Here is a 144,179-nt window from a genome sequence, read left to right on the forward strand (position 1 = left end):
TCTGGATCCCACTAGGGAGAAGCACAGTGACAGAGTGAAATTACTTGAAAAGGGTTGAAAAACCAACTTCCCATCACTCAAATATCTGGACTTTAAAAGTATGCTCACTCTGAAATTGCAAAGCATACAACAAAGTACAAGGTGGCTTAGGCCAGCTTTGATCACAGGAGTATCATCTTGCATTGACCAAGTCTGAGGTTATGAATAACAAAAATACACTCCAGGCACAGCTCCAGGGAATGGGTGACACCATGGCCTCTTGGGTGCAGGAAGTTAAGCTGGGCTATGACTGTGGCTACTGAATACAAACACCAAAGTCAAAAAGGCAGTGGGAAGGGCAGGACACGAAGGCCTAATGAGAAAGAAGAGACAGCCAGACAGCCTGTTAGCCTCTACACAGGGATGCAGTGGATGCACAGAGGAGGATCCAGGTGCTCCCAGCAGTCCTTCAGGCAGGGGTTAGCATTCCCAAGCATGGGGGAATGTCTTAAAGAGAAAACAGCGGTCAAATACTGAAATCAGATAGACCAGATTTTGATTTTTACCAGTTCTATTATTTTTCGTTATTGAGCAGATTAACAGCAATTATGAAAGCTGGAATGCTAAAGGTCACATTTTTAAAAAGAAGCAACAATATAAAAGTAGCCAACTTCCAGGGAAACACAGTGTTATTAACAGTACAGACAAAGCAAGTGCTGGAGCAAAGCCTAAGGAAACACAGGATGCTGGCAAGAGAGTCAGATCGTTTGGGTTTCCTTTGATATTTTAATTTCTTCTCCTCTCTGTGAAGGCAACCTGTCAGCTTTAAGGATGAGAAAGCATTTTTGTTTGCTTATCAGAGAGAAGGAGGTCTTCACAAGGCATTTGTCCAGCAGTGCTTAAGCTCAACTCCCTGCATGGTCCATCAATGACTTGCTCACACATGGGTCTGTTCCTCAGTAACTCTTGCACTGGTGTAGTCCAGCACAGGGGAGTGTGTGCACAGTACTTGCCCTCAGCAGCTTTCAGGTGCTGAGAAGATTATAGGGCATACAGCAACTACAGAATTGGTGGCCCTCATCTTCTGGCCTCTCACTTATTCAAGGTCGTTGCTTACCAGTGATTTTGAGCCAAATTATCTACCAGTGGATGACACTTTCCTTGGCCTTTGGTTTTGCATACGGCAGAGATCAATTATGCAGTGTGCTTTCACGAGTGGAGCTGACAGCACAGCTGGAGTGATGACAGAAGAAAAGATCTGCCCTTTTTTTAAGGTAAGATTCTGGGGTTGAAGCAGCAGGAGCAGAAAAACGTCCTGCGCTCAGCAGAAGCCTTGACATGATGGTCATTCCCCTGGAGAGCAATCAGTGGTAACAGCGGGTGATAAAAGCAACTCGTCTGCAGACAGGAGAGTGCCAGCAGGCACCGACAGAAATTAGCTTCTGAAGAGACACATTTAAGCCAATGTACAACCCAAAGCACCATCACACGCAGGGGAGTGACCAGAACTGATCCAGCCCAAGGAAAATCAGCTGCAATATGATCCACATAGAGCATCACTCAAGGAAGCAGGACCACCCAGGTCCACCCATGGACACCAAAAGTCCCACCGGGGTATCCCACTTGCATTATTTGAAAATCAACATGAACTATTTTGCAAAGAGATGGAGAAAGACAATCCAGAGCCTGCCAGTGCTCAGTCATGCCCTGGTTCTCTCTGGCTTCCCTCCTGGTCCCTGGCTGGCCTGCTTTTTTTGCCAGATACGAGGCTTGTATGTATACATAAATATACTTTCTCAACTAAGAAAGTCTGGGCTTAGGAGTAGAGAGGATTCTTCTGAGCACATGTCCTCTTAGCAGTCACCTGCAGCACCATATTGGACTCCCTTCTAAAGGTACAACCTGTGTTCACCAAATTAAATTACAACTAAAAAAGAGGAAAATACCATAAGGAAACCTCCCCTTGTATTTATTTTTCTGTCTACATACAGCACAGAGATCCCCAGCAAGAGAAGAATATGAGCTGGCAGAGCATGGCACCAGTGCTTTTCTCAGGGTACCTGCATCATCTTACCAGAAAGCAAAAGGATTTCTTACTGCTATTTGGCCCATAGGTTTGATCCATAAACAGATTCTAGTAAGGTCTATTAAAGAACATCAGATAATGACATAACTACTTGACATATTCCACTTAAGCTACTGCAGCAGTTCAAAGGACAAAGTATTTAATCAGCAATATGTTCAGAAAAATTTAGCTCACTAAAATAGCAGGTGGGGGGGTTTTTCTGGCATCTATTTGAAATAAAATAAAATGTTTTTCAGACCTCAGAACTGGCTCTTTTATCATTATTTAAAATACCAGTCCAGTATCCCATACCCAATCCATATTTTAATAAGACTTCATGTGTTAAGACAAAATGCCGTGCCGTTAGACCCCATGACCAAAGACCACTGCAATGAAAGTAAAGTTTCCCAACAACTTCAATCAAGTTTGCATCAAGTATGCCTTATATTTCCAGTATATTGCAAAAGGCCTGTCAGTTTTGGCTGTTTGTTTTTCCTTTGTTTTGTTTGTAAATATACTCTAGGTTCATGTTGGAAATCAGATTTCTGTTTCACTCTGATTCATCAGAATAAAGAGAAAAATCACTCGAGTGTCACCTCAGGGTAAATCTGGCAGGAGAAGAGAATTGGGCCCAAAGCCTTCAATATTAATGGTGAAGTCAAGGGCTCTGTGAGAAGGCATCTGAAGCTGAAATGGACTCTGAGAGTTCAAAGGAAACCCTCTGTCAGCATCAGCTTCTTCTTTACAAGTAAGGGTGTTTTGACACAGCCTTTGTCCATCAGCAACATCTCTCGTGCTTAGGCAGGAATGCAGGTAATATCTAGCAGCTAATATCAAATGAGGAATGACAAACAAACCCACCTGACTCCAAAGTACTAAAAGCATAAGTACAGTGTGCTGTGAACAGTACGAGAAGGGGACTCAGCTCCAGGAGCACGGAGCTCACTCTGCTAAAACAACCAGTCCCCATACAAGGACAAACAGTCAGGATACTCATTTGAAGGTTTTTCTTCAGGAGCTCCTTGAGCATCCCCACAGCTGCCTCTTCAGGGACATGGCAGGGCTCAGCCTGGTGCTCCTCTGGGGGCTGCAGCACCTCCCACCAGCTCTGCACTGTGCTTAGAGGGAGCCAGGTTACAACAAAGTCAGGTTTTAAGAGGGAGAAAAGGAAGGTGTAAGCTGTGAGGCTACTGGTGTGCAGTTACAGAGCTGGACTGGATCACTACAGGTGCCATCTCCCACGGCAGGTCCCCCAGCCAAGTAGTAACAATAGCAAATGCTGGCACGAGAATCGCTCCTGTTGAGCGAGACTTCAGTTTCAGTCAAATTAAGAGCAATGCAGAGTGAGAGCTCACACGTTATTGCAGCTGGGATAACTCTTTACCTTTCCCTGCCAGAAATGTCAACACAAACAGGGTGAGCTATGAACTCAGGAGAGTCGCTGGTATTTGCCAGCTGGCTGCATCAAACTTTGTTCGAGACGTGACAACAGCCATGCCACACTGCCTCCCTGGCTAGCTGCTGTCAGCCTCACCACAAGTAAATATTGATACTGTTTTTAAAAATGTATGTATTTACTTATTTGTCTCTTCCTTATTTGGAATCCGTCCAAAGAAACTGAGAGCAATTCTCCCTGTTCCCACCCCCCAGATAAAAAGAGAGCAAAAGCGATTAAGAGTCCAATAGGAGAGGGATTCAGACACTACGACACAGGAATCACCTGTCTTGTGCCTGGTACAGATTTAAAAAGTGAGGTGAAGAGGTGGTATCCAATGATAGATGCAGGTTAGTCTTTCCTGTAAGATGCAGAAGTGGTTCAGAGAGGATGGACTACAGCACAGAAACTGAGGCAGCCCCTTTCTCCAGCCTCCCCAGCACTAACCCCCTCTATCAGACTCAAGGGCGTCAGACCACACCCTAAAGTGACATGCTGTTTTGTACCATGTCACCGTCATCTGAAGTCCTATATCCTTGTCAGGGCAATCAAGTGTGCCCCCATGTTAACGACCAGGTAGCTTGTGATAGAACTTATTGTTTTAAATAATCCATTATTCCTGCATTCATTACTTTAGACATTTTAGCAGTAAAGGAAATTTACAGTGAGATGTATGTTTGTGCTTATATTTCCAGAACATGCTATGGTGCATTTTTGTCTACCCAATAAATCACACAAGCTCCTGCTGTGTCTCATGTACTCCGATATATTAAATGCAATAGTCTCTTTTATATTCTTTAGCACAGAGGAGTATCTCACACTGGCCATGGAGATTGCTCCTAATGTCACTGAAAGTCAGCAGTCAAAAATCCCTGAAGTACTGAATGTCACTGGCAATATTATGGTACATGGACTGATGAACACGATGTCAAGCTCTGTGTCTGCTCCAGAAGCTGGAAGAAAAGCACTGCTTGGAGAACAGAAGCCTGTGCAGGATGGTGACTGTGCAGCAGAGGGATTCCTGGAGCTGCTCCCATGATAACTATTAAACCACAAATCCTCATTTTACAGCAGTGCTAGATAGTTTTCTAGGAATCATCCCTTAGGAAATGAGGCTATCTCATCAGTGCAGAACTGGCTACTCTGTAAAGCCATACTGCAGTTTTGAAGTACTGGAGAGCTACTGCCACACAGAACGTGCCAGGCTCCCACAGAACAGCCCAGTGCTGCCCTCCACAGCTGCAGCCTCCGTGCCAGTTCCCCCAGCAGCCCTGGTGTCCCTGCCCCTGGGAGACACCCCGGTGACCTTTGTGGACACCAAAACTGAAACGTCTCCCCCGCCCTCGCAAAGCCCATCTGGGCCCTTCCATCCCATGCACGGAGGTGCTTCCTCATTGCAGGGGGGAAGATTCCATGGAGCCAACAGCAGCTGCCTTGCCTGACTAGGTGCCTGAGGAGAGGGGGCAAAACACCTCCAGGGACTGGACCCTTCCAGCAGGATCCCCTGTCAAAACACGAGTGACATGTTCCCCCAGCCTGACCATCAGACCCTGGCAGGAGAGATTACAGGAACAAAAGATCCACCTGTCATTTACAGCAAATTTGCCCAAGAGAAAAGCCAAGTCCAAACACCAAACACCTTTCAGAGCTGTACCTGCACTGCCCTGCAGCCTCCCCAGCAGGGTCTGACAGTGCCATCTACTGACTCTGCCTCTCACTCCACCACCCAAGCAGCAGGGGACAATTCCCTAATTTTAATGCTTCACATGAGAGACAGCAGAGGTAGAAGCTGCCACTGAGCCAAAGACAGCAAGAAATCTTTTGGGCTTCCCTAATTTTTGCTGCTGTTTCGCTCCAGATTTAGCAACCATTACACAGATACAACGTGAATCAGTCAACAAAGATCAGCCATGGGAACAGGCTGATAGACACAAGTATGCCCCTATGTTTTTGAAAGCCACGATAACACGCGATACTCTCAGCTTATTTTAATTAATGGAGGCATAACTAACTAATTGTTGTGCCAGTGCAGTCAGCCTGGGAGCTGCACTAATCTAGGACAGCCAACGTTTTGACAAAGTGAACACTGTGGCATATGCTCCCGAGTTGGTTTTAATGGGGGGCAGAGATATTGAGACCAGAGACTAGCAAAGCAGCAATAGCCTGAACGACAGCACTTCCATCTTCATTAGCAGTGCTCACTTTTGTATGAATGGCCAAGCATGAGCCAGCACAGGCAGAATTTAGCAGGGCCACATGCAACTCTTTGTAAGAAGAAGAAGAATGCTGTGAAAACAAGATTTAGAGTACAGTAGAGAAAATGCTCTTGCCAGTCTTCATACCAAGTCAGGCAACAAAACTACCACAGGCAGAGAGCAACACAATGCAATAAAGCAAAAACTGGCGTCTCTTTTTTTACATCCTGTGGTGTTTCCAAATACCAAGAGCGAAGGAATGCAGATGGAGCTATCTGACAGCTGCCTCCAAGCAGCATGGAGGAGCTGTGGCTGCAGCAGTGACACTGCCAGTGTCACACTGTTGAGTCCAGCCCTTTTCAGCTGCTGGCACAGCTGGTGACATTTTCTGCTATGCTCCCATTCGTTTTTTCAGCTCCTGTAATATTTGCTAGCTGGACAGGCTGGGTGATGACTTGGCAATCAAGTGCTCTGCCACACAACCTCTACCAGCACTACTAGACATGAGCTATGTGGCCAGTCCGTCCTGGTTTCCCATCCAGCTCCTCATCCTTAGGCTGCCTCATACCTCAGATCCCAGTCACACAGCACTTCTCATTTGCTCTTTTCCCCCTCCTCCATCAAAGAACTGACCACATTTTTTTCCTTCCAGTCATATTTGTATGTTTTTAAATTGTCTATTTACAGGGACTAATCCCACCCTCCTAAAATCCCAGTACATGGCACTTCCTTGCAGACGACCACCTGCCCTCTGCAAATATCCATCTGAGGGCAAGGATTAACCCCCCCTACTCCCCTGTTCTTTGGGCTCAGTCCCCCAAGATAATGAAAACTCAGGTCACAACCCAACATCTCAGTAATAAGAACAGATTAAAAGCAAGTTTTGAGTCATATCCTGTGCTACCTGCAGTTCACACTGACTGGGGGAACCTCATTCCACATATTAGCCACTCAAGAAACTAAGAAATTACGAATTCCACTTGCACATTGTGAACTGTTTGTTTTGGTCAGACCAGGAATTTTTCAGGGAAGAAACTCACAATTTGCTGCAATGAATTTTTTGAGAATTTAGCAATCTGCTCACAGGCCATTTTCAGACAGAACAAAGGAGGAATTCATCCAACAACTTAATTAATTGCAAATTAATTTCTCATGTGTAACAGAAGGACTTTCCACTGAGCTGTAGCTCCTATGTGAAGGTTTCAGAACACTTTGCACACAGCAATGCAGCACCACAACTACACTGTCAGAAAGGAGAAACTGAAAACAACGAACCAAACCTAGGCATTATAAAGTGACTAAAATACCCAACATAATGAGTGACTGGAAATTGTGACTTTCAGATAATGAGGGATCAAAAGACTTGTATGGGAAATGTTTCCTGTCCGGGAGGAGTGGTGGAATGGAGGCGGGAAGAAAAAGAAAAAAGATATTTGCTCTTCCCCAGTTAATCCCAAGAAGTCAGGTCAAGATTTCCAACATTTTCACAAACAGCAACACCAACAAGCTCTGAAGAGTGTCATCACTTATCCTGAAAGCTTTACTGTGGAATCAAGCAGATTTGCCAAACATATTTTAAAATGAAAACTTAGAATCTTGTTTCTGCAGTTTCAGACAGTCCCCAGCAAAATCCAGTTTGGGAGACTTGCAGAAACCAGTACTTCCCTGCAACCTCCCTTTCTGAAAAACACTGAGTTTTTAATCTCTGATCCCAGAGAAACTGTAAAACAATTGGAGACCATCCAGCTGGTAAAACTGGCACGGGATGTGCAAGCCTGGGCAGCCACAGCTCTCTGTCGCTCTCAGGGCAGCCACGGGGAGCAGCACAGCTGGTGAAAGGGCACAGTGGGCCCTGCAGAGCAGGAGAATCCCAGCTGTGTTCAGGGAGCAGCCAGCCCAGCTTTCCATGCCCACCACCCACCAGGAGATGCCTAGACCACGGTCAGGTGTGCAGGACACCCACAGCCCCACCTGCCCAGGACAGTCCTGCACAGGCAGCACCCGGCCCCAGACACTTCAGCTGAGCAATTAACCCCGGAAAGGGCTTTGCTTTTTTCACTACAGTTGAGGTTAAACATCAGCAGATATGTCTCTTTTCCTGGGCTAGCCAGGGCTGATGGCTGCACTTCACTGTGATCCACACAGTGCTGTGCCAGCGTGCAGGTTGTGGCAGCTGTCACTTATAACCACCAAAAACAGCCCTTTACAACTACAGCAAAGACCGAGACAAAGCGAGGCCTTAAAAACAGAGCTAGAGCTGAACCCCCTTTCTGAGAGAAGCCTGTACAAGACAGGCTGTGTACAGTAACAGCTGTGCTCACTGTTACTCAACAGGGCTGTCTCAGCTGTATGCTTAGAGCTGCTGGTCCCTGGTAGTGAAGCAAACCCAGCTCAGTGAGTTGGGTTTCTAGTTCTGAGTTTGGATGTGTTTAGTTTGCTTCCTTGGGAAAAGAGGTTTCTTTTCCTCTGTCACCAAGGTCTACTCACTTTCTAATGTGAGAATGCCAGTGTGGTGCTGAGTAGCTTTACATGGAGAGGTGACAACACAGCAGACAAGGGACACACAGCCAGAGGGAGTTTTCACCCCTTTGAAGTAACACTACCAGACAGTTCAACTTCATTCAAGCAACTTTGAACAATAAAAAAAACTTATATTAGAATATATATATATATTTGAATATAAAAAAAACTTATATTAGAATCCTCTGGCCAGACCAATCAAAATTTTTTCAAGATCTCTAGTGTCAGGCATAAAATAGAGCTTGCATGGTAATGTACTTATCTAAAACGCATCCTGATATTTAACTTAACTTTCAAAAACGCTCAACTAGAATATCCTGTCAAAGGATTATTATGCTTTTAGCAAAGTTAATATTTCAGAAGAAGCTGCTGTTCCGTTGTTTTAATCATCTACTCCAGTTCTAAGTTCCTATTGTATAAATAACATGTATTTTAATCATGTCACATAAATTAACTCCACATACAAAAGTGAAATCAAATACTTCAATTAAGGTTTGCGTGCTAGAAATATCCTCATCTAAATGAGCTCAAAGGAAAGCACTCTCAAGACTTGAAAATCATTTTCATTCTTTATCTCAGCATAGAAGGAACAGATTTGTGTTGAGGGAGGCTGGAAACATGCTGCTCCAGCAGGTCAGGATGTCCCCAGTGCTTTGCAGGAGCGCTGAGCCTTCTGGCCTCAGTTCCCCCTCGCTCATCCACACCCAGACACCTGCCCTGCTCTGCCTCCAGCCCTCCTCCTCCTCGGCTGAGGCCAGCCCTCCACATCCTGTTGAGCCAAAACGCTGTTGTGTGAGGCTCTCCCTCCCACCACTGCTTCATGCCCAAAGCCCTGCTGAAGAACACCATCAAAAAAGACCCATTTCTTTAACCTCCTTGGTGGGGCCAGGCGTGGCCTCAGCCCAGCCCACTGAGGTTTGGACTGTCCCCCATGGGACACACTGCACATTTCCCTGCAGATGCTGCAGCTGCCTTCCTCTGTACCCAGCTCTCCTCTCCACCCTGCACACGTGTCAGAACAAATCATCTGCAGAGACCATGAAGGAGCTCACTTATCACTTTGAGATTAATCCCACATAATTTAGTCCTTGTCCCAGCAAAAAATCACACACCATCTTAAGCCCTGGACTGAAGATGTATTGCAGATGCTATATATCATCATCACTTCAATATTCCCATCTCAGAGAGAAATCCAGTGTCCTTCCAAAGAGCTAGCACAGGGGTTTCTTGGAAACAAAGCATAGGTGACATCAGGAGCCCAAGAACTTCCACAGATTTTAAAAAAAAAAAAAAACTCAGAATTCAGCCTAGTTCTGTCTCTCAGAACATCTGCTTTAGAAAGGTGATTTTAGTGGCTACTTAAAAGCAGAGCAAACTTCAGTTGTCACACAATCAGCACAGCCGATTGAATTAGAGAAGCATATTTATGCACCTAACAAGTTTGAATCTGCAGAAAAACCTGCTGGGAGCGATTTCAAAAGACTAATGAGACTCTTCCCATCACCAGACGGGTATATTCTCCTTTAAAGGTTTATGAGCATGTCATTTAGTTTCACTACAGCTTTTGCAAAATCATTAATGAACTTGTGAAAACAATTAGGGAGATAAAAGGGCAAGAAATGTATGTGTTACCCTGGAACCTGTGATACTACAGAGTAGGCGAAGCAGAGGAGAATGCACTGCTTTGAAGGCATCAGAGACAAGATCCTGGTGTTTTATGCCTGTTAAAATTATCTTTCCTAGTTTTGCTCCTGATAATCCTAAAGTGGAAAAATATCTTTTTAGAACTTGATCTTGGAGACTCTGTTGCTTATTAAAACAAGAGGGACAGCAGAACAATCTCGTTAGGGTGAACAGAAAGACATGAATGTCAGGCCATATAAAACACACCTCATTAATATCTGCATAAACTGAATGGCAGAGGCATGAATGCTATAAAGACTGGATCTGTCTTTGATCTTTGAATAAATCTCAACCAACTACAGATTGCAGAAGAAAAGCAATTGTTCAAAGGGAGAAAGGACCTAGAATCACAGACTCAGTGCTGTGGCACTCTTTTCCTACTCTGGACATGCACAGGTTATTTTGGCAGATAAACCCACCAAACACTGACCAGCGAATACACTGACTTCTTTGCCTTGAAAAGGCATCTTTTCCTCTGTGCCAAGCTTACAGGAATAGACATGGAGAAGGCCCTATACTGCTTTAGAACAGCACATTCACCCTATGAGCAACTCCAGCTTCCCAGCAGCACAAATATCCTCTGGCTTCAGGGACATGGCCTGTGTGCATCAGACCTCTGAGCACCAGCATGTCAGAGGCTTCCACACGTGGACCAAGGCTGGAGCTGAACAGCACACGGTGCTGTCACCAGTGCAGAATGGGACTGAGCTGCAGACGAGCAGCCAGCCTTCCTCCAGCTGCTTGCCAAACTGCTTCCCTGTTTCCCAGCAACTTCCAGCTGCTTGGCAGCAGAGACAGTACCTGCTCTTCAGCTCGATGCCTGTGCTCCATCTGAGAGCATAAACCTCTTTACTTATATCTATCTCCACTACAAAGGAGTAACCAATTAATTTTGGAGAGACTGCTCTGGGAGCAAAAGAGAAAGTAATGACCAGCTTGCTCATCTCATATCATTTTTCTCCTCTGTATAAAAAGACTATTGTATTGTCAGTGCTGTGCAACTGAGCCTGCACCTCAGCATTCACCATGCAGTCATGCAAGTGGTTTCTCCTCTTCACTAGCTTCTCTCAGACATACAATTGCTAATTCAGAAAATGGAGACTGCAAGCTTCACTTCTTCCCTCTTCCCTTGGTAACACTGCAAGTTTGCCCACTCACATGGCAAAAATGTACCTAAATATAGGTCAAAAACCCAATGTCAGTTCTGGATGATTTGCAGGTTTGAACATAAACTGCAATAGAAACTTGCTGTCTCTGGGAAAATCTGAAAATTGAGTCCCTTCTCTGCACATTAATGACCTGGAACTGGCAAATGGGATCACAGTAGTCTGCCCCATCACAGCCTCGTGGCTTAGGTAATGTCTGAAAAGGATTTGGACCGCAGGAAGGGGAGCATTTCCAGTGCGGTTTCATTTCTAAGGTGACTATGTCACTTGCAGAAATAGAGCTTGGCTGCCTCAGTCATGCCATCATTTATAAGTGGTTTAACCTACGTGCTGGGCTCTCTTTTCCAGTAGCTATGGATAGTTCCAGTTTGGGTCCAGAGTCCCAAAGCTCGAGACAAGTACAGTGAACTCCTGGCTGTGAGTCAAGTCATCCTGGAGCAAAAGAACGGAGCACAAATGGCTCAGAGTCAACATACAGTGATAGAAAAAAAGTAGGACATTTTGCCATCCCCTACACCCACACAAACTGGACTGCACTAAGCAAGATTGGTCCACAGCCCAGAAAAAGTACTGAAAAACTTGGCAATGACTTTGGTGATGAATTTATATCATTTCGGTGGTGAGTGAGAAACCCTAGCTAGAATCTTCAGCCTCCAGGATCTACTTCCAGGAGGAGCTGCACTATGTCTTTTGCTGCAACCATCAGCATCTTGCACAGACCACCCTTGTGCACAGCAACTGGCACTGCAGCCACTGTTGTCACTCTGTAAATCTGCTCGCTCCAATATCTGCTCCACTATATCAGAAATTGGCCCGGGCCCTGTGTCTGGTAGGGAAAATTGCATTGAAAGGTTCTACACACCAGTCATTCCCTCTTTCCACAACAAGCTCCAGTCTTCTAATTGCCTTGTTTGGATTCTCCTCTCATCCCTCAAACCTTCCTGATGGGAATAAAATACACAGTAGATGACAACTTTCAAGTCATTTTCATGTCACGCCTGATAGCTGCTGTAGGAAGGTTATTGATACTGTTATTAATTCTTTCATTTCAATTTCCCTACACATTTCTGCCCCCAGCAAACCCTCAATATAAAATTATTTCCTGAACTGTTTCCAGCCTGTTCCTGATGTTGCTCTCAGAATGATCTCAAGACAGATAATACAGCTGTCATTTTGCAAGGCTCCACTGCCATGCTTTGATAAAACCCAAATCGTGGTTTTGATGGTGCCAGACTTTACAAGCCTATTAAGCTGTCTCTGCCAAGTGATGGTTTTCCCTTTACAAGCTCTGGGCTGACACAGGGTTTCCATGCTCTCCACAACATTTAACATCCCATCTCTTCCCAGTCTGCCATTTTTTTAACTTTTTTTTTTTAGTCTGACTGCCATTATAGCAGCAGACTCAAATGAGAAAATCAGCATAGCCACGAGGAGCAATCACTTTATTTGTCCTCAAGAAGGGTGTCTTGGCTAAATATTTGCATTTAAACAGGAAAACATAAACTCTGTAAAAGAAAAGATACCCTGCCCTCTAATTTGGGGTTTTATACTTTTTTTTTTTCTGCTAAAGATCTCATATTTGAGTCCCTCCTAAATCTGAGAAATTAGAAACTAAGCACATGCCCAAGCATTGCACTGAAATCCCAGCAGCTTTAGTGAGACTCAGACACCGCAGACAGTAGAGATGTAGAACAGGTGGGAAGAACAAGACCTACATTTCATCCCAGCACTGTTTCATTACTTCAGACATTTACTATTCTGATCTGCAAACTGGGTCTTGCAGGCAATATCTGGCATTCTCCAGTCCTCCTAGATTTTTCTCACATGGATTACACTGCAGTGGGGAGTTGACACATCAATTTAACCTTTAATTAAGCATCAACTCTTGGCATTGTTACCCACTTTCTCGGAGTTTTCAAGAGGTTAACCAATTCTTGTGGTAAGTGGCCAAGTACAAAAGAGTTCACAGTAAAGGAAAATATTCATCAAGAACAGAGGTGGCTCTCCTGGACCACAGCACAGCCTGCCCACAGCAGATGGTTGCTTTAAACCACATTCAGTAGCTCTTCTCTGCAACTGCCTCTAAAAGCTCTTACACCAAAAACAAGCCACCTCAGCAGTACCCTCATGCCTTCATGGTGGGTATCAGACCCAGCTTCCCCTCCACCTTCCCATCCCCACCTTTCCCTTGACAGGCAGCAAAACCCCAACAAAAGGAGTGAGAGCAGTTCCTGTTTCCCCACTTTGCTGAAACCCAGCCAAGGCTGAATACATTTTCTAGCTGGAAATTTTCTGATGTTGACAAACACCAGTTAAGTTGCAAAGCAAATTGTTGTGAAATAGAGGTCATAGGGAGAACTTTCCCATTTCTATGAGTGCCAGTAACACACAGGCAACAGACCTGGTAGCAAACAGCACCCTGGCAGGCCGTGCCAATACCCACAGGAGCCACATAGCCCCAGCTCCCAGTCAGACTTGCTGTGCTGCAGAATACATGTAAGGTTGTAGATGTGGCATCCAAAAGGCAATGTTGTGTTTACAAGACAGAAAACAAGGATTCAGAGAAGAAAGTAATGGTCTCTGCAGTAGTGGTGCCTTTCTTGCAGGACTCAGGAGCCAGGGAGCATGAAAACAACATACATAGACCTAAGTCCTGAGAACTGTGTCCAGACCAGAGAGTCAGCTTTCAGGGAATAGGAAGAAATGAGAATGAGTTTAAATGAGAGCTGAAAGGAAACCAGGGCCTGGAGAATTCCTGCAGAGACAGACATAAGGAATTTAATGTGTCTGAATAAAACAAAGGGACGATTCAACTGATACTCACAGGTACTTGCGCAGGGAAAAGATAGCCAAGGGTGAGCATCATGAAATAGGACCTGATGGGCAGAAAGAAATCCAGCTTTGAAATAAAAGTTTGTTTCCCAGCACTGAGAGTAATTAAGCCACTGGAGTAGCTTCTCTGGGGAAGTGGCAGACTTCCCCACTGGGACGTATATCGCTGCTGGGTGATATACTTTAGTCTGCTTCATCTATCCCTACACATCCAAGCGTGCCAAACAGACATATTGTAGTGGTCCCATGCCACATGGCCTGTCTCAGAGCTGAGGGCCTTTGCCTTACATGTGTCCTGCTGTGAAACAACAACCTGAAGCCAAGGAGCATCTTCCCTAGCCAGGGCTTGGCTCTCACTCGTCTGGCAGAGCCTACAGGAACCTGGGGACCTCCAGACCATGCTCAGAGCTTCTGAGCTCTTATACTCCAGAGACAGATCCTGTTTGTATTTTCAGAACTATGGAATTTGCTGAAGGGAAAGGTATATTCAAGCACTGCGAAGTGAAGCACATGACAGCCAGTCATACAGATTGCAGGTCCCTCCAGCCACTGCCACCACTCTCTTGTTTCCTTAGGAACTTCTCTCTCCTTAGATGCACTCTCTGGAAATGGCTGTGGTCCCAGAGATGCTGGACCTAGCAGGTTTTGCTCATAAAAGTCATCTCCCAAAGGCCATACTCTAGTCAAAAGACCTCTACCATGGCAGCCCACCACAGAGAGGTGATGTCCCCTGCCAGCAGCATGAGCCCGTGGGCAGACCTCACCTGCCCCAGCTCTGCAGTCACAGCAAAAGCCCAGTACTCTGCACTGGCATAAGGGGAGGACAGGCAGATATAACCATCTGTGCCACCTGTTGCTAGATCACTCAGATCATGCCCCAAGTGTACACTGTGTCTGCATCATGAAACTGGCTCATTTTCCTAAACAGTGTCTGTCACTGGTACTCTGCTTCCCAGATGAACTGTGAGGCACCAGAGCAGGAGCCTGTGCTCTGAATGGCATGACCATAGTTGTTCATCAATGCAAGGGTCAAGCAACACAGTTCACTTCAAATTCTTCCCTCCCAAGCCTTCCAGATACCTGGAAGAGGCCAGTCAAAAGAGGGACAATATTGCTTGTTCAATTGTTTTTCCATTCATTATACATACTTCCAACCAAGAGACTTTGCTCCAACTAGATAAGCAATTGAGCCACAGTTACACTTGCTCCTAAATCACTGACTTCTCGGTAACCACTTTAAGATGGCAAGAACATCAAGTTAAGAGGTAGTAATTTTCCAGCATGAAGAGATGAGGTCATATCTGCCTATTCTGCTTTAGATTTTCCAGAGCAAGAGTGAGCCATTTCTTTTTATGCGTTGCAGGCGCCTTTCAAGCATACAGTAAGTTGTTTTCTAACGAGCTGGAACATCTTGCTTGATGACATCTCTGTTTAAATTGTTATTTTCCTCCAGCTGGGTCAGGACTTTCTGACTCTGACACAACGAGAAAGGCACACACATTTTCCATGATTTATGTATTGCAAAGGCTCAAGTGTCCACGCTGGCAGATGCAGTGCTCAGGCATCCACCCCTCTCCAGCCGGTTGCTTCCCCTTCCTACCAAACTCTGTCCACAAGGGGATATTCCCCTTTTTCCCCTCCGCTTCAGGAGAGCAGAACCAGTCATGGTCCTTGCACATGACCACGTGTGTCAGTTTTCTATCTGGCCCACAAGAACACCTGACGGAAGCAGCTTGTCTTGCACCGAGGAGCAGCAACACGTGCACCAGGTTCACTGTACAAATGTGCCTCTCACGAGCAGCCCCCCAGTGTGACACAGCAATGCAGCCAGGGCTGCTGCCAGATGACTTCACCTGTCACAACTCACGGATCCTCATTAAGTACCTGCCAACTTGCAGTTATTTGCTTTTTACAGTGTCTCCTGCTTGACAACAAACCTAGCCGAGCTTCAACAACAGCGTTTCACAAATAGCCAGGCAGGATTTTTACCTTCAAAGGAAATTCCCAGTGAGGCCACTGTTTTCACTTCACTACTCTCCCTCTGACACCAGGTGTCCACCCTCCCCAGCAGGCATGGAGCAGCAGATGTGTGGCACACCACATGGCACAACTTGTTAGATCAAGGTTAGAAAAAACCATAATAAGCCTGTCTGAACTCATGGATAAACAGAGCAGTTTAATTATGGGTATGCTTTGACAGAAAGAATTTGCAATTCAAGCCCTTCACAGTGCCCTCCCAAAAACAGATGAGGACCCCGAGAATATCAACAAACATATCCTCACATCACCCCTGCTGGGTAAAGCAAAATCCATTTTACAGACAGGAACCTGAAATGGGAGGTTTGCCTACAGAAATCCATGGCACATGGTATCTACCAGCCCCAATGATGTGACAGCAGTGGAGTCCCTCATTGGAAAGTGAGGCTTCCCATCACTGGCAGACAACTCATTTCACTCATGTGCAACACCCTACCTAAAATGTCACAGTGCTTTCTTAAGTTTTGTGCTGTCATGCTTGACTTATCAGCAGAAAAATAGAATAGAAGCAATTCCTTTCTTCTTTCCATCCTCCTGGCCTGCCCTCAAATTATTCAGTAACCTGACTGCAGAATGAAAAGCCATCCTTTCCAGTCTTTCCCAGCCATTCTCCTCAGAGAGGCTGGCTCTTGCTTTACTGGTGTTAATGCCCTGATCTGCCTATGTCACCACACCAGGACACTACTGTGACACTACATTACCTTCATCAAGGCAATGCCTGGTTCTCCCTGCAGACTGACACACTCATCTCCTCAAGCCAGTACAACCTCTCGTGTGTTGAGGGTGACCTACCACCACTGCTGAGTCTTCCAGGGAAACTTGATCACCAACCACTGTTGCAATATGAACTTCTCCTGAGGGCTGCCTTTAATGGCAGGTTTAGCACCATTTGTACTTGTCTCTTTTTTTTTTCTTTAATATCTTTGTGTCTTTAAGCAGAGTGAAGTCTCAATCAGTGCACAAAATCCAACTAGAGATGAAATTATATGAAACGTCTGTCTGAAAGCCAGGTTCCTCCTTCTAGGGAAAAGGGAACAGCTGGGGTTACATTCTCAACTACCCTGAGCTTCCCTTTGCCATTACTTGACAAGTATTTGGTAAGAGCTGATGCAGAGCCACTGTTTTCATTGTCTGCACACAGTCCTTTGGGCAAAGGTCACCGTGGGTTAATCCTGGCAGCACAACAGCAGAAACCATTTCCTCTAGGGGCAAATAAAGCCTTCTCCAAACTTCCCCTCCACAACTCAATAACTTAGCAAAGTTTTTGTAAAACTGTAGGTGAAACATGCAAGTTATATCCCTGAAGATGTAACACCCACTTTCAAATGCCTGGGAGAAGACAGTCTGACCATGACTTTTTTTTTCCCCTCACCAGGTTATGTTACAAGCAGGTCTGAGAGCACACACACAGAGCAGGCACCCCTGCATGAACACACCTGTAATAATAACTTCAAACGGCTTTACCCCAGCTCCTGTGGAAATCTTAGGAGGAGCCCTCCCTCTCTCTGCTATGTGACCCCTGCCTACTGTCTGCAGTGATATTTACAGTCGTTGTGGTCTCCCTCACACTGCAGGCTGGCTCCCAAAGTCTTTTCATTTTGGAATGTGTCAAGTAAATGGAAACACTGAGAGGGAGAGTAATTTAAGCATTCAGAAACCAAACTACCCTTAAAACACTAGCACACACAGGAACACATGCTAATATCCTAAGGAACGATAGCCAATCTAAAAAACAATAGGCAATTTTCCTCTGTCTCCTGCTCTTTTTATGGCTCATACTACCTATCATAAGTAGCTATTAAAAAGCCCATACCACAGCATGGCAGAGAGGAGGGGGAAACCCAAAGTATACTACAGAACATTCTCCCTCAAATTCTGCCCATCAAAAGGAATTCAATCTCCAGCTGTCTACCATTTAAGAAATATCAAGTAAAATGGTGAGAATAGACTGCAAAATGCTGGGTTTTGCCATTATACTCACTACTGAGGGAAACATTTTTGATGGGGTGACCTTTGCATCGAGCTGTGTTCGTACTGAAATGCATTTTGCAGACCATGAAAAAAGCAGCTCCTTTTGACAGCTGAACTCAATACATAAGAACTATTTAAGAGAAGCTGCTTTACAAACAGTGGGTGGCAGATGACATTAGGTTTTTTCTTCTATTATGGTACTGGGGATGAGGGGGGGAAATTATCGCCATTAGTCACAGTGGGCTTGATAGGACAACAGAGAGGAACCAGGCTCTGTCTTTTCCCATGTTTTATTTTCCCTGTGTATCTGCATGCATGGCCTTTATTCCTTCATACACACACACGCACACTTATTCTTCGGTCTGTTCCCAATTTGCTTTAATCCAACCCTAAATATGTTAAATATTTAAATATGCTAAATGCAAATTTGGGCAGTTTCCTGAGCTGTGGAAGCCGTTTTGCGCTGTCCCTGAAGATTCAGGATAAGAAGCTGAATCCAAGCAAGACGGGGATTAGAGAGGGGGAGAGGAAGAAGAGAGGGGGTACAACACAAATCCTCCACCAGCCCAGTCGCTCCCTCGGGGGCTTCAATTACACAGGATGAGTTTCTCTCAGAATGACACCCGTGCCTCACCTTGACGCAGTTCCGAGCGGTTCCCTCCCTCCAGGGATGCTGGACCAGCCCACCTGGCTGGGCAGGAGCGGGCGGCTGAAAGGCAGAGGGGCTCGCTGGCTGCAGAGCAGCAGGAGCTGGGACAGCGGGAATGCGGGAGCTGGGCTCCAGCTCCTCCTGCCCCGGGGAGGGGTCGATCCAGCCGGGCAGGGCTGGGGGCTCCCGGCAACCACGGGGCAGCCCCTTAAAGGGCTCGGTACTACACCCGTACCTGGCCCGTCTGAGCCTGCAGGCTGGACAGGGCATCAGGAGAGCAGCGTGGCAAGGGCAAAGATCCCGAAATCGCTGGGGAAGGGGCGCAGTGCCCTCCAAACCTGGTCCCTCTGCCATAGCCAGAGGTGGCCTAGGAGGGCAGAGCCCTTGTGGCCCTGGGGAACAGCAAACCCGGGCAGTGCCTGGCCACAGGAAGACCTGGCTTTGGAAGCACCATCCTGCATGGGGATCCCAAAATACCACCTCCCTCTGCAGAGAGCTGCTCCCCTTGCACAGCTGACAGCCCTCCTCTGCTCCATGAGCTGCATCTGGGAACACCAGCAAAGCCCAGCTGGGTCTTCCCAGCTCAACTCCTTCATTCCTAATGGCCCCACCAGCAAGGATGCTGCTCCGAGCTGGGGTCCTCACTAGGAAAAGCTGCAGCAATCTCTCGTGTTCCCTGGTTGTATTAGTACATGGTGAATTTTTTCTGCACTGGACTGAGTTAGAGAATACTTCTTCAGAACCAGGCAATGGCCTGGGCTGAGTAGGCAGCACCTTTTTGCTAAGAAAAGGACTAGTTTCAGCAGACCATCTGAAGAGAACTGGCTGTTTTGCTCAGCTTAGCAGACACCACATCAGACCAAGGGGCAGAGACCACAAGAGCTGCAGACCTGCCTTCAGCGTGGGCCTGAGGGGGCTGTGGGAGGCACCAGACAGAGACAGACATTTATTGAGCACATTCACATCAGGCAAGAGGTTAAACAAAAGGGCAAGCAAAACTAATAAAAAAAAATCCTATCAAGAAGTTATTTGGCCATAAATGAACATCAGGGTGGCAGCATCAGATATGATGGTTCCCAAATACTTTCTTTTCCCCTTGAAGGTCAGGCAGCCCTTTATAAAATTTGAGAATCACAGCTGTAAAGTCTATTCCCGCCTCTGTTCTTTGCCTGCAGAGAGAATATATATGCATGAGTCTGTATTTCAGATAGCTGGGGCTAAGGATAACTCAAAAGATCTTCAAAAAAGGATAAAAACATCCTTTGTCATACGGCTGCTCACAAACCATGATTTTGGTTGAAAATAGGCACAGTCATATGAAAAGCTACACAGAGCATACAAAAGGCAACAAACAAAAGTATGTGAATTCAGGACACGGCTGAATCATTTTAATATCAGCTGAAGCTTTGAAAATGTGATTAGCATATAGTTAGGAGACACTTCTCCTTTGCATCTAAAAATACCGTGCCAGCTCTGGAAGAGAGCAGCCACCAGCAGAGCAGGAGTTGCATAAGCCTCCGTGAGCCATTGTCTACTGGGAGCAAAAGGGCCCCAGGTGCTTCCTTGGTGTTGTGGGAAATAGCAGACAGTTAATTTAGCAGTTTGATTTTTATGACACTTAGCGTAACAAAACCATCAAGGTCAGCCTGAAGTAGTCAAAAGACATAGGTATTCACACCAAACATTGACATCCTTTAATAAAAGACCATGCATCTCCCGTAGCACTTAAAAAGTGATACTTGTTTTTAAATGAAGGGGGAAACAGCATTAAGAGCCCAGTCTTGTGGCTCTGATTTGCATAAGTCCATGCCCCCACACTGCAGGGACAATAACAACCTCCATGGGCTGCTCTCAAATCAGTCCAGCTGGCAGTGCTGCCTCTCTGAGCCATCAGAGCCTGGTGGGGGTTGGATCTGTGCCAGTGGAAATCTTCCCTTCAATTGTTCGAGCTTTGGATGAGGACTGGCTTGCACAGACCTTCAAACGTGAGGCTCAGCGAGATTTGCTGAGGAAGGCCAGTTCAGCACATGCTGTCCATTAAAGGTCAGCAGTTTGGGGATGAGCTTCACCAGGCAGGAGCCGGGATCAGCCCTTATCCCTCAGACAGACCATAAATTGCCTTATCCTTCAGATTGGGTGGTAAAGGCAAGGACCTGAATGTCCTCTAGACTGCGAGGGAAACCTGAAATCTCAATCTTTTTCAAGTCTGGGCAAGGGCTCTTCCCCCCCCCCCCTTCCCTCACAGCTGAGCACTGGCACGGCACCAGCCCTGCTGCAGCCCCACGCTCAGCCCGGCTCCCCACACCCCCGTGTGCTTCCCATATAATCTCAGTTGTTGTTCTAGGCAGGCGGCTGTTTTTACTTAAGGCAATTCTATGCTTTTCATTGTGTTTTTAATTTTCATTTCACCAAGATTCACTCCCACGACCGTGTTTTCTGGCTTCTTCCAGTTTTTGTCCTTTATTTTTACTGCTGGAGTCAGAGATGATTATCTCTAAGAAAGATATTTCAGCTGCATTATATTGATGCTAAATGCTGCTTTTCCTGCTCTGTCTGATTTTCCATGCGAGATGCTTTTCGTGCAGCTTTAAGTGTTGCAAATTGTTTGCCACGTCTCCAAGTTTCCTTTTGCCTGCTGTGGAAGGTGCCAGCATTCCTATATGGAGGGGACTGAAGCCTCTGGAGAGGACCAGAGAAACCCCCCACAAATGCAGGCTGCTCTGGGGCACTGTGACCTCCCCCAGTGGTATCGCAGTGTCTTCGGGCACCTCTGTCTGCATGTCCCAGGCACAGCTCACTGACAGCAAGGGGATCACAGGGATCACAGCCTTCCCAGCAGCCAGCGCATTCCAGTGCTGGCATACAAGCTGTGACACCTCCATCCTTGCCAGCACCTTCTCCAGCATGAAATGGAGATCCTCCAGCCCACTGGTAGATGCCCAGGCAGCAGGGAAGCACTGCTGAAGTCCAGCACTAAAGACACTGATGCCACCCAAAGTTGGTACAAGCTGGACCTGGCCAAGACTGTCCTTCTGGAACATCATCTCCTCCATGACAGGCGGCTTATCAAGGGGCCACATGAACCTCAAACTATGACTAAGGTCTCCAGAGATGTACCTTCCTCCTCCTTTCAGGCAGAGGAGATATGCCCTCCCCAGCCTCTCCAGCAGCGCTCTGCATTAGCCTTCCCCACATTTCCTTCCCAGCACCGTTGTTGCCTGCTCATGCTTCAGACCACCAGTTCTTGGCTGCTTCCTCAGTGCCCTTCCACAGGTCCACAGCGGCCTCGCTGCTCCTACACACACATTACACAGAGCCTGGCAGTGCCATCTGCTCCCTCACTGTGCCAGCACCCAAAGACAGGAGAGCAGACAGCCCTGCAAGAGACGGCAAGAGCATCAAAATAGTGTCCCCACATTGTCACAGGTCACCAGCAGCCACAAAAGATCCAGCAAGGTCCTTGTACCCTCATCTGGCCATGCTGGCCATGCCTTGCAGGGGACACTTGTTTGACTTCAGCCAAGCCAGTGCTGTAACCTCAGCTTCTGAGTTTTGCCCTCCCTGACAACTTGTCAGATCCCTCAGTTGACATTCACTACCTGCTCGTCTCTCAGCTCTGCAATATCTCCCAGCACACCAAGAGCCAGCAGGTCTGTGCCCGTACCAGACCCTCAGACTGTACAACATCCCACAGGCTTGTGAAATAATATATAGTCAGGGCAATGCAACAGAGCAAGCACTACTGAAAGCTGCTGCTGGCTCAGCGTTTTTATTTTCAATCAAAGCAGCATTTTTTATTTTTTGTAATAGTTTTTCCCCCTTTGGCATTTTCATTAAAAGACCAACAGGAAAAAAAAACCCCTCAACAATCCCAGAATGGAAGTTATAAGCAGCCTGACACCTGGTAATGAGATATTTCAAGCTCTGGTCTGGCACTTTTATGGTATTTCTGAACCAAGCACTCAATCAAGCAGACTTAGAACAGAAAGTTTGTTACTCCCAGGTTTTTCATCTTATGTTTCAGCAATGGAAGAATATGGTACAAATAAGGCAGGCAAATACTTGGCAAGTAAATACTTTTGCCACAGTTTAATTATTCCCCTCAACATAAAGGCTCATGAGATGGCTCCTGTGACAGTACTCAGCATTCACAGCCCACCTGAGAACCTCTTGGCTCCTCATTTGAAACGCCTCATGACTTTTCTTAAGGAAAGAGAGCTCTGATAGTCCCTTTGTCTGTTCACTGTTGTCTTCCCTTCCCCAAGCAGCTCTGCAACCCCCCATACGCCTTCACTCAAAGTTTAAGTGGGACAGTAAAAGTCCAAGTTTGTCCATTTCCACATGTTCTTACATTAAAACGTAGGCAGAAGAGATGAGAAATTGCTGTTTCAAAGCAACAACTCAAAGATGATGCCTACTGAACCACTCAAGTGCCAAGAGATTTGTCTGGAAGCTTCTCCCACACTGGCTGGCAGCCACTGTCTGCCCCACACATGGACCCTCAGCAAAGCTTTCCCTCCCCCCTTGCTCCAGGATCTTGGGGATGAAATGGCAAGCCCTCACCGAACTGCTCAATGCTTTTAAAGTTACTGCAGGCCCTCGCTCCCTAAGGGTGAGAAATCCCAAACCCCATGGAAGGAGAAGGGGCAGGGCAGAGCCTGGCACAGCCAGCACGACCCAGCAGGCTCTGGGCAGGCACCAAGCACCTCCCTGCAGAGCCCCAGCACCACTCTGAGTGCAGGCACTGAGCACCTGAAAGCACCTGGCACAGAAAAGCAAGACAAGACTAAGATGAGCAGGTTCCCATCAGCAGAAGGGCAGGTAACCTGCACATTCCAGCAGCCAGCCTTATCTCCACCCACCTCCTCAGGAGACAATAAAGCTTTCATGCCATCACCTTCATGTCTGGGATTGAATTCCTGTGAGATTATCAGAATGTTTCCACTCTCCTCCCACTCCAGCCACAGCTCCAGTTAAGGCTGTTGGCTGTGGCCAGGAGTCCCAGGGGGGATTGGCAAGGGGCGTTTTGCCCTCACAGGAGCTCTGCAGCACCCAAAAGGAGAGCAAAGCCACTGCGGACAGGCAGCTGTCAAGCACAGAGATGGGGGAGAAGAGCCAGCTGGGCCCTCCTGTGCTGCTGTCTCACTTGTCTCCTGCCTGACACGAGGAAGGGAAGGTTTTCTCAAAGCACAGCCGTGCTTGGGCCACTCACTCACCTCCCACAGCAACTGACACCATCCAAACGCTGGAGCTAATTGCAGGGACAGGAGAATCATCTGCATTCTGCCCACAACAACCCATTGTTATTTTTATGCACGCACACAGACACGAGGAAAGAACCCTTCTCATTTCAAGCTGTGCTATTATGCTAACTACAGAGAAATAAATATGTCACACTGCAGTTAATAAGTGTCATTCACATCAGTATTTATTCCAAACATGTTTCCCCCATCACGCCTGTTCTGCCTGGAACTGCTCATCACTAAAGAGGAGACCTTTATTTCTAGTGATTTAAGGAGACAGGAGAGAGTTAGCAATTAAAGCACACTTTTGTACAGTTTAATTCTTTTTATTTCAGCTATCAGGGAGCGTTACGTGCTATCACTGCATCTATTTCTGGAGCCACCACCTACCAGCACTGGGTTTGTAATTCACATATTTGCAGATGGGTTCTCCAGCCTGGGCATGGGAACAGGGCTGACTCCTGATGTGCAGTGGTCTTGTGGCTTTCAGACCCATGTCCTGCTCCGTAGGACCGGTCTTTCTCAGGAAAATGGGCTCAGAGTCCTTTTTGTTCAAGATCAGGTACATTCCTGTACTCCAGGGCTCTTCAGTCTCACCCAGTGCCTGCCATTAGGTGCTGTCTGCAGTGCCAGCAGCTGCCCCAGCACTCCCACAGCCACACCAGGAGCTGCCAGCAGCCGAGCACAGATCCAGGCACCTTCGGTTGCTCCCTTGAGGGATTATTTCTCTGCTCATCAAAGGCTGGCGAGGACTTAATGTCATTCAAGAAAAGTATTTCAGAGCTAAAAATAGTCTCCTGATTTTTGCTTCCCTCCCAGAGCAAACGCCTGCCTGGTAGGTGGCAGATGAATTTTGTGGTCCTACAACACACAGCTCATCTTTCACCTGACGAAACACAAACACAATAAGCAAGGCTTCACACTAAAGTCCTGCTACCTGGGCTGAACTAGAACTATTTTTCATATTAAACCGAAAACAGAACCGAGTCAGAAATCCACCACCAGTCATGGAAAACAAGAAAGGCTTTGACTTCTGTCCAAGGACAGATCCACCTGCCCATCCTCGACAGAGCAAACACAGGTCTCTGCACAAACACAGCGAGGTGTGCAGTCAGCCCCAAGACCCACAGCCTGCCCCAGTGAGGTAAAAATGGTTTCAAACTTGAGGAGTGCAGATGCTTAACTGAGGGGCTAATGTTGCTGCCCTAAGGAATGAATCCCAAGGACTGAACGAGGGCCAGAGCTAATTACCAGCCCACACAGACTTGTGGATTATGTGTCGAGGATCCTGTTATGCAAGAATACAGCTGGGCATGTTATTGCAAGTGAGGAGACAAGTATCCATGTGAATTGCAGAGGTGTAGGGAGAAAAGGAAAAAAAAATCCTTTCATTTTCCGCCTTTTTTCATTTTGACAGTTAAAGGCCTGATTTGTAAAGATACTAAAAACTTAAAGTTCTCATTGATGTTCCCAGACTTTGTTTTTTAAAAGGGCATGGAACAGTGGACCAAACGCCAATTAGTCTCCATCCATGGAGCTAATGAGACTGGGAAAGTACCCAGAGATGGGCTACAGCAGCAGCTTTTCTCTTAACTTCACTCGTCACCTACTTTTCTCCTCCTGTTCCCAGTTGCAATCCTTGCTCTGTCCCTCTTACAGCCTGGTCCAACTGAAAGCACAGTTAACTTGCATCTGCAGAAGAAGACAACAAGAATGGTTATGCCATGTTTCTTCACCACAGCAGAGGGGGTAAATCCCACCCTAATTTAGCTCTGGAGGTGAAGACAGAGGAGTGTTGCACATACATGTTTCTATCCAAGATCACATACCAAGTATTTTGTTACTCCTGCCTTTTCCATATTTTCTTGTATTAGCGCAAGAGAGACATCTAGAGCTGACAGGCAGGGAATTGCAAGCTTTTGGAAAAACAGGTTTCTGTAGAATAGGTAGCATGGTGTGTTTAGAGAGTGGGAACAGTAAATCAAATGAATGAAATATGAAACAAATCAAGTCCCGGTTATAAATAATAAATTTATAATAGCAATGGATTATAGAGTAGTAGGAATGTTCTCCATTTCCATGGCCCTCACACAACACTAGCACCAAACTGTGAAAAATACACCTCCTTGGCAGTTAGAAAGTTTGGAGTGGGTCACATAGCCTGCTAAGACACCCTGTCAAAAACAGACATGCATACACAATGATTAAGTGCAGCACCAGCAGATAAAACCCTCAATAAACTGTAACTAAACTAGACTTGGAACTTGAATCGTGCCCTTTTAATCCCAGAACAAAGTCCCATGGCCACCCACTAGCACAAAGGTACCAACAGCATCACTGTTCTCAACTGCATCACAAGAATGAATCAGGAAAATTACAGCCCCTGAACTGCATGAATAAAATGGCAGCATTTGAGCAGAGAAGGCATCAGAGGCATGAGTGAGAATGCCACCAGCTTCTGAAACTCCTTGACTCCACTAGGATAGTTCTCTGGACTGAATTGTGGTTAAATCCATCTGAGTATTTACTGAGAGATGGATTAACTGGCAGTAAGGCACTGAACAATATATACTCATCTTAAATCTAAATTATCTAAATAGCATGGGATGAGGGAGAAAAGGTGCATTTCCAGTGAAGCCACTGTCACACACCAGGCTTCTTACCCTGTTGCTGTATTTTGAAGATAGTTATTCTCACCTCTCATGTTACCTTAAATCAGGCTCAAGTGCATCAAAGACACAAAAAGCTCTCCTTGTGGACCGGAGCACAGAAGTCAGGATATTCATTCTGCAGAAGGAGCAGGGAAGCAAACCAAAGCCCTCTCGAACTCCTCTCACACCGATTACGCTCAAGTCTCCAGCGATTCCAGGTTGGATGCTGCCATCTGCTGACGCCTTCCCATTGCAGCAACAAATAGGTATTTCTCTGGATGCATGGCAGGCGATTTGAACATGCTTTATCTTGCTCCTATGGCATAAGGAGCAATGGCAACTGACCTCCCGTAATACTGATCACACATCTGACCGCAGAAGTGAGATGGGGCTGTACTCGCAGGGGGGTCACCAGCCTCTCCCAACTACTTCCAATTTACTAATTCTCACAACTCAAATTAAGTTCTGGTCCCATTCTACTACCTGTGACTGGGTGCTGATGCTCACACCTGCTTGGGAGCAGGTCATAAGGGACTGCAGGCAGTGAGGCATCACCACTCACTCTCCACACGGTAAGGAGGGGCTGCTCAGCTTTGGTGTGCAGGGTATGGAGGTGACACCATCACTTCCAGACTCAGTGATGGACCACAGGGTATCCAGGACAGCACCAGGAGCAAAGCTTGTTAACTCAGGGGTTTCCTCAGAGTCCCCCACCTTCCCAGTTTTCCCCACATGAAGGTCAGCTCTGTCCCACAGGGGACTCCTCATCACTGATGTTCCCTCTGCTCCACAGGTACCAAACACCGTCTCTAAACTTACACTTGGCCTTGATTGCCTGTTGCAACCCATGCTGCACTTTCAGCTTTGTGCCACTTTCCCTTTCCTCCCATTAACCCTTTTCTTACCAAAATGCTTTTACCCACAAACTGCTTGCCCAAGGCATACATATGCCCTCAGCTCACAAAACACCCCTGAGGTTTAAAAAAAATACCATTTTCAGATTTTACCATGTCCGAGAGCAAGAATTTCTGCAAACCCATTTAAAGCTGTCGTGTTGCAAAGCGTGTCATAATCCCATGTGTCAGCTCCCGAGCCCACCTTCCTAAGTCCTTGAATCTCAGCCAGCAGCTGAGGAGTAAAGCTCTCACCAGTGAGGTGCAAGCTCAGAGATCATCTCGTGAGCTTGGATCAGCTGCATCAGCTTCCACATGTGGTGAGTCCATGTGCAGTTACGCTTGTAGATATATGGTGGAAAAGGAGTATCTGCTGCTGCATCTTTCCCTCCAAGTCATCCTTGCTACATCAGAGCTCTAATTGCCATTTAGTAATTCTATCAGTTTTGTTGGCCTGGCTTGTGAAATACATTTACAGTCCATTCCCAGCTTCTCTGTCACCTGAGAACATCAGAAATTCTGTTACCTCGGGAGTCTCTGTTTTAGTCTCTGACTAAAACAGTCAGCTGTTTTAGTGTGCTGGGACAGGCTTGCTACAGTTCAATAGGCTCCTTCCTGATAAAGACTCCAAACAAAGCAAAATAAGGCAAGGGATTTCCAGCAGCTGTCAGAGGACAATGCAATCAGCCCAGCTTGCTGCCCATCCTCTAACAACTGAAGTTGTCACCTGCTCCCTGTACTGCCTTGAAATAATTTGATTTCTCTGTATCAAGTACAATGTGCTGTCATGCATCAGATGCCTGAAACAAACACCAACTCCTTCAATACTCAATATTCACTATCCATAGGTTCAGCCTCATTTCCTTGTTCTAAAAATCTTAAGAAATCACATACAGTTACATCTTTGTGGCAACATGTAAAGCAGTTGCACAGCAACAACCCTACCCAAAACTGTGTGTTTCAAAAGATGTTCAAAGTAAAAATTTGAAGGAAAAAAAAATTATTCACCTCTCTACCTCAGTTACTCCTTACAGCATATGATGTGGAACAAGTTTGTGATCCAAAATCAAACCTCAACCATCTTAATTATTCCACAATTCCACACACTTTAAGTTTTTTAACAATAAACAGGAAATACTTTCTGGTAAGGCATCTTCTATTATTTCAAGAAGTGAAACCTCAGAGTCACACACGTACTGAACACCTGTGAGGTGACCCCATGCAGGACAGCTGGGTTTAGCATTAGTTCAGCATCACAGCTCCGCTGCTGAGGCTCTCCTGTGCAGGCATCCCAAACTATCAGTCCAGTGGGAAGTATTTAAAGTATGTTATGTAATTAACAGAAATAAAATTGGGACCGGGGATGGTGTGGAACCCAAACACCATTTGAAGTGAAGCTGGAACTTGAGCACTTTGGAAGAGCTGTCTGTTAAAAGCACTGTCACAGGCAGGGTTCAAAAACATTAAAATACCGACTGGAAACACCAGAGTCCATTTGAACAATTTATTAGTATCCTCTTTTTTTACAAGTTTTAGAAAAAGAACCCCAGGATTTTGCCTCCTGTGTGTTTTCGCCTCGCCTCCTCATGGTCCATGATGCCAGCTGAGGTTGTCAGTACAATGTACCTGCCAAGAGAGAACAAATGTTCAGTCTATCGCTGTGTTCCAGGCTGGTGCAGAGCTGACAGCACCAACTGCATCTCTCTGTTACAACAGTAAGACCTGTGCCTGTAAGAATGGGCCTAATACAGCGAAATCAGGTTACCAGACAGTGAAGGCAGCTCCTCTCACAGCCCTGCAGCACACACAGGACATGCATAGCCTTCCGTTCCCCAAATATTTGCCTGTCTCCTTGTGCATTCCCACTGGGCAGTGCCCATTCAGCTGCTGCAGCAGCAGCACCTCAAAGGTTTCTAGATGAAGTCCACTTTTCCATCTTCCAGGGGTGCTGTTATCCAGCACAGGCAGAGCTGCCTTGGTGCCAAGGCAGCTCCTCAGCTTGGGGCTCTGCCTCGGTGCCCAACACTGCCTGAGGCAGGTGAGGCTCTGCATCTGACTGACAATTGCAGCAGCCACTGTCACTGCCAGTGCCAGCACCTGGACTGCCAGCACCCCTCACCCACACAGCTGCGTGTCTGAGAACATCTTGTCTCACCACTCTACAAACACTTAAAAATCCCAATGACAACACACATGGGAGGTATTCAGGGACAGCTGAAGGAGTTACTGCTGGAGCTTTAAGAACAGAAATTACATGGAACTGTTAATCCTTCCAGACTGGCTGAGGCCCTGGAGACTCTTCTAGCTCTGCCATCCTGGTGCACTGGCATTTACTGCTCTTGACTCAGTTTATTTTGGGAAATACTGCATAATAGTAAGATTTTCTGTGTTGTGCAAGTTTGTTAAACGGAGGCTCCGAGTCTCTCATCACTTAATATCTGATCAGTTCACACAAAATCAGGACATTTGAATTTCAGTAATATAACCTACTTCCATTGACCTGGGAACTTACATGACTCCTCCCCATTTACAAATGGCCATTAATAAAACTAAAAGAAGTATGAGAAAAGTCCTGTTTTCTGGTAGACTGCAGATATGTTGAAACGAGGATTTACCAAAGTCAAACAGAAACAGGTCCTTGCTTAGCAGTGCCCCTTTAAAACTAGTTAAAAAGAGCATTTATATGGAAGATGGATTTTTAGACTGGTATTTACCTCCACACTGATCAGAGGAAAGGTGTCAGGTGAGGCTAACTCAGGCAGTTTGCACAGGTAACAAACCCCCACATTTTTACACGCAAGCATTTAATTCTTCCTCACACTTACCCAAACTGACGTGAAGGCAGCAGGTTGTTCTGCCACTTTTCCAAATCCTTCAGCTGAACATCAAATCTGGGACTGATTACACCACACTGTAAAAGAGAATTCCATTACAAACTGAAGAACTTTATAGACTGGATTTGCACATTTGTCATCCCAATTCAGTGGCTGAAGGAGTTTAACAAGTGCAGTTACACACACTCCTTTACCCGCAGTATGAGCAGCAATTCCTCCCACCTGAGACCCTCACACAGTAACTATCCAGCAGTTATTTCCTCAGCCTCATACCCTCCTCCTCAACAGACAAACCTGTACTGCTGCTGGAGCTACACTAACCAAGTAGTGCCCGGACCTGGGAGACAGAAAAGCACACTATAATATCAGCAAAAATCCTGTGATTACTCTAACCATAGATTACCTCTAACCATTGTACACCATTAGCAAAAAATACATGTAGATTTTAATCAGGAAAAAATTAACATGCACAGAAGTTACTGAAGTTTTCAAGTTAATCATATTACTGACCATGACCACCACTACCACCTCCAATTACCTCACTGGCTCCAAGTACATCAATAACTATCCAAGACCAAACCAGAAGCACACCTTCCTGCACTGTGCACACTTTTCTAAGCCAAACAACTGTTCCCTTACTGCAATGATTGAGAGATACTTTATATCCAGCTGCACCCCAGCAGAATTAGAGGAACACTACACTCAAACATCATTACAGACACATAACACTGGTCATTTGGGAGTGTCAGAATTCTCTGCCTTGTACACTCAAGCAATTTTCAGCTGCAATATGTATTCATCATGGAGATACCCCCAACATGTTTTGAACAATTTTTTTAGTTCTTTACTGAAGAGCCACCTCTCACTTGAAGAGCGTAACTGGAAACAAGGATGCACAGCAAGTCAACACAGAACTAGACAGCTCAGTATTTTGAGACAAAAGCAGTCAAAAAACTTTCAAAACACACATGACTGACTCAAATGCCCCAGGAACTTAACAAGCACCAAATAACATAACATTCAACTTTCCACCGACTCAAGAAAAGCCCCCTGGCAGCAGGAGAAAGGTTTGTCTTCTCCACACCTACGGGTATCAAACATCAACTGGAAAACAACTTGGCTCCTATCGCTTAAGACAAGTCTTCCAGATAGTTTAAACATCAAAGAAACTGAGGAACCACTAGACAGCCACAAAGCCTCTGAAGAAAGAGAAAATACACAGCACTTGCAAGCAGACTTCCCTGAAAATGTGTCTTGCACATTCAGAATTCAAAAGAAATGCAATTAATGACCCATACTATTATGAATCTCAACAAATTAACCAGCCTGTTAACTGGTAATATCCATACTGCTCTCATTTACATGGATTCAACAAATACCACCTTCTTCACAAGCAATTCTTTCAGAAATGGAGCAGATAAAGTCAAAATAATAACAAAAGTGTCATTTAAATACATCCCTAGAAAACCGAAATCAGGAAGACAAACCCTACCTTGTTGAGTCTGCCTGTGAGGTTGACAACAATCTTCCCAGCTCTGTGGTCATCAATTATCTCAAATTCACCGATGTAACCTGCAGGAGAGACGAGCAGACAATCAAATATGTAACACTTAGCTACTCTCTCTATATATACTTAAATATATGTGTAACAGTTAACTACAATAACACAGCTCATTTACTATCTCACATAACTCTAGTTCAAGCCCCTTGATTTAGTTCTACTCAAGAGCACCCCCAGCCCCCAGGGGTGAGCAGGGCCAGGACTCACCGTGCTTCATCATCACGGTGAGGAAGCGGACGATCACCTTGGAGCACGGCCGGATGAGGACCTGGCGCTTCCCACGTTTCTCTGCGTTGTTGATGCTCTTGAGAGCATCTGCCAGGACGTTCATGCGCACCATGGTGCCTGCAGGGAGGGGTTATGAGTTATGTGCACAGCTCTTCAGCACAGAAACGCCGAGCAGCGCTGCTTCTTAACGCTAATTTTAGGCCTAAAAGGTCCAAGACTGGCAGGAAGTCACATTAAACCCTAAAAAGCACTCTCAGGGTGTACTCAGGGGTGATCAAGAAGAGTGATCCATGACAAGAGTTCCATGACAAGTCAGAATATCTGACACTCACTTAAACTTTGTATTAAAGCACACACAGGAAGGTTTCAAACCCACCATGTCAGCAGAGTGACACCTTCCCCAGGTACATCAGTTTGGCTTTAAAATTCAGTTATGCAGTATCAGCCCTGTACAATAACTGGGTCCTACGTGGTGTTAAATCAACAGATGGTGTTCGGGTCACTGAGCTGCAAAATCCCTGCAGGATCCACAGACAACACAGAGCTGCGGGAAGGAAACCCGGCATCAGCTCCAGTGATAATGCCAAGAGCCCGGGAGCACCCTGGGAGGGCGGAGATGACTCGGCACGGCCACCCGGTCCCTGACAGAGCCCGGGCGCCGCCAGAACCCGCCGCGACGGCGCTGCCGATCAGGGTCACCGAGGCAGGTCCTGCGGCACACGAAGGCTTTCACCACTTTCCAGAGGAAATCAGAGGACCAGCCCTGGCCGATTCCTGCCCGCGACCCCCTGCGCCGGGGCTGCCCCCAGTGCGGGGCCCTGCCCGCCCCCAGCTCCGCTCCCTCCTCCTCCTCCGCACGCCCCAAGTGCCCCGGCCCCGCGGCGCGGCTCGCCCGCACCCTGCCCAGCGCAGCCCCGCTCCCCGCAGCTCCGGCCAGGCCGCCGCCGCGGTTCCCGCCGCCCATCGCTGTGCGGCCACGGGCGGGACGCGCCGCCGCCCGCCCGGCACTCGGCGGGCTCCGCGCGGCGCCGGGGGCGGCGCGGGCGGCCCCAAGCGGGCTGTGCGGGTCGGGCGGGAGGCGGCGTGCGCGGCGGCGCGGGCGGGGCGGGCGCGGGGCGCGGATGGCGGCGCGGGCGGGCGGATGCGGCGGGGCCCGGCCCAGTCCCACTCACCGGCGGCGCGATGGCGGAAAAGGAAGGGCCGCGGCCGCGCGGGACCATGGGAGCGCCGCCGGCCGCCACGAGATATCGCGAGACTCGGCGCGCCGGGCCTCGCTCACCCCCATTGGCTGGAGGCGCGCGCCGCGCTTCCGGAGCGACGTTCCCATGGCAACGGGGACGCTTCGAGCGGTCGGGTACGCCGGGGCGCGAGGGACAAAACACTGCGCGCGTACGGGCAGCGCCGGGCCCCAGGAAAGCCCTCCGTGTGCCCCAAGTGTACTCCCCAGGGACACCGTGAGGGCTCCCACGGGCAAACCGAGGGGCTGCGGAGAGCAAAGCCACACCAGGAGGATGGGCTGTGTTTCTACTGTTTGAACGCCCAAGGGGAAGCCGGCGCTCGGTGCTGTGGCAGATGTGCAGCACCTCAGCCGTATCAGTGCAGGGGCGGAGGGGAGGCACCAGAGCTCGTGGGAACAGCCCCGGGACAAGGGGCAGTGTCACCGTTTGGCTTTTAACATCTTTTCCAGCAACGGGCTGTGCCAGTTAAGCGCATCACTTCCTAAACCATTCCCCCCACGTCCAGGATCTCTCACAGTGACAAGCCGGACCAATTAACCAGAGCACTTCCTAAACCATTCCCCTTCACATCCAGATCTCTCCCGGCCACAGGCTGTGCCAGTAGAACACTTCCTAAACCATTCCCAGCTTCTCTTCTTGATTGAAAAATGCATTTACACTGTTTTCTGTCCATTCACAAAGAGCAAGTCTTAAACAAGTTTCTCTTTAGTCTGTATTTACCTATTCAACAGTTACAATAGACACTGAAGAGAGTTCATTTTCAAACAGTAAACTTTTCACACATTAACACAGGTTTTAGCTTTTTAAAGAAAAAAAGTTCAGTTTTAAAAAAGGAGGGAAAGGTCATAGAAAAGCACAAACAATTCAGGCTTATTTACAGAGACAAACCCAGCATATTCAGAGTGATTTTTGTGTACAAACAACAACATTCATAAAACCAAACGTGCTACATGGCTCCATGACAACAGCAGTTTCCAGAACAATCAGCTGTTCAGGTAACACACACCTTCACTCATTTTCTACAGTCTCAGTGCAATGAGTTTACACTACAGCTAAATAACTGAACTACAGATTTATGTATTCCAGACCCCTACTCAACAGATAATCTGGTATACAAACAGATTCAGTGAGACAATGGAAACACCTTCTGCCCCCATTCTGGGTGTGCACCCTCAGCTATGGCCCTTCTCATTCAGCTAATTGTTCTCCTGCCACAAGGATCAGTAGTAACAAGCCTCCAAGGCCTTCAGAACTGCCTTTCATACCTGCTGCAGCCACAACTAATGATCAGTGAACTACAGAACTACTACCAGGCATTACAGCTCTGCTGTTGGGGTGTTTATTGACAGGGCTCTTAGTTTGATGAAGACACTTAACAAGCTCCACACACCAAAGGAGAGGATCTCTCAGACAGGATCAGCTGCAGGCTGCAGAACCCTACTCAGCACAGCAAGAGAGATAAACCCACAGCAGTTGCTGCAGTGACATTTTCACTTCATCAGGGAGCCAATTAAAAACAAAAAAAAGCCAGTGAGCAATGTAACTTCTACTGTCTTAATTATACGTTAATTCTCAAAACTGATCCCAAGGAAACCTTTAACTAGAGTGAACAGCAGTTGTCTTCATTCATTTTTCTTTTCCTTGTGCTTGAGAAGTTTGTTTATCTCCCTTTTCGCCATTCCAATATACTTTGTGATGATCCCATGCTGGTTTAGTCCAGGAAACAGCAAAAAGAAACTTACTATAGAGGGGAAGAAAAAAAAAAAGAATTAATACTCCCTTAACACTCTCTTAACAAACTTCTGTCACTTTGCAATTCCTTGCTTGCCTTAAGCTCTATTAACTGCTTAAAAAGAGAAAAACAGAACTCCACAACAAAGATACCCCACCACACTAACATCATGAAAAATTACTTCTACCACTCTCACCCCTTCTCAGAGAGCTAACAAAAAAGTCCCTGGTGTTTTGCATGTTCATACTTACCGATAAGATAAGTCAGAAAAAGATTGTGAACTTGCTGTCCAATCCAGGCAACCACGGCAAGAGTAAAGAGCATGGTCATGAAGTACTAAAAAGTGAAAAGGGAAGAGTTACCACAGACCCTGTTGGGGATTCTCCTCTTCCCTTCAGTATTTGGCAACATGTTAACATTTAAAACTAACTGGAAGTTTTCTGGCTCTTCTACATGCAATACCTATGCACAGGTGTGTTAAAATTGAGATTACAGCATCTGCAGTTGTATGTTCTCATCTATTTTCAGACCATCAGCTTTACAGGACTGCAGTTCTTTTCTGCCCAGATATCCCTGCCATCCCCACTGACACCACCTCAGCCTCACACCACACCCAAGGCTGTTTTTGGGACAGTAGCTCAGCAGTTCATGTACCAGCTGACACACTACTGAGATCTAGTATTTCAGACTGTTTGTGTACACAGCAAACAGCTTGTGTCCGAAAATTTACCTATCCAGAGAAATCCAGTCTGGCTTTATCTTATTATCAAGGATATGCTCCTAAATGCACAGAACTGCAAGTTTTGAAGTCCTGTATCTTGCCCAAATGTGTGACCAGTGTCATGTCACAGCCAGAACTATCAGTTCTTGGTTCAAAATAGCAGCTTGTTCAGGCACATGCCTTGATAAAATACTTCAGACAAAGCTAAACCAAACAAAATCTTAAAGACAACAGAGATTAACTCCTAGGACTCAGTACCATTTTAGGCTTTTCTTCCTTCAGAGCGAAGAGGCGTTTCCACCAGCCAACAATCCGGCGACGAGATTTTACCAAATTGCTGCAAATCTCATGAAATCTTTGCTGCTGTTCCGTAGTCCTTTTATTAAAGAAAAAAACAAAACAAAACAAAAACACAAACAAACAAACAAACAGGCCAGAAATAAGAATTCAAGATTTAATCTGAAATTTATAAAAATCCCCCATGGCCTTTTTCCAGCAGTAAAAATACATCCAGTGCTTATCCTGGCATTTGCTTTGCTTAGTTTTATACCTCTTATTTACTTAGCACTGTAATGCAATTGTACATGTCATTTTCCTCTATGCTGACTCTCCTAAACTCCTAAAGAGCAACCACGTTCAAATCAGAAGACCACTGATCTCAACCTGATACCAGTGTGATACACACAAGTAATACACACCTGAGATCAGTGTCTGTTACTATGGCTTTTTTTTATGTTAGTACTACACAAGAACTTTTATCCACCAGTCATCTTAAAGCAGATACACTAAAATTTACTTTAACTCAAAATTTAGTTCAAATTGGGTCCTTCTCCAGCTGACTGTTCAATCACATCCATACTCACTGCACTGTTTTCTTCCTTCATCATATTTAATACTGCCACTATACAGTCAATACTCTTCTACATAATTATAGTTCTCAGTATTGATTATCCATTAATTACTAAAAATTAGCATCCTTAATGGAGAGCAAAGAATGTGCCTATTCCTTTGAAAAAAAATCTTATTTTTCCAGAAGTAAAGGAACAATAAAGGTCTGCTGTAGTAATTATCTTCCAGAAAAAGAATGAGGAACATCTTACTACTGCCCTCACTTCATATGTAACAGAGACTGCTGATTTCTCACTACAACGAGTCCATTTGGTGTCTGCAAATCAGATATCCATTTTGATAAAGTTCATAATGTATTAACGCTCAAGAAACTGTTTTAATTCAAGCTTTCCTCACCATTTATTAGAGCCAAAGATTCGAGGTGCAAGAGCAGGAACAAGGTAATCAGCCAAACAGAGGAACATAACGAAACAGGAGACGCCTGAAAGAACTGATGGGTCCAAGTAGTAGATCATCCTGCAGAGAGAAGATAAATTATTTCTGCATCCTCAAACTGCTAAATACTAGACATACTTGGTCACCTCTTCAGACTGGCTCAGAACTTCAAATAGTAGACTTACCCACTTGCCCAATCTCAAAAAAAAAAATACAAATTTGCTCATATTACTAATAAAGAGAGGTCCAAGTACTTCAACACTAAAACAGAGAAATAACAGGTGAAAAATATTTTTTTTTCTTAATGTACTGGATAAGAAAATGCCACAAGCATAAGTGAACTTAACACTGACAGAGGGATGAGGATGAGTAAACACATGAAATAACCAGGTAGAGTGAAAGCTCTAATTTTGTTGGTTCATAAGTCACAAAATTCAGATCTACTGCAGGTTGTCATTTGCTCTGCCTCACCTCTGAGAGCCAGACAAACCTGTTCCAGACAAGGAGCCATAAATCTCCACTTGGACAGTGCTGCACTGTCCATATTCAATGTGCCATCACTCAAACATGGCAGAAAGGAGACTGGACAAAAACCAGCTCATCTCCTAAGTGTCTGCTAATACCCAGCTGTGCCCTGTGCTACTTAATTGCACTTCATAGAACTTCCTGAACACTGGAAATGACCCAGTCCATGGCAGGGTCAGGCATTCTGTACATCTGCACAGTGCTGAGCTGAATGTTCCAGTTCATTTTTGATGAAGTACCAATTGAGAATCTGAAGTAGTTCTGCATTTCCTCAAAGTATTATTCAACTCAAGATCTTTCCTTTTATAATCAAAAATTTATAGCAGAATATCCTAAAGTCCCTGCAATTACTTCTTTCAAAATCTACTTTTCAGTTTCATTTGATTTCCATCCTCCTCACTCCCCTGAAGACCACAAAATTTATATTAGCCAGAAGAGTGATTATCCCTGCCTCACCTGGGTCAATATTCAATTTTGTAACCCCTCTCTCCTTATTGCAAGAAAAGATACAACTAGCAAAGTGCCCAGCTGGTGTAACACCTGCCTGCACGAGGCAGGTCAGGTCATCTTGACTATTACCATGTTACACAAAGGCACGTACAAGTGTCTCCAGCACCTCCAATCCAGACAGGCAGCATCCTCCCACTCTGTTGACTGGAAATTACCTGCAGTCTTTCCTTTCCTCCTTTCTCAAAGGAGATGACAGAGAATGTAAAACCAACTGAACTCATCCTAAACACCACAGCAAAGATGCAGAATAGGAAATTTTGCCCTACGGAAAAAAGTTTTCCATAATGATACTGCTGTTGGTTTGGGGGAAAAAAGCCAAAGGAGATCAGATTTGACTAAGAAGTAGGATACAAAGGATGAGTGCAGAACATGGACACACCATTGAAGAATATATTCAGCTGAGCACAGTAAAAACTCCAGCAACCACTGCTGGGAAACAGCTTCTGCAGAAAGCTCTGTCCCTCCTCCGAACAGGACGTGACTCGTGTTACTTCCTGTTTTCAATACTTCTGGTTTTTCTAACAAAGTTCACACACTTTAAGAAGCAGAACCTGGAGTAAAAGCCTTCCTGCTAGATTTCTGAAGATATCTTCCTAATTTTCTTAATAGGTTTGCTACCCACCACGGGGGTGCACTGGTGTTGCAGGCTCCCTCCACAAGGTACTTACAGGAAAGCAAAGGAAACAACACTCATCAGTGCCAGGGGAAACCAGGCTCGCTCCCAGCGAAGGACTTTGTCCGTCAACAAAATCACTTCTCCCCATCCTTGCAACTGCTCTTCCAAGCCAGCAGTTTCAGAAGCCTACACAAAAAGAGAAGAAAACTCCTTTATTAACCAGAATGTCAAATTAATTCCCACACAGAAGCAACTAAAAAAAAAACCCGGTGCAATAATTAAAGATCCCAGTCACAAACCTTTCTGAGTAATTAAATTACTAATAATCTTGTGAGTTTTGTACTAAGATACGACATTGTAGCAGTGATACTTTAAAATTATCGAGATCCTACCACAGTCAAGGTCCTAGTGCAATATCTTATTAGACCAGTTAATATCTCCTCCCACATTTTGCCAAGGTGTTTTCCCCCAATCTCCCATTTACCATACTCCCTCCTCCAAGATTAGCAGAAAGTCAAGTTTTAAAGTCTAGCTAAAACCTCTCAAGTTTTTCAACATGTGGAAAACTGCAATGTGAGAACTATTTAAAATAAATGTATTTTCAAAGACAACTCTACCACATTAAACTGAAGCTTTCCAGCTCCTGTCCAACACCAGTTTCTTATTATGTGGAAGATGGATACAAACTCAGAATCCACAGTACGGAAGAGTTACCCAATTGATCACATTTGGACTGCAAAGAAAGTTTTCCCACAGATTGCCTGGTGATCAGGCAGCCTTTAAACTCCACTTCCAATATGATTCCTACATTCCTCCCTACACATCTCCTGCACTGGCATCAGCTTGCTAAGCAGTTCACCTGAGGTGTTCCACATTTAACAGAGCTTAACAGTCTCCCCTCAGAGGGAGACAGGCATCTTAGAGATTACAAAACTCAGGTAACCATGAACAGAACCTAATGCTGCCCAAGTAGTAAGAGCTGAAAAGTCACCAAGACCTGCACGTCTGCTGTGCACAGGTAGCAGAGCAGGTCTGACTCTCAACTATGTGCTACATTTAACTCCACCACTAAAACAGCACAAACAGCTGAGTGCAGCTACCAGGGTAAAGCAGTTTTCTTGTGTGATACCACCGGAAACTACTTGAAAACTACAAAAAGTGTAGAAAACTACCTGGCGTGCTGCTGAACACCTTCCAATTATACTTATTTCCTGTCATAAACACAACCTTGTCACATGGAGATAAATCAAAAACCTGTGCTTCTCCAGGAGACGTTTTATGACAAACTGTTTTGCTTTATTACTTCTGGCTATCTGCATTTAACGTTACAACCAAGACAAAATTTAATGGGAAGCAGACTGGAATATAACAGTGTTACTAACACCAGCCTGCCTCTACCAGCCTAGGGGACAACTACTGTAAGTTGTTATCCCACTGGGCCAGGTAGGGGACACCTGAGACAGTTTTTACCAGCATCATCCTCACCCCTGAGCCCACTGGTCAAAAGTGTTTTCTCGTGAATCAAACAACAATGCTTCCAGAACTGAGAACTCCTGCTCTGAAAGGGGCATCCCTCCCGAGCAAGGCACGGATTTTTGGGAATACAGTTCCGTGCACTCATTCTGCAGGCTCCGACCTCCCTCCCAGCCCTGCGCTCTTGGCAGCTGCTCCCTGTCCCCGGCCCGTGTGGGCAACACCGCAGCGCCCGAGCGCTTCCAGCCTCCCCTCCTTCGCTGTTACAGCGATTTTACCATTTCCTAGAGCAGCCCTACAGAGATAAATATGCAAATGCCCGTATTTAAGCATTCGAGCCCCCCTTCGCACATTAGCTAAGCTCATCACAGGGCTCCCGCCGCTGTCCTGCACCGCTGCGGCGCTCGGTCCCGCAGCGGGAGGCTGCTGACAGTCACACAGACACAGACAATCGGACACACGCACAGACATTCTGGGCAAGCCCCATCGGTCAGGTAACGCCGGGTGCTGGTGCGGGATCCGGCACAACCGCCGATGCCGCTCCCCAGGCCGGTACACGGACGAGCCGCCCCGCCCGCGGCCCCGCCGGGCCCCGCGCCGATCACGCACCGAACCGCCTCACACCACGCGGGCAAGGCAGGGCAGCGCGGGCCCGGCGCCCGCCAGCCCCTCCGCAGCCCCCGTGGGGCAGTGCCCTGTCCCCGCGCCGCCCGCCCTCACCAGCTGGTAGACGCTGTTGTTGTCGCCCTCCGCCATCTTGCGCACCTCCCGCACCGCCGCCCGCCGGCCACGCCCTCCCGCGCCACGCCGTGCCACCGCCTTTTATAGCCTCCGCATGCCCCCTCGGCTCTCTGATTGGCCAAGCCCCGCGCCCCGCCGGCCGCCGGTTGGCTGGAGCGATTCGAACGGCGCGAGGCGTGCGCGCGGCCGCCCCCCTCCGCGTCGCAGTGCGGCTGAGGCGGGGCCGGGCTGAATCGGGGCGGGGCCGGGCCGGGCGGCGGCTGGCAGTCTTTACTGAGGCTTCAAAGTGGTGGTAACCCAGTAAAAAATTACAGAATCAGTTAGGTTGGAAAAATCCTCTAAGATCACCGAGTCCAACCTTTGACCGACCACCACCACCACCACGTCAACCAGACCATGGCACTGAGTGCCCCGTCCAGCTTTTCCTTGGACACTTCAGGGACGGTGACTCCACCACCTCCCTGTGCAGCCCATTCCAATATCTAATTTCTTCTGTGAAGAAATTCTTCCTGAAGTCCAATCTAAACCTCCCCTGGTGCAGCTTGAGGCTCTGTCCTTTCACCCTGTCATGGGTGCCTGGGAGCAGAGCCGGACTGCGCCTGGCTACACCCTCCTGTCACCCTCCTGTCACCCTCCTGGTTGTAGAGCAATAAGGTCCCCCCTGAGCTTCCTCTTCTCCAGGCTGAACACTCCCAGCTCCCTCAGCCTCTCCTCCTTGTGCTCCAGACCCTTCCCCAGCCTCATTGCCCTTCTCTGGGCCTGCTCCAGCACCTCAATGTCCTTCCTGAACTGAGGGGCCCAGAACTGGACACAGCACTCGAGGTGTGGCCTCACCAACACTGTCAGTAACATCAAAGCCCAACGTGTTTTATGTCCTTCATAACCTGTGGCAAGCACGGGAACAGACAGGAGAAAGGCACTGGGATATAAATACTGTTTCTGACTCAACTTTCTAAATGCTTTAGGCACGTGCATTAATGAGCTTAATCACATTGCCCAGGGTGCAATGCAAGGCTAAAATGAGAGCAAAGAAAACATCTTGGGCACCAAAACTGCTCTGGCACCAGCTTGGTGGAGAGAAAAAAGAGAAGGGCTAAGGAGGACACTGTAAAAGCAAACACATGTCAGTCCTGAATGGTTTGATCTTTCACAGAGTGCTTTTCCCACTCACTCAAGAATGTATGTAAAGAACAGATTCTTTACTGAACAACTTTAAAATGCATTCACATGCTGCGAAAAGGTAACAGTATTTTGTGTACCATTTTACACTTATAAATGATGGAGTTCACTCTCAAAATATAATTTTACCACAGCAAAACTCAAACGAACACTAATTTCATAACTAAGTGATACTAGCAGTAATATTATTAGTCTTTAAGAGTAAGGAGACACATAGAAGCATGACCTCAAAGCAACCTTCCAGTATCTGAAGGGGGCCTACAGGGAAGCTGGAACTGTAGTGATAGGATAAGGAGTAATGGGTACAAACTGAAAGAGGGGAATCTTAGGTTAGATATAGAAAGAAATTTTTCACTGTGAGGGTGGTGAGACTCTGGAACAGGTTACTCAATAAGGTTGTGGGTGCCCCAGCCGTGGCAATGTTCAGAGCCAGGTGGGATAAGGCCTTGAGCAATCTGGTCTAGTGGGAGGTGCCCATGGCAGGGAGGCTGGGACTAAACGATTCCAACCCTCAGTATTCTATGATTTTATGATGCACTGCAGTTCTTAGGAGTATTTGCAGTGTCCTGCAGCAGCGCTGCTGTGGCACAACCAGACGTGTCTGATACAATCAGCCAGCCCCCGGCTTCGTCCATGTATACAGTTCTCACCACAAAAAAAAAAAAAAAAAAAAAAACTCACCAATAGAAAAAGCAGGCATTTCCATCATCTTCAACCCGTCACATTCATCATCTTCCAGCCAGTCTTTCCAATGCCAGCTCCCAGATCAGTCTGCCCTGGCATCTTTTCTCGCATCCCATAGGGCCTGCAGAGGTGCCGTTCCCTCATGTTAAGTGTTGCTCCGTAACTTGGAGGGGCAGAGGGAAAGGTGAGTGTTGCTGGGTGCCCTCACACCCAGAAATACCAGAGATGGGCCATCACACTGCACAGAGAGGACAGCGTGGGGCCCAGCCACCTGCTCGCACCCTCCTTGCTGGGCAGCCAGGCCTTGTGAAACACCATGTACAATCAGAAACAATGTGTGTGTGTACATATACATGTATATATTTATAAATTTGGTTGTTAAAATCTGAGGCCTGGTGCCTGATGCAGAGGGTGGCAATGGCAGTAGCTCAGTCCCACCTCTCATACCTCACCTGAGCTACAGCCAGCCGATTGTTTTGTTTGCTGCAATGGGATCAGTCTTCCTTTACTGAAATTCTCTCAGCAGATGCACAGAACATTAAATGCCCAAGCTAACTCCAAAGTACCTTTAAGAGGAGCAGTGTAGTTGCTCTGTGCACTTAGAATAGACACAAAGTTTGCATGTCCAGCCTCCACCCTTTCATCATATCTAATATGCATTTATTATGCTATTAATAAAAAATTAGCCTGATGAATGGCAACATTGCTCTAATCAGCTATGCATTTAAGTACATGCAGTAGTTGTACATAATATCTGTATTTCCAATAAACTTCTCTAACTAAAATGTATACTCATAACCATTTTCCACTAAAGGAAAAAGTGCATGTTGTAATTTGAGACTGCGTTAAGAAACATGGGTGGCATCTTAAACTTTTTTCCTAGTCCAATTCTTTAATGCACAAAGTGTAATAAAGTGTAGGTGTCTGCTAATTTTAGGAAAAGCTTGCCAAAAAAAAAAAAAAAAAAAAGGAAAGGGAAAAAAAAGAAAGCAAAGAAACCTTTGAAGTACTTGAGTGTACTAAAACAGCATGTCTAATGTATCAGGCACAGAACACACTGATGAATAATTGAAGCAAATTAACCTTCAAGTCTACAGCATTCAGAAAAACAAGAGCTTTAACTTCTCCAATCCTCTCTCGTATTTCTGAAGGAATACTTTTATATGGTGCTTCTCATTCAGATATCCCCAAGCAGTTTGATTTTACCAGTGCTGTTTATGGACAGCACTAAAGTGTCACCAATGCTTTTATAGATCTCTCATTCACTCTTCCTTGGAAAAGTAGCTCCCTGCCTCTGATTGATGTACAATTTATATGAGTCTGGAGTCTTTTACAGATACTTGAAAAATTAGACAAAATATTACTATTTAAATAGACTAATCCTTGAAGGCAAAACTAATAGCTACAAAGCAAAACCAGACCGTGAAATCCCTACAAAGTACAAAAATAACTGTACAGATCTGTTGTAGTTTCATTTTCAGTTACACTGACACTGCCATTAACCTACCAACACCACTAAAGACTCCAGTTTAACACATCCCAGCAACCTGTTTGGCAGAGCTGTGCTCACATCCTGGCTTTACAGAAGGGGAACAGGAAGAGAGGCAAACAAGCAGACGGATTTTCAAAGAGTTAGGAGCATCTCAACCACAAGCCTGTATAACTGGGAGGGGGTAACAAAACTGCTGAGCATACGTGGAATTTGGCTTTGAGAAATTACTTCATAGTATGATCCCTTGGTTATCATTTACTGCAGGTGAGTGGCACACAAAAAAACTGCCATCAGCTGAACTGCTTGACTTCTACAGCTTCAACTGATTTGTATGTATTTAGAGATGTGATTCCAGATCAGCATTACCCTAGGTGTGCCTCACTGCAGAGAAAGGTAAACATAGCAGTTTTACTGAAAATAAATGAAGTATCCTTATGTCTTTATAAGAGACACATCTTTTAAGAGAATGTAACTAATGCAGTCTTACTTACTATGCAAGCGGCATGCACAGAATCTGGATTTTCGGTGTCACCAAGACTGTACTAACCTGCCATACTGTCAACATTTCCAAGAAAAATGCACCAGCACACAAAAGCAGACCCACTAACTCCTGCACATCTGAGCTGTCTCCTTTACATTAGCTATGCAAATTAAATCTCTGGAGAATCCTGCCTTAATTTGGGGTTTGGTTTGTATTTGTTTGTATCAGGCACTTCATTCTTCCCTGTAATTTTCACAACCACACGCAGTTTTGCATAAAAGGAAATTAAAAATACATATTCTTTTTTGTTTGTTTGTTTAAACTTTATTAAATTACGCAGTAAGAACCCATCTCCACACAAGTGTTTCATTTCTGGATTGCAGAGGTATAATACATGAGCCACAGGTGAGTGCATTACCCCTCCCTTCCCCCCAGCTTCCAAGAAACAAAACAGCAGGTACAACACACTCCTGTTTCTACGGTTCTCCAACAGATTGTTCGTAAGGTTATTTTTAAACTGGAGAAAAATGAAAAGGACCAACAGTGTCAAGTGTCTTGTTCTGCATATGAATGTTCTTCACTGCAACATTCCAACACCTTTCCTTGCGATGCGACGGGCGCAGAGGGGCAGGAAGCAGCGGCAGTGGAATGCATTTGCACGGGTACTGTTAGATGCAAAGCCTGTGACTTCCCTAGAGGTAATCAGGCAATCAGAGTGCAAGGAAGGCCATGTGACTGTTGAAAACTCTTACACTTCAAAGTGCATGTCCACGAAAAATTGGCAACAGAGGAGAAAGTGAATTCTAAGACCTACTGCGGAGGCAGAGCAGTTAGCATAGTGCAAATACTGAAAGGAACACAAGTTTGCCTGGCATTCATTATGTTATCCGAAAATTACCAGCCAAGCTTCATACTCAGATGAACTGCTGCAAACCCATTCAATTAAATTAATTTTATACCAGTAGTGGGCTTGGCTCAAATCCTTTAGTACTTGGATTTTAACAGAAAAATGCTGTATTTAAAGTGTGTTTTTACTCTGAAAAGTGACTAAAATGGCATAAAGGATCTTCCCCCATTTTGCAGGAACTGCGCATAATGAACTGATGAAGTTTACAGAAAAGAATTTTTTAATACATAACTACACAAATTTATCTGGGTTGAGAATGCCAGTGTGCATTTCTGCTTTAGATATCAGCACCAGTATGATTCTGTAGTTGTAATTGAATTCTGTGGGGTTTATTTGCTCTAAGAAAAGGAAGTTGCCTTTTCCTAAAGGTGTCCCACTTAAAAAAAGAAGCAAGAAGTCTTTTAGACAACCAGCAGACAAGCAGGACCTCGATCCAAGTAAGATGATGCCATTTTTAGAGAGACTTTTCTGACCATAATCACACTTTGAAAACTGATTAAAAAAAACCTTGGTGGAAGATTCCCTACGGATGCATTACTGAACAACCATCTATAGAAGTAATATGGCAAAGGAAAACTACTTTGCAGAAATCTTTACAGATCTAGCTGAAAAAAAATTGGAGAGTCCTTCATTTCTTGGATTATACGTATACCCCTGTGACGTGAAGCAATAGAATTTACAAGTGTAAACTAAAAGAATTAGGAAAGTGAAGTAAAAAGCATATCACTCTACCTCCATCAGAACATCACTTTATTGTTTATCTGTCATCAACAATGTAAAACTCTACTAGATACTCTATCCTGGTTTTTAAAAAGGTAAAGATTACATTGGTTTAGCTACGTCGTACGAAAGAAACTACAGCAATCACAGTAGAATGAGATTGGAGGGACAATTTGAATTACAAAAAAGTGTACAGTGCAAGCAGAGGGAAGTGCACATTAAATCAAATGCCTGTAGAATTCATTACTTTTAAATGCACAGTGACAATTTTGAGGAACTGTACATAATAGAATCACAAAAATGACTTTAAAATAACCAAAATTACATTTTGCACTTGACCATCCAACTCATAAGTAATCATTGATGTTCTATATTTTCAGTGCTTTTGGAAAAATTGTTTACCAAACAAAATTCAAGTTGTTAATTTGACTAAACTGTGAAGTAGAAGGATTGAAATAAAGAGTATATTGGAAGTACACCTAACCTACAAGAATAAGCCAAGAGGGGTGGATGCAAGGAGAGGCTGGAAGGCAGGAGAGAAAGGAAAGAGGAAAGGGAGAAGAGAACAAAGGCTTTTTCTTCTATCTCAGAAGTTCTTCCAATGCAGCGTATATCTGATGTACAGCTCTTTGCTTTCAGTCCATTTCTGAAGTTTACATTTTGTAGCCTTTTCCCGTACTAACTGGTCGACTCAACCAGCACTGCTGCCACATAACAAGAGTAACAAGAATCTGAATGCATCAAATCTGCCCTTGCTGTGATTTCTTCATGGCCCCATTTTTCTGTTTTTCTTTGAACAGGGTTCGGTGTTTCCTGAATTGTTCACAGGGTCAGATGGAATTGAGTTCCAAATCACTCTGCGGTTTGTAGCATCCTGATTTCTTTCTGCAGCTGACCCCCAGACACGTTTGCAGTTCTTCCGTAGCAGAAAGACAAACCGTGTTGCTCAAGCGGTGAGCTTTCACCCTTGACCGTGGGGGTTGCAGACCATTGTGTTTAGCGTATCCCTGAGTGCAGCTATCCTGCAGGATTCACTTCCCAGTGCACCGAGATTTCCTAGGTTTCCTCAGATTAAGCCCCAGTATGCATCACCACCGACTGTGGTGCGGCTACGGATGCCTGAGGCCGAGTTGATTCTGGTGGATGTCTGACCTCGCTGAACCAGACCGATCTGCTGTCTCCCTACTCATACCCAGGCAGTCCAACCTTCATACAGCTGAGCCAAGTTATCTAGATTAGTTGCTTCCTTAATCACAAAGTCAACCTATTAAAAAGGTCAAACAAGTAATTAAAAATAAGATAAAATTGTAAAGGTGTTTAAGTGATCTTAGAATTTACTGTTGAATGTCACCTGCAAATGTTTCAGTGGAAGAAAAATTATTGTAACTGTAAACATAACTTTGCACAGTCCACATAAGAAACAGGAATTTACTCTGCAGGGGCAAAAAAAGGTCATACGATCTCAATCATAGCCCCTGTCTGGAAAATAGCCACAACATTCTTAAATTGATATGAACAACTGGGTCCCCTGACTCCACTTCCCAGAGACAGGAGCGTGGCTGTGTTATCTCAGCAAACACAGACAAGTTCTGTCCTTGGACAGCTGTACAGATCTCGTGTTCTCCTTGCCTATCAACAGCTGTGGAACAAATGTTAGCTTACTGAAAGACAAAAGGCAGTTCTATCCAATTCATGACTTTACATAAACCTCCCATATAGAAAACAAAGGCACATGACAGGAAAATAAAAAAATGAATGCAACAATACAAGGCAGCAGCAAACCTGATTTGCACTGGAATATGTCCCACACCCCAAAAGGAACTTGAAGGCACACTTCAGCACACACACATCCTTACTACCACATATTTAAAGCAAGGACCAGCATTGGAATTTTATTATTTTCCACTCACCTGTTCAGCCACAGACATTCTCCTGTTGGGATCCACATCTCGGCCCTCTAACTTGGCTTTGACCCGCTTCCACACGCTAACTGCGTATGAATTCCTTTCCTGCACAGCTAAAGGCACAAAATAAAGTTAATCCAATTTTACATTCCTGCACAGAAAACCACCAAGGCATTTTAGGTTTTTTTGTTGCTGTCAGTGGTGGGATTTTTTTGGTTAGCTTTTTCTGTTTATTTCTTTTAAGGCCTGTATTTACCTTTTCCTGTTTTAGGGTCCCTGGCTGTCTTTTTGGGACTACAAGCAACACTTTTGCCAGTTCCTGGGACTGTGCTTGGAGGAGTATCTGCTGATGTTGCAAGGTTTTTCTGAATTAGCTTTCTTGCATTCTGTGACATCACCTCTGGCTGAGTTTTCTGCCCTGTATTGCTACGTACAGCTGGAAAGAAAATTTAAAAGTGCTTAAAGTCTTCAAAATAATAATATATTATAGAGGCAAGAAAAAGCACAATTAAATGTGTAACAAATGCAATTATCACTCCTTCAGAACAAATGCATTTTAAATTTGCATTTTAAACTCTGTGCCAGTTTTCAATCTTAGCATTTTCTAATTTCTTTCACTTCATAAACAAGAAGTTTTATTCCACTGCAAAACATTTGTTTACATTAAGCTAATTTCCATGGGCTCTCAACCTCTGTCATTTGTAGGGCAGTTATAAAATGCAATCCTTTTTCTTGATAGAAGTTATAAACCTGCACCTAGTCCCAATATTGACAGTAGAATAATTCTTTAAATAGAAAGGATTTCTCATGAGAAATGCTATTCATGTTTTTAACTGTAATGAAAATTTTGCAGACATGAATGTTTTTGTAGGGTTTCCAAATTAATTCCAAAGTTATCATATATTTTAATACTAATTTAACAGAAACTACAGTTCAGCTGATACATATGACAGTGCTTTCCATGTGTTCTAGGTGTTGTGGGGTGAAACCAGATCTCAAAGGCTATGATCAAGCAGTCATTCAGTATTGTACGATGTATTACTTAAATTTTATGGGGTTTTATAATCTTATAGAAGTTGTCCGTATTTCATAATTTAGTAAGAGCTAAGATCCCCTCTCTAATATCAATTCCTTGTGGTTTCATGTTTGCACTTGTTCAAGTATTACCTGCAGCAAAGGTTGGCTGATATGTAGGAGCAGAAGTTGGGCTTGAGCATTCATTTGATGTATCCGTGACTAAGGGTGATGCAAAACCCACCAGATTATTGTAGACACTAGAAAACATAATGAAATTGATAAATATTCATGCAACTACTTATTGAAAACTCAAAAAGAAAATTAAGTCAAATTTTGCAAAAAGATTTCTGCTTTCCAAGACAACCATGAAGTAGGTGCCTCGTGATGTGTTTCTGCTACATGAAAGCAGACAAGCCAAAATGCCTTTTCTCACTTCAGACAAGATGACTTCCTTACCTTTGGCTCTGTGTTTTTAGTTCTTTCAAGGTGGGAGTTATTTCCTGCAGCATTTCAACATGTTCCTGACTGCGGACTTGACCCATAACCTGAACTAATGTAAACAGAACTGTCTGAATATTATCTTGCCACGATTTATATTCGCCCAAGAACTGCCTAACACTATTCTCATAGGGAACATCTTCACCATCTGCCAAAGCTGCTTCTTCATCCTGTAACAAAGATGTGCAAAAAGGTTAACTGCTATATTTTGGCTGAGAATAAAGTTGAGCATCTCTTAGCCCTTTCAGCCCCTCAGTCTGTCATTTGACTACTAATAACCATAATGTTCAGTAGTTACATTTCAAGAAGGTAAATTTAAAAATGGTAAAACGTTTTACTGATTGATTAAAAACCAAGAGAATTTATAAACAAAGTATTTCAACTGCCAATAGAGAGAAAAGGTTCAATTCAACCAAAGCCTGCTTAGCCTAACGTTAGAAAGTTTTATGAATTCTTAAGAGATAAAATTAACTCTATGTCTTGAACCCCATATGCATGAACACATTTCACTATTTCTAGATACTTTAAAAAGCACATAGCTGCAAGTGTTATCTTTCTTAAACTGTATTGACATGAGTTTGAGGAATAAATTTAAGGATGTTTCAGGCATACCTTTGCCATAGCTTTCAGTAGATGTTTGACATCTCCAAGTTGTCTGTTATGACCCGTAAGCACAGTTTTAATACTATCCACCAGATTCTGAATTGTTTCACAAACTGTTTCTATTTGCTGTTCTCTTTCTGTTTGTACTGTTCTCTGGGTAGATATTTCCTGGGTCAACTGCTTGTGAGCTGAGTGAAGCCATTCAGAGCTGCCAATAGGATGTTCAAGACCAGTGCCCTAAAAATAACAGAAACATTTTATCTGTATCCAGAGATAAAATTCAATTACTGTGTAGATGCCACTGCAAAGTGTTTATCAGCTGACAGCACAAACCCTGTGATCCACACCCCACTTGAAGAGACACAAAACACTGACTTAGAATGGAACACAAAACTGAGAACTCCTTACAGGGATTCTATAATGTTTAAGTTTTGCTTTGACCTTTGCTTACCACTCTCTGGAGCAGACGAAGCTCCAGGTCAGACACTGAGCTGTTGAACTGTGATGCAAAGGAGCACATTTGTTGACAGCGTTTGAGAAGTTCAAATAATGCAGCATCAAGATTTAAGGCTTCTGCTGTTCTAGTACGTAAACTTTCAAAATGAATGATATTACTGCAAAGGAAAGTGACCTGAAAAATCAAAGCAAGAGTGAGATAAATTATTCCAATTCAACTGCCTATTATACAAGCTGCATTTTTTTTCACATCCTTAGAAGTGAGAATTTTAAACACACAGATACTGCTCTGTTACAGTAGCTGTATCATCTCAGGGTCATCCAACCCTGCAGCAATTCTCACAGACATTATTCATATTGCTTTTCAAGAGGGATTCCCAGAAGTATTTGGTTATCTACGTTTGGCCTTTAGAGGCAGAGCAGAAAAATATCTTCTACATAAATCTCAAGTAGGAAATGAAGAGTGAATACACTTAGAATCAGTAGTACTGTACTTATCTATAATACCTGACTTGCTCTTTGACTTTCTTTAAGTACAAGGTTTCTTCTTTCAGCAATAGTGGCATCAAAATCTTGCAAGACTGGTGCCAGTGCAGGATTAGCACCTCCTGCCCATTTTAAACGCTGCTCAATACTTGCTTCAAGTGCTGCTAGTTTCTCCTGCATTGGGGAAGAAAAAGAAATCCAAACCCCACTTGTATATACATATATACAATCCATACTGATATATATCATTCCAAGTCTAGCTTAAAAAAAAAAAATGTATATATAACACATTTTTATGCCCATATATGTAAAATACTGTGATCTTCATGATTGACAGGTGTTAATTTATGCTGTTTAAAGGTTTATTTTCAGTACACATCACAATTGAGTTTGATTGTTATAAAAAGTAACCAGTCTAGATCTCAATGTGCCATTAAAAAAAAAAAAGCAAAAGTAAGCACATTTTTAGGCTAAGAATTATATAAAATCATGGGAGTCCTCAATTATTTTGCAAATAATTAAAAAAATTATTACAAATAGTAGCTTTATAACTAAAAAGGGAAATTAAAATTCAGGAAGCTAAGCATTATTTATTTTAAACAATTAAACATTCTATAATACTGACACCAAGAAAAGCTAAAAAGCTGAGCCAAGCCACAGTACACAAACCTTAACACACAGAATAATTTTGCCCAGATCTACAAAGGAAGCTTCTGACACTTAGCTAGTAAAATTATTTACTATCATTGTAGTAAATTCTAAGGCAGACAAAGAATAGGACCATGAGCACCCTTCAGAAAGAAAGGCACCTTAACAGATTTGTATTTTTCCTCAAAGAGATTTACTGATATTCCAGAGAAAATGTTTTTGATTAGACAGCAAAATCAAACACTGTGACAGATATATCAGACATAATGAAAGAGATCTATTAAACACCCCGACATTTGTGCACAACAGCAAGATAGATACCATAGTTTGAAAGTGGCAGATGATTTTGAAGTTTGTGTTAGAATCACATTTCAATATTCGGGTGAACAAACCTCCCCAAAACAGTCGTACCTGTACTGTTGCAATCGAAGCTTCAATCTGACTGAGCGTGTGAAGTTTCTTTTTCATGCTGGCTAAAATTGCAGAACGAGGTGGAGGAGTGACAGAAATAGCTTGTGGGCGACTGATGAGGAGATCTTCGTGCTGCCACTTTAAGAAGGTAACAGCAACACTCAGTTATCAGCACAAAATACTTTGCTTCATAAGCAGCAATTCTAGTGCTCTGGTACATTTTATGAGTAAGGGCATTTAAAAGGGCTGCATGTCAGATGATACCAGCATGGCTGGTATCTAAGTCATTAGAGAGAGTTAAATTATACAAGTAGTTGTAAGTTATGTTCTGCTGGCTTGGATGTTCGTACCATTAAACAGTCACTAAGTTACTAAAAGTGATTTACACACATTTTTTTGATCTGAAGGAAAAGCCATCAATATTCAGAAACAATTCATTTGTCATGCATTATTAACTGACAACGGAGAAAGCCTTGTCCCTTAACCTACAAATCACTATAAAAACAAGATCACTGACACTACAGTACAACTGGATACCCAGTGTACAGTTCAAGGTACACAGTGGCATTTATCTAAGGCCTCAGAAGAGCATTTTTCAGGATTGATAATGCTATTTATATTTTTTGATGAGGCAAACAGTGGAGCAAGGACACAGCTAATGCATTAAAACTTTGAAGGAAAGATACAAGACGACATTCAGCAATGCATGCTGTTTTAAGCAGTCTTCTCCCTTAAAGCCATAATCTGTTTGGAAAACAGAGGGAGAATGGGACAGCATTGCTAGTAAGAAAGCCAGTGAATGACCTATTTTCTAAGAAATGACTTAATGGCTATTGAAAAAAAAATTACACATATTGACTCAAAAATAATTTATACATTGCCAGATTTGCTTCTTATGAAGCAGCTAGTCTTCAAAAGGAGGTAGGTCTAACACTTTTTTTCCATGTATATTTACAGCATAATTTAAAACCAAAATAGAGGCCATTAAAATACTCTAGAACTTATGCAACAAAATATAAGGTTTTGTTGAGCTCAGACACCCTAACTCACTCTCACTTTCCACAGACACAATTCAGAAACAAACAGCCCTGGGCTGTGACCTTACCTGGAACATGGCAATGTGCAGCTGCACTCTCTGCAGACTGGTCTTGCAAGAAGAAATACTGGTCTCAAGTCTGCGCACCAGGTCGTGCTTCTTCCACGCGGTGTCGTAGGAGCTCGCCAGAACTGTCGCCCTGTTCATCACCAACTGGGAGAACTTCCCAATCTGGATATTGTGCTCCACAGCTTTCTTGCACAGGTCATCCACAGAAACTTTGCTTTCTGCTCCAAAGTCTTTAGCCTCTACCTGAGCAATGATATCGACACCCAAAGCGCTGATGAAACTGCACAAAGTCAGTCCCAAAGCTTGATTTGGAAGGCCAATTAAAAGCTGCCTCACAAAGTCTGCTGTAAAAGCCTTAATTGGTTTGGCCATTTGATCTTCACTAAAACAAGAGTTCCTGTAAAGGGCTTTCACATTGACAATTTGAACAGGTCCATTTACTGCATTCTGGTCTTCAAGTGAACTGATTCCTTTCAAAGGAAAGAAATAGTATTTTTGTTATAAAAAAATATTTGAAGCACCTAGAAAAATATTACTCGACTTATAAACACAGATTACAGGAATTTATTTCGAATTCCTGCATCCTTGACATATATGAAGGGTTAAGTTACAGTAAAAGTGCCCATTTTATGTTCTTCTGAACAGGATGAGAAGTGGATAAAGCCATACTGAATATTTGGTAACATTTACTTACCTGACAGTGTTTTAGAAAAGGTACCACAGAGCCTGAAAAATTCTTTAATTGTTTGCAGTCTCTTCAGAAAGAAAATTTCCTCTAGAACTTGCCGATTATTGTCATCATCAAAGAAGTTCACTTGGGTGCTGCGGGCTTCCCTAATTATGTCAATCTTACGCCAAGCAAGAGGTATCTCCATCTTGTTTAGCTGAGCAATATAAAGGAAATAAATTAGGTTTGCTTTTACAAAAGCTTCCTATTTTTGACTCAAAGAGTACTCTAAAAAGAACAGATCCGTACCTTTTCAATCAATAAACCAAATGCAGTTTCCACTTGAGCAAACATTCCATCAAAAGCTACCAAAAGCATCTGACCAGCTGACATTTTGGGAGTTTCATCAACTGAACCATTTCTCGGCTGAATCAGTTCACCATACTGAGCATGAAGGACTCTTAAAAGAAAAAAAAAAATAAAAAGGAAGTTTACATGGTTTTGCTTAGTCTCCAGTAAACAGGATTTTTTTTAAGCTGATTGATCCCACAGATAGAACAGATTGGAATTAAGATGCACATGCACAAGGTGAAATTTTTGCAGGCTTTTCCCACCCTCCCTGCCCTGTTTCCACATGAATCCCAATGCTGGTCTTGAGAACAGCTAAGGATACCATATAAGACAAGATCGTATTAGAGGACCACCTACAAAGCTATAAATAATATAGCTATATATTTTATAATAGCCTTAAAATACAGGTAGAAGATACAGACTCTATTTCCTATGAGCATGTTAAAGTTATGAATAGCTAGAGAGGCACATATCACCTTTCCTTCCTTGTAAACCAAGCACTGGTTATAAAACATGCACATACATAACTGACAGGAGTGTGGGGTAAAACGGTGGAGGGTGAGGTCTCAGGGTATGGCTGAGACAGTTTAACAGCTGGGTGCTCCTGAAGGGTGGTCTCATCCCCTCCTTCCCTCATGTCACTTTTGACCCTCAACTAACAGGCTGAGCAGGCTTGCCAATTAGTAAACCAGGAAGAAAACTAATCTAAGAGAAACAAGGTAAATTGTTTTCAGTGGGTACAGCCTTGGCTGTACTGCTGATGGAGCCACCACAACTGGCTCAAAGGAAGCTTTGGAATTGGCTCAGTTGTGTACCAAGCACTTCCCCAGAAAGGCACTGTCCCACATTACAAGATGCACAAGTCTTTTTGTTTGTCTGGGGTTGCGTTTGTTTGCATTTTGGTTTTTTAATCAAGTCACTGACTTATTATGCAAAAGCTGCTCATCAAACCTCCTGACGAGGAGTGCCATGGTTACAAGCTCTCCCTTCTATAGGTTCCTCCCACAAAGTAATGAACCAGCTCCTATTTTTAGCATCCTTTAACCTTAAATATAAAATCACAGCAACATATTTTGGAACAAGGTGACTACCATAACTCAGCTTTAAGCAGATGTAAGTGTAAATTGCCATAGCTCCCTGTTTCTGTGTATCCATGTGGATAAACACACAAACTCAGAGGAAAACAGTGCACTCCAGACACTGCACTTTGCTTAATGGTATTCTTGGGAAAAAAAGCCTATATATATATATCAAACAATAAATTTACACAAACTAATGTTCTGCAGTCTTCATTCTCTCACACATGAACTAAAAGAAAAAAAAAAAAGGAGATTTACCTTGCAACATCAATGTAATGAGTATGTGTTTCTTCCTCTAGACCCATAGCAGCATTTCGTAAGTAGGCTTGAAGAGATTCAACCAGTGTTTGCAAAGGGACTCCATCAGTTGTTTGCTCTATAAGATTATCCAATTCATGGAGCATACTTTCTAAAGTATACTCTCCTTTCATTAAGCACCTGAGTGCTTCAGGAAAAATGATTTGTCGGAAGTTTGAGTTCAATTCCTGTTGGGGAATAAATATGAAACCATAAGAAATTTTCCTCCCTCAGGAAGTATCATATGCAACATTTTTGTCATTTTAGTATTACACCACCCTGCAGCAGGCATTATCTAAAACATAATATGATGCTGGTCAGCCAAGAGTCAGAAGTCTGCTTTTTAACTTTAAAGAAATCAGGAATACATTAGACCCTGTACAAACCCAAAGGCTTGACATTTGTAGCAATGTAGCAACAACTATCTCCACAGCACCAGCTGCAGTACCTTACAGCAATCCTCAGCAGAGGCTTGGTGGCACATAGATCATTTTGTAAATCAATTTCAGCAAACTATGCAGCTTTTCTTTTCCATTACATAACTATGAGTGAATTAAATTATTTACTGAATTTATGATTCGCTAAACTCATTGGAGTAGGCAAGGGAAAAGAATTAGAAATTTGCCAGGTAGTGATAATTTTGCTGGGGTCCTACTAACACCACAGGAATCAATGCAGGGAAGGAAAACAGTACTTCAAATGACATAGAGCAATTTCCCCCAAGTAGAATGCACCAGAGGGATAAAAGCAGATAGAGAAAGAACCAACACGCTCTGCCTCCAAAATGAGACAAAATACAACAAAAAGACTGGTTATCTTGACTGCTCAGGGAGCTGCACCTTAGATAAGAGCTCACATGAGGGACAGCAATGTGTGGGTGAAAGATCTCCACTGCAATGCGATGAAACTGCCATGCATGTTTCTGGAACAGTTCTGAAATGTCACTACTTCGAAGACGGAAGAAACAAAGTGATGAAAATCCCAATGCACTTACACAGCTTGGTAGGAGAATACTTTTCAAATACAACACATTGGAACCAAAAGCCTTAAAAAGCTATTTACATCAGCCACAGTTTATAAGTCACATCAATCTTCAGCAGATATTTTACTCAAGCTGCCATTGATGGGTTTTTTTGTTTGTTTCATTAACATGCAAACATTTCTAAAACAGAAAATTAAAAATGCCTTTTTCTCCTTCCCAATCTTGGAGATAGGGGGCTGTACAACAGGTTTTCAGAATTTGTTTGAAACTACTTGTTTCAGGTGAAGATAATCACAGAATATTCTGAGTTGGAAGGGACCCACAAGGATCACCAAGTCCAACTCTTAAGTGAATGGCCCATACAGGGATCAAACCCACAACCCTGGTGTTATTAGCACCACGCTCTAATCAACTGAGCCAATCTCAGGGTTATAGTAGGTTTAACAGGAGCAGAAAACAGAAAAAAAACACAATTTGAACAGTTTGGGAGTTGTTCTGGACTGCCAGCAACAGAGCAAAAGAATGAAAACACAACATGAAGCTAGTTTGTCTATAAATCTGATACTAACTGCTTCCTCGTGGTTACTTACTTGACAGCAGTTTTTACAATATATCATGTATAGATCAAAACAGTTTCTTTCAAACAAATAAAAATGTAAACAGCAAAAGCAAATGCCTGTTCAGCTCAGCTCAATCAAGACTAAGATTTCAGAAAAAAAAATCATCAGCATCATAAACAAACATTTAGCCCTTTAAGGAAGAATCTATTAAAAATGGCTTAGCTGAAGTCTTGAATGTTGGGGGAAAAGATAACATAAAAGTATCACCTGAAGTGAGATATAGACTCCATTTGCCAAGTGAACAGCTTCTGATGCTTCAATGGGGTTTGGAATGTCCAAGTCCTGAGGTACAAGATGACACTGCTTCAGCAACTGCACAAGGCACGTAACATTCCCACTCATGCTGCAGAGCTCCTCCAAGAACCAGGCTCCGTCTCTTGAAGTCAAATCAACCAGCTGCTCTCCAGCACTCGATGCTGCACCTTCCATCATCAGATTTCGCCTAGATGAATCACGACACTTAGACAACATGCCTGCTGTTGCATTCTTCACATAATTACATCACTTGAATATTCCTTGTCTCACACAAGCTCACCAAGTTTCACAAGAGGGAACTCACCTTGTCAGCGCACACAGAGCGGAGATGATAACACTGGCCAAGCTCAGCGAGCCCTCCTCTCCGTTTTCGTGAAGGAAAACTTTTATGCACCGTTCGATTTCTTTGAGCTGCTCTTCACAAACAGGCACAGTGACTGCCTCCTGCTTCAGACGCTCCACCTGCCGGATCAGCCTGTTGTTGATATCGGCTGCATAGCGCTGCAGGGTCATTTCCGTGGCAGTTATGAACTGGCACATGCTCGGAGGGGGTTGAGGAGCATACTGCATTTCATACCTGCAAAGCAAAAGCAAAAGGACAAAATTTTCTTTTCTCAAGTACTAGCTAACTGCATTCTTCTCTGCAGATGGGAAAAATACTCTGTGTAAGACAAATACCCTCCTTGCAAAAGTATTTATTTTAATTAGAAAATTAGGATAATAGCTTGAAAATTTTTTTGAACAATGCACTATTCTGTTGACTTACTTCCTAAAGATATCCTGACAACGCTCTATTGTCATGTTACAAATGAGTTCTTCCATCCAGGTTTTCCACTGCTCTATTCGGTGCTTCTGAAACACAGCTTTTGGATACTGCAGAGCAACTGTTGCATAGTTGTGCAATTGTTCCAGACACCCACGTAACACGGATCTTCTCTGCTGGAGAAGAGCACCAACTTCTCCTTCCAGTTGTTCACACTGACTGATTAGATGTGCCTGGCCTGCATTTTGCAGAAATGCTGTTGCTGGGACATAACTTGGAGGACCTTTTAAGAAAGATGGTTAAAAATTTAGATGCATCTCTGAAGCACACACGTTTTATAGCATATAAACACTGAGCTCTAACACCTTTTCAAAAATATTCTTTTACTTGTGATAAAGGAAGCATGGAGAATTCATACTGAGAATTTTGAGCACAAGGTGAGAGAATCATCTCATGCCCAGAGTGAAGACCAGCACAGACAGACAAGTTCCTTCAGACAGCTTGGCACAGAAACCTTGAAGTACTCTAAATCACCCTCTGAAGAAGCCCCTTTCTTTTCATTTATTACATACAGGTCCTTGCCTTTAAGTTAGAGGATACTCATAATGCCTCCTTGATAATGAACTCTAGTTGTTTTCAAACCATTAAAACACGCTCACAAATACGGTTTTATACCTAGATCCATTTGTGTGCTAATTTCTTGAAGGAGACTTGCAAGTTGGGTTGCCTCTAAGTTACTGAAAGCAGTTTGGTAATGTGTTATCCACTGCTCAAACTCATTCAGCTTCACTTGGATTGCTTCCTGGACAGCTCTTTGTTGAGACTGCAACTGTGTGTGCTCAGAATACCTGAAATTATTGAAGCCACAGAATCAAGTAACTACGACAAGAAGAAAAGTACTTAATGCTATAGAAAACATAACCATATCAAACAATACAACTACTGGGTTGACCAGAAAATGAATATATTCTCACCAATTACATAAAAGTAACGTTACATTAATGTAACTGTTTCCCTACAATATAATTAATGCATGTGCATATTCATGCAATTCTGGACTCCTTCATCAATTTCAAATAGCCTTCAAAAATAACTTAGATGAAAAGATGTTTGTGCTATTGCAGTAGCTGCCTTATGTGGATTATTCTGATAGAACACCACATTCAGCACATTCTTTCTCTTGCCTTGAGGGTCAGCTTGGACTAGCACAGGTTACATTGATGGAGTATGAGGTGCAGGACATACATGAGATTATTCAGAAGGAAAATGGTTTCAGTAGTTCTTCTTACAATAAGCAGGTCACTCCTTGTACAGAACAGCTTTTACCCAGCTATTCACCTCTCTCATATATACACATTTCTAACATGTAACCCATAAGTACATTACTAAAACACCAACTGTATTGAACTGTGAGACTCCTGCCAGAATTCCTGGCTCCTCTGTACCTGTGCTGAAGCGTGTGGGAGGGATGATCCACTCCTTCTGCACCTTCCAGAAATTCTATCTCTTCCAGTAGTTTTCCTTGCAACTTTTCTACATCTGTCAACTGCTCTTGCAGGTTCAGATACTCTTCTAAGCTACTGTCCAATTTTGGCAGCACAGCAAGCATTTCATCCCTGTTCTTAAACCAGTTAACCTGTAAACAAAACACAGATATTACAGAACTGCACTTAAATCAAGCAGGTAAGAGAAAGTAGGATATGGCAGCACTTAATCCTTCTGTGAATGCTGTTCATCTAGGACTGCTTCCAGTGCTACAAGTGCTAAATCTTCACAGACGTTCTTTATTTAGACTGCTCTCTAAACCTCTATTTTTATTCCCCTAGCCCAGATGCAGCCAAAACATCAAAACATGTTTTACAATTAAGCATGCAGAAATTGAAAATTAAATACTTGCAAGTTTAATATAAATACTTCCCTTAATAGAAACTCAATTTAGCTCAATAATATTTCTAATAAATGACCATATGTCCCACCATCCCCCAAATGCAAATAAATGAAATTAAAGCACAGGCCTAGTTTGGTTTTAAAGTAGAAAATAAATGTAGTAAATGCACCTTTATCTCCGCCACCCTCGAAGAGAAGAGACTGCGTGTAATATCTCTTTCCATTTCCCTTTTGCTCTGTTTGTTTTCAGCCTGCTGGCCACCACCACCATAGACAGCTCCAGCAAATCCTGCTTCACCTCCAGCTGTCCAGTCAACCAGTGGATCATAAACAAAAGCTTCAAGCAACGTGAGCAAAGTCTCTCTCCCACGGCGCATGATATGAAGGACCTGCGTCACATTTTAAACACTCATTCTGATTCTGCAATTATCCTCATAGAACAGTGGAAATTTAGATGCAAGATACTGTCCTTGAGTAGGTACAGAAATCTGTAACATATCCTTAACCGCTACAGAGGCAGGAAGAACACCACAGTATGTACAAATGCAGCTAAGCCTGCAGGAACGTCACCAAAATTCAAGACTGCATTCTAACCTTCCACACTAACTCTATACATCAGCTACAGACACTTGAAGAAGAAAACTCTCCCTTGCTCAGAGCATTTTTCTTTTTAAAAATATATCTCGTTATAAAGGATGAGTCTCAAAGAGGGTAAGCAAAACATCACAAAGAAAAGATCCAGGAAAAATATAACATTTTATATCTAGAGCTAGAAGTTTCCCCTTTCCCCCTAAATCATAGCTGTACCACTACTCGAATGTGTGACATGCAACTATCTGACATTCTCATGTTTCTTAAATACCTATCATAGGATATATCTAAAATAAGTCCAATAAAAATCACAGCAGAAAAGGTGAAGGCTTTATAAACCAGCAGCAGAATATTTAATAGAAAAGTTTTAACACAGTATTTGGCAAGTGATAGCCCTTAGTTTTCAAGTTTCCTAACGTACCTGTTCACAAGAAAGCCTGAAAACCCCTTCTACTCCTGTAACTCCAAGTGCTGTTTCAATATTGTGCGTCATCCGGAACGGAACCTTCTCCGGAACCCGAAGGCTCTTCCCTTTAAGATAAAAATTTAAGTTGTTTCTTTTAATGAGCAAGAAGGGAAACCTTTTATTTGAATAACATAGAGCATTTTTTAAATTACCTTTTTCAAAGCAAACATTATAATCTATGTGGACAACTTCTCCTGTAGTCATATCTATAAGAACATTATCCAGATGTCTGTCTCCAAGACCAATGATGTAGCCAACCATGGACATAACTGCAGTGGATCTTGCATACGACTTTAAAGAGAGTTTCAGGAAAAAATTATTTGTGGGAATCCTCTGCCAACACATTGGACTGACTACCATCTTAAAACAGTATTTTAAGTGTAAGTGTAAGACAAATCAAACCCAACTTATTCCAAGCAGTTTTCTATTTGTTGTTTGATGATATCTTACAAGAGTTTTCATGTCTTAGGCTGATAATTCTAGTACAATAATGTAGAGTTAATTAGGTCTATACCCACTTTTTAATTCCAGATGGTACAACTGCCAACATTTCCTGTTACATCCAACATTAGCAGTGCTAGCTCTCCAAACTCACAAGTATCACTGCTTGCACACATCTTGGTCATTTGTTGCCCCTCATCCCATTAAAATCACAGCCTCTCAAAGGTAAAATACAGTTGTCATAACTCACCTGTGTAACTCTCCACCATTCATCTGGTGTGGTACATGATGACCAGAGCTCCTTAGCAAGGAGATTTGGGGGAGTTGCTTCCATCAGTTCTTCCAGAACAGCCCTCATGACATTCAAGGGCCAGTCACGACGTGACACGTCAAGACTAAGCCCGACTGCCTTTAAAGCAGGTCCGATTTTACTGTAGTAAAGTTCACTGGGTCTAGGCACTATTCCAGGATTCTGAGGACTCTGGTAAGAGTCCTGAGCCTAGAAGAGGTAAAAAGAGTAATTTATGTATTGCAACTCATTATCACACAAAAGTATCCCAAATTCGGTTTTGGCGAGAATGAAATATGAAATCAATGTCTCTACTGAGGATGATTTTTACAGCTCAAGAGAATTCTTTCCAAATTCAATAGTTCAAGTCTTTGTAAAATCAAAACACATTGTTTTGGCCTAACTCTACTCTTACCAGAGTAAATCCCAAAAATATAACTGTAAATTCGGTATTTAAAATGAAACGAGGAGGAGAAAACAAGACATGGAACTAAAATAATTTTAACCAAGGATAATTCTATTTGTAGAGAACAATTCTCTTTGAATTACTATGCCAGAACAGCATATTCATGTTACACACTGTAATTATATATAAAGACAATTACATATAAAGTCAATTTCCTTGACTTCTGGTGAAATCTCAAGAGATACAAACACACAGAACCATTCTGCATTATGATGAACAAAACACAATCCTTTTAAGACTACGCGATTTAGAACTGCAAAGCAATCAAAATAGATGTTCCCCTTCTGACTTGATCTACTTATCATAAAAACACAGTAGCTACCTTTTGTGCTTGCAAAGCAGCTTCACGCTGTTGCCAGCGCTTGTAGAGACCAAACAAAGGTGTAGCTCCATCCACCCACTGGATCAGGCCTGACCTTGTTCCCAGAGGTGTCACAGAGTAGTGCCTTGCATGGAACCTTGGTGTCTCTTGGCGGTTAATAGTAGCAAACATGGTGTTCACGATTGATAAGAACTGCATGATTCTTTCATCTAGATGCAAGTCTTCCAAGCCTGCAACAAATTTGTTTAAAATTTAGTTTCTTCCAGAGGAAAAAAAAAAAAACACAATCTTCTCCTAGAGCCCAAAATTCAGCATTTTTTAAGCTACTTTATTTCAGACTATGAATATCTTTATAAATTATGTAGATTAAGCATGAGTTGTTAAGCCTGAATCTAAATATTTACATGGCATTTACCTACTAGAATCACCAGGTTATGCCAGCCCACTCTGTCAGAGGTACACACAATAGTTACTAACATAACAAACAGATCTTTCCCTTTCAGGGAAGGCAAGAAGTCTCTAAAGTTCTCTTTTAGGTGCTACCTTAAGCTTCTGAAAAACTGCATCCAGCTAACCCAATCAACATGCAAGCAGGACACTGCTTCTGATGAAGGCCTTATAAAGAAGAGATTTGAAACACGTCGCACCGTGCAATCTTCCTGCCTTTAAGACAGTCTAATTTATAACAAGAGACAGTGCCTTGTATGAGAAAAATGCAATTACTTACCTTTGAACAGGTAGGGATAGTTCTTCCCATCTGAACCCAGGAAAAGCAGCTTTTTAGGTTTCGTTTTGGTAGGTAGGATTGTGATGGTGCTGCCCACACTGTGAATTGTGACTGTGTCCCTGGTAGATACTTCTCCAGGAAGTGCTATTTCAGTGTTCATCATGGCAGCCAACCAAGGACTGATTTCTTCAAGTCGTAAGAGGTAACTGGCCCGTTTCTGTGCTCTTTGCTGCAAACTTAGCATAACCTATTCCAAAGAAAGTTTATTCTTTTAGGTAGAGGTTCACCTCAACAGCATTAAAAAAACAAAAACACCACCAAACCAGACTTAATGGTGGTCATTTCCAGAAAGCAGAGAGATTTTTCTTAAATTCCCTTCCACCCTTTCCACCCTATTGATCCAGATACAGTTTAGGATGAAGATTACAAAAACTAAAAAACATCCTTTATACAGCAAATATACCCTGTGTAGTGATAAGCACCAAAGTCACAACAAATCATGCTCCTCCAGAGGTTTGCTTCTGCTTTACAAATATTTGAGCTGTGGTTAAAGACAGCAGCATTCAGCAACCTCCTGTTGATGTATCTGCATGTTGTTTGTTCTGCAAAGCAGAAGGGGAAGTACAGGGAAAAGTCTAGCAAGACTTTTAAAAACCACCAGACTGGCTCTGCATAGCTGAGTGAATATTTTGTTTCTCTTCAGACCCACAAAAAACTAAGACAAGATCACATAATCGACAAAGTACCCCGGGAAGGGTCGATCATTTGAAAGTTGCTGCATAGCTGGAGGAATATGCTTAGATAACCAGAGAATTAATTTGTTAAAATTTAAATCCACTAAACTCAAATGGCATACTTTCAGAAAAATGGTATTAAAAAAAAAAAAAAAAGCCCTCTGCTCCCAGAACTAACAGAATCCCAGACAGCAGAAGATGAAAGATTTGAAAAACAGAATTATTTCACTGGATAGAAATGCAATAACAGACAGTCAACAGGATTTCCTAGAAGCAAAAATTACTGTGCTTTAGTGTCCAGGGTGCCTATGTTGAGAAGACAAAGTTTCAGGCTGCAATTGTGATATGGCAAGAGAACAGGAGAAGGAGAGGGTCAAGCAAAAGGTGCAGCAAGAGCAGAAAGTCTCTACATTGTGCTCGTCATCTGTGCATATAATACCTCTTTAAATGGGAGCCAGCTGCTTCCAGGTTTAGCAGGATTCAAAGGATTCTTAAGTTTCTCTAGTGCATTTTCGATTGCATCTCCATAGTTATCCTGAAACCACTTCTCATGAGGAGTTTCTGCAGGAGCTGCAGTGATGCTCCGCACGTGCTCCAAAGCAAACACGATGGGCTTCATCAGAGCTGTGTGCTTCTCACGCATGATTGCGATTTTCTCCTCTCTGTTATAAAAAACACACCAAAATTTCTTCTTAACGCCATAAAACCAAGTTACCTCATCATCAGAGCATTAAAATAACGACAGATGAGATATTGAAGAATTCACGAAAATCATTACATCTCTAAAATGAGGTCTTCAAGGATGATCATATTAAAAGGAAGAGTATTTCATTCCACGTTGAATGCAGTGCTCCTCTGAACCACACTTTTTTTTCTTTTCTTTTTTTCCCTTTTTTTTTTAATGAAACATTTGATCTGAGTTCTTCATCATTGGAAACGCTGATGAGAAGCTCTGAGCAGAAACCACTCTAAACAACTGATTGCCTTTAAGAAAAGAGCTCTTTACTACTACTTCTTGAGGATGTACCACACGATAAAGAAGGGGAAGAGAGATTTAGATCATTTTGTTCTCCCACTTCATGTTAGACCTGACAAAAGGGTTCAAGAGGCATTCTTAACCTTAGTCAGGTTGCCCAGTGAATGGATCACCTCTTCCACTAATCCATTCACAGGAGAATCCAGGCGAGGGAGAAAAAAAGACTTGCTCAACACTGAAAACTAAAAGCAGAATAAAACATTCTGTTTACTCCAAACATCTGTATTTACAGTAACCTCTAAATAGATTATACCCTTCAACATGCTTGTTCTCATTTCATCTGACTTGGAAATCAAGAACTACAGGATCTCATAATCCCCAACTTAATGTGCATTAGGTTTAACACATTATTACTAAAGAAATCCCAACATGGATTTACAGGTAGACTGTTGCTGTTTCTCATTTGATTAGAGTACAAGCTGTAACATCAAAATGTTTTGAAATAGGGCTGCAAGCTTACAAAGCAGCAGCTGGGATAGTATGAACTCAGGAGCAATACCACTGCTGGTTGGTTGGACTGTATGCTTCCCAAGATCAAACAGTTGTTATGTTGTCATCTGAATTACTGACAAAGACATACTTCCGGAGAGTGTTGTTGTTTTGGACCCTCTTGACTTCATCTTCCAGTTGCTGAATCCGTCTGAGGACATACATGTGCTGCTGCAGTAAAACTCCCAACCAAAGCTCATCCCAAAGAACTGTAACTCTGCGCAGCTCAGCCACCAGCATCTGAACCTGTATAAAACAAGATTCGCTTCTTTTAAAAGAGCTAGTATTCAGACTTATTTTTGTAGCTGAACAAGTTGAAAAAAGATGACAGCCTAAAGCAAAGAAACACCAAACTTTCAGTAGCCCAACCCCCAAGATGAACAAATTCCATATTTTGTCGTTCAAGTGCCCAAATAGTGTTCATTTGGATTATTCACCTGCAATACCATCGTTGGATTTGCAGCAGAGAGTTTCTCCACAATTTTGCTGTAGCAATCTTGCATCATTGCTTGATCTTCATTTAATCCAGCTTTTGTATCGTCTTTACTACTTTCTTGGGAAGCTGGGGTGCTCCCTCCATCACATTCCCCACCCAACAGTTCTTCTCCTTGAATATTACCAAGCAAAGTAGGGATGGCAGAAGGCAGCTTGTTACCTAAATTAAAAACAGATGTTAAAGTATTACCTAAACTAAGATATATCATTCCATACTTCATTTAGCATCAGGTCCCCATATTACACATGAAGTACAGGCAAAGTATATGAAAAATATGCAAAATCGAAAGTCTTATTTGTCACACTAGTAAATTGGATAAAAGGTATCAGTGAGGTTCTATAATAAAAACATTCTTAAGATACAAAGTACCAGAGTTACTGGGGAAAAAAAACCAAAACAAATGCTCAGTATCATTTTATCCAGTAAATAAGAACGTATTAGCTCAAGTTTATTCGAATGCTTATTTTTATCTCCATACCTGAAGTTTGGGATTCACTGCTAAGTGAAATGGTTCCCACTATTGCAGGATAGAGTATGAGATGAGGAGAATCTTGAGCCACTCGACACAGTAAGTTGCAAATACTTTGACGAACATACACTTCTGGGTGATTCAGGCGGGAGAAAAGCTGGGGTATAATACCTGCATGAGGAGGAAAGGAAAGTGTGCTGGTAAATGAGGCAGAATTTTATTTCAGTTTTAAAAGCATGCCTTTTTCTGAATTGTGAGAAAAAAATAAAGTACAAATTTACAAAAGAGTCCAAAAGAAAGTGCAATTTTACAATAGCTGGCCTCCTCTTCTGCTGCCTTCCACACTAAGTCCATAACCTTTTGAGGGAAAGTCCCTGAACAACCAGAACCAGCAGTGTAGTAACAAACAACTACTTTTGAGACATCTGGCTTTAGTCACACATCTTTCTCAACTGTAGCTAGAAAAAAAAAACCCATCCCATTTATTTAAGGTGGTAATACAATGTAATAGTTCATAAACTACATCTCCTTTTTCCTTCCCAGGTCTTCAGATGGGGAAAGGAGGGGATCAGAAATCTGCGCTACTTAACTACTCTAAACATCAGAATATATGGTAGACCTGAATATCTTTACTACATTATTTAGGCTCTCTTTCTATGATGCTTACATAAAAATTTTATCAAAGTGCAACAAACAGCTTTCTGCATTTAGTGAAAATGCATCAAAATAAATGTTAACAACTAGATACCATCTATTTACCTCTCCAAGGAGCAGTAGGTGTAGTTTCTAGCCCATGCTCTAGATACTGTCTAAGTTCCCCAGCATGTTTCACAAGCAACCGTAACAGTCTTAGGGTTGCCATTACAATAACATCATCAGTGCTTTGCTCAGAGGTGTTTCTTAAGTGCAGTCTGGGATCTTCTTCATCAAGTGGAACCTTGAAACAAAGAAATATTCTCTAAGTTAAGTATATAGCTCATACCATCATTTAGAAAAGTTTGTAACTGGATTTCCTCATCAGCATGAACACTAACCTGACCAGCATTGAGCTTGAGGAAAGTAAAATATGCACTGCAGGAGAGCTTATAGAGACTGAAGATTCTGTCTACAACTTTCCTCCACACTTTAATTAATCCTTCTGTTGCATTTTCATCTAGATCTGAAAGCCAGGGACAACTTGTTAATAACTGACGCCATATCACATCCACCATATCATCTTCCTCATTGTCCTCATTTTCAGTGATTTGTAGAGTCATGTCTTCATCCTAAATGCAAACAAAGAGAAAACAGATTTGATTAAGTCATCCAACAATTTCTACAAGCAATGTTAGTTCTTAATCCAGTTTTTGTCTATGCAACTCATGGAACTGCATTAGTTGATCACATTACCATAGTTCATGCAACAGATGTGTTACCACTTCCCTAACAGATAGTTTCTTGTACTGTCTGAATTTTAACTTTTAGACACTTAGAAGAGTTCACATGAATCACAAAAATAAAGAAAAATACGGTTTACACTGAAGCTGAACATTTTTTAAGCAAGCAAATTTTCACTCACTTGAATCCCGGCTGGACGACACACTGCCTGCCCAAGAATCCCATAGATTTTCTCTTTATCTTCCTCTGCAATGTTGTCTGGAAGCAAGTTCTGAACCTCAGATTTTTCCCGGGGCAGCAGACGAACACCTTCTCCCTGACTGTAACATTTAATGAGTTACTGATCCCTGTTACATGGGTATTTGTAGAGATACTGAAACCATTAAGACTATATATATAAAAAACTCCTTGAAGGAAGAATCATCTCTATCTCAGAATTAAACTAGCTTCTTTTTACGGAGGGCAAGTAATTAAGAGAATACTCATTTCTCTGCTCAAATGTGACTTCAGGCCACAAACAACAGTCATCATAGATACAAAGCTAGAGTTTATCTTAAGAAAACTAATTGTGCTGCATAAATTTAAACATTAGGATGAATTTACCTGGCATTATCAACTACTTTCCGGCCCCATCTATAAGCCCAGCTAGCCAGGGCTGCCCAAGACTTGGCTACTTCAGGTGCCTGTACTGAAGACAAGTGATACAGCTGGCCCAAGATGAAGTCTGGTTCTCCAACTCCAATGTTTACTGTGATAGGAGAAATAGAGCAATGTATGTTATGGTGTAAAACCTACTTCTAATTTCCTTAACACAGAAAATAACAACATATTATGAGCACGTAATATGTTTTCAGTACAATTAGTATCCAAGGGTGTAAAATCTTACAAAATGAAATTATTTTTCAGTTCTGACACTGCTGCTAAATGAAGCAGTCTTCATTTGTTAACCACCACTGCTTATAATCTGCAATTGCTTCTTCTTTTGCAGGAAGATGGAAATGAAGCAAGAAACTCATGATCTCCAAAAGAACACAATGCTTCAGAGAGCAAGTAGAATTCTATGAAGTACCCAGGGCAGTGCAAATGTGTTTATTTGTATATATCTAAGTTATTTATGAAATCCGTGCTTAAAGAAAGACAGAGTTTATCTTAACATTTAAGAAAAAAGTCTGCTGAAAACTGGGAATGAGAGTACATTTGCAGCAACAGCAGAAGTGCTCATATTAAGCACAGATTAAAGATCATGAAAAAACCAAAGTACTTTTCACATTTATCAGGGCCTTCAAAACATAAATCCTACCCATGCTTAATCTAAAAGATCTCATTCAATCTTTAGCATATAAATAAGATGAGAACAAACATATGGGACAAAAATTTACATCCTCATACAAAATAGGTGCATACCAGTTTCTTCTTAAGGCCATCATCATTTCAATGAGAAAAACGTTATAGAAATATGACAGAAATTTTAAGGTGTTTGGTTTTTTTGACTGTATATAGTTACCTATTGCAGAAAACACACACTGTTTATATCTGTATTAGGAAAACAAATACGAGTGATGGAGCACTTAGTCCTTATCAATATAACTGGTGTTATCCCTCAGTGGAATCACCAGTAACTAATTTAAAAAAGAATAAGAAGGAGGAGAAATGTACCTGTAGATTCACTTTCAATCCTAGGATATTCTTCTTCTAGGGTATTAACAGCTGGGAGATCAATCAAATTATATATGTTTTTAGACAAGGTAGACAGACCAGTGTGATTCTGCTGCTGTCGAGCTCTATACACTTGTTTCAACTGTCCTGAAATCTCTTTCCATTCTGCTTGAATCCATTTAGCCAGTGTGAGAATAGATTTAGCAACTGCATATTCGGCTTTGGCAGATTTGCAGAAAGATATGGCACAAGAACTCAGCATTTCCATGGCATGTGTTGACTGACCTGCATATCATGAAAAGCAAATCTTCAGTACTGTGTTAACATTATTCAAAACACTTCCGAAATTCAATGTATTCAGATACAGCTTGTAGCAATGTATTTTTACATAGAAAATTCTCCTTTGAAGTTAAAAATGACAAGTAAGAAAAGATTTGTGAAAACCCTTTCAGACTGAGACAACAGTTAATAGTATGAAATCAGTTCCTAATGATACTGTCCTATTATGATTTCTTCGAGAGCAGGGGAATTAGTCTGGTTACAAAGACAAGCAGCTCAAGCCACTATAACACAAATAGCAAACACTCACCTGCTGTGTATAACAATTTTGTCTTCTCAATATCGAGTTCAGGGCCCCATTTTTCATCTATCTGACCCGGAGCAGACAACTTTTTAAAGTGCTGGACTAAGTCCTGAGCAGTGGTGGTTTTTCCCAGCTGAACCTCGCTGCACTGGGCAAGCAGCCGTGTGGCCAGGGCGATATTTCCTCGCTTCCGAGCAAATTTCGCTGCTGTTAAGCCCAGTTCCATTAGATGGCTTTTAATTGGGACTGTTGGTTCTGCAAAAGGAAGCAAGACATTGTATCAGATAATCATTTAACAATTTTGTTGGCAGACAGATAATTTCTGCCCAATGTATTCCGTACATGGCCATCAGTGAAAAATCTCTGAGCTCTCTCATTTTTCATATTTCCTTCAGAAATTGAGATTATTTAACTTAGCCTAGAATATTCACACCCCCCCTCTGAAACAAAAAATATATCCATAGATTATCTGCTGGGCAAAAGAGATTTTTTCCACTATAATCACTCTTCTTAGCTAATAAACCCTGATAGAACTTTCCTCCCATTACCTCTTCTTATACTGCACAGTTAAATGGCTTTTGTGACTGTTTTTTTTTAAAGACCCATTATTCATACTGCTGAAGTGTTCAAAAGTGAAAGCATCTAAAGTGCGAAGAGTTGAGCAAGCAAGGTGTTATTAGGAGAGTATAGAACTGCTAAACACTTCAGAATACATTTTTTTCTTTTTAACACTGTCTATATCACAGCAGTAATTGAGACCATGAGTTGTAAAGCAAGACACCCAAAACACAAAACCTGGCTTTTAAAAAGTAATCCATCTAAATAATAGAAAAAGGCATAGCTGCTGCTTTCAGCAGACAATTCAAGTTCAAATTCTGCATTTCACAACACTAATATGAGAGCTTACATACCTTTAAGCTTTTCCATCAATTGATTCTGGTACACCGTGTACCTCAGTGCATGCATCCATGGCCTCACGTCATGCTGTTTGCATGACCTCAAAGCATCATTGAAGAGAGGTACAAGACAGTCCTGAAGAGGCACAGAAGTTTCATAGTTGTCATAAGAGACAACTTTACCACAACGTATTTTCACTTATTAAAAGCAAAGACCATTTTAGTGCAGAGGAAACATTTTTATTTGTATTAGTAGCCACACTTTGTTATTAACTAATAAACTAATAAAACCTAAATATGTTTTATGCTTGATTTTGAGAGGACAACACTAAGAATTTGCTCAAAATCAAGATGAATTCTTTTCTGAGCACTGGGATTAGTAATTAGAACTAGATCATTCATACCATTTGGAGTCTGACAGTTTTTAATTGCTGAAGTAATTTTTTAATTAGAATATTTTCAAGTTGCTTTTAAAGTAAATTACATGTTTTGCACGACTAAGTGTTACAATGTATCTAGAGAAGAAATACCAACACTTCTCTAAAAGGCAACTACCAACAAAACTTCAAAAATACTGTAAGTGTAACTGAAAGAGCTGTCATACATTTATAACTATAAAAAAGTCCAATTGACATGTAAACTTAAAAAAAAACTTGGGTCAAGGCACATTAGTAAACTGAGATCTTTTTACAGTATGATTAACAAGTGTCAGAACAATTAATGTATGTTTTATATTCAACACTCCACATCATGACATGGAGAAAGACATTTCCCCAATTTAGCTTTTAAACACACAGATATACCTCAGATGTCAGCCTGTTGCACACGGTGTTTTCCAAAGCAGAAGAACAATACAACTGAAGAGTGCTCAACACTGGTAAAGACTGAGACACAGTGAGTGTAGAAAGTCTCAAAGGCCCAATAGCAATACGGGATGTTTGCTTTAAGTACTTAATAAGATTTCTGAAATAAAAGGATCAGAGCAGTCATTTTTGTTAACTAGACTTTAAGAGTAAATAGAGATATCAAAATTACTGAACAAAACCCAAATTCAACATCTTTAAAAAGATGACAAGAAAATCTTGCACTCTTACACACAAGTTACAATACTTTATTAATAAACTGACAAGCAGAATTACTTTATCAGCTCAAAGGACTTTATCAATTACATAAACTCCAAGCTAAACATCATCTTATTTTTCCTCAGTAAGCTTATAACTCACAACGACTAGAACTGGCAGCAAACTACTATAGGTGCTGAAGCTTTACACAAAGTTACGTTTAACAAGCTAGAAAAGGTTTTCACAGTGTATTACATTCATTCATTCATAGCACATTTCAACTTACTCAGATATTGACTGCCACTTTTGCTCCTGTTCTATGTGGTTTACAGCTGTTGCCAGACACACTGAACTTCTCAAAAGCTGTACTTCAACTGCTTTTTGAAGTTCTCTTGGATCAGGACTTAGCATATTAGGAAGGAGCTTCTTCATGTCTACATGGAGATTAAACAATTGAAACCAACTAGAACTGCCAAATTTTATCAAATTCCACTATCTGAGAACGCATTTTTGACAGTAAGGAAGTTTGGGAAAAAAAACCATTTAAAAATATATATTATATATATATTCGTGTTATATATATCCATGACAGATTACTTCTAAACAGTCACATTAACTCCAGAAAACACACTTGCATGAACATTTAGGATGACCACTGCCAATTATTTTGAAGCCTGATTCATAAAGGTTATGGTCAGTCCACTGAACACAGCAAACTGCATTCAGAAGTTTCAGCCTGTCATTTATAGAAACAGATATATGAAGAAATATTTACTTTTGTATTTGAAGTAATATTAATTTATGCATTTATACCTATTTTTTCTTTGGATCCGCCTGCAAGCAGGTTGATATTTTCTCCTGGTAATAATTCTAGTTGTTCAGTGCATTCAGTAAGTTGTCCAGACTCAAAGCTGCTCAAAGACCTGCAATTCAATGTTTATAGTTTTATTTTCACATTTTTTACTTTACTCCAGTTGCTAAGTCTATTATACAACAAACACTCAAGACTAACTTCAATTCTAGAGCACTTACAATGAATTCTAAGGAAAAAAAATCCCAATTTTCACACAGATCAATAAAAGGCACTAGTACTGCACCAAATGGATAAACTGAGTATTGAAGTGACAGGGAAGAACAGCTCTCCAGCTGTGAAGCTTTTCCTATTACCATGTAATACTCTTCTACCAGAGTCTGGAAGTCCAAGTAAACCCAAAACTTTTTCCCCTGTCTATGCACAGAAAAGTTTCATGGCAGAATTTCACGAGGCCACGGTTTCAGCTCCTCAGTTTACACGAAACCAAGACTGCAGAAATACTGGAGTATTTGCAGGTCATAAACAAATTTATATTGCTTATTGGTTTATATTGCTTAACAGCCTGAAGCAGCAAATTTAACGTTTCCCGCCTCCCCCCCTGTTCTACATTAGAAAATAATTTGGGCACTACAGATTCTACAGAACTACACAAAAAATAGCACCGAAAAGCTAAGAGGCTTGATGTCTCAGAATATTCCAGTGTTCAATATTCTTGTTACTAACCACTGAAGGAGGAATTGCCCAAGTATCTGGACTAGAAAAGAAGCAAAAATTCAGCATGTGAAATTGCCCTTTTCTGCTGAATTATTTTGATTCTCATTACTACAGTGTCTCCTAGCTTGTTCAGGGTCAGAAGAGTCAAAGTGCTGTTCATCCTCAGGAGTTCTCTACAGGATTTTTCTCATTAGATAGTACCTTACTTCCAGTAATTATTTGAATGAAAACTAACTTAAACCAGTCAAAATGATGAGACCTCTGCAATGGTACCACAAGTACAGTGGGTTTAGTTTAGAACAACACAAATACTCAGAAATGACACATTTTCACATCCATAACAAGCACTCACCCTCCTAATGAATTAACTGCACAACTGCAATAAGGAAAAGGATCACCCCTTTCTCTGACAGAAGCACCTCGTCAGAACGACAAGATTTTATTTCACTGCTTCCTTCTATCCTTTTATTTCCAAGTCAAGAAATTTCAGCCAGAAGGATTTTACAATGTTTACCACAATAGTAAAGGGATGGAAAGTAATCAAATTGTCAAAAAAGGACCCTTAAACCTTGAAGGACTATTCAATGGCCAATTTTTTCATGAACCAGACAAATACCAAGGGTCAGGAAATAAATGCACAAACTACAATTCTAAATTCCATTAAAAAAAAAAACAAAACAACAAAGATTAAAGCAGCCAAGACTGCTCCTTCCTATATTTTTACATTAAATTAATGAATTAAAATATTTAAGAACTGTACCATTGAAAGGCATTTTACTTCCTGCTATTATTTAAGCTGTGCAAAAGGATGCATCTTTTGCTAAGAGAAGCAGTACAGATTTGGTATATTTTTCCTTCAATGAAAGATGTTTTTCTTGAACACTAAGAAGCCTCAGCAGCCAGAAAGGTATAGTAACTATTTAGAATGGTATTACCTCTTCACTCATCTGTAAATATCATAGCCAAGTTTTCACCCTCCCCAGAACACAACTTTCTTATTTGCAGGACTCTATTTAGAAACTGACATTTTCTAAATCCATGTACACTTTGTTTCAGTTCTAAATTAATGAACGCCAAGGTACTGTTGAACAAATGAATTATATCCTTACTTTATGTAGTTAAAATCTGCTTTCAGATTGATTGAGGTATTACTATTGCTTTTCTTCAATTCGTGGACCATATTTTGCCACTCCTGAACAGCAGCCCAGTCCGCAATGGAAATGTAACATTCACATGCCTTGTTACCCAAGTAGTTTATAACTTCAGGTGAAGAGTCACTTGGTTTAGTCAGGACAGTTTTTCTAGTTTCTCCTGTGAAATGAAAAAAATATATAGAGACACACTTAAAGTTACATTTTAAAATAGCAATTCTATTACTTAAATGTAATTTCTATGTCTTTGGTCAAGAAAAATACTTAATTTTTTAAAAAAAATCAAATAGTTACACAATGTCTACAGTATTCTTCCCCTGACACTCTTTCTAAGGGAAAAAAAAAAAAGAGAACCTTTTCAAAAGGAGGTTTTGGAAAATTTTAATCCAGATCTGTAAAGAAACATCAAAACAGAAAAACAGAACAACTAAATTAGGAACAAAGAAGGTTCTTTCTCAAAGATGAAACGGAATACTGTAACCAAGTCTTAGTTAAAAAACCTCTGAGTAACTAGTGTATTTATCATACAATTATGTCATAAATACTAAGGTTTAAGTTATGATGATCTAAAATACATTAGAATTAAATTAGGAAGTTACAAAGTATTTTACCTATTACTTTTAGTTTCATTGAGCTAGATCTCAGCACTGCAAACCCTCCTATCTACACACAATATTTGTTTCAATGGCATTAGGTGGTTCAGTTTAACTGCAGACAGAAACACGTTTTTGGATTTCAGAGCCAGACGTTACCATGGCTGTATCACTGAACATTCTCATCTTATGTACACACATTTACAAAACTGCACTTCTCTTAAAAAGCAAACAATAAACACTGACCATTCAAGGAATGCTTTGGGCTGGCATTATTCACACTGTTTGAATTGGCCAACTTCAGAACAGCCTTGTCAAAGCCTGTTATACAGCAATCCACTCCCGTCATGGAGCACAGGTGTTCCTGGTATTCCGCAGTTGCTTTTTCAAACCTTAAACAGTTTAATATTTTCGTCAGCATTTTCAAGAACCAAGTTAGGGGATTTTTTTGTAGATAGACAATATTTTAAGCATTTCTTTACCCCAATACTCAAAAAGTTTACATGCCACCTTCAGCAAAAGACAGGGATTAACACAGGATACAAGCTTACTGGCTCAATTTTCCGGTTACAGCATAAGATAAAAGCTTGTCTGTTCAAGTTTTAAAGTCAACCTCAAGCCAAGTACAGGCAGAAGGAAATAAATTTATTTTATATTTGACTGTCACTCTTTTTACCTGAATGAGTAGAACTGAATACTGACTAAATACATATCATTTACTAGAGGACTGTAGAACTGGCTCTAGGGCAACAATTCACACCTTAAACTTGATATTTCTGAGAAACTTCCCACCTATTACAAAACTGCAAGTGATTTTAAGGAATCTTACAAAAAAAAGGAAAAAGGTAGTTATAAATTTACAATCTTTGGGTTTGTTTGGGGATTTTCACATGGAAGGTAGATGACAGGTGTCTCTTTTTCATTTCATACAGAAGAAGTGATGCATTCCTTTAAGGAGATGAAAACACCAAAATGAAGGCACATCCTATCTGGAACGATGACCCACTTATTTGTATCTGTATCCAAAGATTCTACTGCAATAAACACAGAAGCCACCTTTTCAAAGCTGAAGTAAAACTGCAAAGCATGTCCCTCTCTTGGCAAACTGAGGCAGGTATTCAGATAACACACTGGTCAGAAACTTCACTAGAAAATATTTAAATTAATACTATTTTGCAATGGAAAATTAAATACAATATGAAAACAGCATTGCTGTGTATGAAAAACTAAGAAAACAATTTAGGAACACAATTTATATTCAGATCGTGGTAATTTATTTAAAACTAACAGTTAAAATACCTAAAAGTGCTGGATGCATTAGGTATCTCTGAAAAGATACACTGACTTTAACTGACATGGAAATTAGATCAGCAGTCTTGACTCATCCCACAATTTAAAAGACTCAGGAATAGAACTACCCATAAGAAGGAAAAATGTCCCAGTTTGTAGCATGCAGTTATTTAAGAAAACTTACCGCCCTTCTGCTTGTTGAGCTACAGAATTGATCCAGGAGAGACTCTTCCCAACTACAGCAGATGACCAGACAGCAATACCCTGAATAGCTTCAGGACAGTGAAGCTCACATAATGCTTCTACCAGCATCATAATTGTCACTTCCAATTCATTTCCCTAAAAGCAAACCAAAAGCATTATTTAACAAGACCCATATAAATTAAGAGCTATATACACACGTGGGTAAATACTTGAAAATGGTGAAGCAGTAGTTCATTACAAGCATTTACAAGTGCTCCTCATATCCATTCACTGCACTGCTTTTGGAAAAGCAGGGGAGCTAAGGTGACAGTATGTGCCGGGAAACCACAGCCTGAATGCCAGCAGTCAGCAATCACTATGTGATGGTTTATACCTATCTGAGAATTCATAAAGCAGCATGAATGAAACAAGTATCTATCAATCCTTCTTTGATAAAATATTTAAGCAAATCAAGTCACATACTGAAGAAACTATTCATCCTTTTCAAGAAGGCTTTAACCACTTTATCCACTTATCCCACCCCTGCACTTAACCTGCTAGTTACTTATAGAGGAAGGATACTCTCATGATACACTCCCCTTCCTCCTCATACCCACAGATAAGCAAAGACATTACACTACCATAAGCTTGGGAAGGCCTCATACTAATGCAGCACCAGTTTCATAAGGTTTAACCAGGACCTTCTACTTAAAAAAGGGCTCCATTAAATCTGTGAATTAACTATAGCACTCATTTCTGTGTAGTATTTGACCACACATGTACAGTACATCCTAATCTTCAACTAACCTACTGTATCCAACTTACAACCATAGAAGTCTGTCAATACAGAATTAAGAGTTAAAAATGTTAAATAACACATTCCTTTACATACCAGTTGGTTTAATAACAACTGATTGCTTAGCTTAGTGCTTTTACAATACAACCGGAATATTTTTGCAGTATCTACAGAGTTTGAAAAGAGAGTACCTGAGAGATACTATTATTAGTTTTCATTTCTGTGAGTAAATCAAATCCATGCCTGACTGTCACAGCAGGTTGGCCAGCCAGCAATCCAACTCTCATGATGGAAAGTCTAATCCGTGTCAGCCAATCCTGGCACGTCTGACGATTAGTATAGAAGAACGTCCTGATAACCTTTAAAGACAGAAGAAAAGTTTCAAATCACCATTCTTCTACACAAATCCAAAATAGTTACATTAAGTACTCCATAATAATCAAAGGCAGGAAGGTTTCCTTTCCTGAGATGAAGAAATGGGTAAAATTCTGCATCTTTCACTTTATTAACACAGATGGTCTGGAATCACGTGTAGCATCCAACTGGCCAGGCACACTGGCAAGCTAAAAGTCTTTAGACTAACTGACTGCAAATTATGTATTACTGTCATGTCAAAGTCTGGTAATTAAACAGCTTATTTCAACAGGGAAGAGTGTTTTGCAGTTAGAACTACACAAAGAGGTATGTCGCTTATAAATAATTACTACATTCCTCAGAAAGCAATTTAAAGCCCCAAATAACTGTGTTACTTTATAACAAAACTGCTGACAATCTACAAATAGGAGACTGCTACAAATCAAAAGTACTACAGACTTGATTGATTTGTACCACTATACAAACTGGTACTCCAGAAATGTAGCCTGGTTTAACATGTTCTCCAGGAATAAGCCCAAGTCAAAGCCAGACTTTTTTAAGAGTTTCAAACTTTGTTTGAGAAGTTCTTCTGAAATTTAACAGTTAAGAACTGAACAACCCTGAAAACACTGTTCACTCAGTAGACTGTTCTGAGTAACATCAGCACTGTAAACAGACATACCTTGGGTGGGGAGGTCAGGGCATTGGCACATCCTTCATATGCATTGTACATCAATTTTTCTAAGTTCTCCAAATACTGCAGAAGGAGAACAAGCCTAAGCTGGTTGCTACTGTGTCCTTCGTCATTGTCTGCAGTAGTCCACTGGTTGACATCTTGATCAGGGTTTAATGTATGGGCTGCAAGGTTCCTAATAATACCTACACATTTTACCAAAACATGGGGGGAAAAAAGTTATCAGACAGTATTGTATTTAAACATGTCAAAGGATAGAAGCTAGTTCTCAAAATCTCTCAAAACTATCTAAATTAATCTAATCTATCAAAATTAATAGTAATTATGCAACATCTTTAAAATCTGTAATCACTGAAAAATAAAGCCATTGTGCTTCTTGCCTTGAACATGAAGACCTTAGCTTCACAACCCTATAAAAATCCCATTAAAATAATCTTGTTTTTTCACTTTACCTTCAATTGTTTGAAATGTATCTTGGGCTCTACCCAGAGGAGTTCGTAACTTCGAAAGAACAGTGAACTGAGCTGCTTCCCAAACAGCCCATTGCCAGAGCACAGCATCAGTCTTCAACAGGTTCCGAGGGATGGTTGGTTGATCTCTCTTATCTAGTCTTTGACAGCTATAGAACAACCTTTCTAACCAGTTATCCTTCCTGAAAGAAAACATCGCTACATCAGCACAAGTTCATGTGGTAACAAGTTTATACCGCACACACTTCATCACCCTATTGCTCTCAAATCTCTCACAAAATTATTTTAAATCAACAATGTACACAGGCAAATATGCCAAAAGGTGTGCATTTAAGATATTTATAAGTACCAAAAAAAAATTGAAAGTAAAGCAATGTAATTTGTAAAGATAATTACAAATTCTAAACTAAACGTAACTCAGAACTGTTTACTATAAATTCAACATTCATGGATTTCAGTTCTACAAGAGGTTCTTACCCAGTTCGGTGGAGGTTTCCATACAAAATAAAACTAATGACATCAGAGAAATCCTGTGGGTGGAATGTATTACTCGGAGATTTGCTCATATGACTTCTTATAGCCAAAGAAATTTCTTGTATTTCTGTGTGGGTACGGTTACTGCAGGAAGAGGGGGAAACAACCCATGCTATAATGTATTTGAATAAACCAAAAAAGCTGTGCAAAAGAGTTACACAGACACACATACATGCAATGACTGGAAATAAGAATATGCTTTGGTATTAAGGTAAGGTGCCTTCAGAGTTCAGGTCTTCAAGTCAAACTGTAGGACATAGTATTGCTGAAGCTCTGAATAACATGGACCTTACAAGCATTCATATTTGCTTCAAGAAGTGATACACAGCTTATCAAATTTGCTAATTACTTTGCTACTATCTACTGTTCTTAAACCTCTAAAAAAGTAAGAGATAGCAAGACACTTCACACTTTTTGATTTTAAGTTAAGAGGGTATGATGACACTGCACTGGCATTATCTTTCAGATAAGTGTCACTGAAGAAAGAAACTAAACAATTCTTTATATTGAAGCTCATTTGAAAAACCTACCTCAACACAACATCTAAAGGAATTGACTTCAGAAGTTTTCCAAAAGCTTGTCTTACACGAGCACCGCTATGTACAAGTTGAACACGACACACATCAACACACCTGCAACAGCAAGGAGGAAGAAGGTGGTAAGATCTCCATTGACAGCATAATTCAAATAACATACAGGATTCTGTGCAAGTACCTTTGTAAAAGGTCATCTGGAAGGGAGGAAGACAGGGCATGGAGGCTACTACATGCTTGAAGACAAATGTTTACATCTTCCAGAAGTGCTGAATTAAGGAGTTGAAAGAAAAAAAAAAGTTATTCTTGCTGGAATTAGATAACTCCTGCATTACTCTGGTTGTGGCACAGCATCTAATGACATTTCTTCAGCACAGCCAGTAAAAGGAGACATAGGCTTTAAGCAATAGTTTTCATTTCATTTACTGGTTTTACTATTACAAGCAGGTGCTCAGTAAGAAAAAAAGTCACTTGTGCTACCAGTTTCAGTAACAACTTACGGGCCTGTTTTAACTGCTGACAGATAAATCCTTCTATGATCTCTGCACATTGGCATTACAGATATTTTCTTTCCCCATTGAAATACATTAAGGTAAAGTTAGTAACTCCTGGCCTTGGGAAATTACTGCTAGTAATGCTACTAAAAGCATTTGTTCCCATATTTTTGTTTACAGGTTTTGAAATCTAAACCACCATGTCACATTATGGAACAGTTCTAGTGCTTTTGATAAAGTAATAATTTTTGATTGGGAAATTGATCTACCAAAAACATCACTGATGTATCAAATCTTACTTGTAAGACAATTAATGGTTACATAAGTCATAGGCAGAGATCCACTTGATAAAAATCATAAAGAGAGAGTGTAAGTTTTTGCACAATACAAACTTGGAGCATCTCCAAAGTAAATGAACCAAGTACAGTTGCTGCTATCAGCAGGATAAGGCCACCCATGTACTTAATTTTTGAAATGTAAAAGACAGTTAAGTAGAAATATGCAGTATCTTACTGTTTGCTAAAAGTCCTTTACAAAACTTATGGAAAGATGGGAGGGAAAATAACGGTGCATATGTTTCTGATTTTTTCATCAGAAGAGCCACTTCCAAAGCCCACGTTGTAAGTAGTTTCCTTCAAAAAACAAGAGTATTATTCGCTCTACACAGTTACAGAAAGGTACTTTCCAATATAACTTCAAACTACTTCACGTTACAGATCTGTATTATAACGTAATTCATTTTTTAAAGAAGATGCTTCATAACTTGAAACATGTCCCCAGCTTTCAAAGCATTTTGGTAGCACAGAGTGGCAACTATTGTAAAAGGACACTTTCAGTGAGAAAACCCTTTCTTTCAGTAACGTTTGATAGCTCTGCTTTTACTGTACAGACCCTTAGGATGCTTTTAACTCTTCTAGCTTTCATGTATAAAAACGAGCAGCTACTTTTTCCACGGGTATTTAATTATTAAAGTTTTAAAAACCCTAAATATCTGATTGCTTAAATTTAACCCCAAGTTTTACAGATAAAAATTATCCTGGTTTCTGAATTAAGGCATTCTACTGGGAAATAAAAAAATACCTCCTGATTCCTAAGAAAATGTTAAGTTACCTGGTATCTTGAGTAAGGTTATCCTTCTTAAGGAGTAGCCCCAAAAGGTTTAGTATGATTGAGAAATGTTTTTTTGTTGCTGTGGTTACAGTACTAATAACTGCTCCGTCAAACAGAGAGGGAGAGGAAGAACTGAGGCTACTGGATATGAAATGGTCATGTCTGAAAAGGTAAGAAAAAGCAAAATATGTAAAACCACCCCAAGATTAGGGATACTTCCTTGAAGTTTACAGGAGGGAGGAAAAACAACAACAACAAACAGCAGAATTTCAATTTACACCCTCACAGTAACCACACTATGTCAAAACCCAAGTGTTTTGATCCCTAGCCTAAAAGAACAAAGATACAATTTTACATCAGTCCAGGCAGCCCAGTAACCTATTTACAAGTGTCTGGTATCCAGTGCTTGGTGAAAAATCATCAATACCAAGCCATGTACAGAATAACAGTTAAACTAGTATATTCCATTACTTAGATAACATTTTGTACTAATAAGGTCTGAAACATATTTACATGTGCTGTTTATATCTTATCCTGGATCTCTCAGTAAGGAAAATCATAAATAAATATTACTTCCTTATTTACTTTCAGAAGAGTTCTCCCTCAGTTATCTCTATTCAAACACAAGATTTCCAATCTGCCTTTGAATAAAAGGCCAATTTTAAGCCATGGAATGCTTTCCTGGCTGAGACACAGCTCCCCTGCAATTAATGGAAGTACAAAGTGATCAGGGAAGTCTGGGCAATAGTTTGATTGTAATTGAAGCTTATTTAAATTCATCCCTTCAACAACATATTCTTTTCAGATCAGTCCATCCCAGAGCTCTTAAAATACTGATGAATTATTAAACTTCATACCTGGAACAGTGGGAATACAATGTATAGAGCACTGCATACTGAACAGCAGGGAAGTGAACTGCTATGTCACCATGAACAATCATCAGATTTTTACTCAGCAGTGCAAACACAGTCGGTGAAAGGGCCCACATCTAGAAAACAATTGCAACATAAGCAAAGAAACATAATAAACAGGAGCTATTTTTAAGTGTAGTTTCCATACCATTAATTATGTTTTGCTTTTTCCCACGGGAAATAATTTAACTCTATTATTTTCTGACCTTAATTGTAACTATTTTCTTTCCCCTTTTTAAACAGTCTGCTAAAAGCAGTTCATGGTTTTATTTGGAAAGATCTGGAAAAAGTGTTTTCACATGGCCAATATATTCCCAAAGGACACACTACCTGCTTTTATCTGTCTTGATTTTCAAAAGTAATTACTATGATAATAGAATCGATCCATTAATAACCTTGTAAGATGCTCTTCCCTAGAAACTGCTTTCTCTTATTCACCAACGAGAGATACAATCCACTGATTACGTTTCACTTAAGTTCTAATATTGGAAGTTTTTCTATAACAAATTAGAAGACAAGTATGATCATTTTAATTATTTGTATGTGCCCTACTGGTGTAATACAATGGAGTATATTTTGAGTAATAAAGTACTTTTTACACTTATTGCTCAACTGTCTGTAGAGTTTTTACTCACCCCAATTAATGAGTTTTTAGCATTTCCAATAGTACTTAGAGCACTGAGGTCAAATATAACAACAAACTTGGCATTATCCACATTGGATATAAGTTTCTTGAAAGAGTCATGCTGGATTTCAGAACAGGCCTCAGGAAGGTGTAAACTATGAAGAAGACTATTTAGAGCACAGGTCATTTCTCCTAGAATCAACCTGTAAGCAGTCTCCAAAACAGGAATGTTCTTCAGGCTCAGTACAGCTTGGTATACAGCAAGGGCTGCTGCAACAACCTTGGGAATACAATTAGAACAAAATCATAAAATATACTGATTAGCAACACAGAATTTAAAATTACTGTTCTTTAATAGCCTAGTCTGGTGCACATACCTATTTTCAGCTTTCTGTAATTAAGTACCTCTTGCTTAGAGCATCTATTAATTACTTTTTTGATCATCCACCTAACACACTGAGTATCAAAGCCAGGTCAGCTAAAGACTTCTCTATCAGGAATGATGGCAAACTTACCCATTCTTTATCAAGCTATATCTGTCTTTTCAGAAGTTTCACAGATAAATATATTTTTTAATCTAACTGTGTAAGATGAACAAAGTTCTACGGCTTAACATATTCTAGGAAATTCATGAAGGCTCTTGTAATACACCTGTAGAAGTCACTTCCTCTTACCTCTTTCTCTTTATGATAACGAAGAACAAGTAGTTTAGACTCTGGTATAAATAATTTCTCTACAAATGATGATGGTAGTTTCGTATTTATTTGTTCAACAATCTGGGGATAAAAAACAAAATTATAAATATCTTCAATAATATAAAAAAAATTAGGTAAAGATTCATTAAAATACTGTTTTTCTAGTTTGTATACACTGTTTAGAAAACTAGAAAAAAGTTTCCCAGCAGGAAATTTGCAGTTATTTTCAGGCTCTAACAGCACAGTTGAGAGATGTGTGTGATTATTTACATCAATGTAAGATTTAAGAGTTTGCAGCCTACACATTAAGTGCTGTTTTGAAGAAGTTTGACTTTTCAAGTCATGGCATAATTAGATAAACAGAACATATTAAGCACTAAGATTCTGAAATCATTCAGGTGGTGTTAACAACTGCAAAGGCCAGAGAACTGCATTGTCCAACAGTCAAGCCAGACACGAGAAGAAAAACAAGAGAAAAACCACCCAAAACAACAGTAAAAAAACAACCCCACCAGAAAACATGAATACTCAGGCTAAAACTAAATGCCACTTCATCAACAAGCCAAATGCCTAAACAACCCAGCAGCGCAAGCTATACAGAAAAACAGCATTTATAACAGGAACTTCTTGCTTATGATCAGGAAGAGTTGAAAATATTTATCTAACACACACCCAAAAAAAAGGAAGGTAGCTTAGAAGACAATGTTTTTCAATGCAAACCCCCCACGATAATAAAAATATGTACAAACCAGTGTCAACAGATTCAGGACTGAAATGACATAATCAGTGCCACAAGTCTGACAATTTTCCATTTGATCTAATCCATATGTGATGACCATGTCACAGTGTATGGTCATACTTGGATCCAGGCTGCCAAGTAAAACCCCAACACACTCATTGGCAGCTGTAAGCACTGCTTCAGAAAAGAATACTTGGTTTGCTGCAGTCACACATCTCATTACTCTGTACAGAACCTGAAAAATTAAAACCATAACTGAATTAAACTCCATTAAAAAGAGATGCCATATAATTGTATTCACATCCTTTTGATATCCTGTCCCACCACCTACTCTGCAGCTTGGTCAATTCTATTCTGAATAATGCACATGACAGCATTACACTTCAGAAGTGTAAGAAAAAACAAACTTTCAATTGCTTTGTTTCCAATTCAGCTGAAGACCTAGGAGACCTAAATTCATTATTCACAATTCTGCTCAGTTCCAACAGAACTCCTCTTGTAAAAGAGACTAGTTTGAATTTTCTTGAGACAGACTAGTTTTGTCACAAGAATCCTCTACAGGTTAAGACAGAAGTTACATAACTGTTTTGTCTTTAACTGGGAAATTCATACACTTATTTACCCACGAAGTTGTGTCCCTCACAAAATTCTGCAAGGGCATAAATTCCAGCTGTGCAGCTCACACAGCAACAACAAGATTTTGACTACAGGTATTTTTATCTATCTCCTCCTCCCTGTTACAGAACTATAGCAGCTACTTAGCATATTACATAATATTTATTATGAGTTCACACCATGTACTATAGAACAAGAGGAGTTTTCTCAGATTTGAGAGATACAATTTCAGTATGATTAAAACCCTCACATTTTATAAAATCAAACTCACAATTTGAATTCAAGTTTTTACAGCATCACAGCTATCTGAATAAATGGCAACAGATAACAAGCATAAACCTAGCCATATGAAGTTAAAAAACCTAAAAAAGTTCATTTCTGCTATGTGATTCCCGTGTGCCACTATCACAATCTATACTTTAATATTTAATAAAATTATTGTAGCATATTTGAGAACACAGATTTACTCAAAGCTGAGAATATGCATATTCATGTAAAATCCATAAAACCTAAATAAACCCAACAACGAATAGCATCATTATATGGTGATAAATCATGCCAGCAACAAAGAAATACAAAGAAAAACTTGAGTTCTTACATCAGTTACATAAGCTTCTGTAATTGGTGGTCCTCTGATGGGGCTGAAGCGCTCCCCAATGCTCCTCACCACGGTACTGAACACCCGAAGAAGTGCAGCCAGTTTGGGCAGTGACACTGAGGGAGGAGGAATATCCTCGTCTACTGATTCCCCAGAAGCCACATGGCTGAGGTCCTACAGCACACAAGTTTTATGGATCAGTGCACATCACTAACTGTTACACACTGATAAAAGATCAAAATATGAGATTGAAAATACTTCATCATCTGTTTTCCAGACATTAAACTGTGCTATCTGATTATGGATGTATTTCTCCAATACCTCAACTACACATACACAAGTCACAGAGCAGTAGTGAGATGCTGCTCATTACCTTAGCCACTGAAACAAAGTACTCTGACTACATCTTGTGAATTAAACCAGAGGCTCATGGAGTTCCTGGTCCCTGGAGCATGATCATCCATATTGCTGCACCGTTACAACAGTTGTCTGCGCACTTTTACCACTCTTCCAAAAAATTCCCATCCACAAAGTGGAGTTGATGTTTGACTGGTCATTCCCATCACACTGTTTACGTGCAGTGATGTTGATCTGGAGACTAAGAGTTTACTAACAGACTACTTCATGCCAGCTGGCACCAGTGCCTGGGAACATTCCCAGAAGTGCTGATCTCATTAGTATAGATGTAGCCTGGGTCTATCCCACTGTGAGATAAAGACACACTAGCTGGAACCACCTCCCCCATGACTTAAGTTAACACATGTTATCTTAAAACTCTTCCGTGACTAAGAATACACACATTGACCAGTTCACAGCAGACAAGTTGATAAGCAGCGACTTCCTGCACTGGTCTGTGAATCCTGACCTGCCAAGCTGCACCATCAGAAGCCCTGGGGTACACGTAAGTACACTGATCAAATTACTGATTCTGCTTGGATTCTGCTCCAAGTACAATTTTACCTATGGAATCTGCATGTTAACATATACAATATAGTATTATCTAGCTACAGGCATACACACATAGGAACACATACACCTTAACAGGCAACATTCCCCCCAAAACCCTTCCTTTAATGACATCGTCAGATAAACTCTATGCCCTGTTAACTAAGTAAAGGTTACAAACTTAAAACAAAGTATGTTAAATGGATATAATTCAGTTTTCCATCAGTTCCTGCTACATTATTTCCTGCACAATATAATCTGTTACTTTATTTTAAAAAAGACAGGTTTATATCATTAGTCTACAGAAACATGAAGATTCCCTCTCTCCCCCCAAGAGTTACTACATCTGAAAAAACTCTGAAATTGGACAATTAAAGAAAACACCAAGGAAAGACCATGTCTTCACTGCAGCTCTTTAAATATGAAGACATTCCTGTTTGGTCAATTGTTTTTATTTTTATTACAACATGATTCTCAATCAACAACGGCTGAAAGCCTGGCTATGATACCACTGAAGTAGCTCAGGAGGATTTGTGCAGAATGGTCTTTGTACATGCATTTAGTATGCTCCATAATTTGGTCCTCTTTTCCCCAAGAAAACCATGTAATTTTATTTTCTACAAAAGTAATACCACCATAAGAACCACAGCTGTGGAAAACCGTAACAGTTAACTCTGGTATATACCATAAAGTCCTGTTTACCTCAGCATAAGCTTCCATATCTTCCAAAAACTGACCCAACAGTGTGGTAGAAAAAGTAAGATCAGCCACCCAAAAGGGCTCCAAGCTCTGCAGCCATCCTGTATAAAAATACCAGGCCAATTAATACAGGGAAACATTAAACTTTAGTTGCATATTGCTGAGGGAAAAGTTGCTCAGGTAAAAGAAGGTTATCTGCATGAAAATTTTAACACAGCTTGTTTTTAAAATAAATACAAATGGTATTTCCCTTTTTTGTCCTGAAAAATTAATTTTATGGTTCAGTCCTGCCCCATAGCAGTTAAATGTTACAGACAGAATCTAGGACCATGGCACAAGAAACATAACAGACTCGCTATGAATAACTTCCAAGACAACTGCTATAGCTATAGAAAAGTTTCCCCATTTTTTAATGCCAGTACAGTCTTTACCACAAAGATTTTCTAGAAATACTTAGGAGAAAATATAACCTTTCACAGAGAATATATTAAGACCTATAAATTCATTACAAATTGTCATCAAGTTGCACAAAACTACTGATGTTTAAACGGACCCTGATTGAAGCATCCCATTTTTCCAGATTTAGCATAAAATGGCAAATGTAAATTTACTAAAAAGCTAGGAACAAAGTCTGTCATTACGTAGCCAGAAACTCAATTTGATTTTATGTCAACTTCCATGTTAGTGGAACCAGCCCTGTGTAAGTAAACCCGCACCATTTGCAAGCCAGAGCAAACTACACGAGCGGCTCTGGCCAAACTCACCAGACACCTGCTGCGTCAGTGAAGGCTTCTGAGTGTGATCGATGTGCCACCCGACCAGTATGTCCACTGTGTCCTGGAAAGCAGTTGTGAAAACAGATTAATTAGCCCATTTGCTGCACCAACACTTCTGTTCATGAAAGAAAATACAGAGCACAAAGTAAGCTTACCCTAAAATTGGTGCTGAAAATGTGCGGGTAGCATCGAGACACCAACAGGATGCACTTGACACACTTGCACAGTAACTCTGGAGTATCAACATTTTCTAGAATGGACTGTAGGCTGGTCATTACAAGCTAAAAAGTAAAGCAAAGCCATAAGACATTTCACTTACTTAAAACAGTATGTGAGATCTACTCAGTGTTGAACACACAGCAAACTACTTTGATTCAAACAACAAACAACTCAACACTTTTTCTGCAGGAAGTCAAAATGTGAAAAGCATCACATATTCTGCATGGAAATAATCACTTTCAAGGGGGCATTTGCTTGAAATACGGTGGACCCAGGTCTAAAGCTCGAGGACACAGTTTTCTTCAGTTCTTTAGCCACAGAACAACTTCTTGGTTTAAGTTCCTATCTCTCCTGCTGAAGTTTTTTTGCTCCGTAAAGTAAATATTAAATCAGAGCACAGACCTGGACATCGCTGTTCTACACCCAAAATAACAGACCCTGAAACTTGAATGAAGGGACCACATTCTATCTGCACATATCCTACTCCCTTTAAGGTCTATTCACAATTCAAGTTAGAAATTGTAAATAGGAAGCAGCACAAAGCAATAAAAAGGTTGGATTTTGTGTACCATTCCACTTGAGTTCTATTTTTGGTCTCAACGGGATTCTTCTTCTTGGATCTGCTATAAATACTAAAAAATTGCATCAAAGTATATATCATCCTACAAAGTGCTTTCTAATGTAATCAGAATCAAAAGAATCCCATTCAAAGTTCCCTCCCAGTCATAATTACATTTACTTATTATGTCAATATAGCACTACTTATTGTTCCTTTCAGTTTAAAAACTTCATTCAAGCATTGCACTGGAAAAATCATTAAAAATCCTGTTTTAACTTGTGTTTTACCTGCATTAAAGATGAAAAGGCTTTCTTTTCTCCTACAGTCTCTAGTGCTTTGTAGGTTGCACACAAATAAAGAAGTTTAACTTCATCTTTTGTGGATGAACTGAATTTGCTAAAAATCCATTTAAAAATCTTCTCAGCCTCGTAGCTCAGAGAAGCACAAAGAAGGCCAAGACAGCAAGCTCCTTCCTGTCTCAGTTCTTGAAGCAATTTGCTACTGTATTTTTGGGAAACAAAAAAAAAGAGAGAAACTTGGGATCTCCAGACACAACAGCAGAAAAGAACAAACCATGAACAAATTAAGGCAATTTTCTAAAGCAAAAAAATATATACATGAATGAAGCTGCTTCTCTCCAACTTAATAGCATCAGTGATGAAATCAAAATAAAATTCTGTTAAATATTATTTCTATAGAATAAGTCAACTTATATGCAACAAATGTGCTGGTCTACTTGCAACACATATCCAAGGAAAAAAATTCTTAACATGAAGCTGAGCCTGGGTAATAACACTGACCCAAGCACCAAAAAGCCCCCACACACCTGAGCTCCCTCTACACATGCTCTTCACTGGATGTAAATGAATCAGCTTGTAAAAAACCTGAAGTTCAATTTGCAGCTACACAATTACAAGAGGTGCAGTGCTACACCCAGCTGATCAAACACAGCTGAGACAGACTTCACCTTACCTATAACATCAAAGCCACACTGGTGCAGTCACATTCTCTCCATGGGAAGTGTACCCTAGACAGTCTAACAGTATTGTTGATATGCCTGAGAGTCTTAACTGTCCCCCAGTTTCAACCTGTTCCTGCAATATCACATCCATGCAAAATTAGTGAATTAATTCTTTTCAACCTTTCCCTTTCTCCATTCCACTTCTATACTGAAATCCAAACCTAATGGTGTCATTTTTCCTCTTTAAAGCCTTCAAATTGTTTAGTTTTCCCAGCTTACCTTTCATTGAGTACATCATGAATGGCAGTCAGGATATTATCCAGTTGTTTAACTAGTACCTATAATATAAGATACATAAAAGGCATAAGCATAATAATGGGCCAATACTGTCTCCACAATAGGTCCTGTCTACACCCACATTAAACACACCACTGCCAATTCTGCTTGCCAGTAGAATGCTATTATGCTTTCCAAGGCCACTGCAGACTAGCATGAACTATATTAAGCAATACTGCAATATTATCCTAGATGTTATATTTAATATTTATTTACAGTAGCCATGAAAATAAACTGGCAGCCTGCTATCAAGGTTTGTTCTAAGTTTAGTTCTTGCTGATAACATTTCATAACAAATGTAAGACTCACCATACAGCTCATGAATAGTGTGTACTGAAGACCAAATCTCTTATACTAATGATCAGTTGTATCACCAGAAAGTTTAATGGAACAGATACTATAACCTGAAGTTTCTACTTAGGCAATCCTGAATTCCAATGAAATGGAATACTATTTTGGGGATGAAACATGATTGATGAACCAGTGCTTCTCAGTAAACATAACAAGAAATACTTGTTTTCCTAATGTGCACTAAACCCACACCACATCACTCAGTTGATTGCAAAATCATACATTAGGTGCAACTATGTAAGATTAACAAGAAGTTTCCTCGACAAGTTAATAAAAAGGTTTGTTTTCTTTTCTTAAAGACATTCATCTTTAACACAGTAGATGTTATCCAGGGGTTTTTTTTGAAGATTTGATCACCACCACGCTTTTGAGAGTGGGGGAACAGAGAGAGGTCCACATGTTTGGCCTCTCAGAACTCAGAAGGACATACTAAAAATGTGTCTGGTATCTGCCAAAGGGGCTGCAAAAGAGACAAGTGAAGGCATCAGTATCATTTAGAAGCTGGAGCACAATGCCATTAGATGACAAGTGACTACTGACATACTGCTTTGTTGAACACACATTTCAACTCTGAGAATGAAAAGAACTCCGTTAAACCACATTTAACAGTGTCAGGAACTGCAGGAGCCACTTCTAGATTAAACACTGTCCATTAGCAAGTTTTAGATTTGACATCTGATCATATCTTCATTAGTGAACTCAGAGAAGTTTAAACACAAGTTTTTTGGTGACAAACTTTTAACATTCTGACCACAAACAGAGTGTCACCACCGAGTTAGACATTAGAATGGCAATTCCAGTATGTTCTGAGATACTAAAATAAAATGCAGTTACAAAATGAGAAAGAAACCTGGGGGAAAATGCACAGAGAATGGAAGTAATTAATAAAACCCAACCACAGAATAACTGTGGAAAGCATTTACTCCCTAAATCCTTGTAATAACAAGGATTTTGTTTCAGAGGAAAGCTGAAGTACTAGCTTGGCTTGAACAAGGGCTTCTTACACCTAGCTGCACAGGCTAGAACAGTCTCATATATTTAAGTATGAAGCCTTTTGGAAAAGAGTACAATCATGAGTGGTTAATTAATATATAATGAGAGAATGAACCAATTTCTTATAAATATGACTAGACACATGCCACAAAAGAAATATCACAGCACTGCCCGTAAATGAGTGGCAGGGTATTAAACCATCACTTCCTGTTTTTTCAGTACTTGAAAGTACTAAGCTCTCCAAAACAGTGGGTGAGATGTGTCAGACAAAATACTCTTTAACATTTCATTTCAAAATAAGTAATATTAAAAATGTATAGCCACTGAGGGATACTTCCCTCCCCCATCCCCAAATCCTTAGGAAACCCTTGAGAACATCAGAAACTTCAACGAACCATTAAAAATCCTAAAGATGGAAGGAAAACAAAGACTTATTTAGTTCTCTTCCCATAAAAGGGAATCCACATACAAAGATGTTTAGTTAGAAAGCTGAGTAACTAAGATGAAGCTATTCACAAGACTAAATACCTGTATATTTTTAATTTAAAATACAGAAACAGTTTTTAAACAAGACAACACCACGTTCTACTTCCTTTTCCCTTCGTTTCCTTGGTGAGGAATCCAAAGGGCATTGCTAAGACAGGTCAAAAAAACACACACACGTGCCATGTTTACTCCTACAGTTCATACATTCAAGGAGTTTGGTTTAAGGCAACACATCATAAGTAATCAAGCAACAAAAAACTTCCTGAATTAAGGAAACAAGACAAGACAATCCAGGAATACACTCTCCTTTCTTCTGGAATGAAATTCCTTGCATCCAAGATATTCCTTGCAGACATATCCCAACAGTCTGATTTTTAAAAAGACAGTTTCATAGAAAGAGTGCATGGAAATTCCAGAGCTACGGAAAAGGAAGAATTACTGACCAGTTTGTTTTCTGGTTGCTGAATGAATTCTTTCAGTTGCTTTACAGTAGCCAGTCTTCGGTCTCTGTCGTCTTCCCGAGTAATCCTCCGAAGAAGATTTGACAGTCGAGACTCGTCAGAATAAGACAACGATCGCTCTGAAAAAAGCAATTCATTTTTTTTTTTCCCTACAGCATTTGATCAGTAATACCCTGTATTGTCCAAAATGTGTACTTTGGAACTTAGTAAGTAATTAATAGTAATTTGAGAAAAAAAGATAAATCGTGATTTATTTTTAACTTAGTAAGAAGAAAATTAGATGTAAAATCTAACTAAGCTGCCAAAATGTTTCAGTTCTTCCCATGGACAGCCCAATACCTACATAAAACTCATGCAGAACTAAGCAGAACTGTTTACTTCTACACAAAAACCTGGATTTAGTTCCCTTCTACATAAATGAAACTTAAAAAAAAAAATGAGTGTGGCAAGGTTAAATCTGACAGAATAGATAAACAAAAACAATTCAACAAATACTATTTAAAGAGAACCTTGTGGATAAAACAAGTTGCTTCTTGAAGCAAAGAACCAGAGTTAAGCTCAAGTAACTACAAAGAAACAAGATTTTCTCTACTATTTTGGTGCAAGAAGACAGGTTATGAGTAGCTTTATGATGGGTAGCAAGGTTCTGCTTTGGAAAGGAAAACAGATCTACTCTTCCTTTATTGAGGCACAAAAGCCCACAGTGTGCAGAGGTGCAGGGGCTATTTGCTTAAGCAGACCATAATGTAGGAGAGTTAACATCTTCCTAAGAAAACATTTCATTAAAGTTGATCAGCAGCACTCAATACCAGGTGAGGTGACAGCTTACCTGATTTAGTACCAATTACCTATGAATTCATACAAATAATTCATTTCCCTCTTTTGCAAAAAGGAAACAAAGTTTCTTTCGAGATGTTTAACATTAGATGTTTCATGGTGGTTAAAATCAGAGGATTCATGGAACATGATGAGGTTTTCTTAGTCAACATGACTAATGAGAAAATCCACGACAGCTACAGACAGCTCTTTGCTCTGGTATGTCACACATCAGTCATCCCATGGGAGCAGCCATAAAGGCAACCTGGTTAAAATGGGAAGGTTATAATGGGAAAATACTGACAGAAGAGGTCATCTGCCAGCCTGGGAACCTGGAGCATCCTTCTAGGGCAGTTGGGTACCTAAGAACAAGACATCTCAAGCTATCCCTGATAAGCACAAGACCAAGAAACTGCAACAACAGATTTGTTGTCTGCAAAGGTGAAGAATAGACTGTAATGGTGGGAAAGCAGGAATTGGCAACAGCTATTGGCTGCTCCAGTTGGAAAAACAACAGCAAACTGGGAAAGCAAACTTGTCTGAGAAAATAAAAAGCAGTAGCATCCACTGGCTGTTCCAGGTGAAAAACAGTAGTTAGTAAAAGCTACTGGTGCTCCAGGTGGTTGCATCCTACACCCCCTTATATATCTGACAATATAAAAATAACTTGCTTTCTACTCAAAATGAAGCTTCTCCCTGCAAAGACTTGGCTCTGTGAGATCTCCTGGGCAGACCAGACCCTCCCTGGGGATGCCTGACCAACCCCCAGCTCCGGGGTGCAGATCAGCTTTGATCTGTCATCAACCAGCCCCACTCCTGGGAGAAGTGTGGTGAGTGCTGTACAGCTAACTCTTGAGTAGTATATAGATATGCATGGAAGTAATCAGAAGTATGTATTTGCTTTACTAGTGGTAATTTGCAGTACCTTGAAACACATTTAAGAAACAAAAAACCTTGGTGTCCTTGTGTATTACAGATCCTATGAACCCACCCACAAGCCAGTAACTCCTACAGGTTGTGCCATCATCTACAGGAGAGCATGGCTTCTGTCTTATACTCACAAAAAATATTCTCAGCCTTATTTTCATGTCTCTATTTTTTGAATTTAAAAATAAAAGTATGAACAAAACAGGCTTTGATAATCTGTTTCTTGCCAGGCATCAGTTTAAGCAATTAATTTTGAAGACACCTGACATTCTGAAGGATTAGGCAGGCTTAGCAAACATTAAAATAGCAGTAAGGGTCTGAAGGATCAAATCTACATTTTGTTCCTAGCTAACACAACTACACAAGACATGTAGAGATGTTATCTGACAGGCACGAAGAGCACTTCTTTTGAGAAGTTAGTGATTTCACAGAAGACTAAAGCATACACAGCCATTTAGAAAGAATTCAAGGTTCTTTTCCCTTGCTTTATCTAGAAACCACAGGTTTCAGTAGTGACAAAAAGCTGCATTTCTGGTGAGAAACATACAAGGAATCATGATCAACAAAGACACCTTCTGAAGCTGTATCTGAGGTCTTCCTGAGTGCTGGTGCCCGAGCAATAACTACAATCCCAGCTAGATGGTCATTTGCATTGGAACATCTCCTTGTATTCTGCCCAGAGCTGAGCCAGCAGCTGCAGTCCAAGGCTTGCCTGCCAATGGTCAATACACAGCCAAACTTCAGAAGGATGGACCTAGTGCAGTTATCCACCCCAAAAATTTGAACAGCCCTAAAGAAGAAAGAAAAGGACTACCAGGAAGACTACTGCCTGCCCAGAAAACCAGAACTGTATAAATGAAACTACCACCACCAAGATTACTGGTATGAGACACACATTTAACTTCCACTAGAAGAAGACACACTGTTCAAAACTTTCTACAAAAGCAGTTTTGGTTTTATTCAGTTAATACCTAGTGAACATTGGCATTACTCCCCAAGAGAATAAGTATCAGCTATTTGTTAAGTCACAATAATAATCTTAAAAAAAACCCCAAAACACTAACCAAGAACATGACTGAAGCTACACTAACCAAAGCACTAAACAAATGCCTGTGTTTTATACTCTTTGTGAAAAATCAGCAAGGTCTCAGCCACAGGCTAACAAACAAGAAAATATCAAAGAATTTAAAAAATAATCCCACTGTATTTTAAACAAGCTATGAAAAATCAAAGTGACTTGCTGAAACCTACAATAATCATAAAGACAGACAAGTTCAAAAGGAGAAACTCTTGAAATCTGACATCTAGAGGACAGAGAATTTACAAAACCCAGGTAGTAACTCCAGTCATCCAAAATTATCTATTTTAACCTTTTAAGGATTAAAGAGGTGCTCACGTACCTAGGAGAAAAGTCTGAATTTACTATTATTTAGTACTAGCAGAAAATTCATGCATGAGCCCACCACCAAAAGTATTATTTAAAGAGTTCTCTATTTCCTCTACATAGACATAAAAAGACACTAAAAAGACTAAGTAATTTTTATATCAAGACATCAGAATGGGATCATAAAGTCTGAGTTTAACCCATTCCAAAGATCAGGTTTTTGAAACAGTCATATCACCACTTGCTCCTCCGTTCTTCCACCTGCAAAGCCCACTGAACACTATTGTCTTTTTTTCTTCTGAAATACAAATCCCTGAGAAGAAACAGTATATATGTTTATAATGTGCCTGGTATAAAGCAGTTACAGCTTTTAGTAGTGGCCTAACTACTACTTATACTAAGTGATGCAGTGACAGTGCTTACTCATAACTAAGTTTCTATTTTCATTCAGAAGTCCTTGGAACAACTTCTTTTTTTTTTTTTTTTTAATTATGACTCAAACCTCAGATAGTGGGAAGAGTCAAGCCTTCTTCCTCACAAACACAAGCCCAGCATTCTTGCACCCTCTTGCAACTCCAAATTTGTTCTCGCTGCATCTCCCAAGACCTTGCCCACATTCCTTTGATGCCTGCAGTTCATCCCGCCTCCAACCCTGGGCTGAGCGAGAGGCAGCAGGAGCTGTGGCAGGCTCAGGAGTACCCATGGCCTGAGTAATCAGCTGCTACTGTGATGTGATGACTCGCTGACCTGCAGGCCAGTGACAACAGGTAACGGCTGAGCTCACCAGTGCTGCTCTTCCCACACTAGGGACTCACTGATTAACAACTTTTTACTCAGGCACCAATTTTGAACAAATCCAAGAGCAAATTCTCCTTCTTAAGAGTTCTTGATCTCTCTGCCAAATTTGCTGACCTAAATAAGGGTTCAAAAGCCATTTAAAGGAAATTGAAAGATTGAGAGCCTAAGCCATATAGTCCAGGGATCTGCCCAACCTATGGAAGAAGCCTCAATGCAGGGAACAGTAAATACCAGAAGACAGTTTCCATCAACATCATCTAATCATAAATTAAAAAAAAAAATCATATAGAGTGGCTGATCACAGTGAATTTCTTTTCAGATTCTGAATACAAGAAATGTTGCCAAAAGAGAGACTCTCTTCCTGAAAATATGTGATATCCTTACCCTGTGATTTCCTCATGTCTTTTGTGGCTAAAGCACGATTCCCATGCGGAACACTGGTAAAATCAGGATTGGTCACATTGTTAACTCTCAGCTCTTGCCCCAACGACTTCCGACCATAAGTATTTTCCCCAGATCCTCCATTGACACTGTAGCCACCTGTGGAGAAACCAACCTGACATTAAAACAGGCTCTCAGACCATATATTTAGTAGGGTGGTGAGTTATGAGCTATTCGATTCATACACAAATTAGCAGCCCTATCCTCTACCACCTTCCTTAGGCTCCCTTTTCACTTTCACGTGCACCAGTGTTTTGTTATATCCTATAAGTTTCCAGGTCACATATTTAGATTCTCGGTCTTTTTTGAAGCCCATGAGAAAACCTCTACTGCAATGAACTTTAACACCAATTTTGTTGTATTTAATGTTTTCTTATTATTACTTTGACCTTGTATTTTACAAAGAGTTTCATGTCAAACTCCTAGTACATGTGGCTAGATACATTCACTTACTTGCTCCTTCATTATGCACATCAAATCTCCATTCTGTTTTTGCTATAAACCCACCACACAGGCTCAGTAAAATGGTCCAAAAAATGAGAAAGCTTTTGAAAAGCCAAATATTATTTGCATGTACAGATTGAACAACTCTCTCAACATACAAAGGTCAATATTCTCACACACTAATACTGCCATTATCCTTAATTAAAGTCAATCCTACATTCTCCCACTTGAGATACATCTTTGGTAACAACATAAAATTAAAATAAAAATGCCATTTTGAATAATTCAATTACTCTTACCCCTTACAAGAATATACATACTCAACTACTGAGACTGAAAATTCTTCCAGTCTACCACACCACTTTGAGGGGCAGGCTGAAGTGAAATTGTCCCCTGAGTCTCCCAATACTTCACTCAGTGTATTAGAGCTCATTTCCAAGGCAGCTTTCTAAAGTGCCTTGTCCCTGCCTGAGACAGGGAAGAATGAACTAATAATATTAAACCCAGAACAACAAAAGATATGCAAGATTTCTTTCAGAAAAGGTATTTCCTCAAGTCCACCTGCTTCAATGTATAAAAGAAAGTCTGGGGAAAAGGAGAGGTGGCTCCCCATAAAAAGAGGCAGCCCACTGAGACTAAAGGTTGGATAAAAAATAAGTTCAAAGATCAAGTGAATCTGGACCTCAGCAGTTGTGAAGAACATCTCTTGAAGGCAAAGTTTTTGATAAAAAGCAGATGTTAACTACTGGTAGACGTTTGTGCATTTCTATACAGACAGGACTACCCTACTATTACAGAAAATTCTGTGCAAAGTCTCACTTGTAATTAATCTATTACAATTATGGGAAAGATAGTTTGTGTATATTTGGATTTACATTAAATTTTACAACTCAGTTTTTAAACAAACTACCAGGTGTGCCCCCTTAACGTTATGTTGTCAGAATAAACCAATACTGTTCTATGAAGGAAATTACTTCTAACAGCAATTAACACATTCAACACTAAACAGAAGTGTATCACTAAAACTCAAATCAACAAAGAAAAGATGTCAGATGATCATGCATTCAGGCCACAAACATCAACTATCAAAAATAGAGAAACTACCATCTACTACTGGAGTTCTTAAAAGTTATTTCACATTTTTCCTCTAGCACATAAAACATCCAAGCTTTTCTGGCTGCCTGCAGAGGCATGCAGTATTTGCCACAGCACATTTGACATCACCTTAGCTGAATTAAACACAAACCTACATTCTCCCACTTAACATGTAAATGGTACATCTTTAGTAATAATATTGCTCTCAATCACCATTTATTTATTTAAAAAACAGCAGGACAATCAGGTTTTTTGCCAATAAGGCTGTGAATACTATATTCTAACTCTTCCCTTACCTTCTGGTCTGAAATGCTTTTAAAAATCCTAATATATACTAATTCTATATTTATATGTTAAATCTCAGGCCAAATAAGAATACAATCAATTACGTCCCCGCTATTAATTTGAGCATAAATATGCAGATACCAAGACATAAGAACTCTTTTTAGCAGTAAGGACTAGAGGACATCATAGTTACAAATCAAAAGGGAAGAAAGTGTTGCAGCAAGGGAGAACATCTCATCTGTAAGTAAACACCCAAGAGCATTCTATTTAGTTTAAAAACTCACATCTTCCAACTCCCCTGTCTTGTTTTATAAGGTAAAGGAGAAAAGTTAATGTCAAGGGTTATTTATAACAAAGAAAAAACCAACAGCCAGACTAATCTTACAGATGCAGAGCAAAAGGACAGGAGTCAACAGTCGTAAGTTGCAGAAAGGGAAATATCAGAAAAAAATTGAGTGGTAAAGCACTAAACAGGCTCTTAAGTGAGGCTGAACAACCTCCCATCCTTAGAGGTTTTCAAACCTGAAAAGCTCACAGAAACTATCAATTTGGAATTAACTTTTGTCATCAACACCAGAAGCTGGGGTAAGGTGGGTAGCGGGGAGTGTGAAATCCAGGACAGAAAATCTCAGAAGAAAATTCCATGGCAGCAGACACCAACAGATGAATTGAAAAATCTTATTAACAAAGAAACTACTCTGCATCTGTAAGCTAACAAATTTCTACAAAAATAAAAATGAACTAGACATACTTGGAATTTGGTTTTATAGTAAAGAATATCCTAATCATCTCTTTTCAAGTCACACCTGAACAAAATAGCCCAAAGTGCTGAGCTAGCAGAGACATGCCCTGCAAGACAGAGCACCGGAGGGAGAGGTCGGTGCATTTTTCTTTTCAAATGGCACTTTCCCAGCAACTTCACAAACTACCTTTCTGAATTTGTCCAAAACTTACTAGTTCAGTACACTGCCAGTACGTTCTTTAAATGCTAGCACACTTCAATTTATAAGAATAACCTACTATGTTAGTGTTAAACACAGTATAACATTCCACATTAGCTTACACACTGAAAATACTCCCTAAGCACTTTCCCTATTAAAGTTAAACAACCTTAAGGTTCTCAAGCTATGCAGATAAACATCCTTCTGCCACCTACTAACAGTACCTATTACTTGTAAAAAAATAAATTTGCACCCAGCTGTAACTTCCCCTAAGATACAGCAATTATTTACAGACAGTTACAGGGCAGAGAAGTAAGAGGAGTACCAATACTTTGTAGGTTCCTGAACAAAAACTCCCACACTACTAATCCTGGGAGATTTTTTTGAGTCTGGCCTGCCTGAAGATTTATATAGTCTAAGAAGTGATTCTGCAAGTAAGAAATCCTATTTGATACCTGTATTTGGCAATTAAAAAGAAAAAAATCAGAATATAGATTTCTTTTTCATATATGATTCTGAATGTTTAATTATTTTTTAGAGATAGTATTTCCATCCTAAAAATAATAAAAAACACCCAGTAAAAGTGTGTGAATCACACATCACGTGATTTATATGAAGTCAGACCGAGGCACATGGAAGTAGAAACTGCCATTAACGATAAAATATAGATCTGATTACCAAACAAAGATTCTAGTTTGGTGCAGTAAAGCTGCAATAGGCAATATATCAGACTAGTAGCCTGTTTAATCCAATACCAGAAGCACTAGAGAGTATTCAGGAAGAAATCAGCCTGTAGACCAAATATATCCAGAATACTATTCTTCAGAAAAAAGTGCTTACTCTCTTAACACATCAAGTCTTCTCTTGCATTCCTCTCCTAATGCAACTGCATATTTTTGTCAGCATTCATATCAACCACAACATTTCTTCTATCCCTGAAAAATCTCTCAAAACAGTGATACTGTGACAATGAGTCAAATCACTTCACTGCCTTTTTTGGAGGGGAAAAAAAAAAACAAACACCAAACCAAAAAATTCTCCACCATTTCTAGTTTACTGCCTTTCCCTGAATGTCCCCTCACAATTCATACATGAAACAGCAACTGTATACCTTTTTCTTCATTCTGTATGTCAGTGTGGACTCTGATATCATCGTGTCTTTGCCGAGACACCACAGCTGAATTTGAGGGTTGTAATCCATAGGAGGCAGAACTGCCCCGATCTCTGGATGAAGAGTATTTTAAATTGTCCTGGTCAGCTGATGCACTGTCAGTTCTACAAAGAGAAAAATATTTTTTTTATGTAGGGGTATAACAGGAGTGGGATTCACATTCACTTACAAATATAACATATTTAAATGACAATCCCAAACGTATTTTCCTATGTAAAGAAGTTGTACATCTAACCTGCTTCTTAAAATGTGACCTTAAATTCACACCGGGATGAGAATTCACTAATTATCACAACAACATGCAAAGGAAATGCATTCTAGTGCACCAGTGCCTTTTCTCAGGACATTCTCAAGTCTCTTTTCAGCTGGATGCCTATATAAGGAAAAATCACTTCCCAGAGGTGACAAATAAAATACAACTAGGTACAGGTATGTACCACAACTAGATGACAGAGTGCCTACCATCTGTGAAAGTCATCACTAATCCACACATGAACGTTTACATAATATGCCATGGGCCTTACTGAGCAACACAAACCCTCTTATTAGATGGAAGAGTTGCTAGCACGTAACTGATAATCAACACAGAAATCACATATTGGGTTTTTACAAAATAAAAACTGCAAAACAAGGAAAGAGGCTTTACTGGAGAAAAAAGGTAAATTAAAAGCTGTTATCCTTTAGAGTAAATGTTTGCAGATAAAAGGTGAGTTAAAATCCACATTAAGTTTAAACCACTCTCATATCAGAAAACTGATTTATAGCCCAGAATAAATTTTGAAGGAAAAAGATTAAATTATGAAACCAACTCTCTCACTGGACATACTAAGTGGTTTAATTTTCAAAAATACGGGAACTTTAATGAAATAAACTTGTGTGCATGAGACTTCAGAATCTAAACTCAACCAACTATTTTAAATGCATTCTTACAAGCAATGCTGGGGGTTTGACATTAGAACAAATAACACCCATCCAAAAGAAAAATCAGCAGAATTTTCTTCAACTGAAGTATATTTGAGTTGAACAGATTATTTACAGCGAGTTTTCCCCAACCAAACTCTAAAGATCTAATATTTTGACTTTAAGCTTTGGACGGTTCATTTGATTATTTTTAAAAAAGGCAGGACAGGTCACTTCTGTAAATTAACTACAGTTTGTGTAAGGATGAACACCACATGTTCCTGAGAAAAAGTATTTCATTTTGACTCTTCAAGAGAAACTGTGATTAAAACTGGTAAATAAATTCAGGGAAAAGAAGTCAAATACATCTCAAGACCAAAAGGGAAAAACACTGGTAAACTTTTTGAAAAGCAGTTGTTACTTAAGCTGTCCTGAAGGCTTGCTACTGTCAAATAAGGCTCAGCCTCAGTACAACTGAAGACCCAGACCATCAGGGCTGATATTTTCAAAACCAACTGGAATTAAAGACATAGACACACATTTTGTTCTCTGGAGAATGTTCAGACATTTTATTATCAATCTGGAACAAGAAGAAAATTGTGCTTTTGCCCTATTCTCACAGTGCAAGTTGACACTAGGTTTGATTGGCAGATATTATTCCCTTTTGCACTATAAGCAAATTCATTTTTAGATATAGACAGTAAGACACTTTTCCTCATTCAGTATTCACTGTGCCATCACATCTACTGCTTTGTCGAGCACTTGCTTGGACTATTTATAAAATAGGCTATGCTACTCAAGAGGCAAAGCCTTACTGAAAGTCTTTGTTCATGACAGTCAACTAGGATTGTAAAAATCCTTATACAATTGGACCTTCATCATTAACCTAAGTTATGTCAAACAACAAAGCTCAGCACTGTACCTTCAATGGTATGAACTTCAAATGTGGCTACACCATGTGCAGATTTTACACACAGTTACAGAGACCTCCCCTCTTCCCTAAAACCTCAGCAACTCCCAGCTCACTTTAAGCAATTACTTTAGCCTTTCAATGAAACGGGCTGACAAATTTTTAGTTGATAAATTTAAGTACTGATGGGTTCTTAAGTTTACCTTCCCAAAGGGCATTGCTTTTTTAAGGCAATGTGCTGTAAAACTGAATCATCTCCAATTGTCAACCATTAAGCCTGAAATTCCTACATCTGAAGGCAAGATGATTTAACATACAATTTTTAACACTGCTCTACACTTCCCAACCAACTGGAGGACTACCCATGTTCTCAGCTAACCCCACTTCCCACAGTACAGCCTTTGAACGCTCTGTATAATCTTCCACTGTGGTAAAATACGTAAGCCCATTGTTTCCCTGGGAAAACCCACACACTCACTTCATTCTGGCTTTGGGAACAGCTATTTGCAAGCTAACCTTCTCACACTTTATCACCAACCAAAAGGTGAGTCCAATTTTATTAAAAAATATGAACTTGTTCCCCTATGTATCAGCTTAAGAGACAATAGTTCCCAGTACAATAAATGTGTAGCTTAGGTAGCCAGCAGTTTCTATCCTTCCTTTATGAGGCAGAAAAAAAATACTTTGTAGAAAGATGCCATTTCCAGAGAATGAGGTTCTGTGACCCCACCAACTGCTGCAGTCCTTATTCCTTGGAAGGAGGATTTTGAACACGAAGGAGGTTGCAATGAGATTCACACCAGAAGCAGAGCCCACCATCTGATGGGCCTGTGCATTTCCAGCTGCCCAGTGACACACACTGTTTCTCAGGTGGGAAGCACATTCAGGATCTGTACTGTAGGCTCCTGCACCAGCACTCTGGGAACTTGTGGCATGGGCTCATCAAGACCTGTGGCTGCAGCCCCAGCTCCTGTTACCTGTACCTATGCTCCGTCACCTGGGTGGCACGGGGCACTGCTGTGCATCCTCACCACGTGCACAGGAAGAGACACTGAATTTCCAAATCCATTTCTGAAAGACACTGTTTTTCATGTCAGGAATGTAGTTATGATTTTGACAGACAACCACTTAGAACTCAAAGGCAGGCACTCTATGGACAAGTTCTTGACAAAGCCTTACAATCACTTCTTCTGCCTCCCTCCAGCCCTTTAGGGTGCACTGCATCCATTCCACCAGGTGATGGGAAGAACTGTACTCCTGGCTACCTCAGCTCATGCCTGTATTTCAGGAGGGCACTGCCCCTGCTCACATGGCAGTATTTCCACTTTAACTGTATTGTGCCATGCAGATGGTAGGTTACGTGACAGACCTAAAGCTCAGCATCATCTTTCAAACAACGTCTCTGTAACAACAAATTTATGTTACATATATTGACATAGTATATAATGTTTGTGAGGTCTGTGACAAACGGAATCACAATGTGCAATGTTAGCAACAGACAAGGAAAAATAAAAATATATATGTGATATTACACAAAGTCAGAATGAGAAATTGCAAGGATGAACACGACTATGACTACCTTATATTGTAGCTTCCAAAGCTTATTTGGCACTTTATGTGCTGTTTTATTTCCACCTGAAAAGCTCACTGCTGGAGACTAAGCAAAGCACTTCAAGAGCTCACATGACAGTTTTCATCTGTGCCTGGTTCTGGGTGGAAGATTAACCCATCACCACCAGCACCAACTGGCTGCATACACTGTTTTATCAATATCACTTATACAAAAGAGATTGCATTCGGTTTTCTGCAGGGTGATTTTAAACCTGCCTCTATCCATCAGAAAAAGAAAATAGTTCATCCACCCAAATAAGCAGAAATGGCCACTACTGTGTCTCCCCTCACTCTCCAAAAGGGCTGCTTAACTTTCTTCCATTGGCAAACAAAAGGAAACATAGGCTTTTCAAAAATCTATCTAGATCTCATTCCATCAAAGGTATGATTTGACTTGCCAATTTGTTTGACTGAAGAGAGCATGGATGAAAACAACTGGTTTAAAAAAAAAAAAACTTTATCCAGAAAAAAGATTTTAAAAATATAGGTCAATCAAAAATAAATCGTGTTTCTTTAGTTATATGGAAGCCTTAAGAATTTTTGTCCAAGAAGCTTGTTACAAACAATCTGGTGTATACTGTTTTTCTGTAGCTTTTTCAGAACAACCCTGCCATATGGATATTATTTTGAGACGAAAATCACTTAATTATTCTATTTGATTTTATTTCCAAGTACAGGACCCACATGAAGGCTTTATTCTGAGACAACTCTACTGTGTGAGCTCTATTATTGCTCAAGTTGGTCAATTTTAGTTGTTTATTTGCTCTGTTTGCCAGTTTTATTTGCCATAGCAGAGATAAATTCTTCATTACTTAAATTATCAACAAAATATTTAAAATTTAAGAGTCACTGTATCCACTCAAATTAACAGCTTCCCACCAAGTTTCCAATTGTTCTTCCACTGGCAGACAGAGCCATGACAGCCTCCTTTTGCCATGGTCTTTTCTCATGATTTGGTCCACCTTGCCAAGCTTGAACCTGGCTGAGCCCACTCCAAAGCCTACTTTTGTTTCTATCCCTGTGTCAAGAGAGTGGCCGTGTTTTCTACCAGTGAAATAACAACTAATTAACTATCCTCCTACTGCAATTCTGCAATCTCCACTGCTGGACATCTACCTGCAATCACAGGAGCGTTTCGAATCACCTCTTGATTCTGCATCACTCCATCCTTACACAGTAGCTCACCAGTTTCATTCTGTCCTGTGATGGACATTAGAAGGAAACGTCAGGGAAAGGTATCATAGGCACATCCTCTTCTTTTTCCACAGGTATCTTCTGATAGCCATTTTTGGGTACAGGATATTACGATAGCTAAATCATTGGTCTGATCTAGTATGGCTATTCCTGTATGGAAAACTATCTGCACTCCAAATTTATTCTACTTTCCACCAACACACTTTCATCTTCTTTCACCTTTCTCACATCTCACTCTCCTCTGTTTTCACATTAAAAACAAAGGTTTCCACACTACAAATTTCAGGTCCTCCATTTTACCAAAAAACCAAAAAAAGATCTTCGATCTCACACCTTCCCAACCTTATCAGCATATTCACTCAGATGTGAAAGGAGATAGAGAATTATGGCTGTGAATGAACCCATTCCTGCTCAGCATCTCCCACAGGCAGTCCACTGAATCTCTTCCCAGTGTTTCCACTGGCATCTTGTTCTCTAAGCTGCCTTCAACATCACTGACTGTTTCTCTCTCTCTCTCTCTCTCCCCCTGTGTACATACCTGCATCTCTCAGTCTTTGCTCTCTCCTCTCTCTCAATTACCCCTGAAGAGACAGAAGCCTTATCAACTTTCGACCTACATGACTCTACACACCCATTCTCAGGTAATTTCAGCAACATCCTCAAACACCTCTGGGTTGCCAACTTTCAAGTCTCTCACCTGTGCAAACTAAGGTTTCAGCCTATTTCTAACAAACATTTTCTGTGTACCTTGCTGTACATGCAAACACAGAAGAAAGAGAGTCTCTGTCTCCACTTCCCTCATACACAGCACTCACTATCACCTGCTCGTCATTCACTCCACGGATCCAGCACTATGATCAGACAACATCCACAGTGAGTGCTTGCTTTTTGTAAAAGACATGCCTCTGCCCTTCACAGCCACATAAGAAGCACTGCTCCAAACATCACTTTCCTTGGCCATTTGCTCTGATGAGTTTCTTTGCTCTCTGCCAATACCTCCCAATCTGTCTTTAAAGACAGGGTACTCGTCCTCAGTCACAAAGCTCCAGCCAATATGCTCTCCTGCTTAGGCTATAAGCTACCTGGAAGGAGACCCATATTTTAGTGTCTTGTCTCATGTCCAGACCCACTGGGCCCAGGTAGAAACTTGGTGTGGCAAGCACCATGCCAACAGAGATCAGTAACTCATACCACTGACTCACACTGCATGAGGACACATGGCATTTTCCAGAATGAAATGCAGTATTGAACCTAACGGGACACTTCTGGAACTTTGCTGAGATGTGAAAGTTCGTGTTTTACACTTTTCCACATACTCCCCTGCTAAGTGCATTTATGATGGGAGAGACAGAGAAGTCCTGTTCATTAAAATCTTATATTCCTTCTCTCACTTTCACCTAAGCATGTCATAGTGCACTTGCTAACCTGCTACCCTGCACTCACACTCCTGCATTTCCTATCAAAGGGCTGTACTGCTTGTTTCAGTACATAATTAGCCTCTAGTACTCTAACAAATTAACTCTGCTCACACACGAGGCCTGCACACTGACATGATTTTATTTTTTGCCCCAGAAGTTGCAACAGGCAAAATGCAGTGAGATCTGCTAAACAAAAATAAAAAAAAAGAAAAGAAAGAAGTAAAGGTCTAGACAGTTGTAAAGATTAGGAAAAAGGGGAACAAGATCTTATCAAGCCTTCTCAAAAAAAACTTCACCGTTCTCTGTCACATACATCCAACATTTATATACAAAGTTTTTGTGTTGCTATTAATATAGAGCCTGGTACACAGCAGTGCACAAACTAATATGCCCCTATATCTCAGGACAACTTCTTCCTCTGTAATACAGAGCTCTACCAATACAGAGTTGGAAAACCAGTCCACATGCATCTGACACAGAGGCACAAATTAAAAAAAAAAAATCAAATTTTAATTAAAAACTACTGCCCCTTAAAGAAGGATTTACACTCAAACTTTCAGTTTCACACCATTTTCACCCCAAGCCCCAATGGTGATTAGCATCACTAAAAACTGAGAGGAATCTGGACCTAGTAATGAAAATCAATCTAGTACATACAGAAATGTGCATTTGAAAACACAATCCATCTGACACAACACCCATGCATCAGCAGTTCCTTCTTTTGCCTTTAGGAACTTGAAACAATCACAATTACTACAGCTTTCATTACTTTGGCCATGTCCCTCCCCTCTTCTACGCCCTGCAAGAAAGGATTTACCAGCAACATCACCTGAAGTAAATGAAACTAAGAGTCACCAGAAGGGAAAGGGGAAGGAAAGAATATTTGTATATTTGTCTAGTGGGGTTTGTTCAAGAGCATATTCCAAATGATCAAAGAAACTCACATTGTCAGTTTTAGGTAACAGATTTCCTTTCAACCGTGCATATGAGTAACTTTTAAAAATTAGTTAACATCAAATCAACAAAGACTGATTTAATCTCTGCATTGCCCTTTAAGTCTGTAGTGTAAAATCACAAGAAGTTCCCCATCACCAAAGCCATCTTTTTGAGATGTAAAAAACTGGAGCGTAACGCACAGAGGAAAACATGCTGTGTTTGGGACTGTGTGAACATTTCTGACTCCTGGGCTCCCTCGGAAGAATAAAAAAAATGGTAATAATTAAAGGAAAGGATAAAGTTAAATTCTGAAAAGTGACAGGACCAGTGTGGAGGTGTCAGCTATTTCCTAGCAGGAGCTCTTGGTCACACAGTGTGATGGAAACAGAACGAGGCCCTGTCCATGCTGTGAGGCTCCCTTAGGCCACCACACTTTCTCTAGTGCTTTCAGAGTTTTGTTTCTGCTGTGGCTTTGTGGATAATTATTTTAGCAGCTCAGTTTACAGCAGCCGTACTTGAGAGCTAAGGTGGCACCAGACCACAGCACAGGGAAAGGACCAGAGCCAGACACAGGGGTAACAGTCTAACTTCTTAAACCACCCTTATCGCCAGAAAAAAAGCATTTCTGCACCTACACTCTCAGTTTCACCCCTAACACCACTGAACCTACAGCAGGCAATACTGTATTGGGTGAAATCAGCTTCCTAACCCCGGTAAGATGTATGTTTTAGACTAAAAGGTAGAACTCATGACAAATTGATATATCCAACCAGAATGCATTTATAGAAGCCACCCACTGCAAAGTTACATCCAACTTCTTCCAGGTAGGAAGGTCACGAGTTATGGCCCAGAACTCCAGACTGCAGCCCAGATACCTGAAGTAGTAGTTAAGGAATATGTGAGAGACCAGACTTCTTAATTCTCCCACAGAAAATCTAGATGTTTTAAGAAAATATCACTAACCAGGTTCATAAGTTTTTAAGTAAGGAAAAAAGAGTAAGTTATTTGACCAAGTAGTTCAGTTACAGAGGAAATTAGAATTTAAATAACCATGCCCCATACACCATTAAGAATTTAACAGCCTCTAGCACTCTTCAAGCAAAAGGAAAGCTTCTTTCACAGTAAATGCTGCAGTTACATCTGCGTTTCTTAAGATCTACCTCCCCATCCACTCAATTTTCCCAGCCCAACTGCATGAGACTGGGACTATCATCTGTCAATACATTGCCAAGCACGTGCCACTCTGTTCTCTGCTGGAAAGTTTATAAGTAAGACCCCATGTTGTGTTAAACTTCCAAAACCACTACAAAAGCCTCATTAAAACACACTAAAAAATAAATTAAGAAACACCAAATTTACTTACAATTTCTACATAACAACTTTGACTCTTCAAATAGCAAGGCTGAGCAGTAGAGCAAACACACTGGCATCAGACACATTAGAAGAAAACAAGATTTGAAATACACTCTCTATACATACCTAAAGAAGCCAATAGACTTCGAATTTTACTTACTAAAAACTGCCAGGTATAAACACACCTAAAGCCTTACAAAACACATTGTAAGTAGGCTGGGGTGAGAGCTTATACAGATCGACTGCCCCCCCCAAGATAAAATAAATAAATAAATAAATAAATAAATAAAATAAACCCGCACTATATTGTTAACCCTCGAAATATTACGAGTACTCCCGCAGCATCAGCTCTCCCCTGGTTGTCTGCCAGCTGAAAAAAAACAGGCTGAAAGCAGCGGCCCCGAGCTCACCCCCGCTCCCCGCACCGCAGCCCCCGGCCTCGCCCCGCGGCCGCAGGGGGGGTAGCGCTGCCCGCAGCCACCGCCGGGCACGGACACGGACACGCCGCAGGCCGCGGGAGCCGGGGGGCCCCGGGGGGAGGCGGGCGCGCTGCCCCCGCGCCGGGCGCTGACAGCCCCGTCCCTGCCCCGTCCCGCCCGCCCGCGCTAGGCCCGGCCGCCAGGAAGTGGCTCCGCCGCCGCCCCGCTCCCCCAGGCCCGGCGCCGGGGCCCGGCCGAGCCGCCCGCTCCGCCCCGCTCCCCCAGCCCCGAGCCCCGCGCCCCCGGCCCTGCCCACCTGGGTTGCCAGTCATTCCAGCCCCGCGGGTGGTAGTGCTGCCTGCTGCCGGTGCCGCTCAGCCGAGACCCCGGGGCTCTGCGGCTCATTACCTTGCCCGAGACGGCATGGCCGGCCGGGCAGCGGCGCGGGGCAGGGGCGGGAGGAGCGGCAGGGAGCGGGGCGGACGCGGGGAGAGAGGCGCGGGCGGCGGCTCCTCGGCGGCGCTCGGCGGGCGGTGCTGCTGTCTCACAGCGCAGGGAGGGGACGCGGCCGCCGCGGCTGCTCCGGCTGCTGCCCGGGCGCGCGGCACGCCGGGATGGCGGACATGAGCCGCCCCTCCGCGGGGCACGCCGGGAGGGCGGGCACGGGCCGCGGGGCCGCGGCTCCGCCCCCGCTGGGCCCGGCGCGGGATCCCCGCCCGGGGGGGTCCCCGGCGCCGGCACCTCCCCGGGGAGGGTGAGAGGGGTCGCGGCCCCCGGCCCTCCGGTGGCAGTCCTTCGGCTACGGGGTGTGAGGGCAGCGTGAAGGGGGAAAGCAAGCACAGAATAAATGAGGTTGGAAAAGACCCCTGAGGCCGTCGAGTCCAACTTGGGACCGAACATCACCATGTCCATGTCAACCAGACCGTAGCACTGAGTGCCCGTCCAGTTTTTCCTCTAACACCTTCAGGGGCAGTGATTCCACCACCTCCCTGGGCAGCCCATTCCAATGTCTAATCACCCGTTCTGTGAAGAAATTCCTCCTAATGTCCAACCTAAACCGCCCTTGGCACATCTTAAGCATGTCCTCGTATCCTGAGGATATGGGTGTCCCGGGCCCCGAGAAGCCTGGGGTCCCCAGGGCATGGTGGGAGGCGGGGGCTCCCAGTCCCTCAGATGTAAGGGAACCCAGAGTATCCCAGACCCCGGGTCCTGAGGGGATCCTGGGCCCCCCGGGTGCTGAGGGCCCAGGTCCCCAGGGTGTGAGGGGAGCCCTGGGGTCCTCGAGCCCTGAGAGGAGCTGGGGCTCCCAGGCCCTGAGCGGGTCTGGAGGGAGGACCTTTGCCTGCTGCCCTCTCCCATTGTGGAGAGGATGCGGACATCTCCCCCGTTCCCTCTGTGCTGCCCCAAGCCTCGGTGGAGTCCACAGGGAGCTGTATCCCCCTGAATGGGACATTCATCCCCATGTTTTTCCCCATTAGGAAACCACATCGCCCGTGCGTGACTGCCAGGAAGAGGTCTGATGTTCAGCATTGGTCCCACACTAAACACTAAGCGAACCCCTAAAGTATCTTCTTCCTCACAGACCTCTTTCCTGCAAGCCCTGGAAGCTGACATTAGCTGATTTGATAAATCAGTTCCTGACTGCAGAATATTCCCTTATTTATGAAAAATTATAATAGTTGAGTCAGATATTCAGCAGAGAGACCTGAGTAGATCAAACTCTTTTTTTAATTACAATATCTGAGGTTTGAGATCACTGCAAGACCTGAGGAGACTTTTGAAATTCTCCTGTGCTTAATACACTACGGTTCTGTTGGAGACTTCACTAGGACAGATGGCATACTGCCGCCTCCCTTGGACTCTGCTGGGCAGTCATCATCCTGCTGACACTGTCTTGTTGGCTTACAGTCCGTAAGCAACGTGTGCAAAACGTGGAGATTTCAAAATCAATTTCAGGGAAAAAAAACAAACCCACGAGGCTTCATCACGACATAGTGACATTTTGGTGCAATGACCCCGTGCCCATGAGACTGCATTTCAACTGATATGCGTTTGTGTATCTTGAGTGAATTAATTTTGCAAAACCAGTCAATTCTGTAAGCTATGTCAGATCTTTTCTTTCCGTCCTTTATAATTGAGATGGACATCCAGAATTACACAATATGCCACAAATTTTTTTTTTGTAAGCAGAGCAACAACACCCGTCACAAATTTGCTGACCCTTTCCAACTAAGCCGAGCAGATCCTCTGCCCTAGTGATGCACCAGGTGATTCTTTTTGTTTCATGACTGAATAGTATCCCAGCGGTAACAATGTGAATCACTTGAGGGACAAGGTAATACTAGCAATGTATTTTTAACTACATTTCAAATTAATTTGGCAAGGGGAGGCAAGAAAGCAAGTTAGCTACTCTAACCAACAACTGCCTGCTTATAGCAAGAGTTTAGGAGCCACTGATTTGGTGTTCAGTAGAGCAAATTTTGTATCAGAAATCCTGTATTCTAGTGGTGAATTTGCTGCAGTCTGTGTGGTCTAATGCAGATCCCTCTTCTGAGTGCAGTTGTCTCCATTTGTAAAATGGATCAGTGATGTCCAGCTTTCTAAACGGCTGTTGTGCACTGCCTTAAATCTGTAAAATCTTATATAGCTGCCAAAATAAAAGATATACTAGATTTGTTTCTGCAAGGATGATTATATTGTGAAATTTTAATGATATTATAGATAATAGTTTAAAAGCTTATCAAGATTTGTGAGATAGAGCAATAATTATTCCTATAGTATTTTCTCAGTGGAAGATTTCAATCAGCCGAAGATGGATAAGGGCATTCAGATATCACGCTAGAAATTAAGAAGCCCAGGGAATCTGAGGCCTGGATTTTCGGATCTGCCTTCTAATTTTCAGTCCTCAAATTTGGGACTTCATTTTTCGATACTGAGTGGCCAGCACAGACATCAGTTGGAGCTGTACATTCTTGAGTCTTGCTAAAAATTAAATAAAGTGTTTAAATCTGGACCCTCTCAAAATAGAAATATATGGACTTAAAAGACCTGCCCTAAATTTCAGAAAGAGTCGATGACACTCACAGGGATTTGTGCCGTCTCACTCCTGGATATGTGCTCAGTCCACTCCATCAACCTGTCCACATCCATCCGAGTGCAGAACGCTGTTTTGACAGACACTATGAACCACACTTTCCCCGCTTTATAGTTCATGGTAATGGTTTCTTTATTTAGTATATCAAAGAAAGCTGTATTAATCAGTGTTATTTTTAGTTATTTTTAGTGCAGATTGTATATATTTAATGTGCTGAAATAAGGCAGTAAGCACCATATTGCATCTTTTACCCCTCACTAGTTTATTTCCTTACTAAACAGTATGTCTAGAGAAACCAGCTTGTGCTCAGGATTGCAAGTCACTCGTGGCCCTTGGCTCCCTCTGATCCATAATAAAGCTACAGATTGAGGGAAAAACAATCACCAACCATAAGAGGGAAAGACATGCTATTTCCTCTTCTGGAAATAGGACAGAAGCCAAGGAGCAAAACAGTATTTAACTAGAGCAGAGAAGTACCAGTCGCCAAGATCCTGTAGTCTGTGTATTTCGGATGGATGCCTCATAAGAATTACATAGGATTCCTACAATAGTATTCCCTATACTTGCCAATTCTACTGTTTTGATGGCAGAATCCCATTTTTATCAATAACTGAGCAGATTTGCAGTTGAATGGCCCCACAGACTATTTTCTGGACACAGCAGACTCAAAGCACATGTGATGCATGGCCAATCTGTGCAGGCATCGGGAGCCCAGGGTGTCCAGAACATGTTGTACTTGCGGCGCAGGCACAGCCGCCAGCGCGTGCACAGGAGGTCCCCCAGGACTCCCGCTGTGTTCTTCATTAAAAACGTCGAGGTTGTACTGCCCAGCAGGGATACTGCCCATCACCAGTAAATGGTGCACTCCCTATTGAGGCATACCTTGTCTCATCCCAAACTGGAATTTTTCCTTATCTTATGGGGTGTATAAATACAGAAATTCAACGCACAATTAATCCTAATAGCAAGGCATATTGAACCGTTATACAATTTTTGTTGAAAATTGTTTTAGTGTGAAAAAGTTAATCTTATATTTTGGAATTCCGATTTGAATACTAATAAAAATCATCTTTTGCCTTCTTTTCTTTACTTTAAAGACTACAGAAAACACTAATTTATTTTTTCTGAGTATTTATAAAGCCACTTTAAATTTAAGTGGGATAGCACATGCAACCATCTGCTCTGTTTTCTCAAGGTCTTTTAGAGGATATCTTTTACTGAACAGTATTCCTCTACCACAGTGCAACAAATACAAAACATTAACCTTCTTAGAACTTGCATCTTTGCTCTACTGAATTTATGTCTAATACATCTTTAAGGCATTTTACATGTCCTAGGTAAGTAGCATTATGTACAATATGTGAGTAAATATTTGAGTTCCTGTCACAGACATCATCCTGTCATTATCAACTTATTACATCGTGAGCTATATTAGTCCTTGTTTGTGTGTATAAGCTGTTTCTTCATTTTCTGTTTATTAACTCTATGCTTCCTTAAATGTCCTAGACATCATTTACGTATTACCAGCAACAGTCATATATAATATACAAACCTTCATTTAAGTGACTGGTTTCTAAACAAGTAGTTGTTGCAGTTACTTTGACCTGACAAATACATAACCTAAACCAGTCACAGATCTTTAAATATTTAGGCCTTGAAAGTCTAAGGAAAAATTATAGAATAGTAATTTTTTTTTTATTTTTGTCAATACAATCAGATATGTTGCATCTGTTAAATTTCATCCAGGGTAAAAAAGGAGAGATAGCCCAAAGCAGTAGTTTCCATGCTGGTTTCAGGAGAGCGGAAACTGCAGCAATCCCTTTCTGAGTTTTGGGATCCACATGGGATGCCTTAGTGGAAAGTCACAGCCTGCATGCAGTGTGTTACGTAGTTAAATTGTCAGCATCATAGCGACTCGGTTACAAAAATGTTTCAGCATCTCTGAAAATCAAACTTCGTGGAACAGTTGAATGTCTGATGCGTAGACAGCGCTGGCTGAGAATCAAGTGTGCTTTTACTCACACCAACTAAAATCTGCGCTACAAGCAGCAGCTCCCTCTCCTCTGCTCAGTGACACAGGGCCATGCCCGAGGTCCTGCCCGAGATGTTCTGTTACCTGCACACCAAACAGCGTGGCTGCAGATCAATTCACGTTGCTGCAAGAGCTGGCTGTGCGGACTGGCAGCTGTGGGGAGAGTGGTGCTGCTTGCATTATTTCTGGAGAGCCCGGGCAGAAGCCCAGTGACAAACGCTGCATTCTGCAAGAGTGAAAAGCTGAATCGGGGCTTGCGAGCACTTGCACATTATGAAACGCTGCACAAGGCAGGAGCGGAGCTGGCGTGCGCTGCACTGCACTGCAGAGAAAGGCACAGTTGGAGCAACAAGCACTCGTCTTTCACCGTGGATGCCAACAGTACAGGATTATTATACTCTGAAGTCCTTTTGAAAAATTAATAGTGCGCTTGATGCTTCACCTTTCTGGTGAACCTGAGAATTTCCACCTGTTAAAATAACTGCTCTCGCACATAAATTTTCATGCTCTACAGACCCAAGTTGATGTCATGTTTATTGAAAGGGTAATTTGAAAGAGGCTGCCAGGAAAGTATCAAGCCTTTTAGGCATAATAAGCCCAGGGAAATTTGTTCAAATGGTGTAATGAATCCAACTTGTTAATTTAGCTCAGTTTGGTGCTTAGTGCTGGTAGTAGAGTGCTATGAAAATGAAAAGAAAAATTGGTCTAAGAGGTGTAGTACAAATAGAAGTGAAACATACAGTAAACTCCCCCAAGGTATTTATCCTTTAATCTTCTCTAATTTTAATTGCTTTTTCTAGGCTTATTTTCCTACCTGTTTTTTAATGTATTCCAGATCTCAACATTACCAAGTCCTTATCTCTCCATCTTTCCTTGAAGCCTCTGGAAAAGACTTTGATGAGATCAGTAGAGATGTCACTTGAGTCATACTTCATGTGACAACTCGATAACCAGCCTTTATGAGAAAAAAACATAATATCAGAGCACAAAAGAGAGGGGCCATGAGCCCAGAGTGAGAGAGATTTGTGCAGCAGGTCCTTATCCCTCAGAGTTCACTGCTCTGACACACACAGTCTTCCATGGGACTAATTTTATGTGTGATGTACAACCAGATCATCTGTCAGTTCTGCACTGATTTCTCAAGTCCCATTCAGGTTTTCTCACAGCCCTTCTGAAGGACATTTCTGTGGAAGCTCACAAGTTGAGAGGTGTTGGACCACAAAGCTGGCAATTGGACCAAAAGTCATTTCTAGAGGATCCATGGCTCATCAGCTGGCCGAGGGACCATGTAATCTCTGCTTCCATAAGAAACCAGCTAAAAAGACAAAATCTTTCACATCTCTGGATGTTTGCTTGGTAACATGATAACAGGGTGGAAAAACACTCATGAGCAGAAAACAAATCGCGTTGGATAGACTTGTGATGTGGATGCAACTGGGGAAACCTCGGGCAGCAGGAGCAGCTTCTCTGCTCCAGCTCAACCAGGGCTTTTCTGCTTGGCACTGTGGGAAACAGGCATCTCTGTGGCCACAGTCACTGGCACTATCCAGAGCAAACTCAGAAGGGTTCAAAATCTCCACAGGGAAAATTGAGGCCCCAGGCACTACTTGGTTGAAATCTCACCTGCACAGTTGTTATTGCATGTTATTTTTGTGAGAAAGGCTGTGTCCGTGTCTGAACAATGACACAATTCAAGCTGAATCAAAGGAGAGTAAATTGCCTTTTACTGCCAGATACATTCAGTGCAAAGACTCGGTATTCATTGGAGCCTGTGAAAAGCTTGGTGTGGGAGAGCTGTCTAGCATTATGTAAAAGAGAATCTGATTTCCCAAATAACATACATGCATTGTAACCACCAAATCATCTTCCTGTAGTGCCCTGTGTAAATCACTACAATTTGTAGCTTCTCTAACAACAGCCTTACAAACCACAGCTTTGACTCATCTCCAGGCCAGGATGAAAAAATAGCATGTGGCTTTGTACATTAAAAGCATACATTATTCCTGGTCAACCTGAATTCTGGCTTTTTCTCCCATTTGCAAGTTTTGCTTTTGCAGCTTTCATAAAGTTTTCTTCATTCAGTTTTGGCATGTTTACAGAGGAAGCTCCAAGGATTTAATCAGAAATAAACGAAAGAATGACAGCAGATCTCATCGTGCCCTATTGACACGTTCTTTAACCTTTTTTTTTTTTTTGGTCATTTACACAGAAATTATACTCCTTACTCCCCAGTACTTGTGATTTCTCCCGTAAAAACATGTTATTCTGTAGAACACTGTATATTGTAAATCTTCACAGGCAGAAATTAGATATTTCCTTATGTTTAGCACAGTAAGACCTTGATCTGGCTGGGATCTTGGAGCACAGCATAACATTAAGTGTAATAATTCTGCTATAGAAGAGTTCAAGAACCTGAAGTCAGTGGGAGCACCATCGTCTGAAGCAGAAGCCCTTAAACAGAGCATATCTTTCTCCTTCTCTTTCTCGTTGTTTCTGTAGACCATATTTACACTACACTCACCCAGTTCCCTGTAGCATCACCACCTTCCATACCCACAGCTCATGCAGCCAATGCACACGAGCTTTTTGACAACCATGATCAGCCTTTCATTCAGCTGGAAAAAACAACAAATGACATAAATTTACTGTTTATTTTCACGTAAGTTCCTTTAAATTCTTATTCCAGATATTAACTAGGTTGTTTTCAAACCTATGGTTTGCAATTACTTAATTCAAGTTCCTTGGACTCGTTGTTCCTCAGTCTTACAGATACAGCGATCGTTCAGAACGAATAAAATTAGCTTTGAAATAATCAGTAATGCACAAAGATAGTGCTTCATGATGGTGCTTTTTCTTGTTATTTCTGTTCACTGAATATAAAAACAGTCGATGTTTTGCTCTCTCAGCTCATTCATTCAGATGTTTTTGTAAAACACTGACACTAGAAGCTGCCCTGCATTTATTCCATGTCTGATGTGCCCATTAGTTAAACACCTACTCTCCAGATAAATGGAATTTAGCTCCAAGCATGCAGACCCAGTCCACCAAACCCATAATGACATGTTCAAAAATCCATAAATCCTGGCTGTACACTTTCACCAACACAGCTGAAGAACAAGCCAAGCCTATAAACACCCAGAAGAAACCCATGATGAGACAAAAAAGTGACACTGAGGAATGCAGCAATATGAACCAGAGCTGCACAGCTAATTGCTGTTCAGGCATAGCTAACCCTCTGAAATGCAATCCTGAGTATGGTGCATACAAACATAGATTTCTATGGACACTAGCTGGATCAACATAACATCATGTTTAAATCTGGGATTTGAGTTGAAAAAAAAAAAATATAAGTTTGAATGAAATATATCCTTTAACTTTAAAATTTCACAAGATTAAAAATTGCACTGAAGCAAATTACAAAGCAGCTCATCACTGGAGAGACATGCTGAAATCAACTGCTCAGGGTAGATTCCTAATGCATTTCCCTCCTCTTTTCCTTCTCCACTTTCCATCAGTACATCGGCTGCAGCGTGTTGGCTCCATAATGCAGAGGGTAATTCTGGGGTACACCTCCTAAACCAGCCCAGCTCTGCACTGTGCTGAGCCAGAAATAGCCCAGTACACACCAGGGAGATGCACATTAGCATTTTAAAGCAGTTTTGTGTGTAACTAACTGATTTTATAAATCAGTGAATAGAGAGTGATTTGCATAAGTGACAGGGTATGTGTGATTCCTTTGGATTCCCCAAACCCTACCTCATTACAAATCATGAGCCACAGTAAAATATGTAAATTTGATGTACATTTTTGTAAAATTACAGAATTGATAATTTACTTCATTTTATTTATATATGTAGATACATTTAGCTGGGTTCAGGTGCTCCTAGTACCTGCTGAATGTTTATGGCTCTGTGTAGCACTAAGGTGGAGATTTGCAGACTATCTGGCTACTTACAGATCTCTGGGCATGGGTGGGCTCTGACTTACCCAGCAAAGGTCATGGAGTTACTCTTTCCATCTCAGAGCCCTGCTATGGCCTTCTAACCCCAGTAGCCAAATGACAGTACAGCTGCTCCTGAGTTACTGCAGGGCATAGACCGACATATTAATGCAAACTGGAACTGAGGATTATGCTAATATGTCAGATTGTGCACTGGAGTGGGGAAACAGGGCAGGGAGCTGGGAACTGCAGCCTCAGCTGCCATCTCAGCATGACACACAGAACTATAATTCCCACCTTGAACATGGAACTTTATTATTTTAAAGGCTGCCCTGTTTATTTTGCCTGCCCACTTGCACCCACTTTGAAAAGAGTTTTCCCATGGTACTGAGTCCCTGTTGGGCCAGTTTGGAAGGATTCTTCTCCCTCCTGTCTCAGAAGGAAGATACCCTGGTGTGCTCAGACCCACTGCTGCTGGCCCTTCAGCCCAGCAGCAGTTGCTCTCCTTGTCCCAGCTGTTGTAAACCCCAAATGATAACTTCTCTTATGTCTTGGTTTTCTCAATAAAGCCTATACTTCTGTGCTGGCCAGAGTGCTTTGAGTGCACAGTGCCAGCAGTCAGGTTTCTCCAGGTTTTTGGTGCCACTTCTACTGGTGGGATCCTGCTGTCTCCAGTGCAGCTGCCCCCAGGGCTCTCTGAGAGTCAAAGTGCCACCACGTGACTGACACAAACTCAGGAGCTGCCCTGAGGGGGATGCAATCTTCATCTGCAGCATCAGGATGCTGACAGCCTGTGGAGCTGTCATGTGGTACCCATGAAATACCACCACACCTGTGTTCTCTGCCCTGATGCTCCAATTCATGGGCTGCTTCTGCTCTTAACCCAGCAAGTTCAGTTCTTCTGGCTGTTTGGAGACTTCTCTTTTAATAGTCTTTCCTGCGATTATGTCTTCTCAAAATAAATTCTTGGGAAATCCTTAGGGTCTCTAGAGCTTCAGTTCACCTACAGCATGCAAACACTTACTCCCTGATCTGAAATGGTGTCTTTATCAGAGATAGCAACGGCATGAAAACTCAGCAGAATGCCAGCTGAAGACCTGGAGAATAAGAGGTTTTTGGACTTGGAGAGCTGTGCCAAGTAGCCAGGGCAAGCAGTGGGCTACCTCCCACGTGCAAGGTTTACCTCAGCTTCCAAACTGTGCCCATTGAAGATACCTTTCTGTAGCCCTGCCCTTAGAGCTGTGCTGTGTCAGTTCAGAAGGGCTCAGCACAGACAGTCCCTGGCATAACCAGGCTGGACATGCAGGTGAGCAGCCAAAAATTTAACAACACTCCTTGTTCTGAGCAGTGAGTTACAAAATACACATTCCTCGTGGGGCACTGGGAGTTGCTAAATGAGTTTGTGATAGTCTCCATAGCAATGGGAAAGCATACTAAGAAGAGAAACCACAGAGAAGATGTATGCCAGAGATATGTCTCCTTGACAACAACCCAGGCATGGGACTGAGAGAGCTGCCTGGAGGAGCTAAAGCTGGATCTTCATGTCCTCCTCTCTGAAGTGACTCAGGACGTCGGAAGGGGCTGCTTTAAATAAAAGCGTCAAGCCCCAAGACAAGAATAAATTAAACCACTAACACCAGGAATTACACTATCACTGATATATGTCTGGGTATATCAGTTCCTTTGCCTACTTACATGAGGTTTATATATTCATATGCTGTGAAGTCAAGTATTCAAAAATTATCAGGCTTACTCTAGGCCACGCAGCTGTCTCCAATCCTCCTGTCTCTTTGCCTTTTGAGATATTCCTTGATAACTTGACCAAGAGAGATTTTTCTTGTAGGACTCCTGCCTTGTTCAGCACACTGGGCAGATGATGCTCACTGAATTGTTGAGTCAATATTTTGTCTCTCCCTTGTTCTTCAATAGCTTGCCTCAGGCCTTCTTTATTTCATGCAGTGCAAACATACTCACAAAGACAGAATAAACTCCCTCATGACAATTTCTGCAGCAGTTATTACAGCAACAAGGTTAAATGCTACCAAACTGGAATAATGCTAAAAATACTAGGAGAAAAAAAAAAAAAAAAAGAAAAAGAAAAAGAAGATCTGCAACTACAAAGGCAAAAAAGCAGGAAGCAGCAAGCCAAAACTGTTCTCCAGCTGTGCTGCTCACCAGCTTGCCTGCAGTCAACTAATCCAGCTGTCACTTTTGCTCTCATTTCTCTTTCTATTTATCCAGATTTTGATAAATTCCACCAGCTCAGGAGTACTGGAAGGCCCCCCTCACATCTTCCTTGCTGAGTCCTCAGCCTCTTCAGGGAGAACCTGTGATAACTGTGTGCTCTGAAAAGGATCTACAATACTAATCTAAAAAGTATTATTAAAAATAACATCCAGAAGGGCAGATCATCATTCAGTTTAGTGCCAGGTTCTCCCAGTGAACTTTGGCACTGATAACAGATACTGCCCTATAGACTTGGGATTATAATTTAAAAACAAATTGTTGGGCCCTGGTTTATTTTTCAGTCGAGTGCTGAGTGTTAAGCAAAATCCATACCATGGTTTATCGAGTCAATGGTGAAGATAAAACAGGGTATTTCCAGGCAGAGTATCTCAATGCAGGAAGTTCTGTCACTTTTGTATTAAATTAAAATCATAGCTGAGTTGTTAGAGGTATTATTGAAATTAAATCCTATTGTTTCTCTCATCTTGCTTATAATTAAAGGAAGTAATTGCTCTTTGATTGTTTAGGTGATTTAAAACTAATTCCATCGTTATCCTACTCTAGTTATTAGCTGACAGATGCAAATCTCCCAGGACCATTGAATAGCCATGTTCCTCCCTCCCTCCCTCCCTGCTGACTCGTCCCTGTCTTGTTGCAGTATTCCCTGGAAACTAGGAGAAGCCTAGGAATCCTCTTGCAGCAGTGTCAGCAGAGAGGGCTTTACAGTTCGCTGCCAGCAGTTAGCTTAAAAAAAACAGTAAAGAAAAATAAGAAAAAGGGAAACCACAGCCAGCACCTGGGGCTTGGCAGGCTCCAGTCTGGAAGTGACGGGTTCCCAAGACAGGAGGTGTGCTAAGGACCCCTCTCTTCCTTTATATGAGCTGCTGCCGAATCCTGACAGGCCATTCTGGACCACAGTTTGCTCCTGTGAGAGGGAAAGGGCCACCAAGGCTTAAGGATGAATTTCCTGAGAGCTGGGCTCATCCTACAGATGTAACTGCTGGGACAGTGTAAAGTACAACTACACTGACTTTGGGCTCAGCCAGCACATTCTCTGCTAGCAATCAATGTTATTACTCCCTTTGATCTTTCTGAGCATATTTTTCATTTTCTGCACAAAACAGTGGATTCGTGTCGTAGTTAGCTCAAAGCTGCACATGCTGCCCCTGCTCCCCGAGGAAGTTTTTCTTCCCAAGACCATGATGTCATCAGTGATTTGGACCTGGCTACTCTGGACACTGTGTGCAGACACTTGTGTGCCAAGTGAAAAAGAACAATGGCAAAATATCTCAGAGGCTGCCAACAAGACAGACCGTGGTGTGCGGGGTGCCTGCCTGGGAAGCCAATTAAATACATAGCACTTGAGGAGAGCTCAGAACACGTTCAGAGGGAGAGCCAGTCCCAGAAGAGGCAACACATCAAAAAAACAGAGGGGATTTCCTTAATGCCTTTTATCCATGTGAGCAAACCTGACAGTCTTCATAAGCCCTGGCATAGATCTTGCTCGCGTTGTGTGAGTAATACCATTTGTCTTGTGGCAAGAATGACTCTGTGTCTGCTTTGGTTCAGCCTCGCAGCTCACCAGCACGGGGTGTCCTCTGCTGTTGCTGCAGTGCAGGCAGCTCTGGAGCAGGGAGCAGCAGCCTGAAATACAGCTCAGCGATTCCACACGGCAAACACGCCGACTGCAGCGGTACCGTCCGGGCTCTGGGGGTGGTTCAGGCCCTTCAGAGGTCAAATATTCTCCTTGAAATGGAGGGATTCAATGCACAAAGATGAATATGGCCCAGCCTGACACAATGGCAGGGGTTCTATGCCTCAGTTGGCTTCAGCTGAGCTACAGGTAAACAGCACAAGAGGGTGTATGTTGGGAACACGAATGTGAGTCCACAGAAACTGCCTTTTCTCCTCCCTTTGCTTTTCAGCATTTTTTTTTCTTTAATTGAAACAGAAGATTTGAAAGGGGAACACTAAACGAATCAACAACAAACTCAGCATAAAAGAAAGTATTCATGAATGTCCCAACCTCCAGCTTTGTAAGGGATCAATATTCATTCTGTACCAGATGTGGCAAGTGTAACAGTAGCATTAAGTGCTACTCAGGATATTATTAAACTATCAAATAAGAGAGGAAATTGGAATACAATTGCTATTGCAGGCCACAGACAGATCTCAGCCATGTGTGGAAAGATTTTCACTTACAATAAAGGACTGTGGTAAGGGAGAGCAAAAAGCTTTTCACTTAGCAGGGTGATGGAATTGCATAGGGTTTTTGGTCAAAGGAACATCCACTCCCTGGGAGTCAGGGTCTCCCCTGTACAGTCCCCTAACAAGGACTTTGTCCCCATACCTCTAACACAAGTACCTTGCTCTTCTGTATGACATCTCCAGCAGTTCCTTCAGTATATATTCTTTACTCTAAGCTGAAACAAAAACATAGTGCTGCAGCAAAACATCAACACTGAGCTTGAGCTCCGCAATACAGTCTGGGCTGCATTTGTTTGAAACAGCAGCTGGATCCAGATTGTGCAAATTGCTTAGGTCTGTATAAAAAGCCAAGGTGTAAGCCTTGCAGCAGATACCTCTTGTCCAAAATATATTCAAAGTTGTCAAGTGTGAGGATGAGCCCCGTCACAGAGAGAGCACAGACTTGAATGGCTTCTGGTGAGACATTGACAAATGTGAAATGAAAAACTGAGTTGGAAAGTAAATGAGCAGAAGCAAGTCAATACGCTGCCTGTCAGATATAGAAATGATTTTTGAAGTGATTTTCAAAGTGATGACAGCTGAAAGTAAAAAAAATACATATTTTTTACAGATGCAATCAGAGTCCCTACCTGACACAAATTCATTGCAGCAGTGGAATCACCCTAAGGCTGAACCAGGGACTAGGGGGTTCAGATGATAACTTTTGACAGATGAGAATTTCTCCTTCTCCCCCAAGAAGACCAGACCAGCAGCAAGCACAAGCACACCCCAAGGACTGCTCCACATGCTGGAGGCTCTCAGCACTGGCCAGTCTGGGGACCCTACTCCTATTGAACTCCATTGATTCAGCATCCCTGCTATGCATTTTCTTACCCAATTCTAGCTCTCGCTGTGGGACATGTCCTCCAAGCTCACGACCCACATTGCAGACTCAGTGTGGATACATGTGGGACTGGTGGCATAACAATGCCAGCTGCCTCTCTCTACTGAGGGTGGGCTTGCAGGGCAAAACTCTGGCTGTGCTGAGAAAATTCAGGGTTATTTGAGCAGAAAGAGATGTACCAAACATGTTTAGGTATGAACAAAAGAAAATGGCTGTGCTATTTTTTTTATCTCTCTTCTAGAAACCTTCCCTGACTCACTATGTTTCAGTGGGTTTAAAAGCCAAGTTCTACTTTTTCACCACCTAAAACACCACCTCAGTACCTGCTGGGGTGCCAGGGATTACAGTGTCTGAGAGCTCCTTCTGATAGGAAGCTCACCTGAGTGCCTTCCACGGGCAGGCTGCAAAATCACGTCCCCTTACGCAACCTTTTTTTGTAAAGCATAATACCAACTTTCCCACCAGCTATTGTACCCTGGTTTTGTTCCCAGGCACGGTCCATGACCCTGTAGTTTACAGACATCAGGCAAACACCTCCAGCCACTGAACGCAACAAGCTTGCCACGGGCCAGCAGGGTCAGCTGCTAGTCGCCACCCACAGATACTATTACAGACCAAGACGGTGAGCTCAAACCTGCATTAATTTTCTTTTGATGCCAAGTAGTCCGGATGAGGCTATCAGCCCCCTCGCACCTTGAGGAGCAGATCCCAGCACCTCTCGGGGTGCCGGGGTCCCCCGGGTCCCCCCTCCCGGCCGCAGCTTCAGCAGAAGCCGGTGTGGAAGGGCTCCCTCCTGCCATGCCCGTGCAATTCTTACTGTCATCAGCAGATGGCCAAATATTACCACACATACATAACATTTACATCCAAAAGGGCACAAAACTGGGTAGAAAACGCCTTTCCTTGCCAGAAGCATTTATTTATAAAATGGCATATGTACACTTGGCATTTACCTTTCTATATGCAACATTACCAATTGTGTGACAAATGGTGACACTCATTTCCTTTCCCACTCCTGACATGCTTGCCAAAGTAAAGAGCATTATGCAAACAAGTAGTAGGATAAAGCTCTGTCCTAAACCACCTAAACATTGTTTCTTATTTCAAATTTATTTTGCCATGTAGAAAAAACCCCAAAACCTGGACCCAGCTGCAGCAAAGCCCAGGTCATCAGTAGCTGGCAGCAGGTGGCAGAGCGAGAGGCACCTGGAATCTGAATGCGGAAAGTGTTTCATTAAACACTCAAAAGGCCCAGCGAGGGGTTGTGGTGGCAAACTCATAGGTTTATAGTTTTAGCTGTTTTGAAGAAAAACACATAAACCTGTTCTCCCACTGTCTCGTGAGGGTGGAGGGGCTTTACCTGCTTCAGCATTGCACAATGTCTGAAAATAATCAATATGGGCACGAGCACTAATGTGACTAACAGGAGAAAAAGCCAAGGAATAACCTTTCCAGCATCACCTCGGGGCATGCCTGTGCAGACAGTCGGGTTGATTCAGCCAGGACACGTGCCAGGCAGAGAAAACAAGCTGGCTGTAATTGCAGAGGACTGGGAGCAGAGACACAGCAGCACTTGATTCTCCATTGCCTTTTTGGGACAGTGGCAGAAACACGCACCTGCATTTCACTGCTTTGCTCAGGACTCTCAGGTCATTGCTGTTGTTGTCTGCCAGATCCACCTTTCCCAGGGTTTATTAGGCAAAACAACTTAGTAACTGGCTCCACATCCTGTACTGTACATCAGTTAAAGAGGACAAAGTGAGAAGGAACTGCTCCATCACTCAAACACTTTTTAAGGGAACAATTTTCCTGAGATCCTGAGCTTTCAGTAGCCCAGGAATTGCCATTTCATCTTTAAATGATTAAAGATTACTCCAGGGTGCCAACCATAACCAGACCAAAACACCTCTAATTTGTAGTACTTTTACTTTTCCTCAGACTGTTTGAGCTCTGTGCCAGCTTGCCAGCAGCTACTGGGATGGCCCTTGGTGTCACCATCACTTGCAGGAAATGCATGACTGTCCCATTCTCACACCCTTCTTAATTTTTGGCTGACATTTACCAAGAGTGGTGGCCTATAGCTCTCAGTTACATAAAGGATGTAGGATGGCTTTCTAAAAATCCATGATCTGGGGACCAAGCTGGTGGATAAGGCTGAACTCATATTTGATTTCTGCCTTTTATACTAAATCAGTAATACTGCAGGTATAAACACAGGGCTTTCATACTGGGAGCTAATGCTCACATGTCTTATCCCTACCCACAGCTTGAGAGGGATGTAAAGATGCTCCAAATGGGATCCTCGGTGTAAGACCAAGCAGCATAACCTATGCCAGATGAAATGGGGTGATATTGAGAGGTCACTTCCCTTGAGTAGGAATCTGATCCCCGGTTTGGGTGCTGCAGGACTCCTCCTGGCAAGCTTCCAACACACAGCAGAAACCCTCTCCTGCCATCAGCATTCCAGCCCCAGTGCCTGACAGAGACCTTCTGTCTCACAAACAGCATCCTCCTGAAACAGCATCTGTCCTTGCAGTGACACATCTCTCCCTGATAACCAGGCAATGGGTTAGCGAGGAGATCCCAGACCTCCACTCCCTCTCTCAGCTGCCCAAATCAAGCACCTTCTCAGTCCCACAGCCTACATCCCCCTGCTGCCTTCCCCTTCCCAGTGCCTCCTTTGCCTGTGCTCAGAGCCCTGTGGCTCCACATCACCGCTCTCCAGCTTGGACACACTCCCAGACATATCTAGTCACATATGATGAGGGGATTCGAGTGCAGGAGCAGGAGCTGCAGCATGTCCTGGGGGGTCTTGGGCACACAGGTATAGGACATCCCCAAAATGCACACACAGCCTCAGCCTGATTTTTCAAGTTTATCAGATTATGCTCAATTTCCCACTTAGTGCCATCTCCAGTTTTGCTCCATCAAGCTTTTGATCCCTCTTGATGAATATTGTTTGCACTACCCTGGAATGCGAAAGGGATTAAAGGTGCTAATGAGGTGCTGCTATCCCCAGCTATGGCCCTATGGCCCTGCTGAAAAGGTTCTTGTTCTACAACAGCTCAAAAAACCAGAGAGCTGAGGGCCAGATCATGGTCAAGGATGGCATTAAGGTGGGGGATGTTCCTTTCTGCCCATTCACGAAAGCCTGTTTTTGCCACACGGTCTCTGCCTGTCCATTTGTGGAGGCTCCTCAGGGCAGGCACGTGGCTGAGCCACACTGGCTGTCTCTTGGCACAGTGACCATCCCAATGAGGCACCATCCGACACCACCACTGAGCAAGACCATCCCTGCTGTCTGGAAAAACCACCTTGTAGCAGCAGCTGCAATACTCTGCCTGTCAGAAGGCTGCGGTGGTCTTATGTGCAGATAACACTTTGCTAGTGGCTGGGACGTGCTTACAATTGTGCATCAGCTTGGGCTCCTACCATTTTGGAAACCAGTCCCTAAAAGTCCTGTTTCTTGTATTTTTACCTGCAGTAACTCATTTCAGGATTTTCCTGCTTAAAAAAAGAGCCTGTTAGGACATGGAAAATTAAAAGAAATCTTTTTTCAGCTTAATGTATTTACAGAGCTATCTGTAGCTCAGCAATCAATTTGAGCAGATATAATTTAAGTACCAAACTTCTGAATTTGAGAAAATAACTCCCTTTGTCTTCTGAGAGCCCTGATTATGATTGAGGATATCACTGATTTTACAACAAACATAATTCCTCTCTCGCACACCAGCAATCCTGGTAGGCAGCTTTAGACACATGCAATTCTATATATGTCAGAGAAAACAGATCATCTGAAAGTAAAACGGCTCACCAAAGAGTAAACAAAGCACCCGCCAAGGTTTAGTGCACCGCGTTTCCTTGGCTGTGGGCTGGGGACTTCCACAGAGGCGTATTTTGAGCCCAAGCCCTTTTTCTGATGCCTGTTCCCAAACACAGCAAACCCAGAGGGAAAGGCTCTGCTGTGCCAGAGGGGTGAGTGCAGGACAAGGGATGCCAGACCCCCTCGAGCCAAGGGGTTTGTCACCTCTGCACGCAGGGGACATCAGCCGCTGGGGCAGAACCCCCCGGCCCCGCAGGTCCGAGAGCTGCGTGATTTGCAGGCTGTGACTGGGAGGGACCCGCAAGGAAATCTCCGCACGTGTGCGTTCACAACGCCTGCTCCCATCCTCATCACGCCAGCGCGGCGGCTGCTAAGCAACTAAACCCGGCCAGGAGGCACTTTTGAGATAATGCTAAAAATAGTCCCCGGCAGGCGAGACAGCGCCAGCAGCCGTAGCCGGTGACGTCAAGTTCCTTATTGCTGCCCTCCCTGTCTTGCCTGCAGACTCCGTGGATGACCAGGTGAATTCCTCCAGGCCTCCCCAGGGACCAGCATCGGGGCAGGGATCAGCACTGCTCCCATGTGTCCAGCCCCAGCCTGCACCCAAAGCTGGGCACAGCCCCCAGCAGCATATCCCTGGTCCTTAGGGGAGGGCATTAGGATGGCCCCTTCTCTGCCCGTGTTGAATCCTTTCCGGAGGAAGGAATGGAAAGCAGCCCCTGGGCAAATCTAGTGTTAAAAGCAGCAATTTGATTAAACCGACAAAATCATGCACACCATTGGAAATGACAAATGACATTTACAACTCCACTGCAAACACGAGGCAGAGCATACACCTCCCTCTGTCTCTCCAGTCTGTTGTTCTCAGCTGCTGAAATCACTTTTGTAGCTAGTCTGTACCAAACCCAGTTTGCATCTGTCCTCACACAGAGATGGCAGAGAACAGAAACCAAAACACAGGAGAAGGTGCCCGTATACTTTATGCAGCAGTGTTGAATTTCTAGGTCCAGAAGAGAGAGAAATGGGAGGAGGGAGCCCTGCATTTTAGCTGTTTGGGCCCAGCACATTGCCCTCATCTCAAGAGCAGAGCCTCCTCTCTCCACCAACTCAGTCCTGCCCAAATTGGGCCACTACACCTTTTTTTGGAGGCACAGTTCAAACCACACCAGGACCTGATCCAGTGCAAGAATCACCCCCCTTCGTCCACCTCTCCTCTCTTTTGGCTGCAAGATATTTCCTGAGCACACCCTTCCTCCATGCCTGCAGCCTCTCTCCAGTCCCTTTAGCCACATCGGGGAAATTATCAGGGTGAAAAGAGCCCCCCAACTCTGTTTCCCCAGGGGTATTTTGGCCCACGTCTGCTTGCACAGAGTCCCATGCTGGGCACCCTGGGTTCCAGCAGGGATGGGATGGGATTGGGGGAGCCTGCTCCTGGCAAGAAACTGGGAGCAGGGAGGGTTGATTAGTCATAGGCATTGAGCAACAATCTCCTTCACCTCCTTGCAACACCAGCTACAGAAACAGGAAAGTCCAGGCAGGTGCCACCCCACATTTAAGGATGAGTTCAAATAATGTATCAAAGAAATGTGTTTTACTCCTGGAAATACCACTTTCTTTTAAAGCACTGGCCCAGGGTTACAGAGAACTGATAAACAAAGTTGTTTGAGTAAAAATAATCAGCAAGAGCCCCCTGCCTGAAACCAGCAAAGGAGTACCCCAGCAACCAGCAAGGCCCTGTGACACCCACACAGGGATGCCTGTGGGGACTGGGACAAGTGTAACTCAGTGCTGCTGGTAACCCAGGCAAGTACTTTTACCACACATTCTCCAGTCTCATCTCTTTTTCTAGTAAAGCAGCACTAAGCCCTTGAGAGCAGCCTTACAAACCTCTGCAGCAGGTCCCACTTGTGTTGAACGTACCTGGGATGGTGCTTTTCCTTCTCCCTCTAAGATGTTGTTAACAACCCCAGGGTGCAGCTCTCATGGCAGGTGATGAGTTTCCACCTGCAGCCCACACACATGATGTGAATTGGCTCCTTCGGTTACTGAGAAAAAGTCCCTGGAGAAGGAAGCAAGATCTGAAGAGCAGAGGTGGCTCCCAGCTGGCACTGACCTGTTTGCTCTTTCCAGAACTCTCCTTCCTGCACATGAAAACATACTCAAGTGGAGGAAGGGCAGAGCTAGAAACCAAAGTTTGAATTTCACTGCAGAGAAAAATGGCCTCTCAGCAGCTGGGCTGTAAATTTCCCACTGAGTGTAAGGGGGATGTAGGTGCACATCTTCCAAATACCAATGTCTTTTTCCGTGGGAGTAAAACCTAATTGATCTTTAACATGCAGCACTTAATTTCATGCCTTTTGTGCATCAACACCACCAGTGAAACAAACACCAGATTTTACTAAAATGAGTGCGTGTCAACATATTGGTGACTCATACCCACACCCAGTTGCAGAGGGAGGCTCTGAATTTCCCAAAAGCTTTCTGTTTCAGCACTTTTTATCCAGCAGTGATAGAAATGTGCCAGCTGGAAATCCTGATGCATCCCTGGTCTTTCTTGCTCTTGCCCTGAAGCTGAGGTTTCAGCGTGTTTGGAAAGAGATTTCCAAGCGGGAAATGCTGTATGTGTCAGCCACACATGTGAGGCATTGGAAACCCCAAGGCAGCAGTTGCCACTAAACCTTTCTACAAACCCGAATGGAGAGGGTTTAGCCAAAATAGGATGTCTGTAAACATTTTGCAGCAGGCTCATCATTACCCTTCCAGGGCCATCCCTGCCACTCAAGCATGCTGAGCACCAGGAAAGCAGATCTGCCAGGGCCCCATGGATTGCCATAGCTCCACATGTATTTGTTGCTCCTCTTTATGGTTTAGTTTGAATGAATCATCATAAAAAAGCTGAGGGTTTGATACCTCACAGCTGTGAATTATAAAGGAAGATCTTTAGAGACATCTTGGCCCATAAATGTGCTTGTCTGTGCTGGTCTATATCTGAGTGATAAATGAAGCCCAAGACACTTGAAAGAGCTTCTTGATATTTGAAAAGCAAACCAAAGCCAACCATCCTTTCTAGTTTTATTGTACCATCCGTCCAACTTCTTTTGCTCTGCTTCCAAAAGCATTTGTGGCAGATGGGCAGTCTGCTGTTTCCAGCCTGGCTGGGTTTGCTGCTGGGGTTCATTCCAGGGCAGAGGCAGCGGCACCGCTGAGAAGTTATCCCCACTGTGCTGGCCTCAGACCTCACCAGGTTTGCAAACCTTCTTCCTCAAGGCCAGTTTCTGACAAAATGTCCCATCAAACCAGAAAATCCAGTCTGACATTTAACTGACTTGAACTTTATGCATCTAAGTATCTCAAAGGCAGGTGCCAAGAGAATGGTGCCAGGCTCTTTTTGGTGGTGCCCAGTGACAGGACGAGGAGCAGTGGACATAAAACAAAATACAAGAAGTTTTCCTTCAACATGAGGAAGAACTTCTTCACATTGAGAGTAGCAGAGCATGGGAACAGGCAGCCCAGGGAGGTTGTGGAGTCTCCCTCTTTGGAGACATTCTAAACCCATCTGGACATGCTCCTGTGTCACCTGCTCCAGGTGACCCTGCCTTGGCAGGGGGTTGGAGTAGATGATCTCCAGAGGTCCCTTCCAACACTAATAATTCTGTGATTCTGTGATTCTACTACATCCAGCTCCACAAGCCATCCCTCATCTCCTGGGAAAACTCCTTATAGAGCTGTGGTGACTCTCACAGACCTCAGGCATTGTTGACAGCCTACAGCCACCCACAGCTCCCTGCGGACCCAAACCCAGACAACGAAGAAGACCTACCACCATCACAACCCCACAGGGAGGTGGGAGGATCTTACAGAATCAAAAGCCTGTTGCTATGCTTCATTTTCCCCTTAGGCTCCACCAGAAAGTCTCTTCAATAATGTCTTTATAGCTCCATCAATCTTATTTAAACTTCAGTACAAATAAATTGTAGCACATTCAGAGTCCCATCACAGCTCTCTGACTCACCCAGTCCCAGCAGACATCGTATATTAAATTAGTTTTGGAATGTATTCAAAAGCAATTGTTTCAGCTTCTTCAGCTAAGCACTCCCCATGCTGTATGTCAGGGAAAGGAATGCAGGACGTCCACCCCGGTCTCTTTGGGCCAGGTTATGGGGTTTAACATCACACTGAACTTCTCCCCTTGTTCCCAGCTTGGCTGCAGCCAGAGGTTCTTGCTTTAGTCATGTCTGTAACAATCTCCACGTGGGTCCCCATGGGCTGCAGGGACACAGCCTGCCTCGCCACAGGACGTGAAGGGACCTCTGGTGTCTGGAGCACCTCCTCCTGCTCCTTCTTGAGGGGAAGGACTATTCACACTCTTCCCTTGCTCCAGCATGAGGTCCCTCCCACAAAAGAAAGGAAGTTCCCACAGGAATTTGTCCAGTGTGAGTCCTTCCCATGGCTGCAGTTCTTCAAGAACTGCTACAGCATGAGCCCCTCACAGGGTGCAGTCCTTCAGGAACAGACTGCTCCAGTGTGGGTACCCTGCAGGGTCACTAGTCCTGACAGCAAACCTGCTCCAGCACAGGCTTCCCAGGGGGCCACAGCCTTCTTTGGGCATCTCCCTGCCACACCTAAAAAGAGAGATTGGGACTTATAGTCTTTATCTATCATGGTTTCCTCTTCAGAAAATCAAAGGTGTACTCTTATACTGATTCAATCTTAACCAAAACATGTGGTCCTCCATGTGAAAGCAGTTACAGACTGAATTCCTTTCTAAAGGGCCCCATCCTTGAGATGTAATTTAGAGGCCTTCTGGATTAAAAAAAAACAAACACCAACCAAAAACAAACAAACAAACCCCCCCTCAAAAACCCAAACAAACAACCCTCCCCAAAAGCAAACAAACAAAAAAATAACAAACCAGGTCCCATTTTTTGGCCTGCTTTGCTTTCCTGCAGCAGCAATGAGTGAGGCTTACATGCAGTGTCACCCCAGGGACTGGGGGTGCTTGAGCCCCTGTGCCCCGCAGAGCCCGGGGGATCAGTGACCTGTAGCCTGGGCAGCATCACAACAGCACATGGAGATACTGAAGTGCCAAATATGCTTCCAAGTAGAAAAAAAAAAAAAAAAAGTGTGCCTAAACTGAATTACTATTTCCCTCACTGGCTGGCAAGATAATAATCTGACACAGCTAATTAGCAAATTCCTGAGGCTGTTGCAACCCTCAGACCAAAAGTATACCAAACTCCTTGCTAATTCAGCCTTTGCTGCATGGTCTCCTCTGCCTCCTCTTATTGTGTATCCTTATCTCCTTTGACCAACAAATGGGAAACACCTTCCTATTTAACTGCCTGAGTTCTGGAGTGATTTCCAATAAGTGGACATCAGCATCAGTTTTGGATGCAGAAATCCAATTAATCTAATCTGCCTGGTTGATTAATATCTGTGAGGTTGATGTGGAGGAGGAATGCCATCGGTCAGGTTGTTGTGTTGACAGCAGTGATTATGCAGGCTCACGCTTTTCCCATCCCACTGCTGTGTGTGCAGGGAGCTATGGGCAGCAGGGAAGCTGCACTTCCCAAAGCCTGAATGGAACAGCCCAGGCTGGGGAGAGGCAGGAGCTTTCAGCTCTGCTCCTTTAACTTCAACCGCATTTGCATTCCAAAGCAAGAGGCAGAGGATCTGTGGTGACAAAGACTTCCAAGGCAAAAGGGCATCTACTGCCCTTGAAAATACTTCCGTCTGCAGCAAACTGAACTCGGTCTTACCAGGTCCTGCCAGCAAGTTCCATCATTTGCTGGTTTTGCTGGTGTTATGGGTCATATCTGTATCCCCAAGGACTGTCAGTCAGCTCCAGCCACGGACTGACCTTTTGCTAAGCCGAGCTGATCAAGCCTGGAAAATGACAAGTACTGAGGCTTTTCTGCTTCCTTTCTAAATCGCATCGGGCTGCTCAGCAAAAGCTGCTCTGTGACATCCATGTCCTCGAGAAATCCAGGTGTTCCCTAGTCACTGGCTGTGTGCATGTGCAGGCATGTGCTCGCACAGTGCCTGCAGCCCTGGCACTGCCTCAGGGTGCCCACTCTGCCCTGCCAAGCACTGTGCTGCCCCTCCTGCAGTCACCAGCTTGGAGTTTTGGGGTGGGCAGTGGTGTATTTGGCTGAGTACTGCCTCCTACCTGCAGGGCCATGGTGAGCTCTGGGCACTGATCATGGAATCATAGAATCATTTAGGTTGGAAAAGACCTTTAAGATTATTTAGTCCAGCTGTTAACCCGGCACTGCCAAGTCCACCACTAAATCCTGTCCCAAAGTGCCCCATCTACATGTCTTTATAATGCCTTGGGGGATGGGGACTCCACCTTTGCATAAGGGAGCAGTTGGACCCCACAAACCTTCCACCAGCTCTGTGCAAGTGGGTGCATGCAGGGTGTCCCAGCCATGGATCTGGGGACATGCCAGGAGGTATTGAGTTCATATGGGCCAGGACACTGCAGTGCCACACTCCCCTCTCCTCACCCAATGTCCTGGTCTCTGTGAGACGGGCACTGAGCTGCAGGGCCAAAAAGGTGTTGGGCATAGCCCAGCAGGGCCTGACTGTGCTTTGCTTGGATCCTCACTGAGCTGGGGGAGGGAGGGGAAACACTGGCCTTGTATCCACAGGGATGCTCTGGCAGTGCCATGGTGGCAGAGGGGTGGCCAAAAATTCAGGGGTGAGGGGGAGGCCCAAACCAGACCTTTGCTTTGCTTCCTGCTGCAGAGTCCCCATAACACTATCACAATGGTTCCACGACACTCAGACCTTCAGGGGCTGCCTCTGTGGGATTTGCCAGGCAGGAGCACTGGGCTGCCCATCACATGTCTCCTCTTTCCCAGCGTCCACTCGGGCAGACTCTGCCAAATCTTCCAGTCTCCCACCCCAGTGTGGGAGCAGGGCACTGCTTCTCTTGGTATTGAAAATAAAAGGTAGGGTCTCTGGCTTCTGAAACCACATTTCCATCAAGCAATCACTGTTTTGGTGTTGAGGGTGGCTGGGATCAGTCCCGCTCCTGTCAGCAGCAGAGGAAAGCAGCAGATTTCGGCAGCCTGCACTATGAACCGCTGCGAGCACCATGGCAGCTGATACCGTCTGCCGTGATGACTCACCACTGTTGATTTGGGCAGAGGCAAGAAAAACAGCCTGAAATGCGCCAGTTCGACATTCATGTTCTCAGCGACGGGCTATTAGCTCAGAGCAGGTCCCCATCATGTCCCTCCCTCCCCCTTCTTTCAGTGCAACATCACCGAAATTTATTTTTCAATATTGGAAGAGTGATTTATTGGAGCCTTATATTTGGGAAAGCAGCTTACATCACTGCCAGAGGCATCACGTTCAAATGGATCACATCTGCATCAACAAAATACCTGCCACACTTTGACCCAATAATCTCCCCAGGCAATTCTTTCTTTTTTTCAAACATTGGCTTTATCACGATGGGAAGGATAGGGGCAACCTATAGAGCACGTGCTCACGATAGCTAACAGGGCTATTGTGGCAGGGCTGTTCTCCCAAAAGCATTCACCCCAAAAGAGAGTTTGACTCAGGGTGAGCCCCCGGGAGGTATTTCAGCCCAACACCATGCAGCTGCAGCCAAATAATCGGTGGAGCTGAACCAAGGGCTAGCGGTGGGTGCTTTTGGGCTGGAAAAGAGATCACACAGCACAAAGCAACCCCACTGGGGTTCAGAACATACCACTGCAGCGTAGGTGGCAGCTCAACTCCATCCTGGCGTGGGAAGTGAGCTGTCAGATCGCATTTCCTGCCTCCAGCCTCAGCAGCCATGAGCATTCACTTATATTTTTCCAATAACTTCTATTTTCTCTTTTCCTTTTCAAAGACAAAGGACTACACATGAGCTGTTTGGTCTCACACGTATGAAAAAAAAGGCTGCCATTCCAACAAATAATCTCTACAGCTGCTGGTAGCCTGGAGCTGTCAGACCATAACCTGTTTGCTTTGAGAAAAATCACACTGGTGGATTTTGTGGGGATGGATGGATGGAGTAAGTCATGCTTAGCTCTGGATGGTACTTGCCAGAGAGGGATCAGATAGATATTCTATTTTCTGAAGTTCATTTCTGAAACCTGTTGTGCCTAGTCATAGTAGTCTCCATTCAATTCTGGGCCACACACACAGACTAAAGACTGTACATAAAGTAGAATGCTCACTTGTTTGCTGGTTGTAAACTCCATTTTTAAGTCCAGGAAAGTGCTAATTATGTGGCTCCAGATATTGCAGTGTGCCACTGAAGCAAACAGATAAGCTTGAGACTTTCCACTGCTTTCAGTCATTAATTTTCAAATTTGCAGGAAGTCTTTATCTGTATTGGGTTGAAGCACTAAAAATAACCACTTGATTGAGTATGTTGTTTGGAAGAAAGGGCTGCTGGTGTCCCACTACGCGGTGTGCTCTCTTGGATGCTCAGCTTGGGCTGTCAGGTGCCACAATGGTGACACCTCAGGCAATGTTGAGCATCGGTCAGGGCTTTCCCCTCGCACCCAGGGGCACTTCACAAGGTAGAGGGAATAGTACACGGTAGTGGGAGTAGTGGTAAAAACACACAGAACAGAAAAGTAACGCATAAGGGACATTTTCCCAGGCAATGAGAGTTGCAGTGGGACCCGCTGTAACTCGGCTGTGCCTCCTGATTTGCATAGCCAAGAGATGGCAGCACGCTCTCACGGATGTGCCGCTGGAAAAGCTCCCTCGCTCCCTGCAAACGTGAGAGGTTTCAATCTAGTGGCGAGGCACGTCGGAGGGACATCCTCCTGCCCCGTCTGCTGTCGCACACGGCCAGACTCGCGGCCGTGGGGCTGCAGCTCTGGCCCCGTGGGGTAGGGACGATGCTGCTGCCTCTTGCAGCCCCCCTGGTGCTGCCCCGCCAGCCGGTCCCCGCCGAGCATTGCCGCCCACGGAGGACACGGCAGGAATCATCTCACACACACCTGGTCATCCCCTCCGGCCCTGAGTGGATGCTGGGCTGGGCATCCAGGCGTTTGCCGGGAGTCAGTGGAAGGACCTGTTCTTCAGCTTCGGAGTGTTGTTTGGGGGAGAAAAAAAAATAAGTTAACGGCATCCTTTGTCAAATTGTGCATCTGGAATGACTCTTCCTTCCCCCGCCCCGACACAGTGCAGCCCCTAGTGCCCTCAGTGCACACCAACTTCTTGTTCAAGTGCACCATCAGAGCTTGAGCAGAGAAACTCAGAAAAAAACACTTAGTCTTGGTGTTTGCCTTTCCCAAGATGATAAATTCAGCACACGATTCCCTCCACTTGCTTTTTATCCTACTCTGCCCCTATTTCTTGCTGACTTTGTTGAGCCCTTTGGGGTGCACCCTGGCTGAACACTAACCTGCCAGCCCCTTCCAAGGTTCACTTCCCATGGGATCCCGCCAGGCTGTTGCCACAGCCTGAGATTGCAACCATCCCTTCTTCAATCCCAGCGCTTTGCAAACAGAAGAACCTGAGGTTTTCTTTCAACAAAGCCTGATGCAAAGCTCTGCTCTCTAATCCCTCTGAAAACAGAAGCCGCTAAGAGGAGCGGAGAGCTGCGGGGACACTCGGACTCTCAGAGCAGCTCTCAGCATTTGCAGGCGCAGGAAAGGCTCGGGGTGGCGGTGCCGCCCTGCCGTGTGTGACGTGGGTACCTGCACCCAGAGGAAGCCGATTTGTATCGAGAAGCCCATCGGCGACGGGGCGTTGTGGCGCACCGGGAGCTGCACTGCGTTAGGATAATCACATCTGCAGTGCATTAAGGACGAAGTCAGGGCTGAGCGTTTTCAGTGCCCCGGGGGCCCATCCGGCAGATCCGGAAAGCCCGCAGCAGGGAAACTACCCCAGCTCTGCAATCATTTTGTGCCAAATTACGGAGGAAAAAACCCCTTAATTTCTCTGGGCGTGGCAAGCCCAACATGCAATCCTGCAGCCAGGGAAAGTAGAAATGGGGCAGGGCAATGATTCTGTGGCTGCTGAGCTCTGTGGGCACACTCTGGCTTGGGTTTCTGCAGTGGACAGCCCCTTGCCACCAATACAAGAAATCTGGGTGGAGAAGAACCTGGGATAAAAGTTAATTAGTGACAGCATTAATTAGGGGCAGCAAAGTGACCTTGCCTGCAAAGGCCACCATGTCACAGCCTCCTTGCCTGTCACAACAGGGGAGATCCAAGCTGGCAACACCTTCCCACAGGGCACCCACCACGTCTGGCAACCCAGAGGAGCCAGCTTCAATGGCAAATATTTCCTAAGGGCTCTTTGTTTAAAGAAAATGCATCAAACATTTTCCTTAGCATGGAAAACTTGCCTCGTGCCAGCTGCTCATTAAGCCCAACTGCTCTCTGTCCTCTGCTCTGAGAGGGCACTTCTGCTCCAGCTGCCACTCTCTGGCATAAGTACCCAGAGCAAGGCCAGCTAAAAGCCCAGAGCCAGTTATTACAAATCAAGGAATCTGGGATTTGGACCAACCGTAAATAATGACCAACAGGAAACATACTGAGAATACTTGGTTTAGTGTTTTCTGCTTGATTTCCCGCAGATCTGACGAGTTTCCATTACAGTGCTCCCCAAGCCACAGGGGCAGACACTGTGTCTGCAGCTCCCGTGCAGTCACATCCTTTCCCCTCCTTTTTCTTGTCCAAGAAAATGTTGTCCAGGCATCTCTCAGGGCTGGACACTGCCCAAGGGCCAGCATGTGTGCACTGTCCCTGTGGGTGCTGCTGTCCCCTGTGGGTGAGCAGAGCTCATATTCCCCTTTCAGGCAGTGCAGGCAAGTGATCCCTGTGCCAGCCAGGCAAGGCTCACCAGGGAGTAACCTTGGGGCAACCCTTGCAGGGGGCATTTGTCACTTTGCAGGGTTCATTTTTCTCCAACAGTTTAGTGAGGTCTGTGCAAAGAGCAGGGCTTTGAGATGCACTGCCCTGGCAGCCCAGAGGCAGGGTGATGGTTGCCCTCCCTGACATGAAACCCTACTCTGTGACCAATCTGCATATCTAAAAATACCTCCCTTCTCCTTTTCCACTTCTCTTTTATGAGACAAACCATCTCAGGAGGGATCCCCCTCTCCTGCTTATGAGAATTTTAACAAATTTCTAATAAGGAAAAAGCACGAAAGCAATATGTTCTTTAAAAGTACACAGACACTAAATCTGTTGCGTCAGGGTGCAGACATTTGACATATGTCATTCATTGTGTAGCTTCCCTTAGTGAGCACTGACAAGGCTACTGACACTGCTGGAAAATTCAGACATATCCCACAAATGGCATATTAATAATGAGATCTTTCAAAGGAGGATCCATGACTCATCCAAGAAGAAAAATGGGCCATTCACTGCACTGAACTCTCAACAAAACAGCAGCTTTTTTTGGGTTTCCTCAGTTTAAACCAGAAAAATGGAGAAAGTAATGGGAGAGAGAATTCAGCGGCTGCAGCTGCCAGACTATATGAGCAGTGAGAGCCTGTACTGGCACTTTGGAGTTAAAAATCCCACCCTGACAGGCATTTTATGCCTTGTACGTCTGTATGCTAAAACCAGGAGTGGAAAAACTGCAGCATTCTTCATTATCACTCCACCCAAAGCCACAAACTTGCTAGTCCTTCCCCAAAAACTCGCCAGTCCTTCCCCAAAAGTCACATCCTGGGGGTAGGACTGGAAGGGACCAAACCCACCAGCACACCGGCGTGCTTTGGGAGCTCAGTCCCTGCAAGGGACATCTCTGCAGCAGGGAGCACTCAAGGGACCAGGGCAATGTGCGGTGATGGATGAATTTATTGTAGATGTAGAACAGACCCAAAAATGTCACATCCAGGCAAGGATTTTCGGTGCTCTAACTGCATTATACTGCCAGAGCAGGAGCCACTCTGCCTCCCCTGTGTGGTTATGGGGCCTCGGGTAACAACGAACACTGACATCCCAGTCAGGCCAGGTGTACATGGGGGACCTGAGGGATCATGTGCAAAGTGGCATGCAGCCCCCCAGCCAGCTACCACAGATTGCTTGATGGAGCCAATGCAGGAGAAAGGGCAGGTTGCAAAGCTGGCATTTAAGATTTCACTAGAGCTGTTAATCTTATTGCTATTACCAAGCTATAATCACTTTCGTGACCCGGGGCCACTATCCATACTGGATTAATACATTCATCATTTGCATTCAGCATTTATTTGGGGCCATGACTTCATACAATGCTTTGGAGATTAATAAAGGCCATGGCCCTTTCTTGTAAGCACTTGCCCTCCACACTGATGAAATACCACATTTTAATTGCTTTAACCCATACTTCTGATGTCTCCTTCCCCTACGTCTGCCTGTGATCTTCATGTTTGGTGCCTGCTGAGTGCAGCCCATGGCTGGTGGTGGGAGGATGGAGGCAGCTGGCTGTGATGGGGGGAATGAGGTCCAGCAGTTCCCATGCTCCACATGGGCACCTGTGCCAGTACTACTGAGCAGAGTGGGAGCCCACAAAGGTGTTACATCCTCATGTGGAAAAGCTGCACAAAACTTCTACCTACAGACCTGCCGTGATGTTCTGCCTCCTAATTTAATTATTTCAACAAGACACAAGAGCAGCTAGTGGCAAGTGGCTTTTTTCCATTAAACAAATACTTGATAAGGAATGCTGAGCTCTTAAACAGCTGCTGGGTTGTGGGTGAATTGACCAGGGCCATAGAGTCTAAACAGCATCCAAATCAAATTAATTTTGTCTTCAGGATAAAAAAACAAGCCTTCCCTCTCCTCTCCTACAGCCACCTCTGAAAGTTCCAGCCAGCCCTCCAGCACTGTCCTTTCCTGGTCATCCACAGAGAGTGCCAAATTTTGCAACACCAAAACCCAGTATGTATTTAATCTGAGCTGTCATTTTCCCAAACCTTCAAGCCTCCATGCACTCTGGAAGCAGAGAATGGTGGTTATTCCCCTGTGAGCAGGATCACAGCCCTCCTATCTTGGCTAATGAGTGCTGCTCCTGTGGCCTCTCCAGCCATGGAGCTCTCACCTCCTCTCCTAAACACATGGGGAGACAGGAGTTCCTCAAATTAACTTCCAGCTAAACCTCTTGCCTTCCTACCCCATGGCAGATTCTTGAGCACAGCCAGATATGTTATTTGAGTCCTCTCCATGCAAGAAGAGTTTCCCCTCAAGCCTTCCCCTGTCCCATCCTTAGTTGGTCTCCCATGATGAGTCACTTTTGTTATCCCAAGCAACTGCAGAGTATAAATGGATGTCAGAGGGGATGAACAGAGCAAGCACCCACTTCCTAGGCCAGGGGGTATGTTACTGGGGGTCTGCAGGAGGGATCTGCTTAACACACCCACACTCCAGCAAAGCTCCATTCAGAAATCTGCTCAGTAACGGCACCGTCCGCTTCCATACAGCCCTTGACAAACAGGGATTTATCGGCCTCCCGACAAAGAGCTTCACAAATGAGGCAATCAGCAGCCCAGTATAATTTTCAAGAAATACAAATGAGCAAATATCTAGTTGCCATGGTAACCCCAAGAGCCGGACTAGACTTTTTTGCAGATTCCCAAATACAGCTACATTTTGCAAGCGCAGCAGGAGCTCAGTGCCCAGGACCTTGCTCAGGGACAGCAGCCAGGCATTGCTGAGCAGCATCAGCTCTTTCAGCATCAGCCCAGAACAGCCCCATCCTCCCTGGCCAGCTCCGGGGGTTCACATGCACGGTGCCAGCTGCGGTTCCTTTTTCTCTCACGTCACCTGTGTCCTTCAAGGCTGACCGGCTTTCCAAGCCGGGACCACAGCGGGAATTGCACTCCTGTCAGATCTGTGCTTTGCCTCTGATCAGAGGCAGCTCTGGCAATTTGCACCCAGGAATGAAAGTTTCCAGCCAAATCACTGAGCCCCAGCAAAGCGAAAGTGGTTAATAAAAAACATAACCACCATTTTTTAGGCAGCTGTGCTGCAGGGCCCTGTGCCAAAGGGGGACAGGGATACTTGTCCACAGCCAGCACTCCTCACCAAGGCAGTTTTCTCAGGAAGCTTGTAAATCCTTGGCCACAAAAGACGGGGAGACTTTTGGGGTACCAATAAGGAGCAATCAACAGCAAAATGGGCCCTGACATGGGACAGCTCCTGTCCTGAGCCAGCCCCATCCCAGGCTCCCCCAGGCTGGAGGAGCCCCTGGCAGCAGTGAGCCTCTCTGAGGGGAACTGGTGCTGCTGGAAGTCTCACTGAGCTTTTGCAATTAGTTAAGGTGCCATCACACACCAGCAGCTCCCACGGTGTATAAATCCAGCTTGACTCATGCCTCTTGATGGCTGCCTCAGCCGAGCCCTTTGGCTGCCCAGAAAGAGATACATTTCCCAGCAGGTTTGTCCCTGCTGGCTCCCAGTGTCCCACTCATTCCCTGGCAGCAACAGAGAGCAGCTGGTGCAAGGTGGGATGGGAAAACCCTTTTGCAGAACAGCAGGAATATCTCAATTAAGCCAACATCCACTGGGACCTACATAGCCAGATCCTGCATGTCTTCCCCATGCCCCACTGCTCCATCTCTCCCAGCCGTGCACATTCGGGATGCACTAAAGCTGGGGAGTTTAACCCCATCACACAGATGGGCAACATAATTTATCCCAGGGGTTTGTTTTTATGATGGGCCTCGCTGCTGCAGCCAGTAAATGTCTGTAATGTACTGTCTGAGCTGCTGGAAGCCTGTTTTTTGGTCCTGAGATATTTTTGTTCTCTGTCAAAGGGAACCACTCTGCACCATCCTGGCCGCAGGGCAGGAGCTGAGCTGCTACTCAGGCAATTAAACCCACGGGAAATGCACAAGAAAAAGCTCGTGATTCAGCTGTGCAGCCCTTATCCTCCCAGTCATTTTCAGGAGAAAAAAATCTTACCAAATTAATAGAGGAAAGGACAGCTCAGCTCAGCCAGGCATTGGAGCAGTCAAGGTAGTCGCCAGGGAGGAAAATCCTCACCAGGCTGTGTCTGGGCAGCACCAGCACTGCTGGTGACATCCAGCTGTGACAACCACCTCCCATATCCCAACATCCAGCAGCATATCTCAGAAAATAAAGAATAATCATAGTAGGAATAAAAGGAATCAAAAGGTCAAAGGTGCAGGTAGGCCCATCTCTCCCCGCTGCCATGCCAGGGCTGGGGACAATATTGTCTGTATAGCTCAGAAATGGGGTATAGGAGGGTAAAGGCACTTGTCACAAAGAGACTATTTTGGTTCACTACCAGGCTGCATCACACACTGTCCACACTTACCCCAGCTTTCATGCACTACAAAAGAAGATGTTCAGCTCCTAAAAAAATCAGTGTCATAAAAGGACCCCCAGAAATCAACCACTTGCAAGTGATGTGCAGGAGAATTGTGGGAAAGTCCTGCTGCTGCCAGCCTCCCACTGCCTGCACCATATAGCAAGTCAGAAGGGAGAAATTCAAACTAACAAGGGAGTGAGGGGTTGTGGGACAAGGAGCATGGAAAAATAAAAAGTTCTGCCTGGAGAGCTGGAGTGCCTCCCAACCACCCAAATTCTGGGACCGTCTGTGTCGAGGGAAAGGGCACATCCCAGCTTCCATCAAGCCCTGACCTCGCCAGATCCACTAGAAGTTAATTAAGGAGGTGAAAACTCCTGTTGTTTTCTGAATTTTATTTGATTACTGTGAAACAGAAGACACTGGCAAGGAGAGATGGTTGATTTTTAAGAAAGGACCCTGGAGCCTGAGGAAAAAGACAGGGGGGTTGCAAAACAAAGCCCCTATTAACTTTGGTCCTGACTTTCAGGTCAAGCATGTTCAGTTCTTTTTACCTGGAAATGAAGATATTAATTGGAGGTGACAGCTTTCATAGAGCTCCCCATTAGCAATATTT

The 144,179-nt window shown here is 42.7% G+C and overlaps 3 protein-coding genes across 5 annotated transcripts; all 3 read right to left on the reverse strand.

Annotated features, from left to right (window-relative positions):
* Positions 1–28,809: 28,809 nt before the first annotated feature.
* Positions 28,810–33,135, reverse strand: RPS15A (ribosomal protein S15a). Its single transcript, XM_027743983.2, has 5 exons — positions 33,115–33,135; positions 31,922–32,059; positions 31,646–31,725; positions 30,145–30,230; positions 28,810–28,945 (listed from the first exon to the last, which is right to left on the reverse strand). Exons 2-5 carry the CDS (start codon positions 32,052–32,054, stop codon positions 28,852–28,854), a joined length of 393 nt encoding a protein of 130 aa, XP_027599784.1. The 5' UTR covers positions 32,055–32,059; positions 33,115–33,135; the 3' UTR covers positions 28,810–28,851.
* A 739-nt stretch (positions 33,136–33,874) lies between these two features.
* On the reverse strand, positions 33,875–40,842 carry ARL6IP1 (ADP ribosylation factor like GTPase 6 interacting protein 1). 3 transcript variants are annotated; one of them, XM_027743974.2, is made up of 6 exons: positions 40,762–40,842; positions 38,621–38,754; positions 36,879–36,998; positions 35,892–36,009; positions 35,164–35,248; positions 33,875–34,921 (listed from the first exon to the last, which is right to left on the reverse strand). In XM_027743974.2, the coding sequence occupies exons 1-6, from the start codon at positions 40,795–40,797 to the stop codon at positions 34,803–34,805; spliced, it is 612 nt and encodes a 203-aa protein (XP_027599775.1). In that variant the 5' UTR covers positions 40,798–40,842; the 3' UTR covers positions 33,875–34,802. The 3 variants fall into 3 exon arrangements, with proteins under 3 accessions (XP_027599775.1, XP_027599777.1, XP_027599776.1); XM_027743976.2 differs by lacking the exon at positions 40,762–40,842 and adding an exon at positions 40,507–40,634; XM_027743975.1 differs by lacking the exon at positions 40,762–40,842 and adding an exon at positions 40,393–40,500.
* Positions 40,843–45,722: 4,880 nt separating this feature from the next.
* SMG1 (SMG1 nonsense mediated mRNA decay associated PI3K related kinase) lies at positions 45,723–110,699 on the reverse strand. The gene is made up of 63 exons (XM_027743935.2): positions 110,432–110,699; positions 101,315–101,478; positions 97,382–97,537; positions 93,055–93,191; positions 90,725–90,783; positions 89,772–89,985; positions 88,862–88,987; positions 88,695–88,767; positions 87,934–88,031; positions 86,287–86,460; positions 85,084–85,308; positions 84,314–84,415; positions 83,650–83,919; positions 82,961–83,091; positions 82,104–82,265; positions 81,507–81,625; positions 80,681–80,768; positions 80,497–80,598; positions 79,910–80,050; positions 79,415–79,614; positions 78,951–79,147; positions 78,106–78,273; positions 77,120–77,274; positions 75,892–76,037; positions 75,011–75,212; positions 73,187–73,296; positions 72,660–72,807; positions 72,116–72,275; positions 71,328–71,448; positions 70,423–70,671; positions 69,834–70,118; positions 68,781–68,925; positions 68,359–68,497; positions 67,835–68,065; positions 67,560–67,737; positions 66,810–66,971; positions 66,273–66,490; positions 65,927–66,081; positions 64,750–64,972; positions 63,577–63,823; positions 62,850–63,079; positions 62,023–62,271; positions 61,484–61,622; positions 61,287–61,396; positions 60,445–60,663; positions 59,833–60,023; positions 59,063–59,235; positions 58,391–58,670; positions 57,929–58,201; positions 57,577–57,811; positions 55,729–55,955; positions 54,350–54,500; positions 54,068–54,257; positions 53,374–53,843; positions 52,269–52,406; positions 51,231–51,383; positions 50,719–50,898; positions 50,277–50,504; positions 49,623–49,834; positions 49,317–49,423; positions 48,406–48,585; positions 48,156–48,262; positions 45,723–47,509 (listed from the first exon to the last, which is right to left on the reverse strand). Exons 1-63 carry the CDS (start codon positions 110,518–110,520, stop codon positions 47,432–47,434), a joined length of 10,989 nt encoding a protein of 3,662 aa, XP_027599736.1. The 5' UTR covers positions 110,521–110,699; the 3' UTR covers positions 45,723–47,431.
* Between the last annotated feature and the right edge of the window lie 33,480 nt (positions 110,700–144,179).

Source organism: Pipra filicauda, unplaced genomic scaffold, assembly GCF_003945595.2.
Source record: "Pipra filicauda isolate LSUMZ 115617 unplaced genomic scaffold, ASM394559v2 scaffold127_size2900866_pilon, whole genome shotgun sequence".
Taxonomy (NCBI): domain Eukaryota; kingdom Metazoa; phylum Chordata; class Aves; order Passeriformes; family Pipridae; genus Pipra; species Pipra filicauda.

Excerpts from the sequence above, each read along its gene's own strand:
- SMG1 (XM_027743935.2), bottom strand. The coding sequence starts at position 110,520 with ATGAGCCGCAGAGCCCCGGGGTCTCGGCTGAGCGGCACCGGCAGCAGG. Across the intron at positions 88,768-88,861 it reads TTTTCAGCACCAATTTTAGG|GACACAGTGGACATACTGGT; the intron begins GTAAGCTTACTT and ends ACTGCTTTCCAG. Across the intron at positions 53,844-54,067 it reads CTTTTCTAAAACACTGTCAG|GAATCAGTTCACTTGAAGAC; the intron begins GTAAGTAAATGT and ends TTCCTTTGAAAG.
- RPS15A (XM_027743983.2), bottom strand. The coding sequence starts at position 32,054 with ATGGTGCGCATGAACGTCCTGGCAGATGCTCTCAAGAGCATCAACAAC. Across the intron at positions 31,726-31,921 it reads CACCGTGATGATGAAGCACG|GTTACATCGGTGAATTTGAG; the intron begins GTGAGTCCTGGC and ends TCTCTCCTGCAG. Across the intron at positions 28,946-30,144 it reads CTGCCTTCACGTCAGTTTGG|GTACATTGTACTGACAACCT; the intron begins GTAAGTGTGAGG and ends CTCTCTTGGCAG.
- ARL6IP1 (XM_027743974.2), bottom strand. The coding sequence starts at position 40,797 with ATGGCGGAGGGCGACAACAACAGCGTCTACCAGCTG. Across the intron at positions 36,010-36,878 it reads ATCTTTGGCTCTAATAAATG|GACTACGGAACAGCAGCAAA; the intron begins GTGAGGAAAGCT and ends CTTTAATAAAAG. Across the intron at positions 34,922-35,163 it reads TTTTCTGACTTATCTTATCG|TAAGTTTCTTTTTGCTGTTT; the intron begins GTAAGTATGAAC and ends TCCCCTCTATAG.